Source organism: Crassostrea angulata, chromosome 10 (assembly GCF_025612915.1).
Source record: "Crassostrea angulata isolate pt1a10 chromosome 10, ASM2561291v2, whole genome shotgun sequence".
Lineage (NCBI taxonomy): Eukaryota > Metazoa > Mollusca > Bivalvia > Ostreida > Ostreidae > Magallana > Magallana angulata.
Window position 1 is genome coordinate 26,480,171 of NC_069120.1, and position 121,896 is coordinate 26,602,066.

The window sequence follows — 121,896 nt, forward strand, 5'->3', positions numbered from 1 at the left end:
ACCAACACCTGTTTTAGTCTGAGTATCGTTAACATGTAAAAAAAAATCAATGCTCTGACAAGAAAATCTATAGAAAGCAGGTGTGATACATGCATTTCAGAATAATATGGTATTTCATTGCGTTAACTTAACTTAAACATTCTTCTATAGGCGTTCAATATCTGTGGGTATCATGCTATTTTCATGTTTAATAAATTGTCATAGTTGAGCTACTTTAGGCATATATATAGTAGGTTTTGCAGAGGATCCCTAAACTAAACTTAACTTATTAATTTGTTCTGGTTCCCATGTATTTTACCGTTTAACTGTAGAAGCATGTAAAACAAAACCTTCGTTGAATTTTATCATTTCTCCATTCATTACGGATTCTATTTACATATGGACTATTAATGTATTATTGACCAAAAATGGTTTTTGTTTTCTTTCTTTTTTTTAAAGAATTTTTAATTTATGGATAACAATACAATTATTTCAAATGCCATACACTTAGAATACAACAACATGAAATATTTTAAGCCATCGACAAAACACAAACCAACTTTCAGTACTAGTGTACTCGATCTCTTTATTTCTTGCAAATACTAATAAATTTAGACATTCTTTTTTTCTAGCATTTTAAAGAAATGACAGTAGATGTTATTTATTCCTTCAATGCTACTCTAAGCTTGTCTTTTATTATAAGGACGTTGACTCTAAATTAGTACTGGTGTTTCGATTTTCTTCTTGCCATTATCTGAGCTCGAGGAAGAGGCTACTTTAATCATAAAGTCTAGATTTGTGATGTACTTGGTTCAATACGAGAGAAAACTGTGGATCATTGAAAAAACCAACGAATCTAAAAAAAAAAAAAAAAAAGCCATGGAACTGTTCAACTCCAAAAACCATTGTCAATGACAACAGAAATGAAATACAGGTTCCGAGAACAACATTCATTGTAAATTAGTAAAAAAAAATCTGCTCCACATGACTATCAGCAGTTTAAAAATGAAGTTTTTGACTGTACCTAACCCTGAATATTCAGTACGGGTAGGGTATATTCAGTAGGAGTAAGCATATCAATTCTTTTGTTTGTATATGTTTGTCTTATATTATAGCCTCGTGAAATCATACATGTAAATCGTTGACGTTTAAACACTTTTTTTGTATACGTATCAATTGTAATTATATATTTCTGAAATAAAACTCAAAGCTTTTTGGTATATAGTCTTGAATTTTACTGTTTACTCAAGAATGAGCGGTACAACATATTGTAGATTTGAAATCATTTATTGACGATTTTACTCTATTTAGGATTATACAGTACAAAGTCATTACTTTCATCACTTTTTGAAGTTTTTTTAATGAGAAAAAAACATACACGTAAAATTCAAAACGATAGATTGGAAAAAATTCAAGATTTCATTATTGATTCATCAATTTATAGAAATATGAAATCTATCTGAAAGTTTAAGCATTGTAAAAAGATGGAGAATATTCACTCTGCTCAACTTATTAATGGCGGTAAGTGACAATGGGAGAGTATTTTTTTAAATGCGATACCTATTACCTTAACTATTAAAATCAATTCAAAATGCATTATTCAGCAAATTAATTGACAACCTTCATACAAAAAACTGCAATAAAAAAAGTTGCATACTGCTAAATAAATCTGAACTTGTAATATTTTTATTACTTGTAACTTCCTTTCTGCAATAACAAAATGTTCAAAAGGTATGTTGTATGTTTTTATAAATTTTAAGAACATCACAAAAATTATTGGATACAGGGTATCTGTTTCAGCTCAAATAACACCTAATTTCTACAAATTGTATCTTCAATAATAAGACGGTTAAAGATTGTTAGATTGTAGTTTTAAGGGAGAAGTAAATGTATACATATAAATGTAGATACAGCATGAAGAATGTACAGGGAAAATAATACGTGCATGGTTTCAGAGAAATGCCTAGTGGGAAACTCACTTTGCCCAATAAAAACTTTAGAATGCATAAATAATTATAATAACACATGGTGCAATCCCATGCAAAAATGATATAATTTAGATTTTGTTCCAAAGAAAAAAATTCTATGGATATGTGCAGATAACTACCTATACCTTAAAGGAAAGAATAAGTGCAATAAAATCTTTAAAAATAATCTTTGATCCCACAGTGGTATTCTTTTCAGTATGTCTTTTATTTAAAGCCTTATAATTGCATGCAAGAATACAAATTACTTGGTTTTACAATTAATAAGCATTGACATTTTCAATTACAACGATACCGTCTGTCGTAAATTGCTAATTATTCTATGCATTTTTTACATTGTGTTATACAGGGATGACTTTTTATTTTTCATCGATAATTGTTTTGTTCAAAAATAAAAAGAACTTTGAAAATGACGCATTGGTATTGCCAGTGCCGTAGACTCATAAAATGAATAGCATCAATAACACAAAGGTTAAATCCAAATTGGTTCTGTTACTGTGTAAGTTTTTCATTATCATCTATCTATTTTTTGAACATATTCTTCCATTGCAGATCTTTTATAGTAAAACAAAACCCACAAAAGTAAGAATAAGCTCATAAGTTAACAGTTTTAACCTCCATCAAGAAAGAACAATAAATAAATGCAAAATGGATACTCTGTTTTAAATTAAATATAATGTAATTCATATATGCCTATGCACGATAAGCAAAGTAAGAAATTCACAGTAAACTAAGCTTACTTCATCACACGGAATTATAACTGCAAATGACTCTCAAGAATATAAATTTGGACTAACATTTTTGACTTTGGTGTTAAGTACGTTTTCAATTCCTTAATGAATGAGTCTTATCAGGAAACTTACTGTTTCCACACCACCTTTACCACCACCACCACCACCAAAGTTTTTTTCTCGGACACTCCTTCCCAACCACTCCATCCCTCCTCCGCAAAAAATAACCGTTCACAAAAATTTCCATATGCATTTCATTGTGACGATGGGACATTAGATCTTACTAATTCATCATAAAATTGTACAACATCTTTTTAAAATTTGAAAGTTACGATTACAATCTAAATGATTTTTTCGTGTAATAGTAGCGTATACAAATTTACAAATTATGTCAAATAAAACTAATATGGAATAGCGACTTTAGTTTAAATTTTCAAAAAAAGATTCCATGAATTAGAATATATTTGTAAAAGCAAAAATTTCAATAACACAAAGGTTAAATCCAAATTGGTTCTGTTACTGTGTAAGTTTTTCATTATCATCTATCTATTTTTTGAACATATTCTTCCATTGCAGATCTTTTATAGTAAAACAAAACCCACAAAAGTAAGAATAAGCTCATAAGTTAACAGTTTTAACCTCCATCAAGAAAGAACAATAAATAAATGCAAAATGGATACTCTGTTTTAAATTAAATATAATGTAATTCATATATGCCTATGCACGATAAGCAAAGTAAGAATTTCACAGTAAACTAAGCTTACTTCATCACACGGAATTATAACTGCAAATGACTCTCAAGAATATAAATTTGGACTAACATTTTTGACTTTGGTGTTAAGTACGTTTTCAATTCCTTAATGAATGAGTCTTATCAGGAAACTTACTGTTTCCACACCACCTTTACCACCACCACCACCACCAAAGTTTTTTTCTCGGACACTCCTTCCCAACCACTCCATCCCTCCTCCGCAAAAAATAACCGTTCACAAAAATTTCCATATGCATTTCATTGTGACGATGGGACATTAGATCTTACTAATTCATCATAAAATTGTACAACATCTTTTTAAAATTTGAAAGTTACGATTACAATCTAAATGATTTTTTCGTGTAATAGTAGCGTATACAAATTTACAAATTATGTCAAATAAAACTAATATGGAATAGCGACTTTAGTTTAAATTTTCAAAAAAAGATTCCATGAATTAGAATATATTTGTAAAAGCAAAAATTGGAAGTATAATATTCAACTTTTTTCACACGTATATATCAATTATTATACTGAACGAAGTTTAAAAAATCGATCGATCGAATATATTTTGAATTTTTTTTTTTACATATCGTAACAATAAAACATTAGAAAAATTTTGCACTGATCAACAATCTTTACATTATACAATGATCGACTGAGTATGAGGGCAAAATAGGACTTGGTGGATGTTGCAAATAGCCGATGCATGCCAGATATCCAGTCAACAACTGTTTTGTAATACCCTCTACTACTGTAAATAGCAACTCGCGCCATTCATGTCGCCGCATGAAAAAAATAATTAACTGTGACGTTGCGATCGAACACTTTTTAAGATGGACCAGTAGGCCATCAATGCAACATCAAATTTGTTAGACATTAATAATTCAAAATTCCAAATCTATCTAAAAAAAAACTTAATCAACGAATCATTCATGATGGTATGAAAATTTCCATTCCATGGTATTCGGTTTGAAAATTTGCATTCTATTGTTATAAATGAAGACCATCTACAGATAGTCTTACTAAACATAATTGTTATAATTTGGTTAAAAGAGGTTATTGCAGTGAAGGGAAATTATTTTTGAAAATCTATTATAATCTATTATAATATGAATATAAATTATCAGCCTAGCTAGCCATGAATCATTATTATTTGTCATTTTGTGGATGCTTGTTGAAAATACTTATTATTAAGGTAAAATAACACAACATCACAAAATGGCGTGGATAAAAAGTCGGGTTTGAGATCCGTACATTCCGAGTTCGAATCCCGCAGGGGCTTTTGATGTTATTTACTAAATTGAAGTTTTTATATATTCATTTTTATCCAAAAAACTATTTTTTCGCTTATTTATATGTACAGTTAAATTATCATTATATCTTTCATAATCAAACCATTTTCTGTTAATTTGAGTTACTTTTTATCAGGTGTGTTATTCAACCTTAAGACATCATCACATCGAAGAAGATACCAAAATTGTAAGACCCCTCTTCCAAAAGAAACACCTCGTGTGTCTTGCTTGGTGTTCTTGAAAACATTGAAAAATATGCAATTTATACTATGAAAGTAATCATTATTTTGTTTGAATGCCGATTTGTTGACGCTCATCTAATAAGTTCATGTTTTTTTAAAAAAAATTCAAAATTTTATTGCATGTATTTTACCATATTTAATGTTCTAGTAAGTTATAATTACGCATTTTAATCTGCATTAAATGGGGAATCGTCGACATTGGTGGCAAAGGCAGTCTTCACACACAGTTATTTTCAATTATGTCACTTTTAAGCATTAATTCTCAAAGTTCTGTATTTTTGTCTATGCGTTCCGTCCATTATTTCGCCTTTTAGCACACCCCCCCCCCCCATGCTAATTTTTACTGAAATTGACCCCCCCCCCCCCCCCGAAGAAAAAAATCTTCAAACTGTTATAAGCGCTAGATCTCGATTTGCTTTATTATTTATCGTACATAGTGTATCTGTGTATATATCTGCGAGTCTAGCCGTCCTATTCAGTCTCCCTTCTCATTACAAAAAACATAAACAAAATGTCTTTGTGGGCAAATACGCTTTTATTTGTTACATATTCTTTATACATAATGATGACAAACTACATCAGTATCTTCACATCTAGTATGTACAATTGGCCTACGAGAGTATAAGTTGGAGACAAAGAGCGGTAATCCAAAAAAAAAACAACAAAAAAGATCAATAGAGTTAAACTTTGTTATTAAAACTTGCTGTAAACAATCACAAAGTCCAAATGATAAAAGCTACAGTGTATGTGGAAACAAACTTTCATTTTACACACATAAATATTCAAATTATTGGTGATACATGGGATTCATAAGAACGATAATTCACTGGATGCATACTATTCAACAATATTCAAAATGCTACACGTAAACATCTTTGTTTATCCATAAAATGTATTCTATTATTCATTGTGTGCTGTTTTCGACAACGATGATAAAATTGCGAATTCATTTCAATTTTTTAACATTAATTTTATCTTTTAATATTACACAACATGAATCATATGGAGTTGTCCGTCTATAGCTCCGATTTCTGGTCGGCCCGATTGAGAATTCATATTAGAAAAGAAAATGTGCGTAATTATTCAAATACATATAAGAAACTACTTGCCATCCGAAATTGCATATCGTTGGTTTAAAAATCAGTGATTATCAAATAAATCATCTCCCGTCAATTCTTTCTTTTTTCTCATTCATGTAGGCGGCAAATTAATGGGGCGGGGAAGTAATATTATGCATGCTTTCTACTCTTTAGGAGACGATTGTTTAGATATTATTATATTTTTAAATAGTTTGGTGTCGCTGGGATACATGATTTCATATAAGTATGATTTGATTAGTTAATTTGGATTTTGAATTTCGAATCTCATATTTCGAATAACGTAAATGTATATCAAATATGGACTTTTGTAAATTAAACTTATAAAAAAATTATTTCAGAGAGGTTTTTGTTACCTAAAATTCATCAATAATCAAAGCGTTAATAACATCTTGCAAGTCTTTTATTCTAAAAACTGGAGTTTTGAATCTTTAAAAATTTATTGTCATAAAAGTAAATTAACTAAAAGGCGCCTTTTTGTGAGCTGAAATGCCATTAGTTACGTTTTCATTTTTCAATGAACTTATCCAAAGTAACAATCATTGTCATTCCAATTTCAGCAATGAAGGGTGGTTATAATTAAGTCGTTCTTGCAGAATATACTTACAAAGCATACTACAGTATAATACAACATTGTTTTAATTAAGTATAGATTATTAATTTCAGCTGCAAACCATTCATTTGAAGGCATCCCTAATTAAAGAGCCACAACATTCAAATCACTCACATTGAGACAATAACTTTTCAATTGAAATTCAAATTGTCATTGAATTGCACACAAATTTTTCATAGCTCGTAGAACAGAATTTTACATAGTAAAATCAGTTATTTTTCAAAAGTTATCTGAGAAATGTTGTAACAGATAAAATCTATTCTATTTTTCTTCTCACCATCATCCGAGTTCCATTTAGAGAATGATTATAGCCACGCCAGTGGTTCCAAATTATGCCTGTGGCATTGTCGATTCCATATTGCCCATTCAGGTTACTAAAATGACAGGTTTTGTGCCACCAGGCCCCCTTGTTAGCAACAGCACAATTAAACGATTGTCCATCGTTGTCTTTGTCGTAAGTAGTGAACATCATTCCGCTATGATAGTCAAGACTGTCACCTGTTGAATCAAAAAACCATTCTATAGTTAATTAGTACACGGCCGTGCGTTTGTAGTAGTTTCAATCACCGATTTGAGCGGTTTAAACTGACAACCATTTTGTTATGCAAACATGCAAAAGAAGTTTTAATCGCTGGTTCAAATTAATGATATTCTTATGTGCATTATGCATTGTATGACCTTAATGCAAACAACTTTCAAACATTTAAAAAGAACAAAACCGTGATTGCTTACGAAGCATAGTTATGATCGGACTTTACATATAAATGCTATTTAAACCACAACATCGTAAAGCATTAGCGATACCAAAATGTAAAAAAAAAAATGCATGTACGATCGTTTACCATATCAAATTTTCAAATTAATCAATAACACTTTAATTTTTATTTAAATGTACATGTATCTTGAATATTTTGTGTACATACTTGCATTTCCATGGAAGCCTGATACGTTTAACATGTAGGATATGGAAGGTCCACCGATTGTGAAGTTCGTGTAACCGGCATACGCCCTTTCTCCAGCTTGATCCTCCAAGTCAATTCGAAGCTCGTAGTCCCCCGATTTCACAAGTTCGTGAAGGTAGTAATTTCCTGAAATATTTTTAAGACAATTAATACGTTGCAAAGGTTGTAAACACAACAATCATAATGATCTCTGAATATTGTTGTTTTACTTTTTAATAGTTAGCTACCCATGTAGAAATTGTTGGCAAGAACTCCGAACCCGTTTTCGTATTCTTCCCAGCCTCTGTAGAAATCTGTAGTTCCATCCACACGACGCTGGAATACCTTATTTCAAAGTTATCTTTATTATTCAAAATAGTCTTTAGGTTATTACTTTCAGATATTTTGATTCAAAATTGTTTTATTGTCATTAAAATTTGATTCTGCGTCAGATTTAAATTTTTATTATACTTATACTTCCCTGCATTTCGATGATATATTTATGCTATGAATCTTGCAAGTTGTAAAAAAAATAAATATAATGTTACAACTTAGTTTTACGTTTCAGATTAATTATTGCGTCATATATTCCCGGTTATACTTACTATCCAACCACCGTTATCGATCTCCATCTCGCACCACATCTCCTTTACTTCTTTGTTTGGAAACTTTCTATAAAAGTTGTGTGAAGTCTTATTCTTGCCACTCTTATTTCTACTGCAATCTAAACAGATCAAATTAGAAACACTATTTTAAACTTTAATTTTGGAGACAATATGATAAAGTATAGTGGTTTTATAACAATGTATTTACCAGTATTATAGTTGCAGCGTTCAAAACCCTCATTTTTAGGGCATCGGCAGGGAGAGGTGTATCCGCTTGTACATGCTTGTTTCTTCAAAATAATTGAGCGTCGCTCATTTCATATGAAACAAATAAAGTTGAATGGATTATATAATTGGTTTTCGTATACAGTTACTACATTCTTTTCTTCTTCCAGAGTCTTTTCGTTAGTTAAATATGTGCAGATATATCAACAACAATAAAAGAATTTTAAAATAACTCGTTGAATGATTTTTGATTTTAAGCACCCCCCCCCCCCAATAAAATAATAAAGATGCATATGTACACGTGTTATGTACACTTCTATAGAAATAACATGAAATGCAATATGGATGAAGTAACACTGCACGTACCAATTCATAGCGTCTGCATGCTCCACTTTCAACATCAGAGGTGCTAGCAAAGTCGTAGTGATAAAAGTAGCAAGAAATAGAACTACCATTTTCGCAAAAATCGAAAATGTAGCAGTTTTCATTCAGTAAACACTCCGATGAACATTCGAACAAAGATTTCTGATGAAATTCGTTGATTACAGATGAAAGTTGAGGACTGGTGATAAAACCGACGAAATCAAAATAGCCTTGGTAGTGTTTTTCTCCAAAAACCTTTACAAGAAATGACAAAAATGAAATGAAATTTCTGAATACTGCTTTCATGATGAAGAACTGGAAATCCTTTGTAAGATATGCGCTTCAGCATTTGAAATTTCAAGAACATTCTCTTATATATATCCATTTAATTATCTAATCAATATTCAAAATTTCATTGTTGAAAACTGACAATATAAAATAAGGTACATAAAAGGAAGAAAATAATTTCGATTAAATTGCCAATTAGAATGTTTTCATGGATTTACGGGATGAAATTAAACACCTAACCATTTCTCCGAAATTGATGACTTTAAACTTCTAAAGAAATATATAAAAAATTATTTACGTAGATTTCAAATTAAGGAAAAGTTCTCATTAAATTTTAATAAATGCAAAGAACCTCTTTTCATTTTATTGATGGTACTGTGTGAAGTGATTGCATTTTAATTTTAAAAACATAGACATCTACTATTACACAACTGCTATCTAAATTTGCTAAGCGTCAACAATGGTTCTAATTTGAAAAACTGAGCTTTTGTTAGACTCCTACTTTTCCTCTATAATGTTTACCCTGTATTTAACAAAGGTGCATATTTATTATTTAATAGATTGGTGGTCACATGGTATATGATTTGAACTGTCGTAGGAGATATTTCAACACTTATCCGTCCGCACACTTATCAAGATTAGAGTGAATAATTTCAATAACAATATATATTTATTAGTGAATATATATATATATATATATATATATATATATATATATATATATATATATATATATATATATATATATATATATATATATATATATATATATATATATAAATCATGATAAATTACCAACGCACTGATTTAAATATAACAAAAAACAAACGTGATTTATTTATATTCTGAAAAGTTGTATACATGTACATAATGCTTGTATGTTTGATTAACTGTTTTTTAAAATAATTGTAACGTTTCATATAAATTCTTATTTAAGTGTATGTGTGCAATGTCTATAAATGTCTATAAATAAAACATCGTTTCAATATTCCGTCTTTTTTCCCCGTTCATATCGGTTCTCAAATTATAGTGCATATAAGGACTTCCTGTGTTAACATGTCAGGACAAAAACAAAAACGCTAATGGAGTCGAAGAATTTCGACTTCGGATATCTCGAACACCCGGATATCTCGAAGTTTTTCCGTGGTCCCCCGAACTTCGAGATATCGATATTTAACTGTATATATATATATATATATATATATATATATATATATATATATATATATATATATATATATATATATATATATATATATATATATATATATATTATATTGACTATTCTTTTAAGCATTTTCAACATTAATTGATTTTATTAAAAGCAGTTTGTGTTTTAAACGTATCAATTTTCTTAAACGTACCTGTATAATTTGATATATAGGTTTCTTATATTCTTCGGTATAGTAATTTTGTTTTAACTTTTAACTTTTGTACATGATCAATTTATAGCATCAGATGTGATTGTGAATTAGATTGTCAATTTCTCCTGTACTATTTTTTTTATCAGAATCATTGTATTTATTGTCCAAATTAACAGACAATTAATTAAGACAAGCAATATTCGAATATGATCTTGTCATTTATTAAAAAAAAGACACATTGTCGTTAAAGTATGTCTCAAACGAAAACAGTATTGTGAGAATTATGTCTTATAACGTTAACAATCATAGACGTTAAGTGGTCAACAAAATACTTATCAGATCTAAGTTGATTTCTTTGGTTATAAACTTTAATAGATAAATAAAGAAATCAAAGTGTTTCGCTTTAAAATTGGAGTTAATTTTTTATACCTTCATACATACTTTTCTGTTAAAGAAGATTGATACATATGTATTTAAAAATTGATACGACCATCAAGTCTTCTTAACTATAACTATACCTTTATAATTAAATAAGTGTCAACAATTTTACTTTGCGTATTGCAAGAATAAAGAAAATGTGTTTTATATGTATATATGTATCAATCACTTACCGGTATACTATTTCTTCTACTTGTTTAACAATTATCCTTATGTTGGTAAGATAAATAGAACCATTCATTATCACGAGTGTGGGATAGTGAAATTTCACCGAGGGGACACGATTCACGGTCTTGTACGAGGCTTTACAGAGTCCTAGACCGTGAATCTTGGCCCCAAGGTTGAATTTTACTATCACACACGACTATATAATGAATGATTATTTTTCTCGCAATGTTTTACTCTTAAAAAGGATGTCTGACAACTTTCTGTTTTGACGTTCAAAAGATTATTTCGGTCTAATAGTATCCCTTCGCGTGCTTCAAATAGTGCAAGTCAAAATGAGTCTTCGTTTTAAAGCGGCCTAGTAAATATACAGTGTAAGACAGAAAAATCTCACTCTGCTGTCTCACACTGGACAAACCGATCTCACACCGTTGATAATGCGAGAAAGAGTTCGGAAACAAAAAATACGGCATCACGTCAAACATTCTCATAAGGGTAGAACGTCCATATCTAAGTAATCCATGCATTCCTTCATATATCGATTATTTACGTTCTTTAAGTCACTTAATATTAATATTTATCAAATTTCAGATAGAAATGTAAAAATACACAGTGAAAGGTCTTTGATGGTTGCAAGCATTGTAAAAAATATAAGGAACTCACGTCAGCGGATTCTGTGCTCTTTTTTTCAAAGTTTCTTATTTAGTTATTCATGCCTACATTAACTATAAAAGAAAAAAGGATCGCTTCGTAAAGATAAAAGACACTCGAGTTATCTATCATATTAAATGATGGTTGTTATGAATTAATAGTTATTTCGTCAAAACTTCATATATTAGATCTATTGTTTAAAAAAATATATATCATGATATATACTTTATACATTCATCATAAATTCAATGGACCTCGTCCAATTCTTGTTTAAAAAGTCATTTATCTTATCACCTAAACATTGCAAATATACAAATAACTAATCTCTGTTTATTTTGACGCATGATTAAAAACCGAGAAAATAACCACCGCCTTCAAAATATGGCATGGGCCTAAAACGGCCCCCTAAAATGAAAATCATCATTTTACTGTAATTCTTTGTTTTCTTTGTACAGATATATATGTGATGTTTTTACTTAATGTTCATTTTGATTCAAGTCCCCACAATTTAGAAATGCATTGTAAAGACAACCTTTTCCCGCCATTTTTGCATTTTTAGCATAAAACAGCTTGTTTTCAAGCAGTTTTTCTTTCAGAAAACATACTTGCTTGAACGAACAAAATAGTTTAATCAGAGATGTATCTAGTCAAGACTAATAAGTGACAAAAAAAATTTCCTTGTTCAAGCATGCGCTCTATATTTCCCATTCGTAATAACATGAGAACAATGTCAATTTTTGACCAATTTTGATTGAATTATAGAAATAGCGTCACTTCTGACGTCAAATACTGCAAGTGAGTGAAAATAAATATGTAAAAAAGATTTTTTACATCAACTCTCCTAAAAAATAACAAAACATTTTATTGTACCCGAAACACTTCAAAAAAATGGCGAATTATGGGGGCCAAATTTAATTCATATTATATATAGTTCTTAACCAGGTCAGTGTAACCCTGTCAATTAACTAAATTGGGGCACCGGATTGGGTGTTAGAAAATGATTGACTTACGTTTACTCGTCCTGTGAATTCCATGCCTAACTCTCTCGACGATGGTGCAATTAACTTTTGCCTTCTGATGCATACCGTGACGATAATTTGCCATCTATTTGCAATATAATTAAAAGCAATATAAAAAGCTATGAATCAAAAATTTACTCATAATTGGTCTATGTTCCACACCAAACTGACTCGCTGATCAAAAATAGTCTGCCAAAATAATGTGGTGCCGAACATGCATCCATGAAAACGTCAATTATTAATAAAGATAATGCGAGAAAGAGTTATTCCTGTAAAGGGACAATGCCAGTGACACAGATATCTGAAATGTGTCTGTTAGTCCAAATTTACTTAATAAGCAAAATAATGACAGTTTACATAATTATGTACACAACAGCTTTAATAGACAGAGTTTCTCTACCTTACAAGATCAAGTATTGGTGTCTTGTTTTGAGATTGAAAATTAACTATATCTTAAAAGATAACCAGCATCAACTATCCTTAAATATTTTGACTTTAATGTTTTGTAAAAAATATTAACTTCATTGACAGTTTGACTTAGAATAATTCGACGGTAATATTTTTGTACCTATATTTAATAAAAATGTATGTTTAGAATATTTCATATGAATTTAGAGTCATGAATTTCATGATCATATCTTTGAGCTTATTTTTTGTTCTGAGTTCCGGTTGTTTTATCCCCATTTTAAAAACCGGTTGTCGTTAAACTACATAGGATTGAATTTAGAGGAATAGGAATCCAGGGGTTCTGAACTGTCAGTCTTCACCCTAAAAATTTCAAGCTTATTGGTATTCTTTTGTTGTCATTTGAATCTTACTTAATCAAAAACAAAAAATACGGCATAACGTCAAACATTCTCATAAAGGTAGAACTTCCATATCTAAGTAATCCATGCATTCCTTTATATATCGATTATTTACGTACTTTAAGTCATTTAATATAAATATTTATCAAATTTCAAAGAAAAATGTAAAAATAACACAGTTAAATGTTTTATTTAGGGTCTCCCGGTCTTAGGTGGTTGCAAGAATTGTAAAAATTATAAGGAACTCACGTCAGCGGATTATGTGCTTTCTCTTCGAAATTTCTTATTTAGTCATTTATGCCTACATTAACTATAAAAGAAAAAAAATAGATAAGAGGCCCTCAAGTTATCATCTATCATATCAAATGGTGGTTATGAATAAATAATTATTTCGTCAAGACTTTATATATTAGATCTGTGGATTAAAAAGAAATATATCATGATATATACATTATGCATACATCATAAATTCATTTGATCTCGTTCAATTCTTCTTTAAATTGTAACCTAAATATTGCAAATACACAAATAACTAATCTCTGTTTATTTTGACGTATGATTAAGAATAGAAAATGTCCAGTGGTATATAGATGTTGGTCTTTTTATAATAAGATGCATATATACATAGATAAATATATACATCATGACTATATCGAGTTATTTACTCCCATTCCACATGGCCAACACGGAGTCCAAGATAAGAAATCTCTTCACGTGTTTGTCCATCTGCCCGTTCCTGTAGAATTTATATAAGATTTAGAAGCACTATATAAAGGAGAGTCCAACGATCACTTATTGTATCATTTCCCAAAAAGGATTCAATGATAAAGAATATCGAAATGTTACGAAACGTAATTTTTGTATGCCTGTGTGTGGTGAATTTAAGTTCGGCTTTCATTCTTGATACATTTTTGGGAAGAGCAGTTCAACCCGTGTCAGCACTTGATGTTCAAAAATATCTAGGAAGATGGTTTCAGGTTGGTTACCTTATAAAACTCGGCCTTTAGAAAATAATTTGTATAAGGTTTTTATCGTCATTTTGTTTTTCAATAACAAAACGCTTAATTTTCTGTTAATGTCTTTTTCATAGTAGCTATTGCGTTATATTAATTCTGGTATATATTTTTAGATATTAAAATGATAACATCTAGTTGAAATTTAAGAGTTTACTGTTAAATACTCTTGATTTAGTATTTTAAGACAAAGTCATATTTCATGAAAATGCAATGCGTATTTTATTACAGCAATATTTGAATAAAACACCTGGAATTTTTTTAATTGAACTATAACTTGAATTGAACTTTATGAAATAGATAATGGAATAAATTTTTTTTACTCGAGAGATGTAATGATAGGAAATTGTTTAATTTTTCGTATTACGTCAAATTTATTCTTTTAATATATCTTTTTATTATTTCTAATTTTAGATGTATGGCAGTCAATCCATTTATGCCACATTTGAAAGAGGTGCTTACTGTGTCACTGCCGATTGTAAGTTTTCAAATCATTTTTATAAACTTTCATCATAAATTATGATTATGATCAATGTCATAATCAAAGTATTTGATATTCATAATGTTAAATATCATAATAGTGGCGCTAACAATTTTTAATAAATTCATGTAAGACGAGTACGTTTAGATTTCATTTTAGAATAGTTACGATTTGTCTCTACTTAACGTCATCATTTGAGTTTCAACAAATTTGAAAGGAATTCTTTTCAGGAGTTTTCACAATCTAAATGATGTGTTTCATATTTATTTATATGAAAAGAGTTTGGTGCAATGTCGTTACTGGTGGAGGGGGCAAAAAAAACGGGAGATTGTTTTTGTGTTGTATATAAGTTTCTAAAACAAGGTTCAGATGATGAACATCTGAAGTTAGTTCAATATTTTCATCAAAACTCTAAAATGTTTCTTACAGACACATTAGCAAATGACGGAACCAATCACATCACTGTACTGAACTCTGAACGACTAAATTCTGGCACTGGTCCAATAAAGGTCATTCATGGATACGCCACTCCAAGTGACACCCCCGGAAAACTGACCGTTCACTTGGAGTCTGTTATATTTGACGCCCCATGTATGCATTTTGTTTAAATTTGACTTTAAAGCAAAACTATTACATGATTTGAACGCCCGTGATCTTTTTATTCATTAATTGCACTTGTAATGCTTCAAAAAGAAAATAAGATAAAACTTAATTTTCCTGATAACTGATAATTATGTTCTTTTAATAACAGACTGGGTGATCAAGCTTGGACCTGCTACTTATGGAAGTGAAAACAAGTACCAGTATGCTGTAGTAAGCGACAATGTCAAGGCCACTCTCTTCGTGTTAGCACGTGACCCGGAAGTGTTTCAGAGAGACTACGAAGCAGAGGTTCTGCAGTTTTTAAAGGAGAAAGGTTTCACAACTCTTGTGAACAGGCCAGTGAAGACATATCACGAGAGTGATTGTATTTATAATGATCAACACCAATGAACTTAACCTTTTTATTATGAGAAGTGTTGAACTTAAACATTCAAAACATATCTGTTATGTTTCGTTGCTGTATTTTGTATACAGAATTCTCACCAAATGAACAAGCAAATTAAATTTGCATATTTATGCTTGAATAAAATGTAATAAAAAGTATGAATAGAAGCATGTTTTATATCGTTCAGTGTCTCAATGTTTCTTTAAACTGTTATTGTGTTTCGTCTTAAAAATGTACATTGATAGCAGTCGGGGGAATGTTTCCCCTTAATGAAAACCTGCTTTCGGTATAATTTTCTTCAAAGTTGTGGGTTGGATTTAAAATAGCAATTTACTTGCACCCAAAGAATATTACTCTAGATTATTTGATATCCCAAAATACACCCTAAACCACGTAATTTTTTTTCGAAATGAAGATACAATTAGTAGTTCTTTTTCTCAGTAGAGTGAGCCACCAGATACCCATTAATTTTAATTCTTTAAAATTATAAAACCAAATCACATTTTTGGACAAATGCTAAGTGAATGTTGTGCGTTCATATATGCAGAAGATTCATATATGATTGCTTGTCTTTCTATCTTTGTTCAGAGAAGTTTGTTTCCATGTTAGAAGACTAGTATGAACTTCATGTTTACGCATAGCTGTGATGAGTATAATGCATGCAATTTCTTTTATTCGTCAGAAATTCAATTCTGTAGAAACTTAAGGACCGTAGACATGTCTCGATTATTTTTCTTTGTTCCCAAAATTCCCGAAATTAGAAAAAAAAAAACGATTTAGCGTCTGGTGGAACGGAAATCACTCCATCTATATACCAAAGTATTAATGCTACTTCATGGAATATAAAACAAAAATTCTCAAAATAAGACAATAATTCTTCAAAACTTAAAAAAAAAATAATGGCCACCGTCAATAGTGTTTATGTAAGACTAGGTATGGGCTTCTTATATGACCAGCTGCCCTGAATCTCTTTATTTATATTGGAAAAGCTGGTGGAAATCCGATGTAAGGTTTGCTCTACCTTTCCGAAATCTATAATCACATGCTTAGATGGGAAGTAAAAAATTATGATTTTTATGAATTTAAAGCATCTCTACAGAAACTTTTAATTAGGCATGCAAATCATATTTTGGATGATAGCTTTAATTACTTTACACAATTCAATATTTTCTGCATCGTCAAAAGAATAAAGTAAATACATATAAAACGATAATAACTGTTTTGAAACAAAAAATCATTTACAACAAGATTATTTTTTTTCTTTTAAAAATTATAAATCATTTGAACAGAAATTGTGCAGTGTCATTCTAGAAAAGTATTACATCAAATTCAAATGCCTCTCTTAACTCTGAAATGTAAGAAATATTTAGCTTAATGTGTTATTTTGTCTTGTTCTTATGGTGTTTTTTTCTTGTCTATATATGTCCTCGTCGTTCATTTTTATTTTTACGGCTTTGTTATATTTTTTATCCTTTTTTTAGGGGGGGGGGGGTTAAATTGTTGCTTTGATGTATTTAGTTGATGATTACTAAAATCGATATAACACATACGACCATACTAATGAATTGCCAATTTTTATATCATTTATAAACATTTAAATTAATGCATGTAGAATATTCCTGCATAATTTATATTATTTGAATGAAAATCAATACTCAGAAACATTCGGTTAGGAGTTGTATTTCCTAGTAAATCAAGTGAATTTCCTCCGATTGTAAATGATATTGATTTATTTCATAGAACGTACACCGTGTTTGTATCATTTATTTATTCGTGATATGACAGCCACCATACCAAGGTAAGGTAATTGAATTACTTTTTTATATATTTCAACTCAAATCTTCATGAAGTTTTGACAATGTTATTGCTATCGACTAATTTCTACAATAATATTGCATATATATAATGGATACTTCCATAGAATTGCCAGTGGTAAAATCCTTTTCTAAGCAGACACTACGTACGTTAGTAAGCTCTGTCTTGCGTATGCGCCATGTTCATTTGGTACTATTGTAGGAAGTTGCTTGTTGACTTTTAGTCATAAAATTATTCCACACAACGTGAAAAAAGATTTTTATTCGCAAACTGTTGTTTAAAAAGTCCTTTTCAATTCGGACTTATTGATAAATTATTGTAACACGCCAACTTAATGACATACAAAGACGCAAACCGAAAACTGAATATGATTTAAAATAATTCTTTATATAGATAATAAAATTCTCGTCTTTATTTTATCTTTGGAAGAAACATTTTTAAATAGTTTAAATGGCACAGTTTTAATACATATTCTGAATGCTTAGCTGTAAATGCCGATGCATCATCGCCTATAGTCTATACATGAAGCACAAAGGTTGTTGGGGGGAAAAAATCATTTCATTTGTTACACTTTTGTCTCGTATCTGTCCATATGTGATTTTCAAACGTGGCATTATTTGAGAAAAAACGTTTCAAGACTTGCAAGTTTTGACTAATCCATGCTTTCTTATTTACTATTGATCTTTCTTTCATAAATTCAGAAACAATCAAATGTACACTCACTAATTGGCAAACCCAGAAACTATAAGGACGCGCAATACAATGCAATGTTTTCTGTGACTCCTGAGTAAGTTATGAAACAAAAAATTTTGTTGAAATGTTTTAGTTTTTCTTCTTTTTTATCTTATACGTGTAGAGCTTTATACTAAGGAGGTTGGATGGTCAACAAATTAATCATCAGATACACGTAAGATTTGTTTTGTTAAGCTATTAACAGCAGCTTAGTAAAGAAACAACCCATATATTTTACCTTTCAAATTTGGGTATTTTTCTATATTTTTATGTTGAGTTCTACCTCTAAAAAAAGGTTGTTACAGTTTAAAAATGGCCACGACAGTCAAATCCTCTTAAATGTTCATAAGATGGACTATCAAGGAAAATCATTTTTCTTAAATTGGATTTTGAAAAACAAAATTTCGGCACCAGATTTTACAACAATAATTCTAAAACCTGGTGCCGAAGTATCTTTAAAAATAACAACCTCTTAAGGTCAAGATCTAGTAATTGAAAGGTGCCTACAGGTTCATAAAATTTAAGATATAAGTTCTTTCAGTGATGTTTCATAACATTAGCTTTGTATGATAGGGTGTACCGGGGCTAAAAGTTTTGGTAAACACAATGAAAAATCATGTTTTAAACTGTTATTTCCAATGAAATTTGAAGGAATTAGTGATCAAATTTCGGAGTTTTGTCATTTTTTTGCTTAATGAAATATATCCAGAATGCCTACAGTCTCCAAAAAATGGAATTAAACAAGCTCTTGACCTCCTCTTTAAAATGATGTCAAATTGAATATACAGTGTAGATATCGGGATTACTTTTCCCATGATTTAATATAGAATGACAAGAAATTGTTTAATTTTCTACATAACTCCCTCAAAGCCGTAAAGTATTTACAATATTAAAACACTTGAAGCAAAAATATCAAAAGAACTGTGATTTGACAGGTGACATCTGATGTCTTTGTGTGATCTTGATATCCAACTAATTATAATCATTATCATTAGATACTCAATGAATAACTAACTGTGGGGTTTTATATGGTTTGGTTGTTCATTGATAGCTTAATTTGGTTGTGAGTATTTTTCCATCAATCAGAAAGACCTTAGTATGCACCTAATTGATTTTCTTCTTTAACTCAATTTTATTATTGTCATTTCATTTTGACAATATTATTTAACATACATGATAAACAAATAATGTAGTAAATTACATTCTCTAATTCATTAATAAACCCTCGAAAGATTTTCTACAATTTTCTTCGTATGATTTGGTTGGGATATGCAAATAACTTAAATGACGAATATCTAATCCAACGGTATTGAAAAGGTAAAAATCGATTCGTTCAATTTATTCTCACGGGGCGGCCTCTATCTCTCTCTTTAACGACAATGGTCTCTACCAAAAGGACCAATGCACTTTGGTTATTACAATATTAAAAGCGAAACAAGCGAACTGTGTAATTATTAATTCAAACTACGACTTTGCGAACCGACTGATGACGGAACGTGGTTTACCGTCCCAAATATGTACATTATAAAATGATTTGTGGAATTCTTGTTTTCTTTCTCATTCCAACTGGTGTCTGTATTGAGGAATTCGGTATAGGTGAGTAAGCGTTTGTTTCTGCTTTCCATTTATCATAATTATATATACAATAATATTTTGTCTATTCATATCTTTATTTTTCAATGATACCAATGTTTTAAACAAGAGTTTTATTTTGGTTGGTTTACTTAATTAGTTAGTTAATTTGTACCTTTCATATAAGAAATATTAAGTTATAGATAAAAAAAAAAAACTAATGGTATTTGATAAAATAGTTGAAGTTAAATTCGTTGTGTTGAAATGCAGTTTAACATGCGCCGCTGCAACTTTAAACAAAGAGGTACAAAAATAATAGCTTTGCATTTCTTAATACCTTTCAAATACATCAATCGCAATAAATCTTGTAGATATTTTTAACAGCTTTTCAGCGTCTAAAAGGAAACAACACTATCTTTTATCAGGTGTATTCTTCGATCTGTCGGTGTGGTCGACTGATGAACTGCCTTCCGCCAAGGTGTTCAGCATTGGAAGCACCGCCACTCTTATTCCTTATGAACATTATTTTGACGGAAATGAAGTGTTTAATATCACCCAAGCAGGTATTTATAGCCTTAAAAGATAGTTTAAGCGAAAACGTAACCTTTTTTGATATTGTATTAATTTCACAATCAACCACCTTACATAAATTTTGAACATAAATTCAGTTTGCTTATTTGATAATTTTAAAAATGGTATAAGATTCGACTATGTACATATCGCCATTAGAAACCATTTTTATTTCAGTATGTGACATGGCGGAAAAAGAAATAGTAGGAATGGTCACCTTTACTACTTGTAAGAAGGCTGCTGTTACCGCCCATCAAGCAAATTTGCTGGACTTACCTCATGTCCTTGTCGCCAGAGATAATGAACATTGTGATTTCCCGCCATTCATCTCATCGCATCAAACGTTAATGGTTTACCCAGATTGCCGTCTGCTGATCAAAGCCTTCGTGTCTATTACATTACAAAAGGCCTGGAGATCTGTTAGCGTCATATATGATGAAACTTACGGTTAGATTTTCAAGCATGAACATTTCATTGAATCTTAGATATCCGTTGTAATGCCTTAATTTTGTTTACTAGTAAATATGACCAATTGGATAAAAGAACCTGATGATCAAAATGATATCTTTAAATATGGTTTTGCTACAATTTATTTCCTAGCTCTAAGATTGGTTGTATATTTTAGCCATAAATTGTGTAATATAATTGCATTTGATAATTATCAGAATTATTGAATATTTGGGAATATTTTTTTCACAAACCAAATTAACTATTATAATAGTTATGAATAGCATCTTTGTATTTCAGGTGAATCGTGCATTAATTACTTGGTAGGCCAATTAAGTGCATTGTCTATTTCATCAAACATAATCAAGATGTCAGAAACCAATGATGCCGACACTTTCTTGGCTTTACTAATCAGAGCAAATGATACAAAACTCTTTACCATGCTGAATGGCAACAGAACCGAAGACTTACTTCATCAGGTACAATTTGTGAATCCTTTATTTTACCTGTAGCCGTAACATTTTTATCAATTTTCTACCCGTTTAATATACCTTTCTCTTTATCATTTAAAAAGATGAAGAATTATTTTGTAACCGTATTTACCCCAACTCAAGAAAACGCCTTAAGATAAGTTTGGAAATATATTACTCAAAGCAATGTGTTTTTCATTAACGGTTTTGAATAATATAGCATATTATGTTGGTTTCTCGGTGGAAAATGTAGGTACTTTCCTTTCATTAACTTTTCTTGTGAGAAACCTATCCAAAAGTTACTCGAACAAAACTTAGGCAGACAGTCATATTCTATGCATGTTGACAATGTGTTAAATCAAGAGAACATGTTAGAAGACTTCCTCCCCGGTGTTGGTGCTTGTTTCATATTTATGAAACTAACAACGTATCAGTCATAATAATCCCAGACATTGAGTAGTGTTGATACATTAATTTTGTTCTTGATATCTGCATGCATAAGCACTTCATCTGTTAGGTTTTAATTATTCTTTTGCGCCTCATTGCCTATATTTGATATTTTAATCTTTTATTTGCTCATGATGGTAAATTGTAACCATTGTGTAATATTAATTCATTCGTTTCTTAATTATGAGAACCAAACATATGAGCTAGAGAACCAGAGAATTAAGTCAAATTAACGTTATCGATTTTACATCACTTTTGTAATTGGTGGTGTTTCATTTAACAACCTATTCATAGCCTCTAGGAATTCAAACGGGAAAGTATGTATAGACAGTGAAATCCTCGACAGAGATACCCTTATTGCAATGATTTAAAAGCCTACCAGGGACTGATTATCAGAAAGTTACCACAAGCAATCACTGTTTTATCATTGAATACTAAAATACATTTTTTTTAATGATTCGCGAGGATTGTTTTCAAATGATCAATAATAAAACGCTGAATTGAAATAAAATTAATATGATGTCTCCCGAATGAATTCAATCAGTTAAAAGCTTGCACCAAACATATGGCCATAAAATTTACAACAGTTTCTATATAATGGTGTCACTTAATATCACAAAATCGGCCACGTGACGAAATGCACTAGCTTTTCGTCAAGGTGTTAATTAAAAAGGGTTTTGAGGAAATTTAACTCATGATCTCAGCCCCTTGTTTACATTTCTGTTCGATAGTTTAGAATTGTGGGCAAGGTAATAGTGATTGTTAAATTCATTAGTTTTGTTTGGTAAATTTACCCCCAGTGCTAATTTTTAATTTTTTTTTGTGTACCATAAATAAGATTATAATTGTGTTAAAAGGACATGGACGCAATTGAGCTCAAATTTTTCGAATTTAATTTTTCCATTTTTACTTTCTAAAATATTTTATATGACTATATTTTAAATATCTGAATGTCAAATATTGATTTTAGTAAGATATAGAGTTTAAAATTCTTTGTTATGTAAAAAAAAGATGGAATCTTGTTATTGTTCACGTGTTTTATGTGTTGTATTAGTATTAGTTTCAGTTAAATATTCTTTCTTTTGTTGATGATATAGTTTATAAACATATTGTATCAGTTTATCTTGTTTGCGACGAGTCATTTTGTCAGAGAAATTGTATTTTCTTAACTTTAAGATTTGTCTACATAACAATGATTTTTTTGTTTCTGTGCCTCGCCTGTAACTTGATTTCTAACATTCAAATGTTAGCCAATTATTCAGAACGCAAAAGTAAGCCATTTTAAACATAAAAAGAAAAAATAAAATGTTGATCTCAAATCGGGTGAAGTTTCCTTTAATGATAATTAAAAATCTTTTACATTTTTCCTTTAGGCATCTTCGGTTGATATGTTCAGCAGGGAATATTATTGGATAATACATTATGATTCCAAATTCCTCATGAGTAGCCATTTGCTAACTGCAATGGAAGGTGGAAATGTTCTCACTGCTTCCTTTGACAAAAGAGTAAGTATGTATCTGAAGTCCCTCTATTCAACCTGTCTGTCATAACAAGACCGCTCTTCTATTACATATTTATAAATCTTAAGGAAGCATATCCCCACCCCCTTTTATATTATTTGTGTTTAAAGGCATCAAATCAAAAGAGTATCTCTATATGGCGCCAAGTCTTGTAAAAATATAGATAAAAGATATAATTGTATATTTGTCTCATATATGAACAGTACATGAACACAGTAAAATTGTTTATAAATTAGGCCATAGCGGTTATACTGTAGAAGAGTTGCAGAAAAAGTGAAATCAAATACTGACTTCAATAATAAAATTTTAGCTTCTGACGCCCCCCCCCCCCCCCTCTTTGTAACGTCTCATTTACTTTTCGGAGGCGGTTTAATTACGATGACAATTATGTTTCAGCTTCCTGATGCTATCTTAAGCGATATTATATCAGCCTATGGGTATGGTTTGGAGTATATGTTGAATCACAACACGACATTTTCCATTGGGAAATACGACTGTGATGACAAAAAGCCCACGGTCGGGGAACCGGGACTTCTTCAGATCATAACACGGGTGAGTAGTTTAATCAGCGATGTTAGTTGTAGTGTTTAAATACAGGGCTTATATTTACATTTGTTTAATTGTATAGTGCTCTTTTCTTTCCTTTTTTTTTTGACAGTTTTATCCGTACGAATGATTTTTCGCTTAACAAAAATCTCATAGAAAGTCAAATGGTATCACCAGTAACACGGTTGTTTTCGTGTATGTTTTTCTCTTGTATATAAGGGTTTTAATATTTGTTTTAAGTTGATGAAAACTGTCTGGGTGTTTTTCTCTTCAGTAAAATTGTTACACACAATATTTGATACATATAAACTAGACGATTTGATCTTTAAATTTAATTGAATATAATTATCAACAACATTATCATATTTCATATAAATTATGATTTTCATTTTCTAGAATTCTATGCAAGAAAATTTAGAAAATATAAAATGGTCCAATGACGGTGTACTGGATGCCACAGTACAAATTTCCAGCACTCAAGCCGGAAGAAACGGTACTTTAGCAGAAGTAGCAACCTACAACTACGCAGACGGATTCCGAGTGAAGGATGGCAGATTGTATCAGAACTTGTTTAAGGATTTCGCCAACAGAACACTTAAAGTTGTCTCTTGGACTGTAAGGCATATTTCATTATCCATTAGCACTTATTAGTATTGATCATTTTTTACCACTATTTGAACCTCCTGGAAAGAATCTTAAAACATAGGGTTTTATCCAAATTAGATGGTATTTCAAAGTTACAGATTGTAGTAATTTCTTTCTTTTTTTGGCTAGGTAATAACTCTTGGCTAGAAAAGTCATATTTTTTTTATTTTAGGTGGATCAAATTTATCGATCATTTTTGTTCTAGCCGCCAATAATCAAAGGCATTTGCTTACAAAGAATGCTTGTTTGTTTTATTACAACAGTTAGTGTGTATATACGACTTTTTAATGTTGATTTGTCATTACTTTCAACGGTTTTTCCAATTCAGATCAATAATTTCAAATATTTGTTCATTAGTGCATTGCAGTTCATCATTACTTTATCAAACTAAGACTATTGTATCTTGGTGTTTTTTCCTACATTGACTCGTAATTAAAATTCTTATTTGTATTATGAATCAATAAAATGCTTAACAAATGAATCGCTCAAAGATCGCTATATACATGTATTTTTAACCTGCAAATCAAGAACAAATGTCCCAATCTTTAAATAACGTATTGTAATTGAAATATTACAAAGATTTACTCTCAGAAGAATACGCCGTTTTTATCAATTATGATTTTGCAAGTTTTATTAATTTATGATTATGATGATCCTGATAATAAATATTATTCCAGAGCACGCCCTTTACAATGAGGAAACAATCAACAAATGGTCAAGTACAATACCATGGGTTCTGTTATGATATCCTCGAAGAATTCGCCAAGGTTTTCAACTTTAGGTAATTTTTCTCGAATACTTTTAATAATTGTTACCTCTTCCCTCGTCTCTTAAAATTGTATTATACACTTCAAGTTCCCTTGAGTGTTAATCTATTTTTAGAAATTGAAAAATTCAAATTTTAATCTTAAATTTGAATACTAGATGTAGCTTTATAAAATAATGAACTACATCAATATTTTAAAAATGAAAACAATACCAGTAGTTCTTTATTGTCGAAAAACAAATTGTTTGGCTACAAATACTTTTATTATTCTACAATAAAAATATGTTTTGCCAAAAAAATCACTCCTTACCTTTTGAACTATGTTTTCCTTTTGATGTTCTTACTGAATTGCCTGCAATTGAATTGTCCAAGTCATGTGGGCATTTTACTATTATAGATATGTGATGCTAGATTCAGTAGATGGAACTTATGGAGGGCCAACTAATGACGGAAAAAATGGAACTGGGATGGTTGGGATGGTGATGAGAGGGGTACGTACATGTTTTAGTATGTTGAGGCAAACCAATGGTTTCATGTTTGGAACTTAAGTTTATTTGTTGAAATGGGTTTTTTTCGTTTTTCAATCCTTACTACATTTCTGAATTCAAAATTCGGCAAACTTCTTGATGTTGGTCTGTACTTATGTTGCTCTGCGTCTTAGTGTACTTATCTCGATTTTAACATTGTCGCCATCAATACAATAGACATGAAAACTGAATAGGTTATTTATTGAAAAGTAAATTCGAAAGGTCAATATCATTAAAAAATCTAGAGTGAACGACACAACAGAAATAGACATATATAATATTTTTGTTCTTAGGAAGCGGACATTGGCGTCGGGCCCTTCACCGTTACCGCTGCCAGAGAGACAGTGGTGGACTTTCTGACTCCGTTTCAAGAAGAGGGCGTGGGGATTATAATGAAGACAAAGGACCAAAAGAACGATCGGATGTTCCGGATGTTCCTGCCTTTCCAATCCACTTCCTGGATCGCTACTGGCGTCTCCATCGTGATAACCGGAATAATTTTGTTCGTCATCTCACGATGTAGTCCCTACACCAATGACGCGGATAAGCCTATCTACAAAAATTTCTGGCTTGCATTTGGTGCTTTTTTCGGGCAACGTAAGTTGTGTTTGTTAATATATATTCTTTATGTTTTGATCAACAAAGGACATGACTCTATTAAATAATGTACAAAAAGGTAACAGTGGATCAATATTCGAACTCTAAGAAAATGGTTCCTCGAACTTGTAAAAGAAAATGTCACACAATTTAGAAATATGTTTAACTGCCAGTTATGTGTTGAAAACAAGTGTTCAGCATTTTATTGGAAAATTATTTTTAAATGTATCGGAGATCAATCATATTTACATGTATGATAAAGCCATATTTGAATTTCAACAGTTTTGATATTAACAATTTTGTCAGTAAAATCATTCCATCTACAATACAGTAAAAAACAAACATTGACATTAATAATACTGTTAAAGGGTTAACAAGTGGATGGAGAATGGAAACTGTGAAATGATTTGATTAATTATAAAAGCATATAATTGTTTCAGTTGGAGGAGATTCCACACATACATCGGCATCGGGGCGAATTATACTGGGAATATGGTGGATGTGCACAATACTTATTCTAGAATTATACACTGCAAACCTAGCAGCTTATTTGACAATTCCGCCTGCCAAATCACCTATCAAAAATCTAGAGCAGTTAGCAGCATCGTCCGATTACAAACCATTAGTCAAAACTGGATCTAATCTCGATTTTCTTTTCAGGGTAAATATGCTTCATTTGTATTACATTGATACGACAGAGCACGCAATGTTGGAACATATTCATAAATATTTATTTCAGTATTTCATTTATTCTGTTATTAGAGGGCAAAAGGTGGGCTATACAAACAAATTCAAGAGAAAATGGATCAGATGCCTGTGATTACAACTACAGAGGCCGGGTATGAATTGGTGGGGACTGGAAAATATGCCTACATGACGGATGTATCACAACTAACTTATAAAGTATTAAAAGGCTGTCATGATTTACTGGTAGCCGAGGAGACATTTAATAAGGCAGGCCTATCATTTATTGTCAGGACAAATGCTGAATTCAAAACTGCATTCAATTTACAGTAAGAGTCTCTCTCTCTCTCTCTCTCTCTCTCTCTCTCTCTCTCTCTCTCTCTCTCACACACACACACACACACACACACACACATCGTCCTAATACAAGAGCTTCATATTAAACATATAGTAATTTTTTATATATAGAAATGCGGAAAATTATTTGTACCATACTCCTAATGATATTCTATGAAAAATTAATTTATGAGATGTCATCAAAAATATTATGATTTTGAAAAATTACATTTTTGGTAGACTGCATTTACAAAAATTAATGTTCGCGAAAATGGTTCCCTTTAACAGTATAACAGTTCCTCATCTATCTTTGTGGTACATTACAGTATGATAAGAATGATAGAAGCTGGATTGATCGCCAAATTTCACTCAAAATGGTGGCCTAGAGTTAGCGAGTGTAGCCAGGATTCCTCCAAGTCGGCCACAGCGCTACAGATCGACAGCATGGCGGGAATATTCATTGTATATGCCGCATTTTCTGGACTTGCACTGATATTTTTTGTCTCGGAAATGGTGTTTTATTTCTTCATCCGTCGTCAGAGGGACACGAAAATAAAATCATCTGAGGTCACGAATCTTAAACAACCTCTGTGATGATATGTTTATGCCGCATTTTCTGGGCTTGCACTGATATTTTTTGTCTCGGAAATTGTTACGAATCTTAAACAACCTCTGTGATGGTTTAAGTTTAAAAAATGACAATACCGGTTTAATGTAAATATGTTTATTATTATATCTCTTAACAATACAAGACATGAACATAAGGTAGTCTGTACAATGTGTATCTTTTACATGTTACATTTTCAGAACTTACGACTTACGAATAAAATGATGATAATTATAGTGTTCTCTTCTTTTTTAAATAGTATTATCAAATAAAGAAAATATCTATAACAAAGTGATTATATTAAAGATACCAAACACAGTCTAGTTTTTGTTGAGCTTTAATTATAAAAGCGTTATAAAAATGTGTAAGAACATGTTACCTCTTTTTTTTTAATTATAAAACATTCAACGAATGAGTATATTAATTACACATTTAAAAATTCTCAAGTCATCTCACGAATTTTCGACTAAAAATTGTTTGCAAAACAAACATATATATACATATTGATCAATTTTAATGTTCCTTTTGATTAGATTTGGAGAGTTGACATATATTTTAATGCTATCTAAATTGATCGAAAATATTCTTTTGTTATGAGCACAGGAAGGGAAAACAGAAGAGATGATTTGCAACATCGCTGCATTTGTTCAGTTCGTATCAGTGACATCAGCTTTGTCATATCCATTCCATTTTGGTAAGTATACTAATAATACACGTGTGGATTTAATATATTTCCAAAAATCACTTTCACAATAAAATATTTGTGTTTCATCCGGGTATAATAGCAGCAAACATTGCACAAAAAATATACATAAGCCGACTATAATTTTTTTTTTGGTAAACAAATCTGCAATGATCGGTTCCTTAATCGGTTAATGTATAAACTTTTAGTCGGTACGTTAAATATAATGAACAGCTTATATGAAAGGATTTACTTGACACACCCCGGTCGATATGTACCCCGTAAACAAAATCAACGGTGGTTTGCTAGTGGGTGTTAAAAGTTCACTTTTGGAAAACTGGCGTCAATCTGTACAGTCCGTGCAGTCCGCTTTCCTGCTGTACATAATGATGAAATAACTGAGTTATAGAAACTCTAAAACGTATGGAATAAGACCCAATTTTTACAATTTGAACGTATTTCATTGTAGGTATTGTAGATAATTTATTTGCATAAATGTTTTAGCTTAATAAACTAAACACTTGGCGGATTTAAGAGATTTAAGGAGTGTAAATACTGTAATAATTAAAATTATTTTAAGTTGTTAGTGGCAAAATGAACACGATCAGAGTTTGAAGAAGCGTTGATGATGGCGTGGATTTGAATGATTGAATGATGAACGTATTTCTACGAAAGCCGAGAAGGATCATTCGAGATTCGAGATTCGAAATACGAGATTCGAAATACGAGATTCGAGATTCGAAATTCGAGATTCAATATCTAAATTAACCAATCAAATCATGGATCTGAAACCTGTATCCTAGCAACATCAAACTGTTCTAAATAAAGATCATTCGTACATGCTCTTTCCTACAAATAAATGTCTTTATAGCTCTTAATAAATGCTATGGTCACTTCTCCCTACCTAACTAAATAATTATGTGTATTTACTTTTACACAGAATATCTAAGTAGACTAGTAATAATGCAGTGTGCTTCGCGGATCTAAGTGATTTTGTTTGCCCTGGTGCATTTCCACCTGATGCGTTTGAACCCTGGGGTATTTCACCACCAGTAATAGTTTAAAACCCGGGTTTATTCACCCCTTTTGTGTAAAAATGCGGTTATGGTAGAGAACTTCATAAGCGTAGCTAATTTTTTCTGTAGGGGGTCCTAGGCCAATTTTAAAAAATTTTACTATGTAAATTTAATAAGCTCCAATTTTCCCGAGGAGGGGGTCCAGATCCCCTGACCCCCTCCTTTCTAGATCCCCGCATGAAGATTAGTACATGTATCTAAATAATCTAAATATAAATAACCTGTCCTGTTTCACTAATAAATATAAGCATTACTTATCGTTTTTATGTATGCATACAGTGATACACTAGTACTATGATTATAAACAAATCATTGAGATATTATCACATTATACGGAATTATTAATAAATACAATTTTTTTTCCTTTTCCTCAGTAAAAAATGAGTCTTACTTTTGGAATTGTTTTCAATATAGAAGGATACCTACTCTCTACAATTAAAGGTAGGGATGATAGGGTGCCAATTTGTTCACATTGCCGATTTCTTGTACAGAGAACAGTAAAACTTTTTAAAAATTTGATTGTGCATGAATATTTCAAAATTAATTGTTGTACATGTATTTTGTTATAATTCATTCATTGATATATCAATAAGAAAGATTAAAAGCATATGTTTCACAGTCAAGTTAAGTTTCTCTGTAGTTTCCTACCCCCCCCCCCCCCCCCCCCCGCACCAAAATTGACAATAATTACATATAAGTCATACAAATGTTTACTTTTTTTGTAAGTAAATCTCTAAGGATGTAAATAAGCACTGCAAACAAAGATGTGTGTATTTAATATACTACTACATTACACTTAGCCAGATAAAATGTAATCAGGATGAAGCTACAAGGGGTGAGTGGTGCAAATTTACCAATTTGTCGCCATACACACAGAACACCAAATAAAGAAACTGTGAGTGGTGTGTGGAATGCATAAAAGATGACGGCAAATTATCTCAAATAATCAGTGCAAAAACCAACAAATAGACTGTTATTTGTTACATATCCTGCAAAAACATTGATAAAAAATGTTATCGTCCCATAACATAGCCGATTAAGTTAATGTGTACATATGGTCAACGTACATGTAATTCTAATATACAAGAAGGCGGACGTATCAGGCGGGGATCCAGAAAATTAAATTTCAAAAATGATCGGTTGAATGACATTAAATGCTTTGAAAATTGTTTTAAACTATCGCACGGGTCAAAATGCATGATAGAAGCTATGTACAGTGTAATTTGAAACTTTCATTTTATATCAATATGTAGTATTACCTATTATAACAAATGAGAGTATAGCACAACTGCCACAAGCAATACATGTCCTTTACCAGCACCACCTCCCTTCTATATAAAAAAATGAAACAATTGTCGTTTTATTTGCTAAAATGTGTGTGGTTCAAGATTTTTCTAAAGGACATACCCGATTAAAATTGAAAAAGAGTCGTACGTTTAAAACTAATTTTGTCAAATTTTTTAGATTCATTTGGTTATATTTTGGTCCATTTGGGTAAATAGATGCACCAGCGCAGCTCTTATTTATGTATAATCAGGCCATAAATTCAAAATATTTTCAAAAATTAATAGCTTTAAATCCAGTGGATGAAAAAAAGGAAAGCAAGTCGAACTCGATGAGTGCTAATACCTGTGTTGAATGAATGGTACAGTAGGATATGCGCAAAAAAGTCCCGTCTACTCTTTCCTACCCTATATTTATTGGAATATTAAATCCGATTATAAGAGTCAAATTAAAAATCAAGTACGGATATGTACATGTACCTGTTTATCAAAAGTAAAACTACTCATAATTTATCTACAGTGCATCGTTATGGAGCTACACAAAAAGTTTTATATTAATTTGCCGAGCCAAATAAAAAAACCTGGAAAACGAAGAGAAAACAAAGTGGGGACAGAATAACTGGCAAACTAATTAGGACTTTATAGCCCCCCCCCCCTCTTGAAATGTATATACTGAAAACAGATTATTGGAGTACAACATCCGCACACAATTTAAAGAAAATTTCATGTTTTAATGTAAGACATCACAAATACCCCAAACCCCCCTCACGGAAAAGGAAATGCTAGGTGATGAGAGAGAGAGAGAGAGAGAGAGAGAGAGAGAGAGAGAGAGAGAGAGAGAGAGAGAGAGAGAGAGAGTCGATGTAAATCACAGGTGCGCTAACACCGTTAAAATTAAAGCTTGCTTGTTGGTCCGCCCTACCCTAGCTACCTCCTCTCTTTTCTCCTTTTAGAGGCTTAATTATTGTCTATATATGCTTGTAACAAATCAAATCAATTTCAAATTCTAAATCAAAACTGAATTTGACACTACAAAACTCTCTCTGTGTCTGTCTGTCTGTCTGTCTGTCTGTCTGTCTGTCTCTCTCTCTCTCTCTCTCTCTCTCTCTCTCTCTCTCTCTCTCTCTCTCTCTCTCTCATATCGACAATGGCATTGCCATACCCTACAATACACTATTCTTATCTGGATTTTTGTCTTTGAGGTTGTAAATCATTATATCTTCTATGGTTTAAAACTTTATCATAACCTAAAATTTGACATGTCGATTATTTCATTGAGTTTCGTTTCATAGCTAAAACATTTAGATTAAACAGATCTTTCTTCGCGAGCCGATTTTTAAACAGTTGGGGCGAATACACTTCGGGTTAAAATTGCTCGGGGGGAAATACATACAGGGCAAACAAAACCACTTAGATTCGCAAAGCCAACAGTGTTATTTCTAATTTAATTGTTTATACTGCGTGGGGTTAATTCATCAATGTTAATTTAACCATGTTATAACCACTATATAAGAGCTATTAAGACATTTATTTGTAGTAAAGAGCATGTACGAATGATCTTTATTTAGAACAGTTTGATGTTGCTAGGATACAGGTTTCAGATCCATGATTTGATTGGTTAATTTAGATATTGAATCTCGAATTTCGAATCTCGAATCTCGTATTTCGAATCTCGTATTTTGAATCTCGAATCTCGAATGATCCTTCTCGGCTTTCGTATATTTCTTAAAGTACCTATTCATGGATATGTATGCAAGGCTTTTAGCAATAGTAAAATATTAGTTCTTGAACACTAAGAAGTAAAAAAGGAAATCTTTCTTTCATATGTAAATTCCGGGACCGTAAACACTGCAGCTTTAAACATCCTTAACCATTATTGAAAACAATATATTATTTATTAACCCAAAAATTGTTCTTGAATTCTGTGATGTAATTGATCATGCTCGGTGATAAGAATAACTCTGTACTCTATTTATGTAGATATTCTTGCGAATCCGGACGATGCAGATCACATTAGGAATATAACCCAAGACTTCCTTAATACGGATCGACTTGACGCCTTGGCAGCAATGAATATCAGCCCTGTTACTTTTGCAGTTCATACAGATAATAAGACCCCTGGAATAGACAGTAATTTGGGGTGTCTTCTATACTTATTAAACATGACATTTGTGAATACAAATTTTGGAAAATGACACCACCAACCAAATTTACGACAAGAACATTGCATAAAACATATCCTATAAGTTTATCCTCTTTCCTATGTATATAAATCTTTAAATTTACTTTCTTTGGTAGGTTTAACGGTGAAAAATAGCACATCGTCTGTATACATTGACTTAAAAAGAAACCCTTCCGACGTCCTCTGTATTTTATCAAAGAGCATAGGCGTGGCTTACGTAAGGTTACACCCAGGCACACACAGTATTTGTCAATCAAGCATTCAAATGCGACCCTCGGTGACTGATTACATGGACATTGCTCATCAGATCTACAAATTCAACGACACCGAATTTACATCAGTTGTGTATATTACAGATTACATTTATGGTAAGATTTTGAGAGAAAAAGTTGGTTGAAAATTTATCTTCTTTTTCTTGTGACATTAGTCCATACCATTGAAATATATTTGTTTAGTAAAAAAAATAAATTATGCTTATTTTTCAAGCAGATTTTGATCTTAGTATCTTTCAAAAGAGATTCAATGCAACTTTGAAGATGATGATTTTCACATTAAATAACGGGAGCTTACCGCACCAAGTGAAAAGATTCACTACTGATGGCAAAACAGACTTCTTTATCATGTATGCTTCGAGTGACGCCATAAACAACACACTTCAGTTTGTAAGTATATTAACAACTATCGTGTGTATCATTGACCCCATAAGACTCAATTCAAATGGACAATATCACTAACAACTCAAAACCGTTTCAGTGTGCAAACAGTACGAATAAAAGAACCGATAATTGGGTGGTGATTCCATCTGACCTTGCTGAATGTCCCAAAATCACTAATTTGGAGTGTTCCGTAGTGTGTGTTCGACACGATTTCGCAAACGATGATAGGAACAAATCAAGATCAGTAAGTATTAACTCATTCTCTTTAACTTGTACATAATTTTAAAGATATCAGGAAAAATAACTCATTAATGAAGAATCCTTTTCAGCTCGCCGATGATTTCCTTATTCGATCTCTTGATTTGTTTGACAAATTGGCCAGGAGTTTCACGTCGCCCCCATCAACAAATGAGGTAAACATGGATTATTTGCTCATGAACATGTTATGTTTTCAATAAATATGGATAAAAAAAATTGAGCGCGTTAATAATAGTCTTTTGCAAATCATCGTTTTAGTTATCCCCTCTGAGGCAGTTGGCGTTGCACATTTACAACTCAACCAAAGATCTGAAGATTGAAAGCGATGTGATAAAGATAGAAACAATCAAGGGGAATAAAGTAACCAAGGTAAAACCTGTTCACATTGATAGCCTAGTTTGCTTGATTTTGTATTGTTTATAGATTGGACTCTGTAATTCAATCAACTGAAAAGTGACTAAAACGTAAAGGTGATTGATTGACATAGGTATGCCATTCGGTCACCTTTCCAGACTCAGTTGACTGAATGGTAAAGCTCCATGCTGTAATTTTCCTCTTGTCTTCTTTTTGGTAAAAAAAAAAACTTAGTTGTCTTAATGCAAATGGTTCCATTTAGTAAAAGAATTAATTTCTTCAATGTCGTCATTGCAGTAGTTTTTCTCAATTGCAGAAGTTCATTAATTCTGTTGAGCAAAATTTTAATGGCTACAAACTAAAATGCGGAAAACATTGCTTTGAATTTGCTTTGCCTCAGCCCATTATAACAGGAAATACAAATGTCATTGTTGGAATTATCTCACTTATTGCAGGTTTTTGATTTTTTTAAATGTATAACCCATTCTAGAACTGTAATTGTTAGTTTTTGGTTTTGTTTGATTGTTTGTTTGTTTTTTTGTTGGGTTTTTTGGCTTTTTTGGGTTTTTTTTATGGGTTTTCTTTTTACAAAAAAAAAATTTATTGGATTATTTTCAAGGAATTTAAATGTTCTGTTCTAGATAGGGAATTGGACAAAGGACACCGATGTCGTTTTGTCAACTTTGCCATTCACAAGCGCACCTGCTTCACAACTGAACGTCATAACTATGCATGTGAGAATCAAAACTTTAGTTTTTACAATTTACATCAATTGTATTTCTTTTTGAATCAACAACATCTCATATCTTTTAGTTATTACACATGTATCATACATTTTGTACAACTCTATGATACGAAATTTCCGTAAATGTATAATTTTAAATTGTTTCGTAGGAACCGCCCTTCGTAGAAAAGTTTACCAATAAGAGTGGTACATTTTTTCGAGGCTATACGATTGATGTTTTGGACAAAATCGCACAAGAAATAGGATTCACGTACGTGATTCGTGAAGCTCGTGTCAAGCAGTACGGACTAGCCTTACCTGATGGGTCATGGACGGGCTTAGTCGGAGAGGTTCAAAAAGGGGCAAGTGATGAATGCTTTTAATTGTCGTTTATTTATTTATCCATGCTACTTAATATTAACTTAAAAACTAATTTTCTGCAGGTGTAATTTTTTCATTACAACTTCAGATGAAATATATAGACATTAAAAATAATGGTTAACAGTTTTTCTACAAGCAATTCAAGATAAACCTTTTAAAAACGTTTTGGTTGTCATTTTTTCATAATAATGTTCTGTACTGTCTTTGTAACAGGAAGCAGATCTTGCAGCAGCCCCTGTGTCTGTGACAGCAGAGAGAGAACAAGTGATTGATTTTACCCATCCTTATTACGACTATGCAGGTCTGCAGATCCTGATGAGCGGCACCATTGCTTCTAGTTCCATGTTTGGATTCGTGGACGTCTTTGATGGTCCTGTTTGGCTTGCATGGTTCGGTTTTTTGGGGCTGACAGGGATAATGTTGTACGTGTTTCATATCCTTGTCTACCGCGTGTTCTCCAAAGAAAAAGAAAAGGACAAGGACAAAGTGTTCTCCATCAGTGATACGCTTTGGTTTCTCATCTCGTCCATTACAATATACGGTTAGTGCGTAGATTTTATTTTACGTCCAAATCTCCGAAATTTTTATTATATAGGATTAAAACATAAAAATATCATAAATATATTTACCTTTTAGGACCAGACAAGACCCCGGGTACATTTGCAGGTCGAGTGTTGGTAATAGGGTTCTGGTTCTTCTGTCAAATTATGATGGCAACGTACACGGCAAACCTGGCAGCCTTTATGACATCTAAGCGGCTGACAACCGAAATCAACTCTCTTAACGAGTTGGCATCACAAAATTCTATCAAATACTCGTCTCTTGCCGGGTCCGTCAGCGAGGCTTATTTTTCACGAATGAAAGGCATCGAAGAAAACTTTTTTGAGCTGTGGAAGAACATGAGTTACGAAAAGAGTGACGGAAGAAACGACCTCTCTGTTTGGGACTATCCTCTAGATGACCTTTATTCCAGAATGTATAGTCATATAAACGAAACCGGGTTTCTCAAGTCATCGGAAGAAGGTATCAACCGTGTTCTTGCGGGGAAATTTGCATTTATTCAAGAAACACCGCTGATTAAATACGAAATGACCAAGTATTGCAATTTAATAACCGTTGGAGAGGTGTTCAGCGCTAAACCCTATGCTTTTGTTTTACAAGAAAACTCGCCGTGGAAAGAGGCATTCGATGCAAAGTATGTATAAATATGCATGTACTTGAAACGAAAACTATAGCTTCCAACGTAAAGGAAACACAATAAAGAAAATACAATATGTTTATCTTCTTTTTGATTTTCAGAATTCTGGAACTTCAAGCAGATGCTTTCTTCGAACAGCGGAAAGAAGTTTGGTGGTCACAGATGGTGTCTTGTCCAAAAGAAGACGATTCTTCCACCGGTCTTCCCTTTAAAAATCTCAGTGGGGTGTTCATTCTCACCGGAGCGGGGTTTGCCACGGGGTTTTTAATGCTTGGAATTGAATGTATTGTTTTCAAATGGAAAAAGAGAAAGGTAAAACGTTATTGGGTTAAATCAAATGTTCTTATTTCAAAATACATGTATCAGGAATAGGATCATACGATATCAAGCTCATTTTTTTTTTCAAATAGATACAATGATCAATAAAATTCTTTCTTTCTTCTTTCTGTTTTTTTTTCTACATTTAATATATCAAATTTGAAGCTATTTTATGTGCATTAATCGTTCTGGGTTTACTTACTACCGAATTGCATAATTAATATTGCTAAATGTAGTATGTATTTTAAAAACAGTAAAATTTACATTTTATTGAGTCAGAAAATCCTTAAAACACATATGATTATATCTGTTCAATGTTTCATAAACAGGAGACGAATGAAAAGCCTAAACATGTGTTTGTTCGTCCAAAGTTTCCTCCCTTGTCTACCAGATTAACATCCTTAAGGTCGTTGTTTATGAAACCTAAAAGTGCAAGCTCCACTACCCCTACGAAAGACCTGACAGTTTCTGAAATGGATTAGGAAAGAGTATTTTATTTTGATTTTTGTGTTTACTAAGGTAATAACATGTATATAGACATGTTCAAGTCTCGATATTTAATAAACAGTTCTCTATTTGATACTTTTAATGATGCCAAACATAGATTTAAGAATGGTAGACAATAGAAATGAAACTTTCTGAAACAACGTAATATTTGCAAAAAAACACACGCAGAGACTTGAGCATGTCTAATATGCATACGAAATTTTAAAAAAGAGGATCATTCATCAGGTTTATTGAATTTTACTTATACGTCTCAAAATGATAACAATTCTTTAGTACATAAAAGGTTTCTTTGAGAATATAATCATTCCTTGATATCATCCCAAACTACATTTTTTGAATTATTTGAATATATTGTATTTTTTTTATGAATATAGTGAATTCTTACTAACATTTATTACTTGATTATACATGTATGAGCTCATTTACGATGACCCTCATCAAATCTTATATCATGATTTATCTCTTGTGTATCCATTATTACTCCTTTTATAAATCATTTAATATTACATGTTATATCACCATCAAACATTTCCTTTTTATCCATTGTATGATTGTATTAATAAATTACTTATTCACTGTATTATTATTTATCGATTGAATAATGTCAAAAGGGTCACATTTTTACATAACAGAAACATGAATATGTGTATATATACTAATACATATGTGTATTAATGTATAAGACCATGTATCAGAAGTAGGGAAAATGTGAAATAAAATCAAAAGACCTCTGGAACCAATGGCTTTTACTAAATACAAATATTTTCCGACTAAAGTTGATAAGACAGCGGGTGCAAAAGTGCAGGATGGCGTCCGTGGTCCTGGGTGTTAGCCCGATTGAAGGTAGGTCAATTGTTTAATTCTGGTAAACGAAGTAACCACCAGACTGAGCCTGCGTGTAAACAAACGGATATAAATAGAAAGTAATTTCAAGCAGTCTGAATAACCTCCCCCTTTTTTCTTGTTAAAGAAAAGGAGTGGTAATAATCAGACTGGATTTTAAGCAGCAGCATGTGGATGGCGTAAACTAAATTCCTCATACTATAGTTGCACTTTTAAGGATCATTATCTGTATACAATTAATAAATATAATAGGTCCATGTTGATACGCATTAATAAATAAACAGCTGACGTCAACTTTCGCTTTTGATACAAATATACAGTACTAGCTAGTATGATGTTTTTTTAAAGTCTTTATTCTTTTGTGTTGCTTAACACAAAGTTTGTGTAATGTGCAATATATACAGAAATATAATGATATGATATTATTGTAGGTGTCGAATTTCTGCGAAGCATATCGCCTCTTCAACATACATGTATATACTTTATTGACAAAAAAAATCAATTGCCGGTGTAACGAAGAATATTGACCCGGGTTGAAAATTGACCCGGGGGTCATTTTTCAACGTTGAATATTGACCCGAGGGGTCATTTTTCAACGTTGAAAATTGAGACCAAGATCGTGAAATTTATACCCGGGGTCATTTTTTAACGGTATGAATTTTTTTTTTACTAAACTTTGATGATCTCGACACGTTGAAATTTGATCCTGTTGAGAATTGACCCTAACTTCAGAGTTTTGATCTGAACTGGAACTTACTGTACACGGTTTAAATGTACAATCATGAACATCTTTGAAAGTTTCAGTTTTAAAATTTTCTTTCAGTCCGATACATATGCGGACATGGCTGATTTATTGTTGGTTGATATGTCCGATTAATTATTTAATTTTGAGACTGAAAATATGAATTACAATGCTATGTAAATAAAGCTAAGGGATAACCGTTTTTTTTTCGGAATGAAACGGGCTAGTCGGGTTTATCATTAAATTATATTACAATAAAGGAATTTTAACAAGTAGGCTTACATCTACATGTACAGGTGGAGTATGGTTGATCTAAACATTGTAATGTTATATATGAAAAGGCATTTAAAAAGATTAGATTGAGATTACTCAAATATACAATTGATAAAGAAACACTTGATAAAGTTCGGCTTTTATCAGACCTAGATTGGGATGGGGTGATGTTGTGAGGGGCAACTTATCATGGAAAACTCTGAATTGCTTAAACATCATTTTATATAGTGAACTTGGTTTGAAAACCTTACAATCTCGAAGGGATACACATAAACTAATTCTATTCTACAAAATTTTAAATGATTTAGCACCAGATTTAATTCAATTAATTTTTTTTCCAACTGAACATGCATATCATCTTAGGTTGAATGACCTTTTTTCCTGTCTACCACTATATCGTACTGTTTATTACAATAGCTTTGTTCCGTCTTCATATAAATGTTGGAATAATCTTCCTGCACAAACGAAAATTTCATAAACTTTATCAATCAAAACTTCAAAACAAAATATATCAATAGCTTACAAACACTTCAGTTTGGGGCAATAGGAAATAAAATATTATTTTTCGTCAGCTACGTAATAAAGCTAGTAATCTAAATAAAAAAAAACTTACTTATTTTAGGATTTGTTAATTGATGAGAGTCGATGTTTATACTGTGGGTTTGAATCTGCAGGAATTATGATTTTTTGGGATGTCCAAAATACACTCCACAAAGAAAAGCGGTTTTTAATCAACTAAAAAAGTGTACTTTTTTATATTAACTATTATTCATGTACATTATAGTAGTTCTGATTTTTGAGATGAATAAAATTGTGAAATCGTTTCCCATGTCTATAGTTATACTAGGGCTCCCAAGCGTTTTTGATTCTCTTAAGTTACACTGTTTAAGCCTATTTAAGTATTATACATGTATATTTCCTTATTATATAGTTCCCTTTTATTTACTGTTCTTTTCCAATGGGCTGGATCATGAATATCTCATTCTTTTGTTTGTATCTCTGCAAGTATAATTGAAGGTGGTAGTTTGTTAATGTTGGTGAGTGAACATGTCTACCAACATTATGCCTTACAATTATATATGGTAAATGTTCAGATGATTATTTAATATCCAAGTATTCCTTGTCTTATATACACGATATTAAAAAATATTCTGTAAACAAATAACAATATATACTATGCCCATAGGTTATTTTATATCACCACTTAAGCTTCTTGGCTTTGTATGTTTCAAAGGGTTTACATAGGCTATGTTGTTATCCAATCCATTTAAATTTCAATAAAAAACGTTTAACTTTAATTAATAATGTAGGTGCCTATCATAACGGCACAAATACAACACTAAAATAATATCGGCTATCAAGATATATAGTTAAAACAGTATCATTCATGAAAGAGTACATGTTAACGTATCATCATTTTGTACACTGTTATTGCCTGGATGGATGTGAATGAAAAATTCAGATAATCACAGTTTCAACAAACTGAGTGGGTGCAAACACAAAAATCACAAATCGACATACTGTAAATTTTGTATTTACACCCACCCAGAAAATTTACAATGAACAGTATCAAAGTTTCAATTTACTGGGTGAATGTAAAACCAAATTAAACAACATGACGTATTGTAATTTCTAAAACATTATTTATCTTTGTTCACTTGTCCAGCTAATTAAAGAAAAGGAGTTTTACTGTATTGAATAGTTTAACGTCTAACCATGTACACAAATATTCTGAAAAACATTGTTTTAAATATAGATATCAGACAAAACAGCATTATACGCTAAAGGTTTATTGGATTTGAATAAAACAGTTATTACATATTTAAAGAAATGATGCGTTAATTAAAAAAATGTTGTTCCCCCCCCCCCCCCCCGGAACCATAAATAAACATGTAAATCTAAAGAATAAATACGTAAAAACTGATAATTTTTAATTAAATTGACTCAAGTTGTAAATATTGATTTGTTCATTTGTGCTTCTTTGCTGTGGAATTTTGAACCGGTTTCATGATCAAAATTCCACGATGCGGGTCAATTTTCAACAGATTAGGGTCTTTATTCAACACCTTTGGTCTCAATATTCAACGTTGAAAATATACCCACGGGTCAATTTTCAACCCGGGTCAAAATTCTTCGTTACACCGGGTTGGAAACAAGTTCTGACAATCTATTCAGTTGTTCATCTCCTTAATATGCAGTCATACTTTATTAAGTTATAGTTGTTTACGTTTACTTTCGCTTTTCGGGCACTAAGAATATGTATGATCGCTTGAATTTATCCATCTATTATAGTAAAACTGTATAACGCATTGTTTATAAATATGGTAACCTGAATCATCTATCAGTGTACAGAACTTGTAGCAAGATCACGATTTTATGTATGACTTTGTTTAAGTACAGGTTGGGACCGTACAGCCTATCAGTATATTATAGTGAATCATTAGGTATGATAGCAACAATATTTAGTCTCCTTTGAGTCTATATATACACTCACTGTGCGGCAAGGAAGGGAGGGGGGGGGGAGACTCCCAGATCAAAAGTTCCTCAGTCCCTCGGTTCCTTGTATAAAATGTAGCGATAAAGAACAATGTTCTAAATCGATCAAGAGTCCAAAGGAAAAAAATTGGTAGCAGGATCAGGTGCCACGGAGGTGTCAGCATCCACTGCCGACCATATATATATAACATAAGTTAAAGCCACTTTAAAAAACCCAAACAAACGATAAGGAAGTTAGTTGTTACAGTAAAAAAGAGATTTTTGTATCATGCTATTGTCTTGTAACAATTTATACTTAAATTGCGAAGGGGGGGGGGGGGGGGTACGCACTACCCGTGTGGATAAGTACAATATTTAATTTATCATTTGTTTGTTTGCTTGTATGTCTGTGGGCTTTTTTTTATTTTGTTTTCTTTTCTTTTCTGGTCCTTAGAAGAATTCTACAAACATAATATGTAAAGATATCGTCCGGATTTAGAATGAAAGGTTTTTCAGTTATATATCTTTCTTGAATCTGCATTAATTTTTGTAAATCCTGACATGATAAGAAATTACTTTCTGTATTTCAAAAGTAACGTTGAAAGTGTCGACCCCAGCGGGTGTAAAAAGCAGGACAGCGTCCTTGGTTCTTGGTCGGAACTGAGTAAAAATCAATTTTTTGATAAATAAACGAAGTAACCACGTGACTAAGCCTGCCAAGTTCAAAGTTAACAATTAAATAGGATTTATGTTTACAATAAGGTGTAAATAATGTTGTTGCTTTTCACAAAGATTTGACGATTTTCTCCATATTTCATATAAAAGAAAATGTCTTGGATACTCGTTTATCAAATGACCGTAGCAAATAGTGTCAAATGTCAGAATTCTAAAATATATTCATTTATGTACGGGTGGGAGGGGGGGGGGGTTGAGAAAATATCAAGTTATGAAAATAACGACTATATATATATATATATATATATATATATATATATATATATATATATATATATATATATATAATTGTAAAACTTATCTTAATCATATTAGAATTTTTTTCCAAATTAATTCTAAATCAACTTAAACATTTAACATGTTTGTTAAATGAGATTTTTTTTAAAAATATAAAATGATATCAAACTTATAACTGTAAAAAGAATCTTTGAAAACAATTTTTTTAATGCTTATTTTAATGAAGTGAAATGGGAATGCAAGTCTACTATTCGAAATTATTTTATTCTTCATCTTGTATTGGTAAAAAACAATCTGATTAAAATCAGATCCTTTGATCCGCTCAAGAAGACCGCTACACTAGGAGATCGTAGTGTAGCGATCTTGGTGAGCGGATCAAAGGATCTGATTTTAATCAGATTGGGTAAAAAATATAATCGGCGAAAATGCTAGTAAACCAAGAAGTAGTATTCATTATATTCATTTTTGTCTATGAACAAAAGTTTGAAGAATATCTAAATTTGATAAAAAAAAAAAAAAAAAAAAAAAGAATTGAACAGAAGTTTTAGAATTTAAAAATTGATCTTGGCGTTGGTCATTTCTAGGGCCTTCCATTCTTATTTATATGGGTTCGAATATGTTCGTTAACAAGATTTTTTTCACATAACTTTTTAAAAGAACCTATAATGATTTAACTCAAATGTCCATAAGAATTGTCATTTTTTTTAATCAAAATTTTCTTTTTTATATTTCTATTGGAGGTGGAAAATATTAGGGACAGCATTAATTTTAATTAAAATTTTTAACTAGTTAATGTTTTCGAATATCACAAACTCATATAGTTGGTCAGCCAAAGAAGATTTTTATCGTATAAAACTTTCTTCTTGACACATATGAGAATATAAGTTTTCGGTTCGAACTGCCGATCGTGGGATGTCGGATGTTTAAAATGATCACACTAGGCCTGCACAACTACATTTTAAAACGATAGAGTATTTTTACTTAGCCAGCCCCGGTTGTCTTTCTTGATTCTACAATCGTTTTCAAAAATTTCTTTAGTCAAACTCTTCAGTTTCTGCTATTTTACTTAAAAAACTGGAAGTTGGGGCTCCAGCGGGTGCGAAAAGTACAGGGTGGCATCAGTGGTACAGTTGGAAACCAACCACATTGTGTGACGAACAATTGTTTGAGTAACGAAGTAACCACACGATCAAGCCTGCACGATTATTTCTTTTAAATATCCACCATATAAGGCACAAATATAAGGCCGAGCTATTTTTGCTCATACTGTTTCTAAATATAATTTCGGGTTGTGACTTCGTATACATGTATTCCACTTGATTTAATATTTATTCAATTGTCTAGTCCTAAACGAAAATGAATAATTACGTTGAAAATCATAAAAATAAAGACCTTCATTTTTTTTCATTACTTTTTCTTCAACAGGCCGTAGAACCATGCATGTAGAAACTTGCTCCTGTTGTAATGATATGTATGTTAAGATAAAACAATTCATACTACTTTCGATCAGTAATGTGTCTTCAATGATCACGTCCATTCCAATGTATGTATTATTTACATGCTAGGGACAAATCAAGTATGAAAGAGCTATTACACTTAACATTGACCATGTATGTGATGCGGTTGTCCATGTGTACATAAATTTTTTTTTTAAAAATAGTAAAACCTGTATTTTTCTAAATACGAATACATCCACACCAAAGGTAATAAGATAGCGGGTGCAAAATCGCAGGACTGCGTCCGTGGTTCTGGGTGTTAGCCCGATTGAATGTAGGTCAATTGTTTTTTCTGGTAAACGAAGTAACCACCTGACTAAGCCTGCGTGGAATGGCAGAGACATAAATATGGACAGGTTTTAACTCAACTAATGATTGACGTGTTATGCTATATATAGAGTTTCCTCATACGTTACAATCAGCTGTAAGGACCTTTATGTAACTAGTATATTATAGAAACACTAGTTTTCCATGTCGGTGTAATATCTAATTAAAAACATATTTCTTATATTTTGTTTTGACTGTTTTAATAATAATTCTTGTACATGATTAATTTAATTAAGATATTTCAAGAGGATTGGGAATAAATTCAGACAAATCAGGTGTTCTCAATTTAAAGCTTTATTATTTTCTAGATTTACACGACTTTTACAGTCAGCGTCAAATATAGATTATTTTTCAAACGTGGTTAAACAGGGGCTTTATTTATTTATTCCATAAAGAAACGTATATTTTAAACATACTGTAAAACTAATCCACAGAAAAACTCGAATTTTATTTCCGAAAATATATACCTTTGACGTTGTAAATGGTCAATAGCAAATAGAATAAAATAAAATTGATTGATAAATTCAAACAAAACTGTCTTTCGTTATTGTCGATCAAAGCATCAAGCAGGCACGTAGCATCGTTTTTGAAAGTGGGAGAGGGGTAGACTATTTAAAGAAAAATCATGACAAGCCAAAAAAAAAAAAAAAAAAAGAACGAGGGAGTAATTAATGCTTTCAATTTTTACAGTTCATTTTCTTATTTGCATCTCAATTTCTTATAACTCCCGAGAAAAGGAGGGGGGGGGGGGGAGTGGGGGGGAGTGGTAATTGAATTTTCTATATGTGAATTAAGAAAAATGTTTGCTGCGAGAAAAAGTTGGGAATGTTCTCTCTAAGAAAAATGCAGTAACTCATTGTAGATTTAGAATGTGTAATAAGTATTTATCTATTGAATTGATCGTTAAAAATAATACAGTCAGAGAAGAAAAGAATGGGCGCTACATGTAAACTGAATCAATTTCTTTATACATTTTAAGTTGTCAGACATTGTTGATGAATTCTGCAAATCTTCTTTTTTTAAATGAGATTAATAATTTTTTATAGAAAAATAAATGAATTTTACATGCTTCCCAAATTTAACCGACCCGAAATGCATGCGTCAGTAATAAAAGCAAGTTAAAAAACACGCATTGTAAATTGTTTAGTGCCTAGAGGATTTTTTTTGGGGGGATATCAATAATCTCCAAACTTCCCTTAATTATATGATATCTGAATGTCTTTGATCAATTAAAAGCATAAGTTCAATTAATTGTACGTTATTTTTATAACTAAACTCTTTATAGTCGAATCCATGGTCAATGTCTGAGATAGTGAATGTCTATTCCCAATCTAAACAACTATTGCGACAATGACAATAAATTTAGTTATTATATATTAGATTAATTGGATGGGGATGGAGAGCTTCTCTAGTTGTCTTTCTTGAATCTGCAACATTTTTGGGGAATTTCAATGTGATATTACTTACTTTGTTATGTATATTTACGTTGATTCGAAAGTGTCGACCCCAGCGGGCGCAAAAAGCAGGACAGCGTCCGTGGTTCTTGGTCGGAACCAACCAGACTGAGTGAAAATCAATTGTTTGAGTAAACGAAGTAGCCACGTGACTAAGCCTGCCAAGTGAAAATTTATCAATAAACAGTATTTATGTTTACGATAAAGGCAGAGTTGTCTTTCCTCAACACATTCTTCTTCTTTTTCTCCCGCAAACGGCATTACTGATTTTAAATTTGATAAACAGTTATAAATTTTGTCATGAAAAAGGGCGGGTTGTTCTGAAACGACAATTTTACAGTCATTTCTCAAACAAGAAAACGGCAATATTTATTTTTATATGTCTGTAGAAAATGGTTCTACAAATTCTTTGAATATTTAAAACATTTTGGGCGCAATTCAATTTATAATTAGATAACTGGAAAGTCAAATTACAATTATAAAACCTACATGGATTGCAATGTATATAATTATGTACAATGTCATGTTTTTCTTTTTCGAAGTGGGGGAGAGGGTGTGAGGTTGTGGAGGGTATGAGAAAATAAGTTAGGAAAATGACAATTTTAAGCTAAATATTCCAGAGGGGGGTTAGACTCATATGAAATCTTGACACCCCCCCCCCCCCCCCCAAATAAAACATATTAATTAAAAAAACCTGATCCGCCAATCGTCAAATTCCTTTTCCTTGGAGAGGGATGGGGGTTTACAGCGTACCCAAAACTACAATGATAATAATGTTCATTTCCATTTTTTTACTACAATTTTTTATTTATCCTCAAAAAGTGGAGAGGGGGAACTCCTTTAAAATTAAATTTTCTACATGTAAATCTAAGAAAAATGTTTGCTGCGAGAAAAGGGGACCCCCCCCCCCCCCTCCACCCTCCCCCGATGCTACGTGCCTGTTATAATGGCTCTAGATAATGCTTTCCTTGCTAAGCCTCTGCTTTTTTTTCACTTAAAAAAATATACAGTCCAAACTTCTGCCCTGAGTTCATTTGCCTACAGCTCTATCTTGGTGTGGCCTATAGCTCGTCAAGTCCCAAACTCTTATAACAAACAAGGCTAGACTTCAGTTCTTAGTCTAACAATGTAACATTAAAGTTTTATACTCAGTATATAAAGGGAAGAAAACGGTTCGATTGTATCATGGATCAAACCAATCGAAAGCCTTATATATAAATGTATATAATAGTATGCAATAGCCAAAAGTTTTCAGTTCCAGGTAATGGTTTTATAGTTATTCCACCAAATTTCGATTGTGTGGTGACTAATTGAGAAATATTTAAAGTAGACAGAGAATCGGTAAAATAAACACGGATCTTTTTAACAAGTTGAATTTAATGATACATTTTTTCACATCTACAAGTCATAATTTTACAGCATGTCAAACTGTACTAATATTGTTCATTTTATAACTTGCAATGCTAAACAAAATGTCATAACGTGCCATTGTAAGACAGTATCACATACTATCAATCATTATTAAGTTACTGAATGGACATCTAGCTCTGTGTTTGAGAGCCTATCATCAAACAATGCTCCCTTAAAAATCCTCACCCACCCATCAATTTAATTTAGAGTACCAGTACATAATTGTATTGAAACATGTATATCATTTTGTCAACCCTTCATCAGAACCAGATGATGCTTCAGTTTTCGGGTGCTGACAGAGAATCAACTTCCTCTGTGATTGGTTCGTATGCTGATTTGGGCTTCGTTTCTGCATTCAGAGATTCAATCTGAGAATCGGTCAGTTTTTTAATTGCATCGTAAAACTCTGAAAAATCCACATAAGCTTCCACTCTGCCATTTTCGTCCAGTTCCAACTTGTTTGGGTTGTAAAACCTGGTGGGGAACCTCATTTCTCCACTGCTCTGAGTGGAAGATTCCGTACTAGTGTACGTATGGTTGGTATCCTGAAAGGTGGATTCCAGAGTGGATGAGAGGGTATCTCTTGGCGGGGTCTGTGCTGGGGTGGGGGTCCCTGGGGTGGATGCCCCAGACTCGCTGTGGTTCTCCACTCTCTCTGCCGTGCTGAGTGTCGGTATCGTCACGGTGGGGGGCAGGTTTGGTCGGGGGCTGTAGAATGGCACGGACACTGGGTGATAGGCACCACCTGCAGTGGGGCTGTTTATTGCATTGGCAAGAGGGTAGTTAAAGTTTCTGACTAACAGGGTGATGTCTCCCCGCTTCTGACAAATCTGTTTCATTTCAGGCGTTCCTCCAATGAAGGCATCGTGGTGAATTCGTACCACTTTGTCGACTACCGCTTGAGCTACACCATTTAGTGTGGATTGCTGGGAGAATTCTGCTGCCACCATACGAGCAATGTCAATATTCACACGGTCTGTGTTTGTGGCTGCCTGTAGAGCCTGATAGAGACCATCTGACATGATGATCAGAAAGCTTGGACGACTTCCTATCTCAATGCTTCCATGTACATAAGGATCAGCTATCACTGGCTCCCGAGTGGCATTCCTAGAATTACATGCATCAAAGAACTGTAAAATACATTAAGTAAAGCCTAAACTAAAGGTTTTTTATACAGAATACAACTTTACCATTTCTATTTCTATATCAAACGTGGGTTTTGTATTTTTTTTGCAATGTCGCTACCTTCATACCCCGCATGAATAACTTTTATGTTTTTAATTTAAATTACCGTAAGCCGCATTATGTATCTTTTTCTGCAATGTTGCTACCTTCATATAATGCATGGATCACCAAAAATGCATTTTATCGTTAAAATAAACCACTCACTGTAGAATCTCTATGTCCATGTAGCCCCCTTTGACATGGTAGTCTCCTATACACCGGGTGCTGTCAGAACTTCCAATTCTTCGGTGCAGTTTCAATCGTTCCACATCTAAGCCCAGTTGAGACAGTCGATTAAGCTCCTCCTCATTGAAAATTGAGTGGTCCACAGACAGCTGAGCGACCTTGAAAACTCCGCCTTCGTCTGTCTGACAGAACAAGGCCCGAGTGTCGCCTGAAATTTTGTGAAAATGCTCATACTTACTAATTACTAAAAGACAATGTAACTTCTGTGAACATTTTTTTGTTTTCAACATTATAGAAAAATTAATGGAAAACTTTTCAACATCAGATCTTTTAAGTACCATTAAGTAAAATCACTGAAATCACAATATATATATGTAGATATCTTTTATCATTCAATCAGTGAAATAGCTCAACACAAATTAAATCAATTTATCATATGCGTAACTTACCGACATTGGCCACATATAACTTGCTCTTATAGACCAAAGCTACAGTGGCAGTGGTCCCCCCTGTAATTTCCCTCTCTAAGGCATCAAGTTTCTTCATCACATCAGGAAACTGGTTCAGGGCCTCATAGTGTCCTATACCCTAAACGAGTATTATCATAAAATAAAGTTGGGCTGCTGGCATAAGTATTTTCATCTCTAAAACTGCAGCTAGTGATTTTCTTTCAAAACAGAATAAACCCATTGTCTATTTCTATTGACAGAGACCAGTCATTGTTATTGTGTGTCATTGGATAACCAATAATTAATTAATATAGTATGCTGTGAAAGACAGGCAGAGACCTAGACAAATAACTTTAATTTCTTAATATTGCTCATCTTCTTTCTGAGTCTGGCATGCATTTGGTATTTATATAATTAAGGCAGAACTTTAAAGACTAATAATAATTCAAACATATACCTCTGGCAGTTGTAACTGTATTGTTGTCTTCTCAGCAAATATATGATCAATGGACTCAAAGAAACTCTTTTCCACAGCGATAAAGGCCTGGAATTGATAACACAATCATTTTAAAAAGAAATCACAAAAATCCTCTACTATTTTATTCCGGGATAAATAGAAAATTTACAGTTAATTCTGTTAAATTTTTTAATCTTATTAAAAAAAAAAATCTTACAAATATTTTTGTTGATAAATGTTTATGAATAATATACCACTGTATACATATGTATTAGATATATCATAAAGATAACGATTCCAGAGAAGAGGATTAAAAGAGAGATTATGTCTTCTTACTTGGTTAAGTACATCTTTAATATCCTCATCCGTTGTTTTCTCCAACAGTTGCCCTAGCAACAGTTCTGCTGGCATCCTCTGGGCAGCAAAGTTAGCAGCCCTGCTTCCATCATGTCCGTCAAACACGCCGTACAGATAACAGTCCTCGTCATGCCTGAAAAATCAGACCAACCAAACAAAACATTAAGCTTTGATAATATTTAGTTTTAGTTTTATACTACACAACTTTAATCACTATCAATTTAACCTGAGGTAAGTTTGATTCTTTAGAAAATTTGATTATGTTCACAATTGTTAAAATTACAGAAATTTTATGTTTGCAATAATCCAAGCAAAAAACACTTGCTATGATCATTGCGACGGCATGAAAAAATTCATACAGAATTTAACGTTTTTGCTATTTTTGCTGGTATGAGTCTTCTACATGAACTGTACCACGAAATTTGAAACTTCTAAGAATTATTAGTCTTGCATTAAAATATTTACATTTTGAATTTAAAATGAAAGCTGCAGTCTTCAAACTCGTGCTCCTCCCTCCTGATGCCATCCTCCCGATAGATCTGATTGGTCGAGAACCCGACCCCCGAGAGTGGACACACAGGAAGGTCATCTGTCCAGCTCAGAGCATGTCCCTGAAAAAGCAACGAAAATTAAGATTGATATAGACAATTAGATTTACTAAATTTGTAAAAAAAAAAAAAACCCAAAACATACATAACCATGCATATGAAGTATTCTAATCATGAAAAATATGGCAGGTTAAATGTTGTAATCCACATTCAGCGTACACACATGTAGAACAATTTTAACAAGACCTTGGACTTTCAGAAGGACATAACTATCTATTTCTTGTGTCAAAACAAGTTAAAAATGAAGCGGTTTCAAGCAAAATATCATGCACAGATTGCATAGTCTTAGCTCAAAAGCCAGACAAATCTTGTTGATTTCAGAGAGCCCTGGCCGAGTGGCTGGCAATGAAATAGACAGGCCTATGTCACATTGCTGTTTTTAAACACAACTACCAAAAGTCCAAGCTCTTGTTAAAATGGTTCTAATTTAACATGTTTAGATATGATGCAGCTGACCATGTCTGAGAGAGAGAGAGAGAGAGAGAGAGAGAGAGAGAGAGAGAGAGAGAGAGAGAGAGAGAGAGAGAGAGAGCACTTGGGAAAATAGAAGGTTAAGATTGCAAATAATAATCAAAATGTTTCTGTATTATCTAGTAAAAATAGGACTTATACATTATCATACGTCTGTAACCCAACCTTTTTATCTTTCAAAATAATGACTATAATTGTTTGTCAAATTAATTAGAAAAATGAATGCAAAAGATTCAAATTTACACACGTGTGAACCAATCCGTGGAGGGGATCCTACAACAACACCATTTGACAGCAACCCGCTCGACATTCTCTCCCCAAACAGGGAAAATCCGGAAGTTTTCGTCACTTCCGCTTTCATTTTACAAGGACGTGTGTTATTTTCATTTTGTCTCCCAGAATCTCCGTGTACAGAATACAATCATATCAACGAAAACTAAACGCTGTAAGTGAGAATTAAACCTTGTCAGTGTAATTTAATGTCGAACATGGGAAATGTTTCATCATTAATCAATGACATTATCCTGACGTTACGGGTTTCCGATTTTGCAAGTTTTTGTGATGAATCTGTCCAGTTTTCTTTTTCTCATATATATTGTTTATTGTTATCTTAACAACCAGCAATCCAAAATTCAAGACTCGTGAATGAGAAATGTTGTTTAAATACGTTTAAAGCATAGAAACAAATCTGTTAATTATTATCCAAAGCACAACACAGCACATACATGCATGTACATGCGTCCATCTTCATGGTGCTTGAGGTTATGGTTATGTTTTTGTTACGTAAACTGATGTCAAAAAAGGGAGAAGTTCATCACTCCCCAGATACAGTATGTATAAATGTGATAGTGGGTTAACCATTTGGGTGAGCCGTTTAGCTCAGTCGGTACGGCAATGCTATTTTTAACGGAAGGTCTCAAGTACGAATTTACTTTCGGTCATTAAGGTACTATATTGATAAGGCAATATGAATTTCACTTTAATTCCTTTAATTCAGCTATGAATTCTCTCTGAATCAATCTTGTAGAATCATATAGATGGTGTAAAACTACAAAATACAGACTACATGAAAAAAGGACATGAGTGTCCGTAAGGAGGTTCTTGGATTGTATAGGAAAGTATTCCGCTTATCCAGAAACTGGCAGTCTGCAACTGGAGACTCCAGCCAAACTGCAGCAGAAAAACAGTACATAAAGGATGAAGCCAGGCTTCTCTTCAGAAGAAATCAGAATGTAAATAAGGGCAGAAATAATTTTATCAGTGTATCCAAATTATGATTGATTGAATGCTACATATAAATGATTGACTAAAATTATTTTGCTCAAATTCATTGTTTTAAAAAAGATGTCAGTGTGTATATCATGATTTTTTTATTTGTATATTAATTATCAAATTTTTATTGACCAATTTTTGTGATTGTGTGTTTTGTCATTGAGTGATAAATTGTAAAATAATTTCAAATGAATTTACAAATCCTCAAAATTAAAGATAAACAAAAATTGATGCCAAACAATATAATGAATAGTAAATATTTCTTTGAAAAATAAATTGTAGATCACAGCTGAAAATGAAATAAGAGAACACATCAAGGAAGCAAATATAAGGATTGAAATGGGTAAGCAATTAAATTGTTACCAGTGAAAACTTGATTCTTTTTTCATATTTTGATGGTTACCCTGGCTTTCCCCTCTCGTCTGCAGTGTTTTGTAGTGCAATGCAGTGTAGAAAAGTGTGGGCAGCAGGCTATTAATTAGAATTCTTATTTCTTTTTTTTCCTCTCTGAATTTTGGGTTTAAAAATCAATCTCTGCAGACTTTACTGGTATTTTGCTGAGCCTTGACATTGCACTTCATGATGTACAAAGATTTCCCAGACAACAAGCAATTTTTTATATGATTTAACTGATGAAGATTATAAAGCAATCAAACCATAAATCAAATTTTGTGGAAAAATTTTTGTACTGTAACAAGAGAACTGTAGTTAACTCTGTTTGCTACTCTTCCTCTGAAAGCAGAAATGACTGCAAAAACTATACAGAAAGGTTATGCTCACTCCATGTAATAGGGAGTACCTTGTGTTATTATTATAATATTAACTTTTATTAATGAAACAAGTGACTGTGATATAAAATTCTAATCATCATTCAATTTTTCTTTCCAATTTAATGACTTTCAAACCAATATTTATGTTCTGCATTTGAAAAAAAAGATGATTGGCATGAGTTTTGATATATTTTTTTTTTGTATTTTAGCTCTGCATTACAAGACTCCATATCCTAGGCATGTAAGTATAAAAAAAAATTCAGCTGCTCTGTACAATATTCTTTCTATCAAAGTTTTTGTATACAGTCGCTTGATAATGCCATCTGCCATCAAGAGTTATCTTTCTTTTGTTGTCTTTACTGCAGGTCAACATTCCACAAAATGTGTTAGCGCCATTAACCTCAAAACTCAAGAAAGCTCAGAAGAGGAAGATCAAAGAATCCATTCCTTTGTACTGGAAATCCTATGAGGATGTTACAAAATAAGGACTTGTTCATTGTTTTCCCTTTGACATTTTCTTGTTCACTTGGAAATACTCTGCATCTTTGTACATCACAGGATCTATAGACATTTTTGTTCAGTGTGACATCATCTCAGAAGAAACTTTTGCTTTCTCTGGTATAACATTCAGTACAGAATCGATTTATTTGTATGAATAAAGAATGTCCAATTTCCAAATTTGTGTTAAATGATTATCTAATAAAAAGGTATTTTAATCCCTCCTTTTAAAGATTTGGAATGTCATACTAATTGTTCAAAGTAAAAGAATAATGAAGGGTTCAAAGGCAAAGAATAATAAATGAAAATAAGATATCATAACTGGATTTTTTTTTTTACTAGGTCTTTTAATCATTCTAGTCTGGCCCTCTCCAATTAGATTTCTTGAACAATTTAATGATCAATTCAGCCTTACTTTTAGACAAATTGCGTTTTACAAATCTTTTGTTTGTAATTATAGAATCAAAATAATTGCTAACAGGAAAAATTCGGCAAATCTTCAAGAAATGAGACAAGCAGACAATTAAATTTTCTTCAATTTTCAATATGATAGCATGCATTAATTTTAAACAAAGACCAGAAATGTGGTTTTTGATACATGTAATTTTAATGAGACAATGAATTGACACACGATTACAAAGTAAATGTATTTAATATGGCTGCCCATCTAATCAGCTGTCTTCAGATTTGTCTTTTTTACCTGAAAAATTAAGCACATTTCCATTATTTATTGAATGTAAATATTTAGAAGAAAATGACAACCTTGAATAAAAGAACTTAATAAGTCTATGTGAGACATTTTTGTTATTACATGAATATTGCTCATATTTGTTAGGGTAGCTTTTAAGGTACTTCACTACACCGAGACTTATACTTTTTAAGACACTACGTCACAAGATGGCGATTTAAATGTTTTGTTAAACTGTTTGTATCAATCGATTCAGATGTATATCGTCATAGCTCAGTGGTTAAAGTATCAGGCTTGTGAACCGCAGGTAATGAGTTCGAATCCACCTGGGGCTTTTGTTCATGTTTACTGAATGACATTTTTGAAAATATCATTTTTTATCTAAAATTGTACATTTTCTCGCCTCTTTGATATATATAATTCTTATCCATCATTCTTTCTATCATAATCAAGTAAATTTCTGCTGATTTGAGAAACTATTTCAAGGTGTAGTGAGGTACCTTAATTATATTAGCAGACTTTCTAAAATGCATAAGAGTTTACAATGTTTTTTATAACAAAATTAAACAGCAATGTCAATAGAAACCTTACTTTTCTCTCTCATTTCATCCCTTGCTTTCATCCTTGCAATGAATCCATGACTCTTGTTTTTACGGAACTGTTCAAAGGGATCTTTGAGATCCACTCCCACACCTTTGAACATATCTTGCCTGTCCCTCACATCCCCTCCGGAGATGGGATCTACTATTCCTTGCTCACTGGCTCCTAACCCCTTTCCTCCCCAGCCTGAGCAAAAAAAATCCCAAAGGATAAAAAATGAGAACAATATACTTATTTGTTTAATAAACTAATGTTGTTTGTATCCTAGACAATATCAAAGGAGCACATTGATAAAATTTAATTAAGTTCATGATAAATTAATATTTAATATATGCAGTTTGTATAAAGCAGTTTTATTTTTTGTTTTATTTTTATTTGTGAACTTACCCATTTTCATCAGCATTTGGTGGCCTTTGTTGTCGTAACCCAACTTGGAGTCGGGAGTCGGTTGTGCTCCCATCCCAACACTACAAAAACAAGTGAAAAATAGCTCATCATGTAATTCACACAAACTCGGATAAATTCTACCAAAATTGATAACATGAGGTTTACGTGTACAATTCGTCAGTTGGAGTGGGACTCCTGGACACTTTTCTTCGCCGTGGTGATGGAGAGGGTGACTTGCTGCTCCTTTGATAAGGTAAAGGTGACTCTGACCTTCAAACACAATAAGTCAATTTAGATTTTTGTAATTAATAAATTTTTATTTTTTTTAGAATTCTTCCAGAGCAAAGTCATTCTCTTTCTTATACCTTGACCTGCTTCTCCTTCCACTTTGCCTCCTGCGACCTCTAGGCGGAGGAGAAGGTGACCTTGATCTACTTCTTGACCTTCTTTCCTCTCTGTCTCTAAATCTTTCCCTCTCCCTGGATCTGGATCTGGAACGTGATCTTGACCTTGACCTGGAGCGGGATCTTGAATGTGACCTTGACCTTCGACCTCTCTGTTGTCTCTCTGCTTCTTTCTCCTCCTCTTTAAGTTTTCTAGCTCTCTGTTTGGCTTTGAAGAACTCGTACAGACCAAGTTTTTCCCATCCTTCACTGCAACAGAAGTAATATTAATACTGAAATTCCAAGCGAAACCTAATGTTGATAATTTTATACATTTTGATTTCTTAAATCACTATTTTGTATCAGTGTTGTACCTATCTCTAGGCCTCTCATGAGTTGGAGCACTGTAGAAAGCCTCCACAGCTAGCAGTAACCTCTCACTTGGCGGCATAGGAGGAGGTAAGCGGATGTCTTTAGGTTCCAATGGGCGATATTCATGGTCTTCCAACTACATCATAATAAATGTGATACATTATGTTCTGGCATTGGTATATGAAATTCACTAATATTTTTGCCCAGTCCTCAAATAACTTAGTAGTTATAACTTAGTAGTTATTCTATATAAGTCCGATTGATCATGCATGTAAAGATAACAAATCATCATAAAAAGATAAATTTTCCCATAATGAAGTAAATTTTCCCTTACTTTAACTAAAGGTGCCATAAGTCCACCTGGCAATTCAAAGTACGGTACTGATGGTGTCAAGTCGATATCAGATGGAGGTGGGGCAAATGGGGGGAGTCCAGCAGGAAAGCCTGGGGGAGGTTTACTCAGATCGGGGAGAGCAAACTGATTCTGACCTGGTCCTGATGTTGAGGGTGCAGGAGTGAAACCTGGGGGTAGTCCTGCAGGTGGGCCACCAGGGCCTGAAAGGCAAGGAAATTTGAATTATACCTGGTACATAGAAAATTGCAAGAAAAGTACCCTGTACTACGAACATGGATATAGACAAATATTCATTTATACAGAAATCTTTCAATTTTCCATTCACTCATTTTAGGTTTTTAGAGAAGGTAAATTACCATACCTAATGCCTTAATAACCTAAAATGGTTGTCTTGTGGAAGAAAACATGTACACAGCGAATTTGATATATCTATTATCATATTCATTATACAAATACAATGGATTACAGATTTAGCGTAGTAAATCCACTTGGTCTGTAGAACTTCAGTATAACTGATTTTTACCATACATGTTTGTTAGGTATGAAATTGTTTCTTCAACCTCACTGGATCTCATGAACAATGTTGATATTTGTAAACCTTCCTTACCGACATTCTGAGGAGGTGGTCCCCTAAATCCAGGAGGCGGTCCCCCAAATCCCCCAGGTGGTGGTCCAAACTGCTGAGGGGCAGACCCAGGAGGAAGACCCTGGAGGGGCTGGGCTCCTGGTATTGGACCAAGTTGTTGCTGAAATAATGAGTCAGCGTATCATTACAGATACACCCTATTTAGATGCATGACTATAGCTCTTTGATCAAATCAATCTATGGTTGCCCATCTAAAATTACTTTGACTGTAAAGCTGCTGTTCTGCAGCTACACCTTAATCTGTGCTTAAATCCGTCACCACAATTAAAGGACTGGTACATAATATATCATACTTTTGAATTTTGCATATTTCCTCTGCAGCTATATAATTATTAATACTGTTAATCGTAATTTAAAGCATATGAATGGATGAAAAACGCACCTGCATCAGAGGAGGGGGAGGCTCCGCTGAAACAGGGGGTGGCTGGTCCCCCACAACACAGGGTGTTGGTATCATCTGTGTGACCTGTACAACCTGGGGGTCCCCAAGGCTGCTGGGAGGCACTGCCATTGGCGCAGAGGATGGGATCTGTAGGGGACCCGGTCCCATGGACACAGAGAGGGGAACAGATGCTGGGATTCCTGTAGGAATACCACTCCCTAATCCAATCAACGAAACACAACTTTACATTAAAACAAACACAAAAAGAAATTGTGTTCAAAGAAAGAGGGGGAAAATTGAAGAATCTTTTTTTATTTATGTAAAATCAATACCCTGAAATGTGTTTTATACCCCTCATTCGAATGTTTCAATGGGAAAATGTTCTGTTTTCTATTAAAGCAACCTTCCCCGGGGAATTTGGTGCCAATTGCAGGAAGCAGCTTTAAAATTGAGCTGTCTTTAGGGCTCTTCATGAAATAGTTTGTTCCTTGATTTCAAGATCACCACAACAATTAAAATCAATTACTTTCTGGGGGTTTTTTCTTTCTTTTCTTTTTTTTTTTTTTGGGGGGGGGGGGGTAATATATCAAATGTTCATCGCCTTAACAATTTTCGAATTGCTGAAGTAGAAAATATTAATGATTTATATTTCCTGGGACCATCTATCAATTTGTATATACATTTTATGCCTCCAGTTGGCATTGGAACATACTGGTATTCAATTGGTAAGTATAACCAAGAAGAAAAAACACATACCATAAATCATGAGAATTTAAGCCTTTGAGACATTATTTTCTTTAAAAAAATTTATAATCTTTGTTAAAAAAATTTCATCATTAATGTTATGATCTTTTTTTATCTAGAAATATCAATAACTGTTAATGTTGGAATAGTGGCAGTACAGAGTAAGCCTCCAGTAAAGTTTTATCAAGGTGAAAAGTTTAAATAAAAATGAATGACAGATCTGAAATGACTTGTACTTTTCGATAAAAAATTGGTAATTCAATACTGTAGATCAAGGTTGGTCTTGACGCAACTCTATTTTTGCTTCCAGGGAAAGTGCATTCTAAATCAAGTATATGTCTCTTATAAAAGTGTCATGCTATAAAAATAGATATAGACTGACACTTTACTTTTGTAATAAGGCATTGGATTTGCTTACAAAGAAATTCAGTATTATCTTAATTAAATCATATCCAACTTAAATGTTAATGTTGTTGAACTATTATTGATCAAATACATGTTACTGTACAGGCCTCAAAATCATGAGACGTACTCCTTAACAAGCTTATGTCAAAATCTTCATAAATTGTAATATAAGAAACTTAATTATTTAGACTTAAAAACAACAGTTCAAAATATAAAAATACAATTCAACCTTGCATCATAAACTGCTACTTTCTGCAAATTAACAGACTTTAGATTAAAAGAAATAAATATTTTTTTAAAAATTGAAATTTTGACTTGAAGTCTTAAAGTAGGTTTCATGATCCTGAGGTCAGGTATGTTACACCACCTGGTGGTAGCCCCTCCACCATTGAGGCCATCCCCTGGGGTGGGGGAGGCCCTTGTGGCACCACCTGTTGCTGCAGTATCTGTAACTGTTGCTGCAGTTGTTGCAGCTGGTTGTTGAGGTGGGCGATGAAGTCCTGGTGCTGCTTCTGTAGGTGGCCATACTTCTGTTGTGTGGTTGCAGATATCTGAGCAACAGTCGCACCATGTTCATTAAGCAGGTTTGTCTGAAAATGTAATTATATACATCTACAACATACATGTACCAAATATTGGTGTTGTTGTTTTTTTTTTCTAAGGGGGGGGGGGGGGGTCCCTCAAGATTATCATTCATTTATTTTTACAAAATTTGCAACATTTGAAAAAATTAAAAATTGTCTTCATGATTTAAAATATTAATAATCCTTCCCATGTTTCATTGACATTAAATATTTTAATCTGATTTTAAATTTATAAAATTAATTTAATAGGGAATAATAGCAAATTATAGAATCATACCTGGTAATTAGCTAGGGCTATTGTTGGATTCTTTAGTTGCTGCAAAAGAAAGAACAGGAATGAGTTACCTCCCTTTGATCACAAAATTCAATTTTTTTTACCCATTTAATATATATTTTTAAGAACACGTGTACTATTTCATACACCATTATGTCTAATTTTCATAATGCAAGGTGTTTTTGCTTTAATTACCACTTGGCACAAAAATATGATAATTGACTTCATTTGCATATAAATTACAGGTCATTTATGTGTAGGTTGAAAATCTTTATTAATGTTCAATTTATAGCTAGTACATTGAAGATATTAAAAATTTTCTTCAACAGCATGAAGTTTGCTATCATTTTCACTGTGTAAGAATTCAGTGTATTAAACATGCAGTGCTATTAAACAATTGTTAGATAGATGCCAAAATACACATGTACTACTGTTTTATTTAATGTTCACAGACTTGCTGGTATTTTACCAAGTATTTCCCATAATATTTTTCTGCTTAAACAAATTATGCCACTACATTCTCAACTTTTAAGATTTTTAAGATTGTAATTCCCATTACTGGATATAATATGTACACAAGGCAGTGTGTCCTTTACCGAGATCCAGCAGGACTCTTTAAGATCTGCGAGCCAGCAGAAACCAAAACATATTTACGTGGCCTAGTTTTACAATATCTTGTTTAAATCCCTTAGACTCTAGCACAGCAAGGTCAGAGATCTACGTATGATGTATATTGTGCAAACGTGTCGGTGATCAGAGGCAGTGGAGTAGAAATTCCTTACGTCATGAATTTACCGAGAATTCCAAAGCCATTGAACCCCTATTTCAAAATCCTTATCTTTTGTTGAGAAAGAAGTCTATTCCCTCTTGCATCATTCTGTGAAGTCATTCCACCTTTACTCGTCAGGCAAGAATGAAGGAGTTTATATGTCCGTAAACAAGTCAAAAGAAGGAGATTAAAACTTTTAACTTCTGCATGGTCAACAATCCCAAAATGTAAACAATAACAAACACAGTCATCGTATATAAACTACATGCAGGTACATTATTTTTCAAATAAAACAATAATTTAAACCAGAAAGACTTACAGGTAATTGAATAAAACTTAGAAACCTAATATTCAAGGAGGACATAAAATTTGGTTCGAAATATAATGGAGTTTTTAGAGTGTATCGAGATAAATTCTCCTAGCTAGCCTGGAAAGTGACCCTTCCAACTGTGTATGACAAAATAATTTTGCAATCTGCATACATTCTCAACATGTTGAAATGACCACTTTTCATAACATATATATATATATATATACACTGCCAGCTAGCACTTTTATATGATCAGATTATCAATGTTATAAGACGCAGTTCTGCTGTAAAGCTAGAGAACAGTTACACAATTAACAGAGGCCGCTTACATAAGTTTACAGATCAAACTATCAGGTGAACAGCACATTTTTGAAAATGTGATTTATTTGATAAGAAACTTTCTAGTTTTCTTTATGATATTTAAAGTCTATATATATTAATCTTGACCTTCAATGTCCAACAAGTCACCAGAGGATCGTACCACACATAGTCCGATGTAATTTAAATAGACAAATAAATAGACAAAAATAGACAACAATGGCTGGTGATGTGTCTATAATTACAGACACTTTCACATTCCAAATTACGTTATCATGAGCAGTCAAGTTAAATAGACAAACTTAAGTCAGTTATATAAATACACAATTATGGCTGGTGTTGTGCCTTTAAATATAGACACTTTCGTGTCTATGAATATAGACACTTTCACATTCCAAATACGGTTATCATAGATAGCCAAGTTCTATATCTATTTTGACCATCACCAGATTTCAAAATTGTTTGTCCTTGTTCCATTGATCTTTATATGCATTTAGAATATCTGACAGTTCTGGCTTTCAGAGGGGGTGTGCAATGACTCCAGTCATTAATAGAAAGAGCCAGAGCACTAATTTAAAATTGGTCAAAACTAGTCCATGTAGCATTTGCCAAAAATTAAAACCCTCGTCATATATACAGTATTATCTATCGTCCATAGATAGCAATACCGGTAGATAAAAACATCTTTAAAGTATTACCAGGGTACTCATTGCTCCTGAGCCTGCATGCATTTATTTTCAGAAATGATCATATACTTGCATCACTATGAGATAAAAATCACTTTTTAAACATATTGATTCTTTCAATTAAGTTTCTGCAAACATAACGAAATACCTTGGTACCTTATCGCAATCAATTGAATGAGGTCTAGTATTTATCTTGGCAGCACAATTGACAAGGAAGAATTTTCCTTGAAGAATACAAAACTATATCAGATTTTTATGTCTGATTCATGCGTGCTGATCAAATAATGTCTAAAAAAAAATTTATCTGAATTTTTTTTTCAAATCAGCATCAATATAACCCATGGGTTGCCAACTGAAAATTTCCATGACTTGAAAATAATCTAGTAAATAAAAGTTTGCAATGATACCACCGGCACTTCATTTAGATTTGATAGAAATGGTCCCAATAATTTCTGATCATCCTTCTACATCAACTATATACCAGAACTTCAAAAGTGATACTGCAATAATTGGTGCAATTGTATAAATATAAACTGAAAACTGAACTTAATTTATTTTACAACGATTGATAAACAAGTTCTCCAACTTATATTAATATCTCTCGTTGGCACTGATATTGGCGCGATTGTATAATTATACATAAAGTTTGATTAGATTAAAAGTTCCAGATAATATTCCATGTCCTTCTTATAAATTAAAAAAAAAATACATTTGAACAGGAAATTATGTGCAGCTATTTTTCACTGGTTGCATACTAGCTAGTTGTTTTGAGGGTTTTGGGGTTTTTTTTTTTAATAAAATATGGAATAATTTTCAGGCTTGGCTAACATATGACATAATTCCACCTGCTTTTGTAACAAATGCCTGCTACACATAGAAGAATTGTCATCTTGTGACATGTACATTATATGAAGCTTTAACGCCCCAAGGTGTTTAAATTATTAAGTAGCAAAACAGAACTTATATAAGCTTTGATTTGCATAAATAGCTTATCAGCAATAATATCAAATATAAAATGAAATAATATCTACTTTGAGTGTTGAATTTATAATAAATGTCAAAAAAAATTTAGTCATTATTGGATGACTGAAAATAAAGAAGATATGTAAATTCCTTGTAAAAAACTTAATAAATGGAATTATATTCAGAAGTTAATTTGGTAAACTAATATATTATGCAGCTTTTGAAGCATAATGATGTATAATCTTTCGGAGGGCCTTAAGTAGTTAGCTAATTTATATTTCACAATTATCATAAATCCTCATTCAATTTCTGGTAAAATACTCGTATGGTAAATGAAATTTATATTATACCTGCAATACGCTGTTCTAACAGTAATTATTTTTAATATCTAATGAGGTATATACTATGATCTGCCCATGCAAAGTAAAATTAAGCAAGTGTGGGTGTTACTGCTAAAAAACAACAATTATTTTGACCTCACTCATACAGTAGCAATATCAGGAAGAGAGAATAATATGTCTTTGTACTAATGAACCATTTAAATGACGTACTGCAACTTGAGCTGCACCTACAGTGAACTTCCTAAGTCGCCTCACTTCTGTGGGGGAGCTGTATGGGAGTGATAGTGCGAACCTGTATAAAATCACGTACTAAAAGCTTCTACAGTCTTTAATCGCATTTAACATTGTTACAATTAGGTATAAACTCTTTAAATTAGTGATAAAAAATGCATTTTCTAGTTTGCTTTTAGAAAAACTTGATGCTGCAATCTCGGTCATTGCTGAAAACTTTAAAAGAATCTTTTTGAAGCAGCTAATTACTGGTCCTTCCACATTTATATTTAAATTAACATTTTTCAACACCAAAACAATCCTTGATTTCTTCAATGTATGTGTTGGATGTTCGAGCTTTATAAAGCATGTAATGACATTATTATTCTTTACAAGTAATTTTGACTACAGGCCAGGAATCACGCAGGTTCTGAACATTGACCAGACTATGCCCTTTCTTCTTCGCAAAAGTATAATTATTAAAGAGCAGAACATTCGAACAGATCTGAATACTAAGACCTCAGTGATTTGTGGGATAAACTCCACTCCCTACATGATGCACTACCATTCCGGCCAAGATCGCGCGCATCGTTTACCTCGATCTGTTCATTGCGACTTTCACCTTGTTGCAATAATATCACACAGTAAAAAAGACATTTTTTTATAATCTAACATTTCAACATTGTTTTGCTGTGTTCGAATTCATGGGAAGAGTTTATACAAAAAGCTGTCTTAATTACAAGCATAAGCTTCTGAATAACGTAGAGACACTGGCGTTCATAGCTGGGTGTGTTACAAGCATTAACATGACACAGACCACAGACAATGTTTATCACACGCAAGTAAAAATCAAAACACAACAATTGCACGCATTAGCTAATCTTGTTTCAACTCTGAGAACAAATGCACTAAACAAAGTATGCATTTTGCACAGATCATCAAGTAATTTGCAGCATACAATTGCATAACAAAAGAAATCAGACTTTCATACTTATTGAGAGAAAGTAAAAAAGTGCATTTGTAGTGCATTCAATTAAAATTACAGCTGTGTTCCTAAAGTTTTTCTACTAAACCTAAATTCAAAATTCAATTTTGTCTCTCCTTGAATTTAGATGAAAAAAGAAAGCTCATCAAGATCAATCAATCAATTTCAAGAATTTTTCTTGCATCTTTGATCTATGCAAAGGGCAAACTTGCAAGTTAACAACAACGGTAATGCATTTTATTAATTATGTACATGTACTTTTAGAGTAATTTAATTCGAAGTAGCAATGTACACTGCTTCCATAAAAACATGGGTGAAAATTGATCGCTTTTCAATTCAAATCCTATAAAACAACTTACAAAACATAATTGATTTTCGAAAAACAAATATGCAAATAGTTAACAAAAGGAAACTTCTGAGGTAAATTATCAATCAAAATATAAATGGAGGTGATCTTCCATTGTTGATGTACGAATCTTTGTTTTGAGTGTCCTTGTCATTGATGTAAATACAGAGAGGCGCGGCCATGTTAAATCAGCTCCCTGACGTTGGCATGGCAAAAACAAACATCAGATCTCATTCATTAATATTCCAGAAAAAACACAGTAATTAAGAGTGCAAGAAGAATTCTTTGAGGAAAATAGAGCAGATATATATAAAATAAACTGCTTGGAATGCCAGCATGATGGGAACTTTGGTTGTATATGCATCAGTGACGCCAATGGCCGAACGTCTGCCAACAAATTTACGCAGTTCATGTCGGGAATATTGAAACATAAATGAATCGTGTGCAAAATTTATGTCCGTTATCTTACGGTCTTGTTACTGAATGAAAGTATACTACAAAATATCTAATTATATTTTCATCATTGTAGTCAATTGACTCAAAGTTTCCTGTTAGAGCTTTAATCACTGCATGCAAAGATGTGGAATATACTGAAGAGTGAAAGCAATGAAAGCTTTCCAGCGATCGACCCCTTTATGATAAATGCCTAAAAATACATGCATCTAAATGTTTTCATTATTGTCAAAATGTGTCAATCATATCAAATTAATCTGTAGGAACATTTTTAAAATGATGATCATATAGATTAAAATCTTGTGCAGATGAAAAATTTCATTAAAATGCTTTGTTAAAATGTATAAACCCTGTTTTAAGCATGACCATAAAAATTAAGTGAACAATTTCAGATCTGCAGAGAAACTGATCCATTTTAGGGAGAGAGATGTATATTTGCATGCAATACAAAAGTCCAATGTTTATGCAACTCCATCAGTACATCACCCAAGTGTCAAAAAATCTATCTGTGTACCTTTGGTTGTTACAATATCAATATAGTAATAGTAGATCACTGCAGTACTTGTCTGCATGTATATTATAATACATACTGCATCAAAATTCACTTTGGTTGGCTCCTCCTGTCACCTGTAGCAAATCATATCGGTGTTCAGTACAGACAAGTACCGACTTCATACAAATTTCTGTAGGCGATCATACACCGTTAAAAAAATTATGTTGGCCATAGCCCTATAGCCAAGGAAAGCGGCAAATTTCCTGTCATCAGCAGCAAATTACATTGGATGTCAATGGTTATGTAGGCATTAACATAAAGTGTTTGGTACGACATGGCTTGCAACAACGAAACAACATAAAACCCACAGCTAATTAATACTAATGAAATAATTAGTTCACGACACATTAAGTGTCTGGATGCAAAAGACTGCCAATAATCTGCGTGACACAAATTTGTTTGTCAATTAACATTTGTTCTTCTTTTTTAAAACCTTAATTACCTTCCCAGTTTATTAAGTTACCAACAAAAAGGCTTAAGTATAATAGTATGATAATACAACTTTTATTAACTGTTCAGCTATTGCTATTTACTAATATACTTACTTAACTTATAAAGCGAAATCAGCTGATTAATTCATAAACCAATAAATTACATAGCTGATGCAGTGAAGGTTTTCGGACTCTTGTCAATTATTAGTTAAATGCTTCTCTGAACAGAATGATTTGCGACATGCATACAACATGATAAAACAAAGATGGCTGACTGATACCAGACATTAGCTTGATGCACACTAAATTATTAAAACATCCTTAGACCATATAATCTTGATTAATTGAATGCAATTGAGAGCAGCTTTTTGTTTAATGCTGTATATTTTTTTTGTCCTGCAAACAAAAGCATGGTCTAAATATTTCAGACAATAAAATCTCTAGAAGACCTTTACTTAAAGTAATAGTCTGGTCTTTGCTGTTATTCTAAATACCAGTACACATCTATAAATTCTCATGCTGTAAAAGTCTCTTTTATTTCCTAAAACTGTTTTAACGAAGTGCCAAACCATTTTAAAAAATCATTGCCGATTACTCGTCTGCATTTTACTGTACAATCAAATGCCCCATTATTACGTTTCCCAATGTCAATCGATCTGTTTAATGCAAATCAAACACTCCCGATGATCGAGTCTACGATGACAAAGATTTTATGAATGACCAATTTTACACTAAAACAAGCAATAAAAAACATAGCTGCAACATGACCATCATGTTCAAACATATGCATGCACTGTTTGTAAAATAAATGAAGTCCATCTCAATGGAATGTATGCAAGAGGAAATGCAATTTATCAATGTTTATGGTTGTTAGAATGAAGTTAAGAGTATGATTTCTACAACATTACATGGAGTAATTTACGATGGACATTGGTATTTTTTTTTCCCTTGATAACGTTGAGAACTCAGTCAGGTGAAACAGACCACCGATGTTTCACGTGAATACCTTTTATTTAGGTCGCCAGCGAGCAGAAGTACAGAGAACTTGATGTTATTTGATTTATGGCGTAGGACTTTTTCAAAGTCGTCGCTGTCATTGAATTTTTAATCGACAAAAAATTGATCAAATATGATTGAAAATAAATATATATGCAAGAACTTAATTCTTCTTACCACAGATTTTCTCCGAAAATTGACATTCAATAGTTTTTGGGGTGAAATATGCTAATTAATAAATAAATGCTATTAATGTGACATAAGAACATGTAATATTTATTTAGCTTTGGTTTAGACAGACATTTCAATAAATCTTTTATGTCTTATTATGATAAATATGTCTTCAAAAAATCAAAATTGATAAATTGTTCCAGTTTTCACATTTCATTTTAAATAACACTGATAATTGATTATTATACCCATGCAGCAAGAATTTAAGTTATAAATGTTGGGAATATAAAGTTCAATTCAAAGTGAAGTCATTTAACTGCAATTTAATTAATCACTTAAATATTAGAATTGCATTGCTCATGGACGCAATTGTACATCATCTGCAGATTATGCTTTTCAAACAGAAGAGTTTCTTCACTTGTGATTCTGGCATTGTTCATGCATTAAGAGAAATGTAATAAGTGACCAGACCTTCAACCTTGATCTTGTCTGAAGAAAAATTTATTTCATAACATAAATTTTAAACAACTTATTATGCATGTCAAGAAGCATATCAGTCCACGTACCATCCAATAAATCTTCTTTACACATTTAATTACACTCTGAATTTTTAATTCAGCCATTTCTTATGCAAATTAGGTAATAAACACCCAGGGCTCTTAATATAATGTCCTGAGAGAAGTCCAATGAAAGCATAGCAGCTGGTATATAAACAAATTTTCTAAATTTGGGCATCATAACAAACCCTGACATTCCCTTCTGAAATTTAGTTATCCTTCTGAATTTAGAATTCAAAGTTGACATTGCCATGGAAACTTTAATTTCAAAAATTAAAATTTGTTTGACGATTAAAATTCCTCTCATAATGCAAGTTACGGATTGACGAATTTTAGTATGCCAACATCTCAATCATTAATTGTCTCCTAAATGCATGTGACATAACACATACCGTAATGTAAATTAAAGACTTGTATTAATTTGCCCAAGTTCTGCACCTATTCTCACAAAAATAACTTGTGCTAAAAATTACTGGCACTACAATGAAGTGGGCCAATACTATTAATTGCTAGAGCAACAACAATGGGTAACATCTTGTCATCTTTCCAACACATACAAAGAAGAACCTCCATGATGGAATTTCATTTTTATGGTTCTTTATACTGTTGGGGCCTTTGCGAAAAATTTAAGCACTTCCAAATTTCTTGAAAGCATAATACACTGTAACAGATTGAGCTAAAATAATTGAGCAGTTTGTTCCCCCCTTATCATTCTGCACCTGATTTTGGCAAAGCTTAGAAATTCAAGAATCACGTTCTGTCAACTGCAGATCCAAACAACAAATGGCGGCCCCTCTACTATTAGCTTACATGTATTGTTTCCAATCTGATAATGGTGTCTCTGACGCATTCTCTATTGTGATATATAAATATCAATCTTCAATGCACCGACTTGCTCTGACTCAGATGCCACTGGCAAGTCTTTGCAACGGAAACTGTGACCTAATTAAAAATAGTTTAACACCCCCCACCCTCAAAAAAAAATTCCCTGGCTATGGTAAGCACTAAAAATAGGTTGTGGTTTAACTTCTTTAATTTTATTAAAAAATTATTAACAGTCTATTGTGTCAAAACCAAATTACTTTCAATCAGCAACACATATTAAGAATCGACATCTGATTTACATATATAAACAGAACTGCTACCAAAAATACACATACAATTAGCTTTTGTATATTTGAACAATGGATCAGGAATTTTGCCTTCAATATTTAAAACCCTTAATAACAAGAAGGGATATCTTCCATTTTAATGCTTTCATTGTCTGCTTGATGTAATCAATCTTTAATAAGACAATTGGATATATGGAAATTGTGTGATATATTCAGCTCAATTTTCCTCATACAACGTCATCATGCAATTCTTACATTAAAAACTGTCACTTTGACTTTTTTTGGCTATAAAAGATCCATATCAAAACTTATGCATGATGTACTACAAGATATTAACTTCATAAAGGAAATTTTCTGCCATGGTATTTTTTCTCCAATTAAACTATAAATATAATTTTAGAAACCCCATTTATATTTTATTAGATCAGATGACACATAAATCTGGAAAAAAAACTTGGGTATCACCATTTCATCAGTTCACATTTTCCACCAAGTCTGTAAGATATCACTGACTGACTTTCAATTATTAAATTCTTGCTATCTAATAACCTTTGCATCACATAGTACAGTACGGTACAACATAAAGGTCAGGCACTGCGGTTTTCTTTTCATACTCTGGGGTTCTAACTTTTTGTTTAATCTTTAATTTAACATGATGTGGTAATCATGTTAAATATAACAATTTTACAGGAAATAACAGAGAAGTCCTATCTGTTATTAGGAACCTAATGCTATTACTTAATATCATTCTTGGAATAGCTGCATATATACAAATACAGTGGTCATAGGAGTTCTAGCAAGGGCGTAGCTCAATATACATATAGTAACAATATAACATTGCAATTCATTATGACGTCAAATTAAGCCTTTGATTGCATGGGTGTAGATGATTTTAAGGTACGTTAATACAAATATGCCTTACAGGAAACACAATTAATAATTATATTTAATATTTATAAAGATTATATGTAAAATGGCATAAAATAATAATTAAAATAGCCGAAATGTCTATAAATAACATGAAAATTCACAAAAATCATGATTATTTTCTAGATTTAGGTAAAATAAAAGGTTACAACTAATTTATGATGACAGTTTTCACCTACAGATGCAGACATGATGTTCAATATTTATGTTTCTAACCACATGTATATAAATAATTGTGTGTTACCTTCAAATTCTTCCCTTTTTTGGGGGTGGGGGGGGGGGGGTGGGGGGTGATTATCATATTGCTGTTTTCATGCATAATTCTCAAAATAATTATGGATGAGATCCAAAAAAAAACAAAAATGATAATTCCCTGATATTCTGACTTCTTCCTATTGAATTTGTCATTTCCTGAAAGATTCATTACATATGGTAATACAAGTAATCATTTCAGGAAACAGAGAAAGATTACAATCTTCCACAGAATGAGTAAACTCTTTTTTTTTTTTGACAATGCAAAAAATCTATTAAAATGATCATATATCTAAAACAAAAATATATGAAAATAATGACAAATTATAAATCATACAGTTATTTTTCACTTAAGTCTTTACAAATCCACAAACTTTCTTTTGCAATATAACTTATACAGATAGAAGTCTAATAGCGTAAGGGTTCTCTGACATTTCGCAAAAGGGCAAATTTTGGGTTACAATATACCGTTCTTTGTCCAAAGGTGAAGTACTATTTGTTATAACCATCTGTGTGCCTTCTCATATGTGTCAGCTAGGAAGTTTTCGTTGACTAGCAGCTTGCTTGACTAATAATGAAGTTCTACTTTGTATCTAATTGACACCATGCAACCTAAATTTCCTTGGTACAATGTACTAGACAGCTCCAAGCCCCCAGTGATTGTAATTAAAGTGATTAAGCAACCCTCTAATTAATTTGCAAAACACAAGTCAATTGGAAAATTGACTTGGCATTTTTTCCCCCCTCTATACTGATATTACCTGGCTACACCTGACAATTTGTAATTCTATAGCTGTCTGTCGTAAGACTGCGTTTACTACAATGTAATATCAAGGGACGATGTTGCACTTAATGGCATGTGATCGCTTCATAAAAATGGTTTACTGGTAAAAGAACAGACAACTTAAGTGCATTTGTTTGTTTTACAGCATATGGATGACACAGATTTTTTTTTTTTAAACTGCCTCCTTGTTTAACAGTACACTGCACCTAGATGTCATCTTTTTAAGTGCTGAGATCAGCACACCGGCGTATATGATACATCCATGTCAGATTCCCCAGAGGCCTGAAGGCCGGGCCAAACTCCATTATGTGCTTGTCCTTTGTCGTAAAAGCTGTACTTTGGTTCGTATCACCCCCCCACACACACACAGTCACTTAGTAGCTTATATGGGTCTGTGGATAGTGGATACTGTATTTTTTTTACTAGAATCTTTGTTTAAAAAAATATTCTCAATCCTGATCGGTATATATACAAATGTATATGGAATGTATTTTTTTTTTTTTTTAATTTGGGAGGTCACAAAAATAAAAATCTAGTGGTGTGCATTTTTTTTTGGTACAGTCAATAATTATCTTTATTACCTAATCAAAAGGATGTTGTTGTTTTATTACAAATTAAATATTTGCGTCTATTTTGAACTGCCGGTCAATAGACTGCGATCTATTAGACCGCCGGTCAATAGACTGTGATATATTGGACCGCCGGTCAATAGACTGCGATCTATTGGACCGGCAACGTATTTCAGAACGCGGGTATGTTAATGTTACATCCCTTCGATAGTTCTCAGGGAATGTACACTCCTTTACACAGACGCTGTTTTTAGTACTTGGTGAAACCAAATTCAATGTTATCGAAATGGAGTATCAAATAATCAACAGTTTTAAAGCCTCATATAAGGTAAAAGACTATTTAAAATCTAATGGGTTGAAGACTCTCCCTTCTTTGTGTAAACTAATATTAAATTGAGATGTTGTAATGCATGCAACAGGTTTTGTGCATGTAAAAGATGAAAAAAATAATCTAAGTATATTGCATAATGGCACGAAAATCATCTGCAATATGCAAATTGTAAACCCCGAAAACTAAAAAAGGAATTAGGTAATAAAACAATTATTTAATGCTTGAACAGTCAATAGACCAGAATTTTTTCCCTTGGTGCAGGGAACAGCTCAGTATGATCTATTGCCCTCGGCCGTTGGCCTCGGGCAATAGATCATACTGAGCTGTTCCCTGCACCTCGGGAAAAATATTCTGGTCTATTGACTGCTCAAGCATTAAATAATTGTATAGTATTGTAGTGCATGTACACGACTCTTTGAGATGTTTGCATAAAAAACTAGTTCTTCATCAATCTGTTGATTATTAAGAACAAGTACTCAGACCTTGGTATAAATGTTGCAAATTAAAGTCCTCTAACGATTCTCAAGTTAACTAGAATAATTGCTACAGTCAAAATACCGTACTCCAAGCTCTTTCATTTAAATTTCTTTCAGAAACTAAATGAATAAATTATTAAGTTGCTCATAAATTTTTGGTAAAACTCTCTTGATCATAAATTCACATCATGAAAAGAATTGCAGACTTTAATTTGACCTATTCAAATTATAATTTATGAAATTAAATTCCACATAACAAAATAATTTTTTTACTAGGGACAATATTCCATGAATTCAAATTGTTACAGAAGACATCGAACAGTTTTTAACAACGAAGTTCATGGCCAAACCTCTCTTAATTTTCACAAGTCATTCATTATAAAGAACATATACATCTAAACCCGTGAGTCCTGGCAGTAAATGACTGCGTAATTTTGATATCCAGCCAGGATAAACAAGTTGATCGAGCCTGATCTAACAGGTTCAACCATCGGACAGTCAATGGAAATAGTCTCTGTGTACATCTCATAGGTAAATGGCATCATCCAATTTAATACTGGAAAGGCCATTTATTCGTTAAAAAAATGGATTAGAATCTACAAACTAGATATCCTCCAATGAGGGAGGTTCAAAAATCTTTATTTGTTAAAAAAAATGGATTAGAATCTACAAACTAGATTTTCTCCAATGAGGGAGGTTCAAAAATCACAGTCAATACATCAATGAATTTATCTAGTTTCATGTTTACTCTTTACTTGACCTAGCAAGCTCATGCTTATCAGAAATTGAGATATATCGAGTAACCATACAATGTAAAATAAACTATCATTTCTTGTTTATCAGCAAGTTGTTGAGGCGCGTATAAAAAAATATTACAACTGAAAAACAGCCACTAACATTCCACCACTAAAATATTCAACAACTCCTTAACATGTATGGCTCGAATAAGGAAGTAAAACGACAAAACCACCCATTACCATAACCAGCAAGACAAGAAGAACTCCACAAAGCTATCGGAGGACAATCAACTGGGATCCGCTTATCATGGACCAATAGCACCTGCTCCTGATTAAACCGGCCGATCAACGATCAGCCGGGAGGGCATTCACTGCAACAAATCTTGTATAAGTGTGCGCAGGATGATAGTTTGTCTCTGATTTGATAGACAAAAAAATATATAATTTAAGAGCGACAAAATTCATATATAATTACACTGTACTTCGCAGTGTTGCCCCTCCCTCTCCTTTCTTGCTTAATGACATCAAATTGATAAAAAACGGTAAAATATTTGAAAAGCATAGAATCATTCAGCTATTTAAGAACAAAATCCCATCAGAACGAAGCTTTCATGATCAATAAGCAAGAATTGATCAAATCTAAGTTGATTTTTGACATATTATACATAATTCATGAAACTGCATCTTTTTTAGTTCTCTGGGCAGATGACATTGATCAAGAAGGAAACTCTGCTCGAGTCAGAAGATCTCTTTAATATGAGCAGTATATATCAGCTAATACACATGAGTCCAGACAGATTAGGGCTTTTACGGTGACAAGTGCACTGCTTGTTTTTTTGCCCAATTTGGCCTTGGTGACAAGACCCCCATAACAGCCTATATAACCTGTAGGAGTCACTATAGACGTACATGTGCGTCAGTGTCCAAATCATATTACACACAGCCAGTCCATGCTGAGGTAAATTGATGATGACATAGACAGAACATGGTCAGTTCAAAGCATGTAATCTTATGTCTGGGGTCGTCATTGCCATCGCCCCCCCTAGTTCTTACAGGTATCGAAAGCTGAAACAATTACTTAACACAGAGACTAATTGCTTTGATCACCTGTACAGAAAAAAATAAACCACAAATCGAGAATTGATGCTCTAGCTCACCAGAAAATCTGTCCTAATTCTTTTAAGATCAATATGTACAAATATTCCTGAAGTGCATACTAATGATGCTGGCTTATAATGGCACTGTCATTAATTGTTTGAACAATTGTTTAACATCAATTGACTTTTCAAAACCACATGCAGTTTGACATATTACACTCTGATCTGGCAAAAAGGTTCGAATTATCATTGATAAGATTTAATTATACCACAAGAGACACAATACTTTATTTCAAAACCAAATCCGAGTGAAAAAAATGTTTTGGTAACATTATTTTTTAAATGCTGTATTTGTTCACCTTACAGTCAGATGGTACCAGATACCTTTAGGAGTGGTTGATATATGAAAATGATAAATATCAACTATATAGATAAACTACAAACCAATTTCACTATCATTTCAATTCCTATCAATTATACACACTTACCATCTATAAAGTATCAAAAAATTTGCATGAGACAAAATCTGTATTTTAAAAAAAAAAAATACCACGATAAACCTGTGATTAAAAAGGAGGAACATATCGGTAATATTACAAAAAAACATTTTGCAAATTAAAATTTATTTTCTATTTTGCATATTTGGTACAGTACTTAAAAACACTTTAAATGGTTGCAAACTTCAGCCGGATCTAAAGGGACTTTTTTTACTTTGAAATAAAAAAGAAAAGGCAATTTGCATCACAGACAAACTAAGATGATGGAGATATCTGTGCAAACCACTAATTAGTTACAATTAACAACTGTTAATTAGAAAGAAAACTGGATCAGTGTGTGAAGTGTCGATGAACTCTACGCGTTTTCCAAGGCTATATCTACATCTTCATCAAAGTGAATTAAGGATCAAGAGTCAAGGGTCAGTTTCATTACACTGTAACTTAAAATCTGTTAACATTCATCAAAGTGTCACACAATACTCTACTAGGCAGTCTTAGATCCTGCACATTTATACTTAACAAACACTAACACAAACTGTAAATTTCCTACTTAAAAATGGCTTTATTCATCAAATAATATCCATGTTTATTTTTTTATTAATTTATATTATTTACACATCAACTTTTTATTAGGAAGGTTTTGTTTTCTAGTCAAATTTTTTTAAAAATAAATGCGCAAAATCCTTCAAACCAAATTAACAACAAGGACTATAAAATCAATACACAGTATCTGTTGATGCCTCATAAAAGCACTTTAGTTGTAAAATTCAGGATCTAAAGTTGATTTAAAAACAATTTAACTCTGTTGAAAGCATCAACTTATTTATTCTTTTTGTAATCATTTATCTACGACAGTCATGTACTGTTAGATTGCGAGTACAAGGCCGGTGTTTTTCTGTTTGCTTTCTGATTATAAATTAACTAGCACAGGGGTCTGGTAACCATGACCTTCATTAAATGACCTTGAAAAACATACATCATCATATAAGTCTTACGGTTCTTATGAAAACATTAATTGAGGTAAGATTTAAATTCAATTTTTTTTTAATTACTTTGACATTGAAATCATTGTTACCTTGACATTTTAACCTTGCAAGATTTCCTTGCATATTACTCTTGATTGAACTTGCTGTATTTCTAAATCTTCACAATTTTACCTAAATATTGGCTTATATTTTTAAAACAGCCACAAATATCATAATTAAGGCATAAATACAAATACTTGTTACCCATCAGAGCAGATTAGTTAAATCAATCACTTGAAGCACAGGTTAATTAACTGCTATATAGGGGTCATATTGAATCTAGGATATTTTGCCTTAAAAGCTTTAATCTAGTACAATACTTCGTGAAATTGTGCAAGTAAGTACACAACTTCATGCTGACTGCAGCTATATATACTGATTAAGATTGAATGAGGCCATATCTAACAGATTACTGCATCACCATAATAATCAGGTGTACAAGACGAATGTCCTCTCCCAATTAGAGACAGAGTTGACAAACCCAATCCCTGGAGCACAACATACACAAATCGTGACAGGATCCTAATGTTTTCAGTTATCATCCATCAACAATTATTGTGAAGGATTAAACCAAGAATTAATTAAAACAACATGGCTGGTTGACTTTTAATCTTCTGTTCTTTCATACTAATCACCACAAACTCAAACAAAAAGAGGAGGCTTGATAATTAAAAGAGATAAGGCATTAAGAAATGAGCATTTTGTCCAATTTTGGTTTCAATTGGAAGTTGCAACATATGATTAACAGTTTAATGCAGCAAAAGCATGCACATACCATATTACATTGGATGCAAATGACATTTTCATGGAATTATACATCAATAATAGGTGTTTACACGTGCACAGATCAAACATTATAGTTTATTAATGTTGATTTATAGATTATTTACCAGATGGATTGACTATAATGTGTCTCACATTAGTATATTAATACAAAAAAATATACATCATGCAAGAATTTGTGAATACCGTATTTGACAAACAGATAAACCCAAAATACCAAAATAACAGAAAACTCATCACTTTGTTCTAAAAAAATTTTTTGAAAAAGGTGATATATTATATTCACAAACTTCATTAGTATGCAAGAATGTAGACAACTGGGTCATTACGTATTGGAAAATTGCGTTAAATTTATGTAATTCAAATGACTTCAAACTCAAGATTTATCACTTCCAATGACATCACACATATCTCTGGATCAGAACAAAGATAATCAAAATCAAATATTCATATAATATGACAAACAAACAACAAAACAACTTTAAAGTACATGTTTCTAGAATTTAGAATCTGAGGTGCGTGATCCATGAAATTCTGATATGTTTAAAAAAAGGTGTAATTAATCAATGCACCAAGCCTTGACCATGAAGAACCCCAATCAATTTTATTTAACGAGTAATTTACATTTATGATGATAAATAATCTAATTATGGTTTTAAAAAAAAATTCAAATTTGAATCAAAGCAATATCAAGAGTAGTGGAAACTTTTATAAAATATCATTCTTATCCCCCTCCTTTTTCCCCACAAAATTTCTTTCTATTTAAAAGAAATCATCCTTTCATATTTGTGATATTATCTGCCACAAAGATATATATACTATTAAATTACTTTCCTTCAAACTCAATGTATATAATGAAAGTGTTTAAAATTTCATTGGCACCAAGTATATAAAACTTCATTTTTTATTAAAGTTGAAAATCGTAAATGTGCTAGCAGAACTAAAGTCTGTTCTCGCTCTTTTTCAGGCTAAATATAGCCTCCAACATTATTGGAAAGACTACGGTGGTTCCCCTAAGACCATAACAGTGTCACACGAGGCAGATTAAGCACCCCCTATGACTAGCGAACACTGTGCCCGACAGTCCATCCATACATATATATTTTAAGCTACCTGGATGACAGTCACTTAACATCAATCCTTGCAAACAGGAACTACATTCCACTTTTTGGGGGAAATAAAGAGAGAAGAAGAAATAAAAAAAAAACGGTCAACATACCACCCAGAAATTCAGGTTATCGCAATCAAATTCCTGAGCACTTGTTTGTGTCTTAGCTTTTTGAATGCCCATGTCACATCAACAATAAAAATTCTCTTTAATCATGCAGAAAAAGAAAAACCCTGAGGTGCACTGTGATTTCGAAATGATGCTTTATCAAGGATCAGAAAGATTGCCTTCAATATGTTTTCTTTAATCTGTTATTTGGAAATTTGCGAGGGATTATGCATCTACGCTTTAATTGGAATTTGGATGAAAACAGATGAAAGATAAAATAGTTAGGATATTAACTGAAAATTAAAATAAAAATCATAAACAACAATAAGAAATCTAAAAATAGTAGTATTCAATTTTTCTTTTTTACAAAAACATGTACATTACATATATTCGTCATTGAGAGTATATTTGCATGTATGAAACTTATGCACCAAAATAGCTGTTTGTGGGGGGTATTACTCAAGTTTTACTTAAAAACTGGGGAGGGGGGGGGGGTAACACTTCTTTTTAAGCTCACCTGTTACATAAAGGTTGACCATAAAATATATGTCACTAAAGATGCAGAAAAGAATGCATGCATGCTTTCATGGACAAAATTAAGTGTTTCTCCAAAGTATGTCAGAATTTCCCATAACAAGAAACCCAGAACATAAATACTTCCATGTCAAACGCTTTTAATGAGGGCGGGGAAACACAAACTCTTCTGTCATGTTTCTGCACTGCTTAACAAGTAAAAGGTTCTGGAAATGATGTTTTCTTTTCAATATTTCCATACAGCTGCATGGGTTATCACATATCAATTTGACCACTAAATATAGCAGCAAATCTGTCTTCTCTTAAATATCTATCCATCCATTCTAAACACTAATTTATTATCACTCTTAAGTAATACTTTCAATTTTTTTTTTTTTTTTTTTTTTACTTTTTTAGTATAGGTTTTCTTCTACACAGAATAATAATTATTATAGACCCATTTTAATAAGAGCTTGGGCTTTCAGTAGGATGTAACTATCAACCTCTAGCTAGCATCAAATTAAGTTCATATGACACTGGTCTGAAGTGAAATGTGCAAAGATTACGTAGGCTTAGCCCTTAAAGATGGAAAAATCTTGTTGATTTTAATTGCCATTACTGAATAACAGACATTGCTATAGAAAGGCCTACGTCAAACTGCTGTTTGACACAACTTGCCAAAGTCCAATCTCTTGTGAGAAATGGCCCTAATGAACAAGAGTACTGTAGTTAATTAAGGCATGATTCCTCATTCTACTTTGCTAGAAGAAGTTAAGGTTATTATTTGATGATCTGTAATTTTTTGGTACTTAAATCAGAATGAAAAAGAAGCAGTTGAGAAACCTCCGCCACAAACATGTGAATTGAATTATGATTTGAATCCCCTATGGAATTATCAGGTAAACAATACCAGTATGTAAGTCAATAAATCATCACACATAAAAACACTGAACAAATAATAAAGTTATAATAAAACACCTTTAAAGATATTACCCCCCCCCCAAAAAAAAAAGCATTATTGGCAACTAGAAGAAACAATGATAAAGGTGAGAAAACTTTGTATTGTTTTGCACAGCTTTCATGACTCTTAATTATAATTCACAGTTTTCTGCCCGCTTTCTAATTAATCTATTGAGGGCAACAATCTGCTGAGATTCCTTAGAGGACAGTACATACATACTATTGTCATACAAGTACATTTATAAATTCTCACACGTGTTCAAGACGACCACAACTAGGCCAGTCCATGCCAGGTCAAAATGTCCACTGATAAATTGCTAGCTAGCCACTAATCATACAAGATAAAATTGCTCGACCTCTATCAACACTTCTGACTGTATATACAAACTCGGAAAGAAACAACTTTAAAGTTTTCATCAGAACAATATACCATCCATATTTTTTTGGGCATTTTTCCTTAATTTTTTTTTTCAGTAAAAAATTATTAAATTATTAAAAATTAACTGAAATTTGTTATTGGTACTAGTTTTTTGAGTCCAAAAAAACATCTTTTCCCTATAACTAAAATTTATGTCCCTCTCTGAATCCAAAGTTTACATACATACCATTTATCTTTCATTTTCATTCTAAGCAATATCATACACTCAATATTTTATTTTTCCGATGCTTATATCAGTCTGTGCATGGTGACGTTTAAATTCCTTGCAATTTTTTCAATTTTACTTCTCAAAAAGTTTCTAAATCGGAAGCTGTGATTGACATGTCGGAAACATGTGATCAATAGGAACTTTAACAACCTTGGCTTGTACGCTTATATGACAAATGTTTTTCCATGCATATCGCATGAGAAGAGCAATTCATTTTCACACCACTGAGGAAAGATGCGTCAATTTATTATTGTTGTGGTTTTCCAAATGTGTTCCTTTCGATCAAGATGCATTTGCAGGTCAGATGCAGGTTGAGCTTATTGTGGTTTTTTTTTACCTACCTCAATAGTTTCCGGTGAAAAGTATTTGTTCTGTTCCCAAAGGTTTAATAGCTAAAAAAAGAAATAAAAGGAACATTAGAGATCAAATGTTAACTCTTTCAATAAAAATGTTCAGGTTTTTCCTCGAAGTTTTACAAAATGAACACCACTGTCCCCTCCTTCAAAAGTGCTTTACTCATGCGTGAGGTAAAAAAAAATAGCCTTAAGAAGGACGTTTACTGGTATTTATAACTATGTTAAGGATTGATAAACTTTTAAAAAATTCAATCAAGTTTATAATATCTTTTGGAACATTGTATCTACGTTCAGAAGGACATTTTTAAAGACAAGTGAAAAGCTGTCAATGTGACAGCAAACCGGGTTTTCTTTTATGTAAACTGTATCCATAATCCATGTCAACCCGTATCCAGTGAAATGGAGTACCCTACATGTTTATGCAACATTTTGCCAAAAAATGACTAAGTTCAAAAGCTATAATTTTTTTCATAAATAATCGGAAATCAAAATCCTAGCAATATGCACACCTCTGATATATGAACAATTGATCTGCAAAAGAACAACTTCCTATCTTGAGAACTGTAGGAGGAGTTATCCGTACAATGAGGGTACCCTATATGCAATATTTTGCCAAAAAATGACTAAGTTCAAAAGCTGGTATTTTTTCGATAAATTATCAGAAATCAAAATCCTAGCAATATGCATACCTCTGATATATGTACAATTGATCTGCAAAAGAACAACTTCCTATCTTGAGAACTGTAGGAGGAGTTATCCGTACAATGAGGGTACCCTATATGCAATATTTTGCCAAAAAATGACTAAGTTCAAAAGCTGGTATTTTTTCGATAAATTATCAGAAATCAAAATCCTAGCAATATGCACACCTCTGATATATGTACAATTGATCTGCAAAAGAACAACTTCCTATCTTGAGAACTGTAGGAGGAGTTATCCGTACAATGAGGGTACCCTATATGCAATATTTTGCCAAAAAATGACTAAGTTCAAAAGCTGGTATTTTTTCAATAAATTATCGGAAATCAAAATCCTAGCAATATGCACACCTCTGATATATGTACAATTGATCTGCAAAAGAACAACTTCCTATCTTGAAAACTGTAGGAGGAGTTATCCGTACAATGAGGGTACCCTTTTGGCAGCCGCCCGCCCGCCATTTTCACCATTTTAATAACCGGATTTTTCCGTTGGAAAACCCGGTTAATAAATAGTTGATCTTTATAATATTATTTTCATCTTAATTATTTAATTCTTCTCTGAGCCACGAGTCTCATAAGACCATTGCTTATATTTCCAGTTTTTGTGGTGCCGCACAGATGAGAGTCATCGACTCTCATTGCCACCAGTCCATCACGTTAACCCAATATGTAACTTGTTGCATAAGCCAGTACCCATTAAACTTGGGTGGACATGTAAAAAGCAGATTAATTGTGTTGTCAACGGACACAACACACAATACGGTACCTTTGACCACAGTTGGGCTCAAACCAGCAACCATTTGGTTACTGACCTAATTCCTATGATTACTTCCAGCTCATATTATTTTAAAGTAAAAAAAAAAATCTGTCATTCAAAATCCCTTCTTTATTAACACATATCATGGGAAATCTCAAGCCATTTAGGGTTTTTTTTTATCCCACAAAAAAGATATATTATTGTTAAATGGGACTTTTTAAATTTGGGAAAGTTTAGATCAAACATGTTTCTGATTGATATATGGCATGGTTTTATGCATAATCTCTCCATGCACAATGGCTTTCAGTCAATTTATCAACCTATGAATATATACATAGAAAAAACCGCCTGCGACAAGGCTAGTATATGAGACGAATTTATCAGTAACAGTCAACTGACTTCCAAATTCAAACACAATTGTGGTCATCATGCAAATATAAAAGTCAAAATTGTCTGTACTTATTAGCGGATCAATTGGAGGAAAGACAAAAAAATTATGATAAATATATGCAATAGTAAATCATAGGTGGACAGATTGCATTACTTTTCCTACGTAGTACCAGACCAGCACATATCACTGCATGCATAAAATATTTCGCAGTGATAAATATTTACAACAATTACTAATTCTTCTGAACATTCATTGACGACGTGGACCTATTTACCGTTATATCAAATCTCTTTTCGATTTTTGTTTGTGCTACTCAGAAGCATGTGATAATGATGACTTCATTAATATTGCAAGGAGCGAATCTCTCATTTTTTTCGGTGGTTGTGACGCGCATGCTGAACTTTGTTGTTATGTAATGCTATGCCTTCTGGGCTCTGACCGACCTCCGTCGTCAAGTCTTCACAGACAATCGGGATTCATTAAAAACGTGTACTAGGTTCTTACCATTGGCAATTAAATATTCAACTCTCTTTTCAAATTTATGGCGGTGAAAAACAAAAAATTTCTCCTGGAATCCATTAATAACATTTTCATACATTAGACCTTATGTAAAACATACGGAGCTCTTTACTGTTATAAATGTCACTTTCAGAGTAACCACCCAAATTTGCATAAGTGTACTTGTTGCAGTGTTCAGTTCGGTTTTGCATTGTTTGCCTTCTACTATTTTTTTAAGGGATTGAGACCTTTAAGAAAACAAGAAAATAGTAACAACTTCGTAAAAATTTGGTGAAAAGAATATTTTTCTAAATGTTTTATTTGCATAAAACGATATAATGACAAATGCTCCACACGCAAACATAAGTGATAATGATTATATTCACCACAAACTTTCCTGATTCAGCCATCATTTACAGAATGATATCGGTAACCACACTATGATATACATGTATATAGTTAACATACTTATAAATATTGCATTAACTAGATTTCCGGGTTGAAAATGAGGACTAATTTTTTTTATTCTCAGAGCTATCATTTGATATTATATAACTGAGAATCCGTTGATACTCAAAGCACATGTAGTAAATGCAGTATGCCAAAATTCATTTCTTACTTTATGAAGTGATTGGTTTTAGGGTTCTTCGATAAAATAAATGAATCGCCAGTGCTATGTGTGCAGTACTTTTTTTTCTTTTTTCCCTAACACTTTTCAGCTTCTTTTATTGAGAGGAACTTGTCTTATAAATCCAGATTCATAGCAATCTGCCCTGGCGTCTGCTTCATTTACAAAAAGCAGTGCAAACAGATTACAGCCATTAGTCCCTGGCTGACCATTTATTATACACAGCTTAAGGCTATGCATAGTTCAGTAAGCTTCACAGACTTTCATATTTATCACCAAGGTAAAAATATTACCAAGTGTTTTCAAAAGCCACAAACATTTCCCTCCTAAATCCAGTAACCAAATTAAACAAATGTTCGGATATCAAAATATCAAATTACTCTTGTTTTCTGCCCAGAAATATATTGGGGATGGGGGGGGGGGGGGGGGGGGGTTTCTTACCTTATCCAGTTTTTGTCTCTTGTCTTCCTCTATTCCTGCACTGGCTGTACAGAAGATTGGAACAACAACTTTCTCCAAACTTATCCTTAGTTCACTTGCATTTTTCCTCACACTGCAAAAAAAAGATACAGAAATATTTAGTTTCAATGATGCATCAAAATCATAAAATGAATTTCAATATATATTCATATATATATAGTGTTTTATTTAGTTGGTGATTTGGCAAGAAGTCAATGCCAGTAGCAGTTCATAGACATGTTATTTTACATTATTTCCATTAACAGGATAAATAAGGTGGAATATGTTCTTGTTATCACACATGTAAAAACAATTAATGCCCTTGAATCAGTTCTGGTTGAAGTAATCAGATTGACCTTTAACTTGGTTAATGACCTTGACTTGAATCATCTCTCAAAATAGCTCTGAACTTAAGTGACCATTATGGTCACCTAGTATGAAATTTAGGCAGGAAGAGATCAAAAATACGGAGGAAAATCTTTGACCTGAAAGGAATGTCTGACTTGGCAAAGCTACATGTGTGGAGGAAATAGAATTCATTCGAAGAAGACCAATTTCGGATATATTTTGTTCACAACCAAGAAGTTTTCATGCTAATATAAGATTCTATAGAAATATTGAAAAGCTGTTTATTGAATTAAAACAAAGGGAATAGAACTTCTGTAATATAGTCGTGGGTTGATAATCACTCACCAATGGTGTAGGAGATCGTTCATCAAATAAATCAAGTGTAATCGCAACTCAAATACAGCATCCTTCGATGTGATTCTGCACAGAAAAACAAAAAAAAAGATTATCAATTATGGATAAGGAGACTCTCCAACATCCTGTTTATATACTTTGGTATACATAAGGGAGTGCTAAATCTCAGGATTTTTTAAAAAAATACTATTGAAAATGAAATTTATTTCATCCTCAGATATATGTTGCTTTTGATTGTTGAAAAATAAAGAAGAAATGTAAATTTGACTTCACAAAATTTTTCAATTTCTTTTAATGCATTAATTCACTGCTGGGTTAATCACTTTTTGAGGAAACAGACCAGAAAGTACTATGTCCATATATATTTGGAAAAAATATTCATTATGTACATGATAAATCACATTGGTAGTCTATAAATTTTGCATATTTTTAGCAAAAATAACAATTCTGCATAAATTACTCCCAAAACAATGCTCCAACTTATGAACTACAACGTCATTCTATGAACTGTCCTTACTTTAACAACTTTCACAATTTACAAATTACTTATTTACGCCTTTAGGAAAAAATGAAAACAAAAGAGAGAAATATGACTATACAATTCAAATTATACTGCTGACACATATGGGTCAGACATTTTATGATAATATCGCAGCAGAAGTTATAAATTGCAGACCAAAGATTTGATGACTATAATGTATTTACACTTTATTTTTTCAGCCTATCATCCAAATTACATATTCAATAAAACAGATTTAAGTGATCTAATGATCAAGCTTTAAAAAATTCCTTACAACTATATTCTCCATTTATGGTCCATTTATAACCCCCCTCATAACCCCCCCCCCCCTCCCAAAACAATTTATCATAATAAATAATGCTATTAGTGTGCTTATTATAGAGTACTGGTACATTATGTTCGTTAGTAGTCAAACAGTAAATAAATAATTTTATTACACAGAGAAAGAAAAGGGCAGCATTCTTTAATCTGATGTTAAATAAGTGTGAAAAGATGGTAGAAACACAGTACAGCTAGTAAATAAAGAAAATGACCAATCCACATCAATCAACAAAAATAAGTCATGGTGGCTAGGTTTCTTTTTTTTTAATGATAAAATGTTATCTCATGCAAAATGAAGCAGTGCATTGATTAAAGCAGAATCGTCCATCAACATGACATAGACCAACATCGTTTAACATACAGTGAGTTGAATCACCACATTAAAGAATTTTAAGTTAACCGAGAAAAAAAAAAACAAAAACAAAGCAAAGCCAGTATTGCGTTGTGTTAAATATAACTGTATTATGCCCATGATAGAGCAGTATTGAGTTAAAACTGTATTTTGCCCATCAAAGAGTTAAGGACTGAGATTTATTGAGATGAGTTGCAGATTGGATTAGATAAAAAAAAAAAAATCTTATATAAACATATTGCATATCACAAGAAATGTTAACCAAAGATTAAACAACGTGTCTAATTCTGTCCATATAAGTGTTCATGTATGTTTGCTAATTAATTCTATGACCAGAGGATGGTGGTATGAACTTCAAGTAAAAGTACAACCCTAGAATTTACTTGTTAAATGACCTTGACCTTGGATTTTTTTTTGTGTCTAAAAATTCAATATACATTTTTTGTTTGTGATTTTCACCATGGATACTCACAAAATATCATATTTAACAAATAATATATTAACTTTTGGTTAAAATTTTAAGGTGCATTGTCATTCACTGAAAATCACAGTCAGTACCGAATGCTTTCAACCTAAACCTTATTCCACGTATGTCAATATGTTCCGTTATTTTTCAACCGTGTTTAAAATGTTTATACATGTACAGTCAAATTTAAATATCATATGTTTTTAAAAAAAAATATATATATATATATACTGGTACCCATATCTCAACAAATAAGAGCTTACTAGGCATATAAAAAATTTGGAACTGGACAAAGTCTTCTTTCAAAACAAAACACTTTCACAAAGTACTTTTTATTCATAGTAAAAATTTTACGAAAAGAATATATCTTGATGAAATCTTATTAGCATAATAGTATAATCCCCTTACAATTCCTTATGTCATGTGGATGAAGATGTTAGTTATGAATACAACACTACGATGTATGAGACTAGATTTTTGGAAGACACCTACCTATTTGGGCTGACATTGGCTTGTACCAACCTTTTTTGCAAATATTTCGCAACAAGGTCACAGTGTTTTTCTGTAATAGTGCAATGCTGAAATATCCAGCTCTTCCCATTCTAAAAAACAAAAAAGAGAGATATAAAATTTTCAAAGAAAATCTGTCACTTGAGTACTGAAGAGAGAAATGAACAGCTGAGGTGATTACAGCTCTGAAGCAAGAGAGGGTTATTATATCAGGCCTATCTTTGTAATCAGAATTGTTTCCTCGTATTTAGGGTTGATGTGCACTCAGTTCAAAAGACTACATGTAGCTCAGACATCTTGCTTTGTTTCCAAAAACCCTCTTGCACAAAACGGAAGATGTCTTGACAAACATGTCAAGGAAACTTATGGTTGAAACTCTAATACATGTACTTATGGAAAAGTTTGATATTAAAAAAAATTGTGCAAAATTTACAAATTCCAAAAAACTGATGCATAAATACAATATATGTGTCTAAAACTGGTCGGGAAAATAATGAGATATTACTCTGGATCAAAATCACTAATTTTGTTATAAGGACATTTACACCAATAATATATCAAACTTCCTATCCAATCACAGTTAAAGGACGTGAGGTAAAAGAAAACATTATCGGCATTAATTCACTGTTGATCAATTAAGTAATAGTGAACATTTGATTTACATTTCCAGCATATATTTCCCTAACAAAAGTTTATCAACATATCAATACATGTATCAAATCAAAATACATTATACTTCAGCTATAGCTACTACATCAATAATCCTTAATAGATCAACCTCTTTCAAAAAAATATTAATAAGCTTACAATGCATTTAAAAATTTCATAACTTGCTTCTTTATAAATTTCCATTTTGATGAACTTGAGCCATTTCTTTAGAAAAAAAACAATTTAAGCTTGATTCTTTCATAAAGAGATAATCTTTGAAACCAACAAACTTGCACACAGCTTTCATCTTGTTTTCCCACTAGCAGTGAAATTGTGATGAAAAGGACAACAATTCTTTTGGCTTTAAAACATTCATATCAAACTTGAAAATTCTGTTTTTCAAATATTTTCATTTTCAAAGTATTTTCTCAACTCTTTGCTGTACTCTGTCACCTATATCAAATTAATCTCCTTATCTCTGCTGCTAATGCTACAAACAAAACAAGCCTGGGAAAAAAAAACAACATCAAATTAGTTATAACACGTCTCCTCCTTCTTTCATGGCCATCTGCCCTTACAGTAAATCAGTAGGCAGAGGGAAAAATCAATCTCCCCCATAAAGAATAAATAAACCTGGGCCATCACCGACCTTCACCTTGGACACCAAAAAAAAGGCCAGAGGTTTTGTGCTTTATGGACTTGTTGACAAAATAGGACTGAATTTATGGGGCTCGTTCGTGGTCAGCGCTTAATGACTTTATACTTGCCACTAGTTGTTCCTGATCATCATGTAATAGACAACACCTACACTACTCCCGGAAGTCAAAATACTTAGACAGCAAGTGCCAATAAAAAGGACACCTCTTTCACCTTTTTTTGGCTTCATTAAACAAGCGTTTTGTCCATCTAAGGAAAATCTTGATGAACAAGCATTAGCACATGCAAGCACTTTTGGAGCTTTTTATTTCTTTTGTTCACAAAAAAAGTCATGACTTTCAAATTGTTAACATTGTTTATCAATGCGTATCAAATAATTTTCCTATTCTGTTAGAACTATTAAACTCTTTGTCAATGAAATGATTAGACCATGTCTTTTTTTTCTCCTTGATTTATTAACTTTACATCTGTTTCTCTGTAAGCCATCATAATTACACCATTATAACTTGTAACCTGTCATATTTATTTCAAAACCTTTCATAAAACTAACCAGAAACAATTCTCTTTCCTGAAACATGTCTGTGCTCGGCAAATCGGATAATTCACCAAAAGCCGATATCTCAATTCAAACGTTTGACCTTTAGCATTGACCTCTTGCAAGATCTCGACCCATTGACAAAAGTTTGAACTTTCGCGTCAATTCTTTTAACAGAAATCTTCTATCCAATACAATCAATGCAAGATGACACAGAAGTATTGATGAATCTGATCAAACCGAGGAGATTGGAGAAAAAAAAGGGAGTGCAGAGAAAGGCGAGCCGCAGTACTTTACCAGAATGGCGTCCTTGGTACAGGAGTCAATGATTGGTTGGACTGTACCATTTAAATCCTCCATGTTGACATCGCATTCTGCTGCCAGTTTCTCCAGCTGCTCGTTTCTTGATTTCACAATGGCCTCTTCTATCTGAATCTGGTTTTTTTTTCAAAGAAAAAAAAATTAGATGTTTACAATACATATGATAGACTATACATAATTAATTCTACCATGACTACACTGTAAAGGCCACTTTTAACATTGCGAAAGAAAATTTCAAAAGGTTTGTGAAAACTACATCTTATTTTATGCTCCTCATATATACACATTTTTTTTTTTTTTTACTGAAAAACGCTTGCTTATTTATTCACTTTTAATCAACTTTTCACTTATAGTGATAAATTGTGAAACAAACATGATAAAGTTGCAAATTAAAGTTAGTTTACTACCGGTATATATAGAAAAATCTTTATAAACAATACATAGAGCACTTTTTTAACATCATTTTGCATCTAAATATGGGCACATTTAAATCATTTCTCTACATGCATAACAGATCATATTAATCAAATAAGGAAGATCTAAAGTTTTTTGGCTCATATCATCCAAAAAAAAAGCGCTAATTATGAATACAGTACTAAAAATGTTTTGTTTTACTATCTCTTTGGGGTGGAATGGGAGTCAAATAATTTGCCATAGGCACACAATTATAAATAAATTCGAAACTGTAATGGCACTGAGCTACCACTGCTTGGCTGATATTCAATAGGACAGAGGCCTTATTTTTAGGGTAAACTGGGCTTATCACAGCATCATGCACTGCTCTTCGGGTAACCATGGTCCTTCACCTGGAACATGCTGATAAATCTTCCACAATCCCCTCAAAGAGGATCATGGGAGAGCAGGACAATGGACTAGCTCTTGCTAATTGTCAAATGGTCCAAAAGTACAATGGTTTGTATCCACTATGAAGTTTTCATTACTTGAAGTACTTTTGATTTAGATATTGTTAATGTTTATTATTTGCACTGAAGAAGATAGATCAACTTGTAAACCTGGATGTGTTGAATACCAGTTTTACTTTGCCTGTTTGCCTGTTTATATTACTTTGAAGTTCAAGAAATGATTGAGGAGCATTACTATAGTAATATGTTTATAATCTTCAGCATTAGCAAAATTGAAACGTCATTACTTTATACTAAAGACGGAAGAAACATATCAAAAGAAAGTAAATTAAGTACTGTGTATATTGTATTATTGTGAAATATCATTTACTCAGATGCTTAATTTCATTTTTCATCAGGTTTTATATTAATTCTATATTTGCAAAGATGCCATAAACATTAATTTTCTTTTTCGTATGACTTAATGATTACAAAAAACCACCCAATATAATTAACGAGAATTTATGCCATTATATGCACATTATGTAATCTTTGTAGGAAAATCTGTGCATGGTAGCAATGGTACCTGTCCATATCAGCCAACAAATGATAGATTTCTTTTACCATACTTTTTTGTTAAAACAAAAACAAGCAAACAAAACTGGCATTGCATAGACAAATGCCGCAATTAAGACAAGAGTGCTCATCTCTTATAGACTTATAGGCACATGTATCTGACATCCATAGATTTTACACATATAGATATGGCTAATTAAGGTGTTAATAAGAAATATCCGCTCAATTGCTGGCAATGTGACCAAGTTTATGAACTACGTACATGATGCCAATTTGGGCAGTGAGATCTGCAATGTGCAAGCCACACATGCTCAAATTAATTTAGGAATGCTCGTTTTATTGGCAGACAGTGGCCAGTTTATGATCAAGTTTGTTGTTTCTCGTTAGGATGTGACACGCTAAACAGCATTTGCAGGACGTTGTTTTCAGTATACTGTTTATGTCAGTTTACGTTCCAACAAGTTAGCCGTTAATTTCCACCAACTAGTATTGCGTCTGTAATTATCATAAAAAATAAATAACATTGATTGCCATTTGCCCTACTCAAACTAATGTTTTTCAATAAATTTGTCAGGTGTCTTCCGATCATGTCAAACATCCTTGAAGTTCTCTTCGATGGAATTCATTAGCATTCATCTGAGAGATTTCAGAAAATATTGTGTTGAATATGAATAACTTAATGCAATGGTAAAGCCAGAAGATAAATTGTTTACTTTGACAATTAGTATTTACAAGAGGATCAATGCTGCTCCCTCCTTTCTATCTAATTTATGGCCCTTCATTACCACTTGGTGCTGTACATGCACTTTTCGTTTAATTTATTTACAGAAAACAAAATAAAATATTTAATTTATGCAATGATATTTAGCAAATAACATGTTATATCACGGAGCATATGGAATTATATACATGTGCTGCAAAACAATTGCACAATTTTGTAAATCACATTTGAAAATGGGAATTAATGCAAAATGTATAGTTTTTTTTAGAATATGCATATAAATTAAGGTATAGTTTTACCTTACAGTAGTTAAAATAGTAGATAAGATTTCATTTATGTTAATACAGTTCTTAATCTCTCTACCTATTTGTCATGAACTTGGTATTCAGATAAGTACATTTGTTACCTTTAGTTTCATGCAATAACCTTAACCTTGTCATGAAAATTGTAAAATTTCTTAATTTTTGAATTTTTCTTAAACAGTAAACTATAATGAAATTCATCATTGAATCGATTGACGTAATAATGTAAAATTGGTCACCAAATGGATTTTGCGACAAAAGCAAACATGTTTATACTTAACAGAACAGAAAAAAAACCATTTATTGTGCAACAGAATCACTATATTTATAATGAATTCAATCTACGAATATTTGACCACAATGCATGGTGTTAGGAAGTACTTCAATCGGTAATCTTATCATCAATATATCAAATATGAAAAACATGAAACAAGCCGTTTAAACAAAGGATCTGTTTTTCATGATAGAGGGTGTGAGATCTATATCCGATTTCTTTTTTACTTCTCAACACTCAAAAAAGAAAATTCACCGGATATTAAACCCATAATAATCATGATGTTATTAAATAAAACACTTTCAATGGATTACCATATCAAAAATTGGTTCAGTGTTTGAAAATAACTACTGTCTAAAACAATACAATCAATAATATTATCAAATAGAACAAGATCATCTGTATCATATAAAAGTGGAGAGCTAAAAAAAACCACTCATACCTCTAGGATGAGAATTAAATGCAGGGAATTATGATCTCAGGACCCACTCAGGTACGTTTATGCTTACCTGTTGTTGCTGAATCAGGCTTTGATATTGTGCTGCAAGGTTCTGTTCACTTTGTTTAATTTGTTGCTCCATCATTGCCTGGTGCTGTGCAATTTGTTGCTGGAGGTTCTGAACCTGCTGATTAGGTTGCTGAGGTTGCTGCCATGGTGGTGCTGTTGGAAGTGGCTGTTGTGTCATAACTTGCTGCACCATTTGTTGCCGTTGCATCATTTGTTGTTGTTGTTTTTTAGCAACTTAAAATAAAAAAACTCTCCATTTTTAAACCATTCCATTTATAAATGTGAAAAAATGTCAACTTTTCTCATTACTAAGAAAATATACCAATTAATTTACCTGCTTGTTCTGTTGTTACTTTATACTGATAATAATTGAAGAATTCTCCACCAAAGAGAAATGAAAACTTGGGATTGTCTTTTTGTTTTTGTTTTGTCATATGTTCAAACTCTGGTCCATTTCTGGCAACAAACTGGGCCAATTTATCAATGATATTCTTCAAGTCATGATCTGATGAGAAAAAAAAAATTGTAAATTAGATGAGGTTGGAGCAATACTTAAGATCTAAATTTTCAAATTCAGAAGTTAATTGCTGTCTCTCTAAATGATATGCTATACTGAATATTTTTAATAAATTCTTATCAATCTTAAAGGCATTCTTTGTGATTTTTCAGTCTAAATACACGTATCATGTTAACTCTCTCAACATGAATTTTCCAACATAGATCTATATCTTATGCTAAAATCACATTTAAGAATATCTATACATAAAGAAAGAATAATTTTACCGTGACCAGGCTATGCTCAGGTCATAGTACGAATTTGTCGCATATACTTGCAATGTAGCAGCCGTGAAGTGGATCTGCTTCGCATTGATTTTAATTTTGTTAAAAATAATTTGCACGGAAAAACACATTTTTACATGTTACAAACCTTTTTAAACATGTATATGTAGTTAAGTCCACAAAATATCCTTAAATGGATCGTATCAAGGCATTTTGTTAATTAATATACACATTGGAATTTTCCTGCCATTTTGCCAGAAATTGCTCTCCGAATGTCTCCGATTTTATCATTATTGGTTAGCGAATTTTCAAAGGTGATGTAAAAAGTGGCAGTCATTTCATTGCAAAAACAGTTAATGTGGTAAAATGGGATCATAAAAGAGCAACATTGTAGGTATTTGAGACCAATCATATGAAAATTTTGGTGATATAAAATGTGATACTTTATTCATTTGCTCCAAAGCAAGTATAGGGGACGAATTCTAATGTTAAACCAGGTCCGTAGGACATACAATGTGCAATTTTAACAATTGAAAATTCCATCTACTATATATCATACACCAAATGCAAAGGCTTTAATTAAAGCAGAATAGTTTACTTTACAACAATATTCTAAATATCTAAAAAAAATGCTCTGTATCAATGAGAAAAATGCGAAATAAGCTCTACAAATTAACATATACTAATAATAGGTATGATGTTAAATCCAAAAAAAAAAAAAAATCACCAATCAATAAATGAAAACTACATATATATCCATGAAAATCTTAAAGTTCAAACATTAATTGGACTGTCTATATATGTGATGGCTATACTACAGTTATAAACCTCCAAACCACTTGCCTCTTTTTTTCTTCATGCAATTTCAAAATAGTAGGGATATGTAGGAATGGAATTTGCATTAGATCAGATGAAATAAATGGTAACTTAGGAAAGCATGAGAAAATGTGAAATGCTAAAATGTCTTAAAAACATGACTTCTCCTAAAATATATTTACAATCACATTTTTCATATTTCTAAGTATTAAAACTTAAATCAGTAAATGTGACAAAGCAATACATTTTCTACTGTATGTCGACACACTGGTATCCGTAGCTCCTGGTTGCTAGTGCCTATTAAGCACTGCACACTCATTATCTATACATGAAACCCTACTAAATAGACATAATTCATAAACAGTTGCAAAAAGCATACCTTCTGGTGGCTTGGGGAGATCCATCCTCACTCAAAATTGGTAAATCAATGTCATTGTAGCTGTTCTTAAACACGTGTACAAAGCTTATAATCTCAAGCGTTTAAAAGATCAAAACGAGTTTTACAATGTTCAAATACACAAAAAAAAAATCATCATCCCTATTGCATTTTACATTTCAAAAAATCATTAGTATTGATTGATAAAACTTTTGTAAATACGATAGGCGAGACCCATCTAAATACGATTTCGCGGAAAACGGAAAACCCCGAAGTGCAATGTTGTGAAAAAAATGGTGGATTTCGCGGGAGAACATCTAGAAACGTCGCACATGAAAATAACTAAATTGCACAATGAAGGAAGTAAGTAATGTTGTTTTAAGCCTCTCAAATAGTTTTATTTTGTATTTCTTATCACATTTTTAATTTCATAATGAAGAAACAATGCAAGAATTTTGCATATAGTGATTTGTTTTTATTTATATCCATGACCTTCATGGTGTGCTAAGACATGGCGGATGTAAACAATCGTACGAACCTGTAACTTACTACGTCATCGGTGTTGGCTGATCGATTGGGCCACTCTCATGTGACTCAGCCACTCATCGGAGAGGCCACGTAGTCTGGATATAAATAGCTTGAGGTAGTCGAACGATCTTCAGTTGAATGTTGGTAGTCGGATAGGTAGTATGTACGAGTGATAACATCGGAAATAGGGTCTATTGACCTTACAGAAATTAGACAAGGGTCTATAAAAGTTTTTTGGATAGCGGTCTCATATCGAAGACATTTTTAAGGCAGCCATATAAGTGTGCAATATTTTTTAATTTGGATTTTGTGATACCAACCCAAACACCTCAATGCCTGGAATAATGATTGACGTAAGTAAAGCTACAGTGTTGTTTATACCTTGCAAACAAAGAAATTGGTCCGAGGGGTTTATTAATTGAAAGCATTTGTAGTGTCACAAATCAGAATTGATAAGTCGATAGCTTGTTAATTTAGTGATTTAAAATATACAGTGTTAGGGTTGATGATTGTAAACAAAGCAAATTCCTCTCGAAATGTCAGTTTGCCACACCTTGCATTAGGCAGTTATAGGACCGTAGTAGATTCCCATTGTATTTACTATTGGTGACAGTCAAGTGTCGTGTTTAAGAATTGATAGACATAAGCTTTGTCATTGTTTTCAGGAATCAGCTTCTTTATATATACTGTAAATAAGATTTATATGATATTTATTTACAAAAAAATAATTATTATTTTATATATTTTTATTTTAAATTAGTTAATTTTGGTTAAAATTTAAGATTTCAGCCTTTCAAGAAAAAAAAACTACACTACCTTAATTATTGATATTAAACAGATTTCTGAAAAATTGAAGAAATTTTTAAAAATGTACAGTACATCGTTTGGTGGTGAAATTGATTAGATTTTCAGAATAATTAATAAGTTTTGTTTATTGAATTAACTGATTTATATACACAGTATTATGTCCTGAACATGAAACTGGCAAATTTCCAAACCCACACAAAGAAATGTATCGCACAAAAGTAAATAAGTAAAGCAATCTTGGGTTAGAAGGAGTTTATAAACAGAACTAGGATATTTAAATGGAACCAATCTGACGTGTGTTTAGTGGGTTATTGATATGTAAATGAAAAGGTGGAATCATCCAGAAATTACCCTAGGTGCTATAAATAGTTACCAATTGCCAATGCATGATGCAACCTGAGTATCATACATACTGTGGGTGTATACCTCTATATAAATCTGCAGGTTTTGTGAATCCTTCTCTTTCTGAGAATTCGGTAGAACTAAGAGTTGTCTCAAGCCATTCTTGCAATGTGGAGGAAATTACATTCAGATTTAGATTGTGCCATAGTTTTAGAAACCAGTAAGTAAATGAAATTAGTATACAAATTAAAATTAAAATAATTTTGAAAGGGGAAAATTATTTAGAAGTAAATTAATTCTTAATCTTACCCAAGATTTTGTTGTTCCCTAACTGAATTTTAGCAACATGTCGGTCAGGATGATTTGACAATTATGAAGTGAAGGAACATTGCTCTTTACAATGATTAATTAAGTGTTAAAGGATAAAAATTGATTTGTATACCTTGAAGTGAGTAAAAGTGATTTAAAGCACAGGTGTATCAACATTGGAGTAATTATATACCTGCTGTGCTGTCAGTACCCAGACTAAGAGTCAGGCCTATTGGGGCTTAATTGGTGATTTGAGGCAGAGTAATTTTAACACATAGAGATCCCAGGACTAATTGTTTGTTCAGAAGTGGTTTGAGCTATGTAAATTAGAGTCAGTATAAAAAGGGGGGGTTGACTAGTGAAATCTGCCAGTCTGTGCCCTGCACTACTCTGACAAAACGTCACCCTGAACCATGCCTTCTTCTTCTGTTCAGGTGGAATCTCAGTATTGCCCCTCCCCGAGACGACCCAACAGCCTGGAATTGACCAGCTGCTTGACCCTGGAAATGGACAACGACCTGGAGAATAACAACAATTCCATCAACAACAACAACAACAATGAAGACAACAGCAGTCCCTTCAACAGAAATCACAACTCGTCTCGGAACAAAAAGAAAAGGAGAAAGGCAGCTGACATTCCAGAAAAACAGTTTAATGGTAAGTGGTCAGTATTGAGTGTATAAGGAGTATAAATGTAGCAAATTATTGGTAATATATATTTTTTGAATTCTACGAATAGCCAAGGGTTTGGGGATTTACATCTTATCGAAAGTGGAAGCAATTAAAAAACCCAAGATTTATTTTTAGAATTACATCATCTTGATATCGTCAGATAATTTTGTGTCTAAAAATAGATTAAAATCCATTACTTCCTATTTCAATTGCCAATAACTGAAATTTTTAAAGTGACTTTCCAGGTTTGACCTATAGGATATATTGATTGAGCATTTATATGTATATAGGATGTAAGAAATGTAGGTCATTGTAGTGATGTGTCAAAGCCGCGTGACTTTTTCCTGTCAATAAAGCTACGAATAATTGCTGGCAGCATCTGGTAGGAATGAATCATGCTTCATTTCTGGGTTCTTAGCTTTTTTTTCCCTCTAGATAACCCATAAAAAAAGAAAGAAAAGCATGATGCCAGAGATACACTGGCACTTCAGTACAGTCTGAAAATCTGTTATGAGTTAGGAATGCACATAGGGATGGGACGATCCACCGATGCACCGGTGCATCGCGGTATTTATTTTGACGATATTTGGATCGATACATTTACCATTAATACAACGATACCTTACCGAACTTTTTTTATTTTTCAAAAATATCCGAGCTTCATATATCAGCTATTTTTAGTCCGCGCGCCTAATATGAAAGTACAAAGATGGCGGAAAACCTCGTAAAGTTGTCAAAACTGTTAGGAAGCAAAATATGGAGTGTGGAAAACTTTTGGAGTACTTGTTTATGAAAAACTAGTGTACACGAGACTAAAGTTATTTGTAATTTGTGCAACGCTCATTATGAATATAACAAAATAACTTTGGACATGCGGTAATACATCGGCAGGTTGAATAAATTTTAAACTTTTATTCATGTTTTCATTTAATTGCAATGTATCGTGATATGTATCGTATCGCATCTCATGTATCGTGATATGTACCGAATCGGCTCAGTACAGTATCGTCCCAGCCCTAAATGCACATGAATGTATATTGCCTACAAACATATGCAATAAGTCTTAAAAATTGTGAAAATAGATGGGAGTAGCATCAATGTTGGTTTTTTTTTATCATTCCAGACCTTTATAGACCAACAGGAGAAATGCTTGGGAATGGATCGTATGCTTCTGTTCAAACTTACAAAAATAACCATAGCAACAAGGAGTATGCAGTAAAGGTGATTATTGATTGATTCATTATTACGAATTTGATAACTTAAAAATTCTCAAAGTATAATTTGTTCTTTTTTTTTTTTTTTTATTTATTAAATTGCCAATTTCTTTACTTAAATAATTATTCCTAAACAGCCTGTTATATTTTATTTGAAAATTTTAATTATTTATAATTAAATTTTACACAGATAATTGAAAAGAATAATGGAAGATCTAGGAGCAAAGTTTTCAAAGAAATTGAGATATTCCATTTGTGCCAAGGACATGAGAACATCTTGCAGCTTTATGAGTATTTTGAAGAGTCGGAGCGGTTCTACCTTGTGTTTGATAAAATGCAAGGAGGTAAGAAAAATTCTGCACATCTCTGTTTAAATTAAATCAGCTGATGGTTAACCACAGTGCTGAAATCACAACTCTGTACAAAAGGCTTTAGATCCCGTTTGTTGATAATAATATGAAGAAAAAAACTAGGCCAGTGGTGTTTACTCTGTGCTTGAGGTCAGGCAGGTGCTTTGTTTGTGTTTACCTCGGGACATTTAAATTTATGTAAATGAGCACTGCTGTGCCCCTCTTTTTCGACTGCTTGGATGATCAACAGAGACATAAAGGATTAAGAATTTTTTCTATCAATTTCAGGTACCCTTCTTGCTAACATCGAAAGGCGAGGTCACTTGACTGAGAGAGAAGCAAGTTTAGTGGTTCGTGACATAGCCAGAGCTTTAGATTTTCTTCACCGTAAAGGAATTGCCCATAGGGATTTAAAACCTGAAAATATTTTGTGCGAGAAAACAGATGAGGTAAATATTTCAAACATATATGTTGCATTGAATCTCGTGAGAAATAGCTCTTTGCTGAAAAATGTTGCAAATGCTATGTTATGGGGTTTTTTTCTCATGAAAAAGTGTAATTTTATCTTTAGGTGGTTCCAATTCGAATCTGTGACTTTGACCTTGCCAGTGGTGTTCCGGTCAGTCAGAATGACAACTGCACCACCCCTGAATTACTCACCCCAGTTGGTTCTGCTGAGTACATGGCACCTGAGGTTGTGGACGCCTGGGTCGGAGAGTCGTTCAAGTACGACAAAAAATGTGATCTGTGGAGTCTTGGAACCATACTGTAAGTATCACTGATGTGATAATAAGTACAAAATAGAAAACGTCAGTCTTTACATCAACACCTTTACCAGTGTTTTATAACTGATTACTGATGAGTTTTCTGTATGGTGTTGTAGGTACATCATGCTTTGTGGATACCCGCCTTTCTACGGTCAGTGTGGAGAGGACTGTGGGTGGGAGAAGGGAGAGCCATGCCAGGACTGTCAGGACAGCCTCTTCACCAGAATCCAAGAGGGCATCTTTGACTTTCCTGATAATGAGTGGTTCAACATCTCACCAGACGCTAAGGATTTGATCCAGAAACTCCTGGTGAGGGACCCCAGAAAGAGGCTCTCTGCTGTGGAGGTTCTTCACCACCCCTGGGTGCAGACATCTCCAGCTCCCACTCCGCTGGCAACACCAAGAGTACTCACCAGGTTGGTATTATTGTATTGTCAGAAATCTAGTTGTCTACTTGTCTTTTTGTTATAACATTCACTGGAGATAAACTGGTTAGATAAGTGTGACTAATGACTGTATTGTGTCATGTTTACAGGAACAACAGCACAAAAGACTTGGAGTGCTATGCCAGCGAAGTAATATCCATGAACCGCATGATGCAGCAACACTTGCTCATTTCCGAGCCAACTTCATTCTTCATTGGCAACCGCGACGAAGACTTGTTGGAGGAGTTGTTAGAGGAAACAGACTCTGGGGATGATCTCTTTATGCCCTCCATAAAACTCTCTCCTCCCTGCTCAGGACTTGCCAAGAGACGCACCTGTACAACCCTGAGGAACTTGAACACCTCGGGAGAGCAGAGTGACGGTGTTGACTCGCTTCCAAGTTCACATTCCTCCACCTTTGGTGTGAGCGTGTAGTCATTTCATCATTTCCATTCTAGCATTTCTTGCTTAGAAAATATTCAGGGATCTTGTGTGTATATTGATTCAGAGTATATATAGCTACATTTAAAAACAATTTTCTGAAAAAAGATATCCAAATGTCTTTCAAGTCTTTATAGGAAAAAAAAAATTTGAGACATATTGTCTTCATTGTGAGAGAGGGGAAAGATTCACGAAAGTTTTGAAAAAACAAATAGATGAGTGCTCTTAAAGAACATTAAGCAATCAAAGAAATCAATGTTCATGTGTCTATGTGATGTGTAAATGTGTATGATTGAAAATGAAAAAAGATAGGTGTGATGAGTACTTGATGGTTGTGAAAATGAGATTAGTATTTTTTCAAATGCATTTCTGTTCAGAAATGTTCTCATTGTTATATTTTTTAATTGTCCATGTGTTCGATTTTATCTGTTTTAAATGTTTCCATTTGTATTTTTTACAATTGTTTCATAGAATTGAATTCAAATTGAGCCAGTCTTGATATTAGGACAGAGCAATTGTGTAAATAATCGATCGATGATTTCCAAAATTTCTTCGACAGTTTTGTTGAAGATGCATTCTACATGTGTACTTTGATAACTTTTAAAAACCGGTAATTTGCTCTCTTTCTCAGATATGAACAAAACCATTTCGCATTTTTGATACCAATACACTCTTAGCAATTTAAAAAAATTTTTTTCGTCAAAAATGTGAAACTTAAGTTTTGTGTTTTGTAACAGTGCCATTTTAACATGAAAAGAGAGAGAGAGAGAGAAGGAGAGAAATATATACAAGCTAGAGGCAAGACACAATGTCTAGGAAGCTATGGCCTGAAAAAGTTGAAATCCGTTGTTGTTATACAATATATTACCTCTTGTCCTTGTCCATGTGTGCTAAAAAAAAGAAGTCAAAAAGGGAATTCCTGAATGGCAACAGGATTTCCATGTGATAACTCATTGTGCAACTGTGATGTTTAAAACTGAGAAATTGATGTTTGAAAACAGCCTTATATTTGAGCTTGTTGTTGCCAATCTTTGTTAAAACAAATGCATTTTATTATGCGAGCTTGTTATATTTGTTCTAGTTATAAAAAATATTTCGAAACAGGAACATTTGTTTTATCATAGAAATTATTTTTTTCACTTTTAAACTTCATTGGGTTATAAATCATGTTAAGATGGGTAGGGGGTGCTAGTACTTAGTACAAAATACTACTTGAAAAAAAAATAGTTAAAAAAAAAATTGGGTGACGACACAATCTGGTATAGTGTCAAAGGTATGGAATTGGAATTTAGACCATCTATTATGATGAGTTAATTTGGCATGATAAGATCTGGAATAACATATCCTCTTTTTAGCCATATTCCTCGTTCATGCAAGCCATGGATCTCAAAATGTGGTTATTGTTTGAAGACTTGCATGAAGTTGTAGGATATGGCCTATTTTGAATGCTGAACGGGTTTTATATTATGTACGCAGATTATGAAAAGTGCTACTGAGCTTGGATCAGAGCCAATGACAAACAAAACACTTTGTGCCACACATGAAAGGAAGTCTGTTCTGTGCTATATTTTTTGTGATTTCAAATCATTCTGTCCAATAATAATTTCCAAAGGAAATGTGTTGACGAAATTTTTTTTTTATTGCAATGCTCAAACAAATATGTGTTCTGCTAACCATTCCATACTCAATTGTATGTGTTAATCATTAATTTTGGAATTAAGACAAATCAAAAGATTGTTTTTAATATTTATGAGAAATAAATGTTGGGGGTGCTTTTTTTTATCAAAGAATATTAAAATTGTTAAAAAAGTTTTCTTTTTTTAAAAGTTTTTACAGAAATTTTAATTAGAAAACTATTCAAATGGCTTCGCTTACAGAGTATTACGGTGAAGAATCTTTGTGAAATGATAATTGCTTGTTCTGTTTTGAGTTTTTATGAAGCCAAGGTTGTAGTTGGGGTTGTTTGCTCAACCAGAAATGTCGACCAACTGAAGCTTCATTGAATGACTTGTAAAACTCAGTCATGATGCATTTCAAAATAAAAGGAATAAAATTTTACACATTTGTTGGTTTTAAAATGTGAAGGTAATTGCTTTTTGTCCAGGTCATGTGACAGTAGCAATGATACAAATTGTTCCATTGAATGCTGGAGAACAATCGACATAAACTGTACTGGAGGACTTAAAAAAATTGGAAATTTGCCAGACATACATGATATATAGCCAAACAATGTAGTTCAAAAAGTTCATACATTTTTGAAACAGCAGCTTTTCTGTTCTTAATGATACATAAATACCGATAAGTTTTCAGTAAAATAAGGTTTTACTTGCAATAAAGCAAAAAAGAATGTTGTAACAGTCTCATTGACCCAACACACACCCTTTGTATATGGAGATCATGCAAGTTATTACACTGCTACAGCAGCAGACACGACCTCTTTGTCTAGTTATAAATAGAAATCTACCTCGGCTTCGTGTTCTACCAACTAAAGATAACAGAGAGAGAGATCATCATCATAGTAATTTATTTCAACAGTATTGATTAAATGGTTATATTTAACAAGCAGTAACAATCAAAAGCAAAGCACCACAGAGAAAGCTTATTATTGTCACATGCTAACTCCTATCATCCTTAAAATTAGCCCCCTACGGGCCCCCCACTAATTTTGGTTGTGCTAATGAACCATCCACAAAATAAACTCCTGGGGCAATCGAGTATCAAGTCTTTGTGTGCTTGGTGAGAAATTCTTTCCAGTCTGCATGGAGTCTCACCGGTTCCCTTTGAAGGGTGCCATTCATTGATGAGGAAGTTTGTCCATGTTCATTTACATTTTCTTTGATGGTATTTAGCACTTGGTTAACGGTTTCTTAGATCAATCCTCTACAGGGTTTGTTAGTATTTCACACCTTCCTGGTTTGCCAAACATCAAGAAAAATGGAGTTGCATGTAATTTATACTTCAGCTTTTAATCAAATCCAGCTGAAGTTCAAACTGACCAAAACAATGATGGCTGGATAAAAGTTTTGAGTCTTAAATTTATAAGAATTTAATAATATAGATAATAATGCACAATACAGTAATGGCCATAATATACCCTAAATAATGAAGAATCTTTTTTAAGTGGACGAACTTAACGGGGGGGGGGGGGGGGGGGGGGGGGGGGCAGTCCCTTCAGGGGTGATGTGACATAAGACTTGACACAGTCACTCTGACTATAGCACCTGGTTTCTGTCCCCCCATTATCCCCTTTATCAGCACTTAACTTCCAATATTGTCAGCACACTTGTGTTATTATGTCAATAAACATAGATGGCACAAGCCCAAGGACAGCTAAGGTCTATATGAATAACATTTGTCCAACCTATATATCTACACTTGACCCTATAGCTCAGATGTGCGTGTCTATCCCTGTTAACTAAGTAGAGTGTTGTCTACACAATGGGTATATATTGGTGTATATATAATGTACACAGACATATGACCCGGAGATACTGCAGACAAAATCGGGTCAGTTGATATATAGTCATAAACAGGTTATCAGGCCAATCAAACAAACATCCAATTTATTAAAAAACACTAAACACAGTGAAAAATAAAGTGCAGACACTGTACTCTTCTTATATGCAATCAGAGATGCAGAATTTACTATTTCTGTTCGAAATCATATACATGTACCAGTAAATTTAGAAATACCAAACAAATACATGTATTATATTAATTGTTCAACTTATTCAGGTACAGTGTATTATGCATAAATAAAACCTTATGAATAAGACAAATATGAAAGCTATATAATATATATCATATGTATTTAAATACATAGAATTCATGACTCTGTCCAAAAACTGTGTTTCTTAATTTACAAAAACAGCTTAGAGAACGTAGTTTATGTGATAACGGTTGGAGCATCTCTTCCTGTCAGTTCAGGCAGCTGGGATAACTTGAGTGCAATGTCTATCAGGGGACGCAGAACAACCTGAAACGAATCCAGTCAAAACAATTGATAAACCTTTGCTGGGTGTGCCAGAATGTTTTGTTTTCAACATGTCTTTGCATACATGCGCAGATCTAGAGGGGGGATCGGGGGGGTCGGGGGGGTCCCAACCCCCCCTGGAAAATGAAAATTTATTAAATTTACATAGTAAAATTATCGCGAAAATATGCCTCGGACCCCCCCTGGCAAACACAATTATCCTTCGGACCCCCCCTGGAAAAAATTTCTGGATCCGCGCATGGCATATACAGCTATTTTATCTGCTAGAATGCTTTATCAAGCAAATTCTGAGATAAAACAAAAATATAAGATGAAGATAAAATATAATAAGATGAATAAGATAAAGATAAGATAATAAGATGAAGATAAAAAAAATCCAATCTTTAATTGTATTAACACAAATGTGTTTTTATCACGGAAAGAACAACTTAAAAAAATTACAGTACGTCTATTCTCTAGCACTGATATTGTTTTTTCCTGCAGTTATCATCAATTTTTAATTTATTTTTTTTTAACACAAAAACTCTAACAAGTCTAAAGGTATCATAGAAACTAGCTTTTATAATTAGAAACTGAACTTGCTCATAAATGTCTTACTAAAAGTTGATTCATGATTAAAAAAAGAGGAAAATCCCAGACGTAGTCAATACATTTGTACAGTCAAATTCCTGTTGTGATCAAAGGCACCATTGTAGTGAAGTAATCCTATTTTCTGTGTACATCATCAGTTTTGACAATTGCTCATTGATGTAATCATTTTAAACATGGATGTATGATTAATCTTTAAAGTTATTAAGCACTGACAGTTCTGACAAATATTCTAGAAAATACAACAGATAAACAAAGCGATTATACGCGAGGCATTAAATTGAATTAATAACTCCTCCGCATCTCATTTCCTTTCTCAAATAATTTTGGTTTAGAAAATTAGCAGTAGAACAATCAAAGTCTTCAACAACCGTCTAATTCTTAATTAATGCTGTCTGAATAAATAGAACGGCTTTCCAATTAAACTCCTGTTTACGTAAGGTGCATATATTTCAAAATGGTTTTTTGAAAGGATTATAAAATTGAGATAGAAGTTGGTTAAGCTCCCACTTCATTGTCCGCACTGACCGATATTCTCCAATTCTGATCTTTGAATTCTGTTTATTTCTATTCCTGGCAGGTACATGTAAAACGGATTTAGAAACATTGGCACATCTCTCACATGAAAATGAGACCACAGTCTAATCCACCCAAAGAACCCAACAGAGTAAACATGGTCATTTTAATTTTTGCAATATCTCCCTACTCTTCTTTTCTCCAAAGAAGCTTCTTTAAAATCCACGTAGATTGCTTTTATTTATACTCATACTCTTCACAATATTAATTAAAAACAGAAATATTCCATCTCACTCAAATACCCCTTTAAATTGGGTACAAATGTACTATAGTTTTTTATTCATCTGATACATGTACTATTACTTTAAATTTTGTCACAAAAAAAAACAGGATCAGTTTCTGCATAGCAAAGATCTAAATGTAATACCGGATGGGGTTTTTAGTTCCTATCATTAAGCACATAAAATAACTTGTTTAAAAATTGGGGACATGTAATGCTTATATAAATTAATATATATAATAAAATATATATGATATATAATTATCCTTGCTTATTCACAACTCTCATAATTTTTGTTTTGGGGACTTTTTTTTGGTAGGGGGGCATGGGAGAAGAGTGTGAAATATCTTGAGTGTGCCATTATATGTACCTGTGGATCCATGTCATATTTGGCTGGGTCACTCTCGTACCCTTCCAGATACATCCGAATGGTGGCGCCACTACTTCCTGTTCCACTGAGGCGGAAAATGATGCGGGAATCATCGGAAAATATCAGGCGAATACCCTGCAGCATAAACATGGTGTAAGTGCAAACACATATAAAACGCACATTAAAAGTTTAATCATAAATTTCTTATTTGATCAAGATATGTTGCCAATATAGTAACTCCCTACTTCAGTCAGTTTGATATCAATAAATGTACCAGTGAACTTGTTTTTGAATTCAAAAACATAAAATTACTAAAGTTAAATGTACTAAATGTAAAAGAAAGGACATCTGATCAAATACTGGTGCATGTATCAATATACTAATATGCAAAAGTATTTATCAGAGCTAGTTTTTTCTGTTAATTTCGGAAGCTCAAACATATGATATTTTATCCTAAATATGAATAAATGTATATATTAATTATATCAATTAAATAAGAATCACAAAAAAAACAATAACAAAAGAACAGTTGGCCTGTGAACTAAAACTTAATTCAATTTCAGAATATGATCGAAACGAATTTCATTAATACATGTTCTATATGAATCTCATAATACATGTATTGTGTCTATGAAGTTGAATTTGTAAACACTAGTAGCTAGTAAGAAACAGGAACTAGTGTTTAAGGAGCGCCAAGACTATAATTGTCGCAAGAAGCCCTCTAACACTTATAAGTATCCGTGGTGGACTGAAGTCACAGAAAGCAGGATGCTGATGAAAGTGGGAGTATGTTGTACAGCATGTATTTGTTCTACTTTGTGCAGCAATTGACCGCAAAGAAGTGATGCAACCCAATTGATGTAACCTAGTTAAATGTCATAAAATGTCACTCACAAGATTCTGATGAAATACATGAGAGGGTCAGGAAATGACGCAATTTTTTGTTGATGAAGAGAGAAAAAGTGGTAACAGGAGCCACTGGGTTTGCTGACAACGACAAAGCATTAGGCTATATTCCTTACATAAAAATCAAAGCTAGTCAAGATTCTGATGTTGAAAATGTATCTGGTACAATGTACTCTTCATATTGTCTTAAAATATATATACTATTAATAACAGAAGATGGTCTCTCTTCATCCATGAAATTGCAGATATATGCATATTACCAAAAAAAAAAGGTTTTCCAAATATAATTCCCCAAAAATAATTCAAAACCTTAATTTTTTCCTTTGAAATCCAGTACAATTCTTATCATTAGTGTGTTTGTATAATGATTCAAAATGTGTTTGATGTACTTCTTTAAAAACTACATGTATCATCATTTTGCAAAAAACTATAACAATGAGACCCATGTTTTAGTTTGTCTGTTCCAGGTTCATTTGAAATCTACTTTTTGTCTAGTATCTGCAGCTTGCTTCATTTGAAATTAATACTTTTTTCCTGTGCCCTGGTACTCTGATAAAATGGGCAATTTTTCCTGTACACTGAAACCTCGATCTCTTTTTGCTCACCTGGTTTTTACTAATGCTGTGATCCACAGGATCTGTGTAAGAAAAGTTGTCTGCCTTGGCTAATGTGTAAGACTTGTCTCCAGAGGTAAATACTTTTCCAATGTTGGACTGGTCAGCAACATATGCATTTAGATTTGCCATCATCTTATTGGCTGGTTCTGATTCACAGTTTTCATAATCATATCTGAATAGAGAATACTTAATTTGCATAAATTTCTTCTATCAAATATTAAATCTCTCTCTCTCTCTCTCTCTCTCTCTCTCTCTCTCTCTCTCTCTCTGGCATACTTGAATTACAACAACGTTTTATTTATCAGAAGCACTGAACTATTCTTTATTCAGCACAAACTCTAGTAACTATTAGTTTTGACTCAATGCAATTGTCAAAACAGACTGTCTCTCTCTCTCTCTCTCTCTCTCTCTCTCTCTCTCTCTCCAGTTTCAGATAACCCATGAAAAATATTAGAAATAGAATGTTTACGTGATCTAGAACAACATTCCATTGTTAAGCAATTATCCACGAGTTCTTAAGTGTTTGCTATTTTAAGACATTTCTCCTTAACATGAAGTATATTTACATGTATTTTATTGCCAAAATTTCAAGTAGGTAAAAAATAAATTCACTGCAACTGTGACAAAATAAGTCAATGGGAAATTCCAAATTGATATACTAGTATATCCATAGTTAAAGCTAATACGTGTTAACTATTAGTTAATCTAAGACATTGTAAATATCAGGGGTGACCAATAAACTACCTATCAACATTCTAAAGAACAATTAGTTCAGAAGTACCTATACTTCTGTCAAAAGTCAATCACAGATAACAGAAGAACTATGACACTGACACTTTCTCTCTTTACCAATTGTTATAGAAACAGAATTCAGCCCCCCCCCCCCCCCCCCAATCTTATCATTGACCCAGCAGGGGATGAACTTTCTACAAGTCAAACTCACAGCACATAATTATCATAGCCTGTTAAAGAATGATTGCCAAGAAAAACCAAAGACAATCATTTCCAACAGCATTAGGGGGTACATTCTTATTTATCTATCCCAGTGAGATCGGTATAATTGCTCTTGTCTCCAAACCATGTGGAGCAGCGGGTATAATTATTTTTCTGCTGCCAGAGTTCAGTAAATGAATATCTTCCAGGCATTCTGACACACAAACCAGGGTCATATGATGATAAATAAAAATCTCTTTGATGATAAATTAAACTGAGGCTAGAGTTTACATGTATATGCCTCCGAGCTCTGTAACCTGGAGAATAAGTGGCTACACGGGACTTGTGTTTAATTCATCAGATAATTATCTTCTAGACTAATGAATAAAGCACTTGGCAGTTCTCATCAAAAATTGAGGTACAAGTGAACTTTCTTTCATTAAACAATTTTTTTTCCACACATTATGAGATAATAAATAGTGATATTTTATCAAGGGGTTCAAATATACACATTTATCAAAACCTACAACCCATCACACAAACCACAAATATTTGCATAGCCATATGCAGTTCTCAAATTAATATTTCATAGATGCATTTGTGCATTAAATATGTTAAATTACTATTGTCTTCATGTATTATTTTTGTTTTCTTGGGCTGGTATATTCATAGTTAATGTTTTAATTAATTAACAAGGGTAACTTGCAATTGCTGTTCTTTAAACTTTTCTTTTAAATTTTTTTTTTATATTTAAGAATATAGATACCAGGCATATAAAAATAAAAATATATTCATGTAGATTTCTTGCAATACATGGGAAACAGGAGGAAAATAAGCGAGAAATCACCATACTCCTAGATGAAGATTTTTCAAGCATACATGGAAGATCAAGTCTGTTTAAATACAATGAAAATAAATTCACTCAAACAATTATGTCTATATAAGTATTATTTTTAATGATAGAAAACTATTTGTAATAAATTAGGTCAATTTATATTTCCAGTGCTGGGCTCAAAATCAGTTTGGTGACTTTGTTCTATTCATAAATTTGATTTTTTTTGTAGGGAACAAGTTTTCTCTTTGTTCATGTTTTAAACAAGTTTTACAGTATCTATATTGTAAAACAACTCCTCCATAGTACTATACATGCACATCTTCAAAAATGATTGAATAGAAAATGCTTTTTACAGTGTATTTGTACATGTATCATTTACTATGAAGAACACCCTAAATGGAACCTTGTGTAGTATGCTGTTTATTTTGCATGCATATTGTAAAACAACTCTTACTCAAGTCCACACAACTTTAAAACTGCTGTATGGGAAATTTAAACTAAACTATTTTCTATATGTAGCACACTATGAAGAACTCGCCAAACCTTGTATAGAAGTTTCGACCATAGGTGTGCCAGTGCTTTTTTATGCATTCCTCCACACTGCAGTTCTGATTGGCTAGGACGGACAGCCAGGCTAGGACCGCCCATAAGCCGTCCTTTTCACGGATGTGGTCTGACCCGGTTCCAAAGCTCTCCTCCCCACAAAGAGACAGGCGACCAGCATCCATCAAGTTTCCAAAGAATTTCCATCCTGTCGGAACCTCAAAACAAGTTTGATTCTTGGCTTTAGCCACTCTGATATAAATAAAAGCAATAGGTTTCATATTCAAACAACTGACACTAAAAGTACTTTATTAATAGAAGATAAAATTCATATAAAAATTTTAAAAATTTTATTCAAAAATTTTATTCAAAAATTTTTAAAATTTTTAATGGGGATAACAAAAACATTTTCTCTCTCTCTCTCTCTCTCTCTCTCTCTCTCTCTCTCTCTCTCTCTCTCTCTCTCATGACCAATATTTCTGGACACCTCTGCCTTATCACTGACCTGTCAACTGCTCCACTTGTTGGCATACTCCGGGCGTAACCTTTGACCCCAGTCTCTTTGAAATATGGAATACATTCTAGATAATGTGCTAAAACAGCCAAAGAATCTGATGGCGTCACGAAGAAAGTATTCTTTCCCAGGATCATGTTCCTGTCCTGTAATATCAGAGCATCGTAATTAATTTCTACAGTGTAATTAGTGAATTATGGATCAGTACAGGTGTTGACAGTCATTAAAATGTGAACACGCGGTTTCTCCTAAATTCATTTCTTTGATGACACAAGAACATATGCAAGTTGGCACCACCAAAGAATTTGCACTTTTATAATTTTTTATTGGCATCGCTGGAAAAACAGACATTCTGATTTATAATGGAAACATTAAACTTTCAAAAAAGAAAACATTAAAAAAAATGAGGAAATAAAAATGCATTCTAATGTTATAAAATTTCATAAAAATGTTTGCAATGCTTAATGCTTAACCCTTAACCAGCATATTCATTCTAACCCCCCCCCCCCCCCCACACACACACACACCCCACCTCACCCCAGCTACTTAAAGATTAAAATAAGCCTACTCCATCTCCATCAAATGCAGCACCAAAATCATAATGCCCCTTGGCCATCTCTGTCACTAAGTCGGCAGCATAAGTCAGATTGGGGTCGGGATGTTTGCCCCCAAAGTCCTCTAGAGGGGTGCTGTTGACCACACTGTTCTGTGGGGCCCCAAGCTCCTCACAGATCACCTTCTCGGCATATGGACCCATAACTGCAATCATTATGGTAAAATTAATCAAACAGAGATAATTTTTGTATAGATAATAATACCAACTAGATGTACCTTATAGTAATACATGTATCATAAAAAGTTATACAGTGTAATTGAAACCAGTCTGAGTGCTATAATTGAATGCTCTCTATATCTCAAACAGGTATGTCAATAAGTTTTTGTATATTGTATCATAAAATTTCACACAATTGCAGCACAAAAATTTGACATCTTTTTAACAATAGCTATCCTCAGTGCTTCCAAAGTTAATGAGAATAAATTGGGGTTCTATATTTTTGCTTTCTATCAAAACCTGATTACATGAACTTGTTGGTTAAAGTTGTTTTACTATTAAATAACAATCTTGTACAGAAATATTTTTATCACTCAGTGACAGTTCATGATTTTCGAAATTCAAGTTTTATGTACAAGCATGTTCATCCAACATTACATTTTGCTTATTGTAAAAAAAAAAATATTAAATGTTGACATTGTAGACTCAAATTTCTGTCCAGTCATGAAGTTTGTGTTTAGACTTAACTAATTGGCTGTAAACTTCTACAGATCATATCATTAATCTGAAGACTTAAGCATCATTTTACAGTACCGATCAATTCTGTATCACAAAAACAGTGTGAAACGTGAGGTATAGAAAACAAGATTAAAATGTCAGTGTCTCCAGCATCAACACCATATTGGTCAACAACAAGAGATCATGTTTCGGTATAATATACCCGGTACATCTCAACTCAATCAAGTACTACAGAACTTACAGGCCTGGGTGCAAAGGTACTACATGTATTTATTGTGGGGGTGGGGGTTGCTAGATTTTTTTTGGTGTACTATTGTTTTTTTTTGGGGGGGGGGGGGTGGGGGGGGGCATGGATTTGTTTTTTGTGATAGGAACAACGGCAACAGAAATCTCAGTCTACCTTTTACAAAACTAAACGCCTGAGTACTGTTTTCTTTCTAATTTGCTAGACTCTGGGCCTAGGATGTGTAATACTCAAGAAGGAAAGGTGGGTGGGGTGGGTGGGTGAAGGTTTTCAGAGTAAAGCATTCAACACTAGCTGCTAAGAAGACCAATAGGAAAATCTCTGTCACACACATAACTGGTGATATGTATATCTCATACTTGTGAGGTCATTTTACTTCTGGTTTTTCCATACTACATGTACATACGCTGGAGTAAACTGTTACTCAACCGCCATGTATAATGTACAGTAACAGTCTTGTACCCACAGTACGTCGAATATTATGTGGCGATTCAATCAGCCAATCAGAGAGAGAGAGATATTTACGCATGGAACAACTCTAACACCCCGTGGCATTAAGGAAGAAAAAATAGTTGGATCACTGATGAGATCTATATACTGATTAATTAACACATTTATACTTATTGACAAGTACAAGCAAATTACACACCACTGAATCATTGTATGGATAAGTTACATGTACATAATCTAGATATATCCTCACCTGCACTTATCACATGAGTGACAGATCTACATGTACATACTGATTGACATATATTTTTTAATGCTGAAAAACTTAATTTTAGACAAATGATACACAGTTAGCATTAAATATTGTGGACTCATTTTTGCATGACCTTAAAGATTTTTTAGACAAAATTTATCAATTAATACTTAATACTAATACTTAATACTTAATACTTAATACTAATACTTGTCAAATTTTTGAAAATCATGCATGTTTTTAGGACTCCTTTGCATTATTAGTTGGTAATTTAAGACATATATTAATTTTTTTTAATCTGTAAAGTCATTTCGATTACATGTAGCCATAGATATATTTACTTATAAATAAAAAATTAATTGACTTGAATAACAAGTATGATTTTACTTCCATCAGAGGTTAATATTTATCTCAATCATCTTCAACTCGAATGAGAGGGTGAAATACATGTTATAGTTATCTAGTTATTACCGGTAATAAAGTCAATAACTGCTTTTATTATATATTGTACAGTACCCATCAATTTTCTTTTCTTGATACTGTTTATTCTACAGAGTGTGATTCGATTTTCTGGATCACCACACTGTGGTTTAATTACCAAATCCATATCACCCCTCTCTGAAAACCGATGGCATTGTACACAATAAACAAACATTTGCTTTTTCATAGCGCATCTTAAAAAAATTGCTTTGTGCGAATGAAGGTAAACATTTAACATTTATTTAAAATGAATACCAGGTAGGTTTTTCTATAAAATAGTGAAATCATTCTTTTGATTCTTACTGTATACATGCAAGCACACTAATTGGCAACCCAACTATCAATTCTATCCCTAGAGTTAAATTCCCAGAATATATTCCACCATATTTCATTACATGGTTTTTATTTAAATCTTACTGTATATAAAGCAACATGCTCAACTATAAATGGCTTGAAATTATGAAATTACATGTAATTACTTAATTTGATAACCTTTATTTCAAGTAACATTTTGCCGGTTCTCTTGTTACCATGATTGCACAATTATTTATGTTTCTTGGGGTAATTCCTTACTTTTTTTCAAGTAAATACACATTTTTAGCCACATTAAGCTACATTTAGATGTTCTTCAATCTAAATGCACAATTACTCAAGTCCTTGCTGCAGAATATTGTTTTACAGTAAGCATGAGCAAAGAGAGATAACTCTATATGCAAGCCATCCAGATGTATTACTTTCAGTGACATAATATCTTTGAAATCGATATACACTGTATTAGACCAATGCAATAAATGAAATATTTTTGGGCAAAAGTGAAATAAACTCTAAAAGCTTCTACCGGTTATTTAAATTTTAGAATTTCATCAATATACATTTACCCTCTTGCATGTTCTACATAATTTGATATTCATAAAATACACTAAGCAGGTAAATAAAACATTTTACTTCAGAAACAACAAGCATGCAACTACATGTACTAACTCACAATCTGAGATATATCATAGCATTTTAGCAAAGAACAATCATTCTATGTAATAATCATTCAGAACTGACCTCCATTCATTGCATCAATAAGCACTTGTTTCCCTGTGGACAGGTAGTTTTTCAGAGCAGGGAAGTCAAATATTTCCTTCATATACTCCACATAATCCAACACGGAGTCTATGACCTGAACACTGAACTCTTTACCATCAACCGTGTATGTAGAAAGGCCAACTTTGGAGATATCAGCATTCAAATCGGGACAAATCTTGTACTGACTGATGCTTTTTGTTCTTTCAAATATTTTGTCTGTTACATTTTCTGGAGCTGGACCTATAATAAAATTAAAAAAAAAATAGGATTTCTTTTAATTTAAAAATGATCAATAAAATCCTGCAAGCATAAATTGTTAGAATTATGTCACCGGGTTAGTCTGAGGTGTGCGACTGTCATTTAATACATTGGGTCTCAGTAGCTTAGTGTTTAGAGCGCCGACACGTTACGTCAGAGGCCCTGAGTTCGAGTCCCCTTTGAGACTTGACTTTTTACCACCTGTTACACATCTGTTAACCTGGTGACAAATGGTCACCTAATTTACAATTACAAATTTATCCATTATATCTCTATATAAAATAAAGAAGATGGGGGGATAAGATGGCGCAAATGCCCATTCGGTTTAGTAGTGATAAACAATTTTAAATTTATTTTTCCCCAACTTAAATCTAATCAAATATATTATAATACAACTTTGCAAAAGCAAAATTTCTAACTATAGTCAGTTTTTGATATATTTAACAATAAATAAGAAAAAAAAATTTGTCGGAGATTTTGGTGGTATCGAACCCGTAACATAAAAACCCTAGATATATAAGGTTAGCTTATGCCAGGTACTCTAACCACTGAGCCATTTCAGACACAACAAAGTTGGCTTTAAATATTATGTGTGACTAAGGTCACGAACTACCGGACTTGTATTATTTTTTCAAAACGTTCAGTTGTTAGGATACATAATGATATTTTTAATGTATAGTGGGTCATCTCTCCACGTCTTTGTTGATTGAAACCGGTTTGTTTTTTGATAGACCTTACGGTAATTAGACTATGAGAAAAATATGGAGCACAGACCCACTCTATAAAAGAAAATGCCTTGAAGTTCTAAAAAATGACAGTATTTGCAGGTTTTGATACGTATACGCCTGTTTGAGTCAACATATTCCAAGTATTGAAAATACCTATAGGTTAAAAATCAATGATTCGTTAAATATATATTGTTTTAAATGATTTTTTTTAAAAACCATAAGATTTATTGATACTTTAATTTTTCAGTAGCCTGTCCGATCGTGTATGGGCATTTTACACGCCTTATCCACCCATCTTCTTTATCAATCTTCTACCTCCTCTGATTTATATTTTCATTTTCCATATATATCGGTAATCAAAGTCAATCAGTGTATTAAATACCTAAGCTAAGTCAAAACTAATTTCAAACTTCTCGAAAACTCAATCAGTTAAGAGTTCTCATTTCAAACTTGAAGACATACGGATACATAATTATTCTCTATGCAAGAGTACTTTTATCCCTTTTTCTGCACTACTGTTCTTATTAAACTTCATCCATATTTTTAACTCAAGTCTTGATGGTTAAATCATTCTAATATCTCACAGAGAAAAATGTTAAAATCTTAACCACACACAAATTGAAGTTCTAAATAAAATTTGAAAAATTATGTCATTTCAGGTTTTAAACCGCAAATATTTCATTTTCTAATTTTGACTTCATTTGACTCTAACTCAAGGCTATGTAGAAAAAAAAATACTTTGAGTTGAGATAAGTCTTGGTACATTGTGTTGCTATTAGAATGCATTACCTCCATTTTCAGTATTGAACTTTATGCCAAAATCAGCATCTGGGCCCCCAGGATTGTGACTTGCAGTCAAAATAATTCCACCATTAGTTCTGTATTTACGAATGACACAGGATACTGCTGGTGTTGACATTAAACCATTCTGAGCAACTATTACTTTAGACACCTGAAGTAAAATGCCACAGAAAATTGAGCAATATCTTACCAACCCATGCTATTCAAAGTTCATGAAGATTCTTATCTAAAAAAAAAAATTAATGGATTAATGTATGCTTGCAGCTTATATATAAAATTTCAAAGTGCTTCTGTATCTTCCAATTTTGACAAAATATAACTTTTCAAAATAGTCTTTTAGTAAAACAGTGCATTTTTATGCGAGCTAATTTTTCATTTATTAATATTTTGATTTCAATTTACCTACCCTTTTGCAATATATATCTATACAATATACGTTAAAAATTGTGAATAGCTCCCAATATACTAAGGCAAATAGTTCTGCAGATTGTCAAGTATAACCAAGACATACCCCATTTGCTGCACACATTTTAATGATGAGCAATGTTGCCTCCTTTTCATAGTATCGTCCATCGCCTCCGATGACTAGAGTCGAACCCTCTATTTTACTTAACCCCCCTTCCAGTATACTCTGCACAAAATTTTCCGTGTAATTTTTTTGCAAGTAGACTTTGACAGCTTTCCTTAGTCCGCTCGTCCCCGGCTTCTGTCCCTCTATCGGGGAAGATGAAACTGTAGTTGATGAGTATGACATTGCCGCATACAGTATCGTGGAAGCTGGCCTTGACAATCACCTCTCTGCCGCCTGCAGGAAATGTGTCACGCAGTATAAATGTAAGCGTTTGAAGAGGACAAAAATGGATAATCTTATTCCGGAATAAATCCTTCTCACCCCCTCAAATCAAAACAAACATTTTTAATTAACTAAAGGGATGCATTCTCTTAGAATGACAGACACGTAGCATCAGGGAACGGGAGAGAGCCCCCCTCCCCCCCCCCGCTCACACACTCAAGAAAATAAATATTTGCCAATCTGCTAATGAATGGGGGTGGGGGGTTAGTGGTTCAAAGTATGTAAAACGTCTGTTTTACCGTCAATTTTGTTAACTTTCCTTTTATATTTTACATGCTCTAATGAAGGGGAGGGGCAACTTCTTCAAAATTCAATTTTTTATAGGTTAATCTAAAAAATTTGATAATGTTTGTTGGGGAAAAAAGTCACATGCATGAATCTAGAGGGTGTAGGGGAACCGGACTCCCTAAGAATTTTAAACTTATTTGATCCAAATAAATGGAGTAAATTTACTCACATTGAAAAATTATCAATAATACCCCCCCCCCGCAAAAATTATGAACCAGGTCATAAATTAGCATTGGCCAAACCCTATCACAATTCTAGAAATCCTACAATACTGTAAATAAACAAATTAATGAAGAAATATCTAATATTTGTATTAGCATTTGATTTGTTAAAGTGAAACTTCTTATATTTCAAACTCTAGAAAAATATCATCTGAAACAATTTTTTTTAAAAATGGATGAAAATTCTTTATAAAAATCCGGTAAATTGATTGAAATATTAGTAATGATTTTAAAAAGTCTTTAAAAATCCGACCGGGTGCCTCACTTCAACGATACTTTATCTATTAGCCTATAATTATATTTTATCCTTAAAAATAAAAAATAACGATCAAATTTTTGGGAATCAAAACCGTTTGAAAATAGATGAGAGTATAAATATGTTCATTTATGCTGATATGATGAGATAGAGATATTCCAAAAAATCATCGATTGGTGTATTAGAGGAAGATGGAATATTAGATATCTTAATTCCAAGCACTGAAAACTGCATGGACACAACACGCCTGATGAAAAAATGATGGCCAAAATATTCTGTACTCTCACCTTGATAAGGACTGCGAACGATAGCATTGTCTATCCGCCTAACTAAAAGTCATTTTTTGATAATTCTCTAATTAAATTTATTTTTTATGATAATTTAAACATTTATGCATATTCTCATTAAATACATGTATAAATGATTTGGTCAAACAAAGAGAGAAAACTTTGTATTTTGGATTAAAACAGTTCATTTCATAATAGAAACTAATTTAGCATATTCATACCAAAGGGTTTGTTGTTTCACGGGGGGGGGGGGGGGGGGGGGGGCATATGCCTACAAACCAAAATACATTCCAAAAATGCATTTTGCTTTGTAACGTTTCAAAATTAATTAACAAATACGAATTAAAATGAAAATTTTCTTTAACATCCAACGTAACCACGTGATTCTAAAAGTTTTTTAGCACATGTCGGCCGCTATATAATATTTTCCCCACTCACAGGGACCAATTTTAATGAATTTTTTTAGACCCTCCGAAAGCAAACTTTTACTTAAAAATTAATTATATAACTACAAATTTTATTTTGATATAAATTAATTATGATTTGATAATACTTTTTAGTAGATAACTTTGTTTTTAAATACTAAGTATCTGGCAGAAATTCCTAAATATTTCGAAGTAAAATGTAGGCGGGAAACGGGCGTTAGCGTTCACAGTTCTTTACTGAATTTATATCAGTTTAACTTTGAATAATGATTGAAAATGAATTATATTAATCTGAGAACGCCATCTGAACAAAACTTAAATAAAATATTTCAAGAAACAATTTTGAATGACAAACATTTTTTTTAAAGAAGAAAACAGTATTTTTTAAACACTGGGTTAGAATGCTTAATATCATTTTTATATGTATAAAAAAAATCTGTATGTTCGATGCATACGCGGATCTAGAGGGGTAGGGGATCCAAGATTCAAATTTATATATTAAATTTACCGAAAATTAGCCTCGGACCCCCCCCCCCCTCCATACCCCTCCGTCAAACACAATTATCCCTGGGAACCCCCCTCTCCCCACCTTGCAATTTTTTTCCGAATCCGCGCATGCGATGGTGGATTCAAAACAACAGGTAAATAATAGCCTAAGGCAAATCTTGCATGTAGATATTGTTCTATAGAATAAAAACAAGTTTTTACTCGATATTTTAGAGAAACAATTGATACTATATTAACATAAACGACAGTACATTTTGTTTGCGTGCAATATTTTACAATTAAACTTGAAAAAAAAACTTTATTACATGTACTTATATATCCACCTCCGTCATTTAAAAATAAATTAAATCCGCGCCAGATTTACCTATGGTCCTTAGAACGAGGAAGTATAAAACAAGTCTCGTAAATTCTCATTGAAATCTCTCTCATCGACATTCCAACCTACTTTGTCGTTAAATATTTATCACAGGAAACAGTAAGTATAGAACATTTACATGTAATATATATGCAAATGAATTTAAGAAATCTCAATCTCATCTTTTTCATAATTATCTATAAGAACTTTGTTTCACATATATCTATGGACACAAAAAAGTATATTTTATTTAAGTGGGTCACCTTCTTAATATGTGTCACAAATTCAAGCGACCATCATCATCAAGAAAGCAAATGCATAGGCGTCGGAACCGGGGGGGGGGGGCACTTTTATTTTTGCAACCCTCCCCCCCTCTCCCCCCCCCCTCCCCTCCTTTCAATTTGCTTTCGACGCCACTGAAAATGGGAAGAGTCTATTACTGAAATGATTTGACTCCTTCAGAAAAGTGCATGACAAGCAAAGCCTTCATCATGAAAGAATGACATTCTGATATAATTAAGCAAGTTGAAATTATAATATTTCAAACTCTCTTGATATATTAAATCCCATCTGCAAAGTTTAGAAAGCAAATGCAATGAAATGAAGGTGAATGTAGTTTTGGTTTCGTTTATTCTGTAGATCAAAGAGAAGTAACTCTGTTCATTCGAGTGTGGATCCAGGCTTTTTTTCGGGGGGGGGGGGGGTAACTTTAATAAATTGCGTATTTATTTCTGTATTGATTTTGTTTTGAAATAATGAGATCCGGGTGTAATTCTAATATATTGCGTATTCACTTTTTTTTTTACTTTTTTTTCATTTTTTTGAAATATAATGAGATCATACATATAATGTACGCCAGTAATATGCTTATCATCAATATTAACCTTCACTTCCAAAAATAAAATCTTTTAGAGATGGCAATGTCTGCAGAAGAAGAAATACAGGCGATGGCCCAGCACTATTTGGTTTGTGGCACTGAAGACTGTAAGAGGAACTGTCAGTTCTATTGCAATCCTTGTCACCAAAGATTGTGTGAAAGATGCAGAGATGAACATCAGAAGAGTCCAGATACCAAGGAACATGAAGTGGTGACATACAAACAACGCAAACCACAACTTCCAGAGGAGAAATGCAATCTCCATCCAAAACGAAATGTTGAAATTCTTTGTAAGGAATGTAATGTCCCTCTTTGCGCTAAATGTATCTTCATGAAAGAGCACACCGGCCATCAACTTGACGATCTGGAAGAAAAATACGCAGAAAAGGTCGCATTTTGCAGATCAGAAATCTCCAAAATCCAATATTATTACCTCTCAACATCACAAGGTTTAAAAAAAGAGATTAGAGAAGATGTCACGGAAATAAAGAAGACTATGGACAACATCAGAAATGCCATAAAGGCTGAAGCGGAGTCTCTGAAAGAGCTTGTGGATAGGGTAACATCAGACAAATTGGAACAAGCCAATAAAATAGAAGAAACACTTCTCAAAACATTAAATTTACAGGAAAAAACTTATGAGGACTACACTGAATATCTTGAAAAACTTCTGAAGGAGTTTCACAGGTACAAGTCCATCACCAATTACAGAGTTTTATTTTCTGAGGATTTTGATAAATTGAAAATCCAGTCCATACCAGAGACAACACAGCTTGTCCTACCAGTGTTTACTGCTGGCCAGTTCTACAAAGACGATGTTTCTAAGTTGCTTGGTAGTGTAAATTTTCCGAAGATCAAACCTGATAATAGAAGAATAAAACCCATGGAGACTGCCTCTACACAGTTAAAACTTACAGGGAAACAGACGAGACGAGATGTAGAGAAATCAGACATGAAACAAACACTGTCTCTGTCTTCCTCTGTCACCAAGGTCAGGGAGTACAAGGTAGCAAGTGTTGACAGTGTATATCATATATCATTTGGTAAATCAGGCAGACTCTGGTTCAGTGATCATTTAGGTAACCTTGTCCAAACAGATCTACAGGGGAATCAGCTACAGAAGATACAAACCAATGGTGGACGTGGCTACCACACAGTCACACAGGACGGGGATCTGATCTATACAGACAGAAAGAACAAAGTCATCAATAGGATAACACTGGATAATACAATCACTGAATTCATTAAAACGGGAGATTGGGCACCAATCAGCATACACTCCTCCCACATCAACGGGGATATACTGGTGGGAATGAGAAAGGATAGAGAGGCTAAAGTCACCAGGTACAACAAGACAGGAGAAGAAATACAGAACATACAGAGAGACAACAAAGGACGGGAACTGTATCGTTATCCACACTATATCACAGAAAACATCAATGGTGATATCTGTACATCAGACTTTAGCAACCGAGCTGTAGTGGTAGTGAATAAATCAAGACAACACAGATTCTCATACACAGGTCAGGGGTCAGGGTTTTATCCCGATGGTATCTGTACTGATCTCTTTGGTCACATCATTGTCTCTAACGGTTATTTTAATAATCATACACTTGACATCATTGATCAGGACGGTCAGTTCTTGTCTCTACTACACTCTAAACAAGGGATACGTCCCTCTAGTGTGTGTGTAGATGATGAGAGCCACCTCCATGTGGGACAATTTAACACCACCAAAGTGACAGTCTACAAGTATCTACAGTAAATCTTCAACGTAAAGATTTATGTCAGCCGTCATTCAACAGCATTTGTATATAAGACATTTATTTTGTCTTCGATCTAAATCATTGGGAATGTTGTATCAACGTGCGTGTAGTAAAATGCATTTGCTTTAACACTACAATAAACTGAAAACAAGAAAGCTACCACCAATGTTCATGAATACGCCCGTCATGGCGTGAATTTTTATATATTTTTAAAGTACATACCTGCGGGATATGAAGGTAGCGATCATTGCAGGAAAAATACATGACCTGCGTTATCGGGTTATGTAAATTTTTCCTGCAATGATTGCTACCTTCATAACCCGCATGAATCATCAAAGAAAGCATTTTATTATTTATATTTTAAACATCTTTCTTTTAACTTATTACTAAATTGATTATGGAAAGTTAGTAAAATTCACTAAATTACTATTAACGTACATGTATAAGTAAGTTAG

At 32.7% G+C, this 121,896-nt stretch overlaps 9 protein-coding genes across 12 annotated transcripts; 5 read left to right on the plus strand and 4 right to left on the minus strand.

Annotated features, from left to right (window-relative positions):
• Positions 1-6,638: 6,638 nt before the first annotated feature.
• LOC128167838 (fibrinogen-like protein A) lies at positions 6,639-9,133 on the minus strand. The gene is made up of 6 exons (XM_052833767.1): positions 8,831-9,133; positions 8,448-8,529; positions 8,240-8,358; positions 7,883-7,979; positions 7,617-7,781; positions 6,639-7,191 (listed from the first exon to the last, which is right to left on the minus strand). Exons 1-6 carry the CDS (start codon positions 9,131-9,133, stop codon positions 6,950-6,952), a joined length of 1,008 nt encoding a protein of 335 aa, XP_052689727.1. The 3' UTR covers positions 6,639-6,949.
• A 5,213-nt stretch (positions 9,134-14,346) lies between these two features.
• On the plus strand, positions 14,347-16,212 carry LOC128167288 (uncharacterized). Its single transcript, XM_052832908.1, has 4 exons — positions 14,347-14,535; positions 14,986-15,049; positions 15,482-15,643; positions 15,804-16,212. The coding sequence occupies exons 1-4, from the start codon at positions 14,380-14,382 to the stop codon at positions 16,043-16,045; spliced, it is 624 nt and encodes a 207-aa protein (XP_052688868.1). The 5' UTR covers positions 14,347-14,379; the 3' UTR covers positions 16,046-16,212.
• A 3,607-nt stretch (positions 16,213-19,819) lies between these two features.
• On the plus strand, positions 19,820-38,870 carry LOC128167806 (uncharacterized). The gene is made up of 26 exons (XM_052833724.1): positions 19,820-20,183; positions 20,585-20,722; positions 20,907-21,176; positions 21,477-21,655; positions 23,467-23,598; positions 24,010-24,165; positions 24,556-24,774; positions 25,482-25,585; positions 25,968-26,061; positions 26,391-26,694; positions 27,135-27,355; positions 27,457-27,707; positions 28,041-28,227; positions 28,925-29,015; positions 33,343-33,492; positions 33,661-33,912; positions 34,034-34,206; positions 34,298-34,444; positions 34,530-34,613; positions 34,717-34,827; positions 35,454-35,546; positions 35,707-35,902; positions 36,135-36,458; positions 36,554-37,112; positions 37,217-37,427; positions 37,763-38,870. The coding sequence occupies exons 1-26, from the start codon at positions 20,117-20,119 to the stop codon at positions 37,913-37,915; spliced, it is 4,866 nt and encodes a 1,621-aa protein (XP_052689684.1). The 5' UTR covers positions 19,820-20,116; the 3' UTR covers positions 37,916-38,870.
• A 9,333-nt stretch (positions 38,871-48,203) lies between these two features.
• LOC128167869 (TGF-beta-activated kinase 1 and MAP3K7-binding protein 1-like) lies at positions 48,204-52,071 on the minus strand. The gene is made up of 7 exons (XM_052833815.1): positions 51,932-52,071; positions 51,071-51,216; positions 50,585-50,738; positions 50,249-50,335; positions 49,792-49,930; positions 49,322-49,550; positions 48,204-49,039 (listed from the first exon to the last, which is right to left on the minus strand). The coding sequence occupies exons 1-7, from the start codon at positions 52,043-52,045 to the stop codon at positions 48,211-48,213; spliced, it is 1,698 nt and encodes a 565-aa protein (XP_052689775.1). The 5' UTR covers positions 52,046-52,071; the 3' UTR covers positions 48,204-48,210.
• Positions 52,029-54,404, plus strand: LOC128167872 (LYR motif-containing protein 1-like). Its single transcript, XM_052833819.1, has 5 exons — positions 52,029-52,129; positions 52,712-52,916; positions 53,239-53,299; positions 53,936-53,967; positions 54,092-54,404. The coding sequence occupies exons 2-5, from the start codon at positions 52,764-52,766 to the stop codon at positions 54,209-54,211; spliced, it is 366 nt and encodes a 121-aa protein (XP_052689779.1). The 5' UTR covers positions 52,029-52,129; positions 52,712-52,763; the 3' UTR covers positions 54,212-54,404.
• A 403-nt stretch (positions 54,405-54,807) lies between these two features.
• On the minus strand, positions 54,808-94,236 carry LOC128167868 (calcium homeostasis endoplasmic reticulum protein-like). 2 transcript variants are annotated; one of them, XM_052833814.1, is made up of 19 exons: positions 94,080-94,236; positions 92,439-92,609; positions 92,106-92,338; positions 88,858-88,995; positions 86,733-86,812; positions 84,543-84,617; positions 83,832-83,943; positions 80,401-80,451; positions 60,048-60,086; positions 59,554-59,776; positions 58,038-58,255; positions 57,617-57,755; positions 56,989-57,209; positions 56,657-56,790; positions 56,265-56,552; positions 56,071-56,169; positions 55,900-55,979; positions 55,504-55,698; positions 54,808-54,924 (listed from the first exon to the last, which is right to left on the minus strand). In XM_052833814.1, exons 1-19 carry the CDS (start codon positions 94,102-94,104, stop codon positions 54,896-54,898), a joined length of 2,550 nt encoding a protein of 849 aa, XP_052689774.1. In that variant the 5' UTR covers positions 94,105-94,236; the 3' UTR covers positions 54,808-54,895. The 2 variants fall into 2 exon arrangements, with proteins under 2 accessions (XP_052689774.1, XP_052689773.1); XM_052833813.1 differs by having other exon boundaries at positions 86,703-86,812.
• A 65-nt stretch (positions 94,237-94,301) lies between these two features.
• LOC128167870 (MAP kinase-interacting serine/threonine-protein kinase 1-like) lies at positions 94,302-101,989 on the plus strand. Of its 3 annotated transcripts, none has more exons than XM_052833817.1 (8): positions 94,302-94,439; positions 96,497-96,719; positions 97,858-97,955; positions 98,139-98,292; positions 98,587-98,747; positions 98,870-99,066; positions 99,182-99,481; positions 99,601-101,989. In XM_052833817.1, exons 1-8 carry the CDS (start codon positions 94,431-94,433, stop codon positions 99,923-99,925), a joined length of 1,467 nt encoding a protein of 488 aa, XP_052689777.1. In that variant the 5' UTR covers positions 94,302-94,430; the 3' UTR covers positions 99,926-101,989. The 3 variants fall into 3 exon arrangements, with proteins under 3 accessions (XP_052689777.1, XP_052689776.1, XP_052689778.1); XM_052833816.1 differs by lacking the exon at positions 94,302-94,439 and adding an exon at positions 94,730-94,957; XM_052833818.1 differs by lacking the exon at positions 94,302-94,439 and adding an exon at positions 95,823-95,973.
• Positions 101,990-102,438: 449 nt separating this feature from the next.
• Positions 102,439-116,404, minus strand: LOC128165405 (phosphoglucomutase-1-like). The gene is made up of 9 exons (XM_052829913.1): positions 116,118-116,404; positions 115,595-115,757; positions 113,799-114,059; positions 110,596-110,786; positions 110,019-110,173; positions 109,514-109,765; positions 107,191-107,374; positions 105,680-105,814; positions 102,439-103,907 (listed from the first exon to the last, which is right to left on the minus strand). The coding sequence occupies exons 1-9, from the start codon at positions 116,358-116,360 to the stop codon at positions 103,818-103,820; spliced, it is 1,674 nt and encodes a 557-aa protein (XP_052685873.1). The 5' UTR covers positions 116,361-116,404; the 3' UTR covers positions 102,439-103,817.
• Positions 116,405-118,856: 2,452 nt separating this feature from the next.
• On the plus strand, positions 118,857-121,594 carry LOC128165404 (uncharacterized). Its single transcript, XM_052829911.1, has 2 exons — positions 118,857-118,918; positions 119,711-121,594. The coding sequence occupies exon 2, from the start codon at positions 119,713-119,715 to the stop codon at positions 121,438-121,440; it is 1,728 nt and encodes a 575-aa protein (XP_052685871.1). The 5' UTR covers positions 118,857-118,918; positions 119,711-119,712; the 3' UTR covers positions 121,441-121,594.
• The last annotated feature ends 302 nt before the right edge of the window (positions 121,595-121,896 follow it).

Coding starts and splice junctions, on each gene's coding strand:
- LOC128167868 (XM_052833813.1), bottom strand. CDS start 94,104: ATGGATCTCCCCAAGCCACCAGAAG. Junction 86,813..88,857: donor GTACCAAGGACGCCATTCTG/GTAAAGTACTGC, acceptor TTTGTTTTTTAG/AATGGGAAGAGCTGGATATT. Junction 54,925..55,503: donor GGATGAAATGAGAGAGAAAA/GTAAGGTTTCTA, acceptor TTAATTTTTCAG/GTAAAAAAGACAAATCTGAA.
- LOC128167288 (XM_052832908.1), top strand. CDS start 14,380: ATGATAAAGAATATCGAAATGTTACGAAACGTAATTTTTGTATGCCTG. Junction 14,536..14,985: donor ATCTAGGAAGATGGTTTCAG/GTTGGTTACCTT, acceptor TTCTAATTTTAG/ATGTATGGCAGTCAATCCAT. Junction 15,644..15,803: donor TGTTATATTTGACGCCCCAT/GTATGCATTTTG, acceptor TTTTAATAACAG/ACTGGGTGATCAAGCTTGGA.
- LOC128165405 (XM_052829913.1), bottom strand. CDS start 116,360: ATGTCATACTCATCAACTACAGTTTCATCTTCCCCGATAGAGGGACAG. Junction 115,758..116,117: donor AAATGTGTGCAGCAAATGGG/GTATGTCTTGGT, acceptor ATTTTACTTCAG/GTGTCTAAAGTAATAGTTGC. Junction 103,908..105,679: donor AATATGACATGGATCCACAG/GTACATATAATG, acceptor GATTCGTTTCAG/GTTGTTCTGCGTCCCCTGAT.
- LOC128167870 (XM_052833816.1), top strand. CDS start 94,937: ATGCCTGGAATAATGATTGAC. Junction 96,720..97,857: donor TCCAGAAAAACAGTTTAATG/GTAAGTGGTCAG, acceptor TTATCATTCCAG/ACCTTTATAGACCAACAGGA. Junction 99,067..99,181: donor TGGAGTCTTGGAACCATACT/GTAAGTATCACT, acceptor ATGGTGTTGTAG/GTACATCATGCTTTGTGGAT.
- LOC128165404 (XM_052829911.1), top strand. CDS start 119,713: ATGGCAATGTCTGCAGAAGAAGAAATACAGGCGATGGCCCAGCACTAT.
- LOC128167869 (XM_052833815.1), bottom strand. CDS start 52,045: ATGAAAGCGGAAGTGACGAAAACTTCCGGATTTTCCCTGTTTGGGGAG. Junction 51,217..51,931: donor CTCCACGGATTGGTTCACAC/GTGTGTAAATTT, acceptor TTGCTTTTTCAG/GGACATGCTCTGAGCTGGAC. Junction 49,040..49,321: donor ATGGACATAGAGATTCTACA/GTGAGTGGTTTA, acceptor ATGTAATTCTAG/GAATGCCACTCGGGAGCCAG.
- LOC128167838 (XM_052833767.1), bottom strand. CDS start 9,133: ATGAAAGCAGTATTCAGAAATTTCATTTCATTTTTGTCATTTCTTGTA. Junction 8,530..8,830: donor CATGCAGACGCTATGAATTG/GTACGTGCAGTG, acceptor ATTATTTTGAAG/AAACAAGCATGTACAAGCGG. Junction 7,782..7,882: donor TGCCAACAATTTCTACATGG/GTAGCTAACTAT, acceptor AAAATATTTCAG/GAAATTACTACCTTCACGAA.
- LOC128167806 (XM_052833724.1), top strand. CDS start 20,117: ATGATTTGTGGAATTCTTGTTTTCTTTCTCATTCCAACTGGTGTCTGT. Junction 23,599..24,009: donor CTGCTTCCTTTGACAAAAGA/GTAAGTATGTAT, acceptor ATTATGTTTCAG/CTTCCTGATGCTATCTTAAG. Junction 28,228..28,924: donor TATTTTTTGTCTCGGAAATG/GTGTTTTATTTC, acceptor TTATGAGCACAG/GAAGGGAAAACAGAAGAGAT.
- LOC128167872 (XM_052833819.1), top strand. CDS start 52,764: ATGAGTGTCCGTAAGGAGGTTCTTGGATTGTATAGGAAAGTATTCCGC. Junction 52,917..53,238: donor TCTTCAGAAGAAATCAGAAT/GTAAATAAGGGC, acceptor AATAAATTGTAG/ATCACAGCTGAAAATGAAAT. Junction 53,968..54,091: donor AGACTCCATATCCTAGGCAT/GTAAGTATAAAA, acceptor TCTTTACTGCAG/GTCAACATTCCACAAAATGT.